At 42.4% G+C, this 144179-nt stretch overlaps 2 protein-coding genes and 1 pseudogene across 2 annotated transcripts; 2 read left to right on the top strand and 1 right to left on the bottom strand.

Moving 5' to 3' along the window:
* Nucleotides 1-20995: 20995 nt before the first annotated feature.
* Nucleotides 20996-24580, top strand: TEX37 (testis expressed 37). Its single transcript, XM_052649791.1, has 3 exons — nt 20996-21022; nt 21758-21850; nt 24158-24580. Exons 1-3 carry the CDS (start codon nt 20996-20998, stop codon nt 24578-24580), a joined length of 543 nt encoding a protein of 180 aa, XP_052505751.1.
* Nucleotides 24581-51114: 26534 nt separating this feature from the next.
* EIF2AK3 (eukaryotic translation initiation factor 2 alpha kinase 3) lies at nt 51115-132779 on the bottom strand. The gene is made up of 17 exons (XM_052648887.1): nt 132475-132779; nt 115531-115660; nt 90947-91141; nt 88911-89044; nt 86355-86589; nt 85185-85347; nt 84080-84220; nt 83129-83251; nt 80952-81169; nt 80444-80556; nt 75303-75425; nt 70499-70648; nt 67989-68769; nt 64554-64721; nt 59760-59861; nt 54286-54348; nt 51115-52083 (listed from the first exon to the last, which is right to left on the bottom strand). Exons 1-17 carry the CDS (start codon nt 132777-132779, stop codon nt 51883-51885), a joined length of 3345 nt encoding a protein of 1114 aa, XP_052504847.1. The 3' UTR covers nt 51115-51882.
* A 6696-nt stretch (nt 132780-139475) lies between these two features.
* Nucleotides 139476-140288, top strand: LOC128055697 (eukaryotic translation initiation factor 4B-like; annotated as a pseudogene).
* Nucleotides 140289-144179: the final 3891 nt, after the last annotated feature.

The following is a 144179-nucleotide window of genomic DNA, read 5'->3' as shown; positions in this document are numbered from 1 at the left end:
GTTTGTTTTGTTTTTGTTTTAGATTTTTTTTTTTTAATGTGAATCGTTTTTAAAGTCTTTATTGAATTTGTTACAATATTGCTTCTGTTTTATGTTTTGGTTTTTTTGGATCTTAGCTCCCTGACTAGGAATTGAATCCTCAGTCCCGAATTGGAAGGCGAAGTCTTAAAACACTGGACCACTAGGGAAGTCCCAGTTTCAAGTTTTAGTGCTGTAAGACATTTCAGTAGAGGACTATTCAAGGATAAAATGAACACTTCTACTTGCAAGGGGGTATACTCTATAAACATGTGTCCCCTGCCAAATTGAAGCCAAAACCAGAGAAGCAACATGGTAGCTGAAAAAGAGTGGCCTTTTAAGCCAAACAAATCATGGGTCACTTCCTAGCTATGTGCTCTTGGGCGAAGTCCTTGAATTCTCTGGTCCTCAGTTTCTTCATCTGTAAAACAGGCATTCTCATCCATTACTGGATTGTCATGAGGACTAGTGATAATATACATGGAGTAGGTAGTGCCTGATCACTTAAAAAAAAATTTTTTTTGGTCATGCCACATGGCATGTAGGATCTTAGTTCCCTGTTGTTGTTTTGTTGTTGTTTTAGTCGCTAAGTTGTGTCCAACTCTTTGAGACCCCATGGACTGTAGCCCACCAGGCTCTTCCATTCATAGAATTCTCCAGGCAAGCATACTAAAGTGGGTAGCCATTCCCTTATTGAACCCATGTCTCCTGTGTCTCCTGCATTGGCAGGCAGATTCTTTCTCATCTGAGCCACCAGGGAGGCCCCTATAAATCCCAAGTCCCCTGCAAATAGTGACCAGAAGAGATGACTATATAATCAACAGTCTGTATTTCTCTTACGTGAACAAGTGGCCTGCTTTTGTAGCAAAGGTGTATCCTATCCCCCAATTGCTTCCTCAGATGGATTTGGTTCTGTAGCTCTAGGACTATAGCAATATTGAACATATTTTGCAAGAAACTTACAAGTCAATTCAAAGGCAAAATCAGTTTGAAAATTAAAGATCTGCAGTATCAGTTTAGCCAAATGATGTAGCTTAAATTTTTCTTAATTAGTGTTTTTTGAGACAGAAGAAGGGTTTATTATGATAACGGGTTTGCAATACAGTATATAAAAAAGGGGAAACTACTCTGATAATGAATAAAGATAATAGTGGACAGTTCATGAGCAAATATACAGTGATGTGTATGTGTTTAGAGGGAGAGATACAGAGTGAGAAGGAGAGAGTTATAAAATGCAAGTCAGAGGAAGAATATTTGCTTCACAAAGGATTTGCCCATTTGTAAATCTGTAGAACAATGTCTTATCATTGGGGTCAATGGATGGGCCTCAGGGGCTCTGAGAAGTCCTTGATGGTACAGATAGGATTTTTTTGCACATAAAATCCACATTTCTGGAAAAAGTTTCCATGGCTTTCATCAGATTATCCCCCCCGCCCCCCGCAAAAAAAAAAGGCTGGAAGCACTAACTGTTGCTTTAAACATTGAACTTTTAAACCATTTCAAATAGGTTTTTATTACCTGTTTATGTGAAATGTAGTTAAAGTTGACTGTTAATCACCTTCGTATTTGGGCTTCCCTGGTGGCTCAGGCAGTAAAGAATCTTCCTGCAATGCAGGAGACCCGGGGTTAGATCCCTAGGTTGGTAAGATCCCCTGGAGGAGGGCATGGCAACCCACTTCAATATTCTTGCCTGGAGAATTCCAGGGAGAGAGGAGCCTTGCAGGCTACAGTCCATGGGGTTGCAGAAAGTTAGACACAACTGAGCAAGTAACACACACACACACATGCTCATTTTCATTTTCTTTTCCTTTTTTTGTTCATTTATTTTTTACTGCACTGGGTCTTTATTGCTGCAGGAGGGCTTTCTCTAGTTGTGACAAGTGGGAGTTCCTCTCTAGTTGAAGTGTACGGGCTTCTCATTCCGGTGGCTTCTTTAGGTGCAGAGCATGGGCTCTAGCGCACACAGGCTTTAGTAGTTGTGATGCACAGGCTTTGTTGCTGTGAGACACGTGGGATCTTAGTCCCCAGACCAGGGATCAAACCCACGTTCCCTAGTTTGGCAGGTGGATTCTTAACCACTGAACTACCAGGGAAGTTGTCTTTTATGTTTTATCACAGGATGTTGACTATAGTCCCTGCACTATACAGGACCTTGTTGTTTACTCATTCTGTATATACTAGTTTGCATTTGCTAATCCCAAACTCTCAGCCCTTCATTCAGTTTCTGGCTCAGAGAAAATGCTCACAGATGTCTGCTGTGGTCCCTGTGAGGCAGGAGACAGAAGAACCATGTGCAGAAGAAGCAGCCGGGCATTTTCCCCTTACCACTGTGAGCTCCAGGGTCTTTGGAGCTGGGCCTTACCAGTTGTTCTAGGTAGAACCAATAAAATTCACTAAGTGGTATGTAAAATATAAACGTCCTTTGTTAGTATAGACACTGCCATGTGCCATCAGCAGTCTTGGAAATATGCCTCATGGTTGGCTTTCTCAGCTGCAGGGCAGAGCAGTGCCCTGGGCCAGCACAGAGCTGGCACAGACAACAGCTGGCAGAACCCAGTAACTGAAATGAATTCAATAGCAGTGTCAGAGGCCATGAAGCAGAGTGGCAGAGTCAACCGAAGTCTGACCCTCAGTGTCTCAATTCTTTAACTTTGCAACTTAGGGCAAGTTACCTTTTTTTGTCCATTTGTGTGACCCACGAGGAAGGACAAAAGGAAGTGAGCCTTGCAGGGTGTTTTGTAAAATGTCTGGCTTGTCATAATAAATGATGTTAAGTGGCATGAATTAAGAATTGGTTGCTGAGACTTCTGTGGTGGTCCAGTGGTCGAGAGTCCATCTGCCAGTGCAGGGGACATGGGTTCAATCCCTGGTCCAGGATCTAAGATCCCTCATGTACAAAGCAGCCAAGAAAAAAAGAAGAAGGAAAGAAAGAAAAACAACAACAACAAACGAGTAATAAGTGCAGGTCAAACTGGTGAAATCTTAATAAACTCCATGGATTATATCCATGTCAATTTCCTGGTACGACAGCATAATATAGTTACACAAGATGTTAACAGTGGGGGCAACTCGAGAACACTCTGTACTTGTAACTTCCTGTGAATCTGCAGTCATTTCAAATAAAAGTTTTTTTAAAGAAGTTCATGGTCTTTGTGTTGAAGAGGAAGAGTGGATGTCAATGGTAATCTTATCCACAGAGACTTGATGGCGGTTGGATGGAGTAGTGATAGTGGAGGTGTGAAGCTTGGAGGGAAAGGAGAAAAATTTTGACGCTGTGATGGAGTGGATGTAGAGGTGGAGGAAAGGGAGGGAAAGAGTCAAGAATAACCCCCCAGGTCTTAGTCCTTAGTAACTGGATGGATGGTGGTGTCACCAATTACTGAAATGGTAGAGAAGGGAAGAAGACCAGGCTTGTGTGGGCAACACAACTTTTCCTTTTGTTGATTGTGGAAAAAAGTTCACACTAAGAAAATTGCTTGGGGCTTCCCTGATGGCTCAGTGTAAAGAATCTGTCCGCCAATGCTGAAGACACAGGTTCAGTCCCTGATTTGGGAAGATTCCACATGCTGAGGAGCAACTAAGCCTGTGCACCACAACTACTGAGTCTGTGCTCTAGAGCCTGGGAGCTGCAACTACCAAGCTCACGTTCTGCAACTACTTAAGCCCATGTGCCCTAGAGCCTTGTACTCTCAGCAAGAGAAGCCACTGTAATGAGACGCCTGTGCACCGCAACTAGAGAGTAGCCCGCATGCCTCGAAATTAGAGAAAAGTCTGTGCAGCAAGGAAGACCCAGGACAGCCAAAAATAAATAAATGAGTAAAAAGGAAAATGCTTAAAATGTACATGAAAGTGTTAGTCACTTAGTCATGTCTGACTCTTTGTGACCCCATGGACTATAACCTACCAGGCTCCTTGGTCCATGGGATTCTCCAGGCAAGAATACTGGAGTGGGTTGCCATTTCCTTCCCCAGGGGATCTTCCCAACCCAGGGATCGAACCCGGGTCTCCCAGACAGCAGCAGATTCTTAATCTTCTGAGCCACCAGGGAAGCCCTAAAATGTACATAATGTAATGGATTATTCTAACCTATGTAAGTAATCTCTACCCAGATTAAGAATGGAACCCTGCAAATCACTTGCTCCGTCAGCATCCTTCCTGATCACAAATATCCCTCCCCACAGAGGTAACTGACATCCTGATTTCTAGTGTGTTGCCTCGGTTTTCTTTCCGTGTATCCCTCCAAATATGCATCGGCCAAGTTCAGTTTGAGATGCCATGAGATGTTCAAGTAAATGTCTGAATTCAAAGAGCTCTAAACTTCTAACACCTTGAGCCTTGGAATATGGTCACATCTTCATATCCTTTAAGGCTTTTATTTCCTTTTTGAGGCTGGAAGGAGGAGAGCCATTCATGACAACATCACGCAAGCTTGGATATTATAAATACTTGAGGAAGACGGCAAGAACTTCAGGACTTGCTGCCTGCTATTTCCTTTACTACTTGTGAAGTCTTAAATGTCAAGTTAATGGGACTTCCCTGGTGGTCCAGTGGCTAAGACTGTACTGCCAGTGCAGAGGGCCCGGGTTTGATTCCTAGTCAGAGAACTACATCCCACATGCCACAACCAAGACCTAATGCAGCCAGATAAATAAGAGGTTTTTTTTTAAGTCAAGTTCATTTCCGCACTTATTTCCATAAAATAGCTTTGTGGGCAGTGCCCTGGCAGTCCAGCAGTTAGGACTCTTCACTGCTGTCACCCAGGGTTCAATCCCTGGTCAGGGAACGAAGATCCCAGAAGCTGCACAGCACAGCCAAAACAAAAACAAAAACTTTCTAATGTAATTCAAAAGATCAGTGGGAGCATAGAACATTTGTTTCTGCAAAAGCACGTGTTCTTTTGGTTCTCAGGACCAGGAGATGTGAACAACTAAAATGCTCTTTCTATCCTGATGGCCCTGGGATGGGAGCCTCCTGTCCAGTTCTGGCAGCACTGGTCTCATTGAAATGACAAGACCCATCCATGTGGCCAGATGAAGGGCTCTGTAGGTAAGTCCTTTTCACTGATATTGACATTAATAACCATAAAGATAGGATTGTTGGGTTGGTGGTGTCACGAAGTCCAGGTCCCCTAGTGTTAACTCAGAGGGCACTGATTGGGCCAGAGAGTCAAGGCAGGGCCAGTCTGGCTGCAGAACAGGGTGAGTGGGGGGTTGGAGTGGGGGGGAATCTGACCTGCAGTTCTACGGCAGCTCCTTCAAAAGTTCCTTCAGACATTGGCCTAGGTCAACCATACTCTGAGGTGAGACCCTAATCTCAATGCTACAGGGTATCTTTATTCCTCAAAGGGCTCTGATCCTCTCGGCACAGCCACTGACAGCATCAGTTCTGACTGGGTTCCTCCAAGCACACTGCTTCTTGGAAGCTCTTCTGTGTTGGTAATCCTTCATCAGTGTTACTTGTGTTTATGTCTCAGAACCCACAGGCTTGAACCCCCATAATAATACCAGAGTCCCCCAATAAATGGATCCCAATCATCGAATGATCTATTACTATGGTCATAAATCACTACCGATGTACACAAATATTTTCTGAAGCACGAATGTCTTATGTACATATTTCTATGTGTCCACACACAGGATGCAAGACAAACCTAAGACATCGCTGTTTTGCGTCCATTTTGTGAGTTCTGAGTAATCTACTCAGTGGTCTAATGTCTAAGACTCCATGCTCTGTGGCCTGGGTTCAATTCCTGGTCTGGGAACTAGATCCCAATGTCACAACTAAGACCTGGTGCAACCAAAGTAATTAATTAATTAAAACTTTTTTAAGATACAGAGCTGTTCCATCACCACAAGATCTTCCTTATGCTACACTTCATAGTGTTACCCAGTCTTCTTCCCCTGACCCCTGGCATCCACCCTATGTGGGTGCCTGTTAAGTTGCTTCAGTCATGTCTGACTCTTTGCAGAGTCCTCACCCTATGGACTGTAGCCCTCCATGCTCCTTTGTCCATAGGATTCTCCAGGCAAGAATACTGGAAGTCCACCCTATAATTGTCTATAAACTCCTTGTCTATCATGTTGTCATTTTGAGACTGTTGCATGAATGCGATCGTGCGGTTTGTGACCCTTCAAGACAGGCTTCTCTTTTTTATGCATCATTATGCCCTTGGGATCCATCTGAGTCATTGCATGTATCCATAGCTGTTCCTTTTTGCATTCCAAGTGGTATTCAATGGTATGGCTGTCATCTTCAGAAACAGAACTTGTCATTTCCAGGCAGAAGAGGAGCTTTCCCATTGCACTGAAACCAAAATCTACATACCTGGCTGACACATCTCTGCCTGCCTGCTGCCCTTCCCCTCCCCCTCACACACCATCCTTCTGCCCCTCCTGAAACCCACCCAGTCTGTTTCTCCGTGCTTCTCCCCTGGGCAGACCTCTCCCACCTCACCTTGTCCTCCAAGTCCCTGCTTAAGTGTCAGGTCCTCAGAGAGGCCTTGCCTGCACCTTCCTGGGTAAATGTTGCCCTCCTTCCCTGTTTTACTGCTTATTTCCTCCTTTGCGCTAATTCTTTCTGGTAACAATTTTCTTTCTTTGATTACTTGTATAGTGTGTGTTGCCCACCCCCTGGCAGTGACCAGTGTGTTATTCAGTGGCTCAGTCATGTCCGACTCTTTGCCACCCCGTGAACCACAGCACGCCAGGCTTCCCAGTCCTTCACCATCTCCCAGAGTCTGCCCAAACTCACGTCCATAGAGTTGGTGATGTCATTCAACCATCTCATCCTCTGTCACCCTCTTCTCCTGCCCTCCATCTTTCCCAGCTTCAGGGTCTTTTCCAATGAGGCGGCTCTCCATATCAGATGGCTGAACGTGCCTTGAGAACCCTATGAACAGTATGAAAAGACCAGTGGGTAACAGACACTAACAAAGGAATGAGTTGAATAAAGCAGTTCAGTGGTCTCCAAAAGAGAATGCTGATGGTCAATAAGGTACATGTGTGTGGCTGGCCTTATTCTAGAAGGGTTCAGGTGATTTGCAAAAATACAGACAACACAACAAGATACAAAATAAGGAAGGAAAAAAAGAATAGGAGACAATGAAGCCAGGGTGGAAACGCCCATGGTCTGTGGATGGGAGTCAGAACTGGCTGGACTCCTGGAAGTGGTGTTACAGGTGTGAGAAGAAAAGAGCAGCTTCTTATCTCCAGACGAGGTGCTAAGGCACCATGTCCAACAGAGGCAGACAGATTCACCAGCAAGGTGTGAGGGTTATGAAGAAAATAAAAGTTAAACATGGTTACAGGATCTGCAGTACCCTTGAAATTTAAAATAAGTCTGGTTTGGGATAAGCAGCAAAGTCCCACTATATAGCAACAGGGACCTGTATTCAATATTTTATGATAAACCATAATGGAAAGGAATGTGAAAAAGAACATATGCAGATATGTGTATAACTAAGTCACTTTGTTGTACAGCAGAAATTAACACATAAATCGATACTTCAATAAAATAAATTTAAACAAATAAAACAAGTCGAGTTTGTTATTCCTGATTCAGAGAATTGAGGGGAAATTTTACCATAGATCCTAACATTTTTAGTTTGAGGATAGTTTTTTTTTAAGACATAGTATAGTCCAACCCTAGAAGTATAACAGACAATAAAATGATGAGAGCTTTGGAACTTTCCCTGGTGGTCCGGTGATTGAGAATGCACCTTCTGATGCAGAGGATGCAGGTTTGATCCCTCGTTGGGGAACTAAGATGCCACATGCCAGGGGGCAACTAAGCCCATGTGCCACGACTAAGACCAGACACACCAGATAAATAAATAATTTTTTTTCAATGACAAGAGGTTCTTGTCTTCTAGAAGTCTGTGTCACAGGGAAACAGGTCCCAGGTACCAGTGATGTCTCTCTCTCTCCCTTTCTCCTCACTAGGTCCTGTTGCTCCTACCTCTTTCCTGCCCCCTGAAAAATTAAATGAGCTGCCCAGAGTGACACAGCTGGTTAGTGGCAAGCTGGGTCAAGAAAACAAGTGTTTGGATAGTTGGTCCACTTTCTTTCCACAACATTCACCCTCTCATCAAGTGTTGAAGCTATTATAGTCTCAGCCTTGGCTGGCCATAGGCCCCGTGTAGATGCCACAGCTTTTCTTTGTCGGTTCAATTCAGCTCAAATGAAAACCAAAGACAGCCTCAGATAAGGGGGCTGATTCAACAAAAACCAGCTTACCTGCTGAGAGGTGTGCTTGTGTGTGTGTATGTGAGTGTGTGAAGGGCAGACAGAGCCTTAGCCATTCCCACACCTCACCTGCCAACCTAGGGCTCAGCTCCTCCAGGAAGCCGTTGTCACCCTCGGCGTCCCCTTCACACACTGATTCTGAGTTCTGAGCCCTGCTCTGTGTCTCCATAAGACAGTGAAGTGAAGTGTTAGTCGCTCAGTCATGTCTGATGGAAACTACAGTGTTTTCCAGAAGAGGAGAGAGCCTTGAGTTCACAGTGGGAGGTGTGCAGTGTTGGTGTTTAAGGTTTAGAAGGTGAGAGAGATGATAGATGGGACATTGAAGCTGACATAGAGGAGAGGAGAACATCCCTGGGATGGAGGAGGTGATGCAAGGCTGAGAGTGGGCTGTGGGATGGACCTGGTAGGGATCTGGGATCATACCTGACTTGGAAGGACTGGGATGGAGAGGAAAACCTGTGCTCAAGTCTGATGGAAGTCAGGAACTGGGTAGATGTCTGGGGCATGTCGGGGCTTTGAGAGGCAGAGCCAGGTGTTGCTGCCTCACTGAGCAGGGACCGTCTACAAAAGCAGACGAGGAATGCTTCAGACACACTGTCCTGGCACTGGAAAGGGGCCTTCCCTGCCTGGGACATTCTGGTATGTGAGTCCTGGAAGAGTGAAAAGTCGTCACTGAAGGTTTGGCACCTGTGTCCACAATACTTTACAAATAGACATAAACAGGGAGGAAATCTCAGAACTAAGGGTAATTATTTGAAGTTTTTAAATCTTTCTTTTTCATAAATTCTTATCTATATCTCTGAGCTGTTCAATAAATGTTTGCTAAGTATCAATAAATGGCATATTGGACTTCCCTGGCAGGCCAGTGGTTAAGACTCCTCACTTCCACTGCAGGGGTCATGGGTTCGATCGCTGGTTGGTGAACTAAGATCCCACAAGCCATGAAGTGCAGCCACACACCCACTCACACCCACCCACACACACACACACACAGTGTAAATGGCATGTACCTATACAATATGTCTTGAAATTTTCTGATTTCTCTTCCTAACATTTTTTTGGTGTTAGCTTCCATCTCATATTTGCTGGAATATACACAGAGGCACCTACTTAAATCAAGCTTCATTTGTTTCTTAAAGACTTTTTTTTTAATGTGGACCATTTTTAAAGTCTGTATTGAATTTGTTACAATATTCCTTCTGTTTTATGTTTTGGCTTTTTGACCCTGAAGCATGTGGGATCTTAGCACCTGGAGCAGGGATGGAATCTGCACCCCACCGCATTGAAAGGTGAAGTCTTTATCACTGGACTGCCAGAGAAGTCCCAAGTTGCATTTTTTGACTTCTAGTTATTCTCTACCGCAGGATAATGGAGACATAAGGTCACTTGACTGTCTGCAAATGCTTCACACAAAGATATGATCAGTCATCATGGGTTGCTGAAAGACTTGCCTATGGGCAAAATATCACCAAAGTCTGTCTAGGTTGTCCTCAAGCTTCAGGGCACAAAAGAATCTTCTTGAGAACTTGTCTAACATGCTGACTCCCATGCCTGACTCCAGCTTCTCCCATCACAATCTGATTTGGAAGATAGGGAATGGGATTTTGAGACTGTTTTTTAGCAGTTACTTGTGGAGGTCCAAGGACCACACTTAAAGATCCACCAACTTACCTTGAAAGTGTTTGTGCTCAAAAAAGTCAGTCTTTTTTCCCAACCTCTTGTGGCCAGGTTTGTGGGATGAGGTATGAGGGGGTCTGACCTCAAGGTGACTGCCCAATCTATCAACGGGGTTCCTCGGGAAGATGCTCCTCTCGGCACTTCATTCCAACGTGATGGCATAAAGGCAGATCCTCTCACAGATTACGGTGCCTGTGCCAGGTCAGATAGGGAGGGGATGGGAGTGTGACTTACTGATCACCTTGCCCTTTCAACATCTAATAGCCCGACCCACCACTGACCCCAGACCCACGGCCCAAAAAGCACTGGAAAGAATTTGGGGAAGGCAACAGAGGTTCACAGAGACAAAATAAGAGCTGCTAATATGCTGGAGTAACTGTTAGGCAAAGTAAGATCTTTTAGGGATAATAGTGTTCTAATTCTTTGAGGCATAGAATCTTTACCACTTCTTTCTTCATCATCAACCATCACAATAATCACTAGTTACTGAGCAGTCACGGGAGACAGTTTAGATTTACTATGGAAAAGATATCCCGAGAGGTGTAATTCTCCATTTCACCTCCAGGAGTTTAGGCAAAAGGATTTTATCCAACCATCTCTAAGGATATCACAATTATTCTTTAATATCTTAACAGAAATAGTATCTCCTTCTCAGGGACATGACCGTCCTCTCATTTCAGTTCGTCTGAAGGTCGGTTGTATTTCTTTAAAGGTGTGCTAATATTTCAGTGTGGATTTATCTATGTTTATTTAGTCAGCTCCTGCCAGTGTAGATATCATTTGTTGCAAGTTTTTGCTGTTTCAAGCAATTCCATAATGAACCATGCTATGCCTGTCTTGGTACATGTGAGTGATAACTGATGTCAGACCAACATTCAGGAGTGTAATTGCTAGGTCAAAGGGTACAGCCTTCTAATCTTTAGGCAGGTACCTCTAACTGCCTTTGAAAAAGCTATGGTCGTTTATACTCATGATTATCGTGTATGAAAAAGTGCCTGTTGCCTCATGCCAGTACCGGACACATTATACTTATTAATAAAACTTCCTTTTGGCACTCATAAGTAGAACACTTCATATTTATTTGCATTCCTTTGATTAGAAGTGATACATTTATTGTTCACTTGTGTATTTTTATTCTGAGAAATGCCTATCCTGTGCTAAACACAAGAAAAAGATTGTTTAATATGACAGTTTAATTTTTATAATATTCAGTTTTTAGAAGAGTAAGCTTCATTATTGGGAAAAACGTATGATATTAGGGGCACTCAATACCTCATTCTTCACCTATATTCCAAAACTTGAGCCTTGTTTTAATACAAAGAAGCCAAGAATCTGGATGAATTTTTTAACATGCTTTGGAGCACTGCTGAAATAACAATAAGATGAATTAAGAATTGCAGTCTAAGCTCTTTCTGCCAGTCACCATGCTAGAAATGACTGCATGTTCTGCTGTTGAATTTTCTTTAATAAAAAAGTGAAAGTAGCTCATTCATGTCCAACTCTTTGCGACCCCATGGATTTTATACAGTCCATGGAATTCTCCAAGCCAGAATATTGGAGTGGGTAACCATTCCCTTCCCCAGGGGATCTTCCCAACCCAGGGATTGAACCCAGGTCTTCTGCATTCCAGGCCGATTCTTTACTAGCTGAGCCACCAGGGAAGCCCTATATATATATTTGGCTGGGTCAGGTCTTGCTTGCTGCACACAGGCTCTCTAGTTGCAGCTCATGGGCTTAGTTGTCCCAGGGCATGTGGGATCTTGGTTTCCCGATCAGGGATTGAACCCTTGTTGGAGGGTGGATACTTCACCACTGGACCAAAGTCCCTGTTGAATCTTCTTAACAATTTGTTGATGTCAATATGATCCTCACTTTAATGAAGAGTTCTTTCTCTTTTCTGTAAAGGAGATTGTGTGTGTGTTCAGTCCCTCAATCGTGTCTGACTTTTTGTGAGCCCATGCACTGTAGCTCACCAGGTTTCTCTGTCCATGGGATTTCCCAGGCAAGAATACTGAAGTGGGTTGCCATTTCCTTCTCCAGGGGATCTTCCCAACCCAGGGATCGAACCAGAGTCTCCTGCATTGGCAGGTAGATTCTTTATCACTGAGCCACCTGGGATTAGGGGAACACAAAGATGATTATAGTGACTCTTTCTGAGGCCCCAGTCATGGCATAGCCTGGCCAAGATCCCACTTCTGACTGGGAGAGGCAATCTGGGAAACAGCTTGGGTATTGAAACATTGGAGTTTCCAATGACTTGTCAGTGACTTCCACCCAGCGACTGTCAGGAACCTGCCTGGAACTGAACAGCTGGGTTTTTGTCCAGTGAGAGAATACACACAAGGGAGAGTTCTTAGAATGGGGTGTCAGGAAGTACTGATCATAGGATTTGGGCTTGTGTTAGGGTTTTGAGGGAGAGTTCAAGGAAGCAGGGCTTTGGTCCGTATCGGACAATGTTGGGAAGCAGGTGTAACTCTATGATTGGGTATCACAATAATTTTTGTCTACCAGGAAGGAGGGTTAAGATGAGAAGGAGTGGCTCATTAGCCAGAATGAAGCTGTTTGGTCATTTTTGTGTGTTGCACAGAGTTCCTCCTTTGTCTGGGTTCAGACATAATTACAGAGTAGTCTTGTTTCTGCCTTGATCCGCTGTAGTCCCAGGGGTCTTATCGAATGTGTGTGTTATGTGAATCTTCACATTTAGCAGGAGGATACCACAGCCCAGCCATGGTGCCAGTCTCTAGATTAGGAACCACTTTTCACTTTCTCAGGCAATTTCAGGACACTGAAAGGAAGAGCATCCCCTGGAGTACAGCATACAGGTTGCCCTCTTCTAGAACCCTGTCCATTGTCTCTCCAGGTGTGTGGAGGCCCTCAGATGGAGAATGTGGACTCTAGCCCAAGGCAGCCGGGGCTGCAATCCTGATTCTGCCACTTACTAGGCACAAGGGACCCTAAGCAAGTCACTTAACCTCTCTGTGCCTCATTTTCCTCATTTACAAAATGGAGAGAGGGATGAAAAAGGCTTTGTGTAGGGACTTCCTTGCTGGTCCAGTGGCTAAGACTCCGCACTCTCAATGCAGTGGAGGCCTGGGCTGGGGAACTAGATCCCACAAGCCTCATCTAAGACCCAGCACAATCAAAAAGAAGAAGAATCTGTGTTATAGGGTCACAATGATGCTGTCAGGACAGCGACCAGCACAGGGTACGCACTCTGTTGCTTGTGACCAGCATCTCCAACTGTCCAGCCAGTTCTCAAGTGCCTGGCTGACGGTGGAGGCTCCAGCTGTTGTCATTTCTCCGGCTGTGTCCCCTTTCCTGTCTGTGCTGCACAGTCATCCACACTGACCTCTTTAAAATGTCCCTGTCATCATGTTACTATTGAGTGGTATCTACCACACTCACTCTCCTGCAAATGAGTACATTCCATTTGCAGTATGTGTAGGGCATCGTGCTGAGCAGGACCAACACAGACAGCACTTTATTCCTTTCTCCTGCCAGCAAGGCATTTTCAACCCCCATCTGACCACTTGAGAACATAAGTAACTTATCCAAGGACACACTCTTGTTAAGTGGTAGTGCATGCGTGCATGCTCAGTCATGGCCAACTCTTTGTGACCCCATGGACTGTGGCCTGCCCGGCTCCTCTGTCCATGGGATTTCCCAGGCAAGAATACTGCAGTGGGTTGCCATTTCCTTCTCTGGGTCTTCTTGACCTGGAGATCGAACCCACATCTCCTGCATTGGCAGGCAGATTCTTTACCACTGAGCCACCTGGGAAGCCAGGTAAGTGATAGAGCTGGGTTCAAGTGCAAAGTCATCTGACCTCAAACTCTTTCCTCTTCACACTCAGCCTCTTGTCTGAAAGTCCACACTCCTTAGCATTGAAGGCCTTCACTGTTCTACCGCAGCCTACCCTTCCAGCTTGACCTTGAAAAATTCCCAAGACAATCAAAGAGTGTCATGGAAGACCCAGCATTTACAGGTCTAGTCTGGGAGGCTCAGAGGGTGTGGAGAGGCAAAAGGCAGTTCAGATCTTTTGAGGAAGTAAAAAATGCATACCTAGTGGAAATAGCATCTATAAAGTGACAGATGTCTGCTGGAGTGTCTTAAATGTTCAGAGAAAAGGGGTGTGGGTGAGCAGGGGTGGACAGGAAATGGAACCTTCAGAGAAGGGCCAGGTTCTGGCAAAAGAAAGCTCTTCATTTAAGACTTGGTTTCACCACCACAACTCTGCTAGGTCTCCGGGCCCCACTCTATACCACGTGGTCCTGCCTCCACACTTCCACCTGTGCTGGTTCATTCTTCCTCCTCCCCCCCCCCCCCCCCCACTCACCAGGTTATAAAGTGCTAGATGGCAGGAACCTGGTGTTTGTTTTCTTTTTCTTTTTTTGGTTGCCCCATGTAGCATGTGGCATCTCAATTCCCTGACCACTCAAAGTCTGTATGTGCGTGCTCAGTCATGTCCAACTCTTTTGTGACCCATGGACTGTGGCCTGCCAGGCTCCTCTGTCCATGGGATTCTCCAGGCAAGAATACTGGAGTCGGTTGCCATGCCCTTCTCCAGGGGATCTTCCAGACCCAGGGATCAAACCCACATCTCTTGTGTCTCCTGCCTTAGCAGGCAGATTCTTTACCACTGCACCACCTGGGAAGTCCATTACCATTGGAAATACAGAGTCTTAACCACTGAACCATCAGGGAAGTCCCATGCTTTCCATTTTTTATCATCACTCCAACAACACACCCTTCCTACTACTACTACTACTACTACTACTACTACTACACACACACACACACACACACACACACACACACAGCACACAGCAACAGCAGCAGCATCTAACATGTCTCGCTTGCCTAAGGTGGTTATACGTGTCTGTTGAACAAATGAAGCCAAATGCCCCACATTCTTGTCCCAATTTAACAATTTCCCCAGCTCTTTTGGCATCATTTCTGGAGTACGCTACACATCCACCAGTGTACCAATCGGAGCCAGTCGATTGACTGCCCTTGTACAAGATCCTGGAAGGTTCTGGGTCTCAGCTTCCTCCTGAACAAAGGCTGGGGGTGGCCCAGCCAGGATTTCCTTCCAGAGGAGTGTAGGAATCCTAAGAATCACCGGGGAAGCTTGCAAAAAGGTAGATTCCCTGGTTGGCTCCCTCTCCCAGAGATTCTGACACTGAAGGTGGCAGCAGAAATCTGGGTTTTAATACGCATCCCAGGCGACTGTGTAGCAGTCACCGCGCTGCCCTTGAAGTAATCCATAGCTTGGCGACCCAGGAATTTCCCAGGAATCTGGCATGGAAGGGGCTAGCAGACTGTGTTGGGAGCTGGCGATAGCATCCGTGTGGGGACAGACCTCGCTGAGGCACAAACACAGCTTAATTTTCAGAGCCGTCCACTTCAAAGCTAATGACCCGGTGGTGAGCTCACAGGGGAAATCTAGAAGAGCGGGGCGGTGGGACCGTCCCGCAGCCCCTCCCCCTCCCGAAGATACTTCCGCTGCTGCTGAACTCCACGGATCGACTTTTGTTTGTTTGTTTGCTCTTGGTGTGAAGGGGTTTCTATTTCTACTGAGGGCCTTCCCGGCTCCGATACCCAGTTTGGGAAAAGCAGCGTTTGCTAAACCCTCCGAGACTCCGGGCTCCCGGAGGGGGATCAATATCCCCACTGCTCTGGGAGGAGGCCTTTGTAGTGTCGACTCGCTGTTTGTGCTTCAGGCTCTGGGGGAAGGTTTGCTCCTAATTAAAGGCGTAAATGCTTTAATCCCCGGCCTGAGGGCTTCCCAGAGCGCATTAGGCGAATTAGGAAGGAAATGGATTGTAATCCCTTTAATATAAGCCTGGAGGAACTCAAGGGCTTCCAGAAGAATTTCCTCCTGTGATTTAACAACATTAGCAAGCTGAATTTGCATAGACAGAAACTGCGGGCCCAGGTTTTCCTTCAGAGAAAGCCAATAGGAATTTCTCTCAGTTGAATGAAGGTTGCAATAATTAAGCTCCTACAGCATATCAGATCAGGTGCCAAGGCATTGTGCGCGTTTTTCTCCTTTGTTTGCCTAGTCGCTCAGCCCTTTCAGACTCTTTGCAACCTTAGGGACTGTATCCCACCAGTCTCCTCTGTCCGTGGGACTTTTTGGGCAAGAACATTGGAGTAGACTGCAGTTTCCTTTTGCGGATCCTCCCCACCCAGGAATGGAACCTCTTGTCTCCTTTGTCTCATGCATTCCAGGTGGATTCTTTACGGGCTGAGCCACTGGGAAAGCCCTTTTCGCCTTCAGCCTTCCCTTCCAATCTATGAATATGTATTTTGTCAATAAGGAAATAAAGATGATTTGCAGCAACGGGGAGGGACCTAGAGACGATCACACTAAGTGAAGTAAGTTTGGACAGAGAAAGACAAATATCATAGAATATCACTTACATGTGGAATCCTAAAAAAAAAAAAATAGGTACAAATGAACTTTACAAAATAGAATTGGACTTACAGAGAAGGAGAAAAACAAACTCATGGTTTCCAAAAGGGAAGGGGAGGAGGGATAAATTGGGAATTTGGAATTAATAGATACACACTACTATATATAAAATAAACAGCAAGGACCTACTATCTAGCTCAGGGAACTATAGTAATATCTTCTAATAACCTAAAATGGAAAAGAATCGGAAAGGAGTGTGTGTGTGTATGTGTGTGTGTGTGTATAACTGAATCACTTTGCTGTACACCTGAAACAGTATAAATCAACTGCACTTCAATGTAAAAAAAGAAAAGAAATAAAGATGCAGAGGTTAATCTCCTCCCAGAGGCAGGAGGGGAGGATTTTTTGAGAGCCTTTGCTGTGCCCTGTGCTTTGTTATACACTGTTTATTGAATCTTGTCCACACACTATCCTTTGGTGTGTGCTTCTTAAACAACATTTACTTCACCTTAACTGTGCTTTCAGAAATACACTTGTGTTGGTGTATTATGAAATTTAGTTTATCTTAGCCCACACAATTTGAAGCTAGCACTTGTATGTGATTTAGGCTTAAAAATAACAACCAGGATTTGCTTTCTGGTTTCTTTTTCATACCTAATGAGTGTGGAAAAGATGCCCCCAGCCCCCCTGCCCTGCCACACACACATGCTGTTGAAGGAGAAAGCAAGAACCATGAGAAATTTACCTGTGTTGTGTATTTCAGAAAAATAACGTGTATTGTACTATAACTGTTGTTTTTATCAGACCCAATCTGGCCCTGTGCATGTGTGCATGCTCAGTCGTGTCTGACTCTGCAACCCCATGGACTGTCAAAACAGTGAAGGGCAGGGAAGCCTTGCATGCTGCAGTCCATGGGGTCTCAAGGAGTCAGACACGACTTTAGCGGCTGAAAAACAATCATCACACTGTACAAACTTAACAATTGGCACCATGTGATATTTTGCATGGTCCATCACAAGCTTTACAAAACTCCCTGACTATCTGAAGTCTGGTTGGAGGAAGTCTGAAGCATAACACAGTGTTTCCACTCTCAGTGAAGAAATAGGGACCCTGAGGTATGCTGTCTCAGAAAGAGAGATCCTCTTCCCCAAGAGCTGGGGATGGTACTCACCAGCCCACCTTGGATCACTATCCTCTCCCTGAATGGCAGCCTAGAGCTAGAATTTTCTGGGGACAACAACACCCATTTAGAGCTGGGCTAGGATCAGCACCACTTAAACTACATGATTCCTGAAAGAGAGAAACAGCTCTCTACAGGGAAGCTGGAATGAAACATGGGACAGTCACAGATGCACAACATCTCCCTCTCTTGGTTTCATGCCCTCACCCACTCTTTTCCTTGGCTTTTCCTTGTTCCTGTCTTACAAGCTTTGCATTCCTGACCCCTGTGCTAGGAAGCCCTTTTCTCCAGGTCTTTCCCCACTGAATTATTGAGAAAGCCTTTTCTCCTTTAGTTTTCCCATCCAATCTATGAATGTATGTTTTATCAATAAGGAACTAAAGGTGATTTGCTGGCAACAGGGAGGGATCTAGAGATGATCATACTAGGTGAAGTAAGTTTGGAACGGGAAAGAAAATATACGCTATCACTTACATGTGGGACCCTAAAAGAAAAATAGATACAAATGGACTTGACAAACAGAAATAGACTCACAGATACAGAAAACAAATTCATGGTTACCAGAAGGAAGGGGAGGAGGGATAGATTGGGAATTTGGTATTAATAGATACACACGGCTATATATAAAATATATAAACAACAAGGACCTACTGTATATATGGAACTATATAGTTGCATGGCTGGTTCTTTCTGTGCTTAGATTACTGCTTTAACATCTCTCTCCTTTTTGGATAACCTCCATCCCAATCTGAAGTGCCTCAGTCATTCTGCCATCTTGCTTCTTTAAAAAAAAAAATTATTTATTTGGCTATGCTGGGTCTTAGTTGTGGCATGCGGGATCTAGTTCCGTGACCAGGGATCAAACCCAGGCTCCTTGCATTGGTAGCACAGAGTCTTAGCCACTGGACCACCAAGCAAGTTTCCCTCATCTTTCTTCTTTGCTGGATTTAATGGAGGCTGAATCACTTAGTACTTGGTTTACTCTGTGTCTTGTTCACACCAGAATGTAAGTCCTATGCAAGCAGGAATTTCCATCTATTTTGTTCACTGATGAATCTGCAAGGTTCAGAACAGTGCCCAACACCAAATAAGTCCTCAGTAAATATTGGCTGGGTCAATGAAAGGAGTCTATGGTGTTTCTAGAGAGAAACCAAGGAAAGCTTTGTGGAAGTGGTGGCCCTTAGAGTGGAATTTGTGTGTGTAAGAGTAAATATATTAACATTTATGCAAATGGTACATATATATAAAGTTTATCATTTGAATCATTTTAAGTTCACAGTTTGGTGGCATTAGATACTTTCACAATGTTGCACGATCATCAACACTCTCCATTTCCAGAACTCTTTCCTCTTTCCAAACTGAAACTCGATACCCATTCCTTCCAGCTCCCTGGCAGCCACCGTTCTACTTTCTGTACCTATGAATTTGACCACCCAGGTATTTTATATAAATGGAATCATGCAATATTTGTCCTTTAAGGTCTAGCTTATTTCACCTAGCATGTTTTCAAGGTTCTTACATGTAACATGCGCCAGAATTCCCTTCCTTTTGAAGGCTGAATAATATTCCATCGTGTGTATACATCACAGTCTGTTTATGCATTCACCCACTGATCGACTATTGTGTTATTTCCATCCTTTGGCTATTGTGAATAATGCTGCCAGAAACACAGATGTATAAATATCTGTTTGAGTCCCTGCTTTCAGTTCTTTTAGGTACATATTCAGAGGTGGAATCGCAGGATCAAACAGCAAATCTATCAGAGAAGGAAATGGCAACCCACTCTAGTATTCTTGCCTGGAGGATCCCATGGACAGAGGAGCCTGGTGGGCTACAGTCCATAGGGTTACAAAGACTCAGACATGACTGAAGCAACTTAGCACGAATGCACGCACGCACGGCAAATCTATGCTTAATTTTCTCAGAAACCGTCAAACACTTATCCACTTATCCACAGTGGCCGCATCATTTTACATTCCTTCCAGCAATGCACAAGTTTCTCCCCATTCTCGTCTACACTTACTATTTTTTGTTTTGGATTATAACCATCCAAATAATTGTGAAGGAGAGTGGAATTTTGACAGACAGAGGAGGGATAAGCCAGGCTTTCAGGCAACAGATGCTTGGGAGGGCTGTGGTATGAGGTGGATTCAGTCACACAAAGTCTAATGTCATAATCCCCATGAAATTCTTTTTAACCTGCAAATAGTCCGATTCAGTAGAGCGTTGGAAAGCCTTGCGTCCTGGGTACCTTTCAATGCTGCCAGGGTTCCTGTTGGCTCAGGTATGCTGGAATACCATCAGCTCTCCGTGAGACAGGGTGGGCCAGGGATAAGGGGATGGGCACACAGGAGGTTGGCCAGTCACCCCATCACAATGCCCAGGGACTGTGACCAAAATAGCCAACACTGAATGGGTCAGGGTTCATGTCACAGAGTGCTGTGGTGAGGGACACAGCAGCAAGACTGTCCAGGTGGCAGGGACACTTGGAACTGGCAGGGCTGAAACATCATTATCCTCTTGGCAGAAGGAAGGGTGGGTGCTCTTTGCATTGAAGTTGGCCCCCTGTCTGGGAGAGGAGCTGTCTATGCACAAAAAGGAAGGGACACAGGGGCTATTTAAGGTCTGTCAACCACCACGGACCCTGAATGGAACGGCGCTCAGGGCAGGATGCCATGGGAATGAAATGGAGGAGCCATCCAGAACCTAGAGAGCCAAGTACATGAGATGGAGTGGGCTCAGAGAGCTCCCCCAAGCCCAGGCAGAAAGGCCTCCCCACTAAGATATCAGGATTGGGGGGTGATTGGACCCATCCAAGGCTGTTGTCCACCAAGAATGCAGAGCCTCAAAACCTTCACCCTGGATCCCTTCAGTCTGCACTAGAAACAGTTTGTGTTTCTGCCTCTAAGTTCCAGGCCTGACCATTGCTTTCTCAGGGCTGTTCAGAACCCTGGCTCCCAGGGACCCCGTGCACTGGAGTCGTCCCAGCTCTGGGAGCACATTCTGTTTGCATGAGTGCTAAGTCGCTTCAGTTGTGTCTGACTCTTTGCGACCCCATGGGATTCTCTGTCCATGAGATTCTCCAGGCAAGAATACTGGAGGGGGTCGAAATGGGCCAGGGTGGAAACGACTCAGCAGAACTTCACAAATGCTATAAACTGGGGTTTATTTGCCTCCCCCGCCCAAAAGGAGATTGCAAAACATTTACTAGCACATCACTTGCTATCAGATTCACCTCTGCCTGAGGGGTAAATCTGATGTTCTCAACAACCGATTCCCTCTGAGTCCTGCTGTAGCCCCTTTGCCCCAGGACCCCTGTCCACCAACCCATTTATCCCTGCTGCCATCACCAATGCCTGGCGATTGAGTAATGTGATTGGTTGGTGGAGCTTTAGACTATTTTCCCTGCCTGTGGCAGAAATGGGGCTAACCAGCTTGTCTGTGTCTAGGTCATCTGCTATGTCAGGTGTGGTGTTCCCTGGACAGGTGAGTGTTGTGGGCTTCTGACCGCTGTGACCACCTCAAGATTGGCAGCATTGACAAACAGCCCCAGGGAGAGCCAGGCTCCTTGAAGCTCCCTCTGGTTACCATCCCTGCATGGCGTTCTTTTTTTTTTTTTTTAATAAGCAGAAGAAAGTTAAGAGTTTACAATTTTCTGGAGATTCCTTTACTTGCTTAGTGTACATTTATTGGTCACCCTTGGTGTGTCGGCCAGTGCATTGGGCTTTAAGGTTGACGAGATGCCTAAGATTAAATCCTAACTGAGTATCCTTCACTAAGTCAGTGATAGCACACCATGATAACTGCTGTAGTGAGGGATGTAAAATGTGCCGTAGGAACAGAGGAACGAGAGTTTAATTGTTGGAAGGTAGAGAGAGATGGGAGGGAGAAATTTGGGGGGAAGGGATTTAATATGGGTTTTGGAGGATGTGTAGGAGTTTGCCAGCAGGTGAAGAATACAGCTCGTTTTCAGCTGGAGATAAGAATATGTGCCAGCCACCTGGGAAGAGTCAAAAGCAGTGAGGCTGGGGTGATGGGCATAGAGCTGGGCCAACGGGGTTGAGATGGTAGAATCAAGTAGAAACCAGATCATGAAGAGCTCCAAATTCCAGGCTCAAAAGTTAACCTTTGTCCTACAAAAAATGGGAAGTCATTGAAAGTCTTTAAGTGGAAGAACGACAGGATGAAATCTCTTGTTTAGTGTTCTCCCTTAACCTTTAGGCCCCTGTGGATTTGGACATATACCAAAGCTCCTACATGATCGACTACAAACCTTATGGGAAGCACAAATATGCCCGGGTCACATCAGAAGAGGTAAGAAGTCACTCAGTCCTGCCTTCCATTCAATGGCCCACTGAAATCCTCTTTATCCATTTTTATTGTGAGTGTGGACATTGAAGGCACTTACTGAGAACAATGTCTGAAGCCAGGAGGTCTAAAGAAGTATTCTGTGTGTATGTGTGTGTACTGTTTTATTTATTTTTTTGGCCATGCCTCAGGGCATGCAGGATCTTCCCTGACCAGGAATGGAACCAGTGCCCCCTGCAGTGGGAGGGCGGAGTCTTAGCCACTGGATCACCTGGGAAGTTCATGTGTATTGTTTTCAAATACACACCAAGTATGTCACTCATACAACACCTAGTAAATAATAAACATTTACAGTTTAAATAATGTTCATAAACTCCAATGTACCTATTATCCGCCAGCTTAAAACACAACACATTAGAGCCCTGCATGCCCCTCCCTGTTCCCACCCCTCCCCCGACTTCCGGAGGTAATCATTCTTCTGAGTTTCAGGTTAAGCACTCCCTTATATGTGTGTGTGTTTTAAATAGTTTTACCTTTTATGTATATATCTCTTTAAATGGGAAGCTTGGCATGCTGCAGTTCATGGGGTCTGGAAGAGTCAGACACAGCTTGGTGACTAAACAACAACAATCTCTTTAAATAAATTATTTAGGGTTGCTTTTTCTGAACTTCATTATATAATTGGATCATATTATTTGTCCTCTTCTCTGACTTCTATTGTTTTGCTGAACATTATGGCATATTAAGCATTTTCTGCTGTATAATATTATATTGCATGAAGATGCCATGACACATTTGTCCCCTCTCCTGTCAGTGGACTTTGGGGTTATTTACTTTTTTGTGACTCCTCCCACCCACAAATACTGCAATGAAGATGAGGCAAGGCCTCTTGTGCAGGAGTTCACCCCTCCCAGGAGTGGAATTGCTGGTTGGAGGTGACATCACTGTTCCAAAGTGGATATATCAGTTTACTTTCCCACCAGGACAGTCAGGTAGCTCTGCAATCTTGTCATTCCTTGGTAGTGTCAGACTTTTTCATTTTTGCTGACTTCAGTTCAGTCGTTCAGTCGTGTCCGACTCTTTGCGATCCCATGGACTGCAGCATGCCAGTCTTCCCTGTTCATCACCAACTCCTGGAGTTTGCTCAAACTCATGTCCATCCAGTCAGTGATGCTGGGCTTGAAATAATATTTTCTTGTCTTCATAATTTTCATTTCAGTGATTTCAAGCTTTCATTTGTTCATGGCTATTTATTTTTCTGCTTATGTCATTTGTCTATTTTTCTATTGAGTTGCTTGTCTTTTTCTTATTAATTCATACGGGTTCTGGACATCTTACATGTGTCAGTTATATAAGCGGCAAAATCCCAGTCTGTGACTTGTCATTTCACTCTTTCACCGAATAGAAACTCTTATTTTAATATAGGTAGATGTATCAGTCTTTTCCTTTATCATTTGCTCTTTTCATTGTTGTTTAGTTGCTAAGTCATGTCCAACTCTTTTGAGACGCCATGGACTGTAGCACAACAGGCTCCTCCGTCCATGGGATTCTCCAGGCAAGAATACTGAAGTGGATTGCCATTTCCTTCTCCAGGGGATCTTCTTGAGTCAGGGATCAAAACTGCGACTCCTACATTATAGGCAGATTCTTTACCACTGAGCCACCTGGGAAGCCCTTGCTCTTTTTAAGTCTTGTTTAAGACATCTTTTCCTATCTTGAGGTAACCCCACTAAAATTAATAAGAAGATCTATACAAACAAAGGTGGAACAGTTTCTGAGATTAAATTATTTAGGAGAAGCAAAGTGCAGACTGGAATAATAATATGTATCACTTGTGTAGAGATGGAAGGCATCTGGATATATACGTATAAGTTTACATGTACATAAAATATTTCCAGTAAGACACAGAACCCTCTGATAACAGTGGTTGTCCCTGGAGAGGGGACCTGAGAAAGAAGGAAGGTAGGAAATAGACTTACTTTTCACTATAAACCCTTTTGTACTATTTCAGTACGTCCTTCTATTGTATATATTGCCATTCAAAAACTAATCTCTAGAAAATAAAGAAAAGTATACCCTGTCTCATTTAGTTATTTTTAATTTTAAATTTCTTTTTTTGGCCGCCTTGCGGTATGTGGGATCTTAGCTTTCCAACCAGGGATTGAACCCATGCCCCCTATAGTGAAATCATGGTGTCTTAACCACTGGACTGCCAGGGAAGTCCCAAGTGTGCTCTGTCTTGGAGACTACCTAGGAAGAAGCTTCGCTGTTGCCTCTCTCAGCCCCCTTTTTGTGTATGATTTATTTCCACAGCAAGCAAAGCTGGACACCCAACTCCGGGACAAAGAGTTCTACAGGCTCACCCACAGCCCCAACCCCAAGCTAGAAGATGGATACCCTGCCTTCAAAAGACCCCACATGACCGCCAAGGACCTGGGGCAACCTGGCTTCTTCCCACCACAGGACCGTGTGGCCCCAGTGGAGGATGAACGTAGGTTCACCAGCATCTGTCCATCCGTGTACCCAGCTTCCCATGCTCTGTACCTGGCCCACGACCACCCAAACTGGATTCGACAGAGTGCCGACTTCCCCTGTCTTCTGGAGCCTGAGCGCCAGCCTGCCCCAGACGTGGGCAAAGGCTACTTTCTACTGCCCGGCTGTGCCTGTCCTTTTCACTGTGCAGCCAAGGTTCCCATATTGAACCGATGGGGGCCCTTGATGCCATTTTACCAGTAGGTAGGCTGAGAACACCTTCCAAGGGCCCTGTGGAAATTCCTCCCTCTTACAAGGGAATCCCTTGAAGTATGGATCAGAAAACTAAATAAAACTCTGGAAAGACAATCCAGTGGCACCAAGACTCTGTTTGTTTGACTTGGCCTGCCTGGTTTGACTTGACTCCCTGGCCTGCCCCGGGGCACAGCATCCCCACCACAGAAGGAAGATGGAAGGGAGGGAAGAAGGGAAACTGGTATGTGTGAAGGGTGGAATATGTGTGTTTCAGTATAAGTAAGAACCCTGCTGTAAGGAGTCTTACAAAAGGGGAAATAATCATGTTTCCCGTAGTCACTGAATGTTGGGTATGATTGTAAACCTTAAAATGCTGTTGGATAACGTTTTATCTCAATGCTCTTAATTCATTCTGCACTCCCACCCTTGTAGCAATCAACAGTAACCATTCAGAGGGCTTCATTTCCTAGGTTTCTTCTTGCTCAGTGGAACACAAATGCAAGAGTCAGTTAGGAAACAGGCTAAGGTGCTGTAACAAAGAGAACCAAAGTACAAAGTCTTGAATAATGTACTAGTTTGTCTCTCATCTAACAATTTAGAGGTAAGCAGGTGAGAGAAGAGGAAAGGGCATTCTTTGTAGCAGTTTCTAGCTCTGAGTCCCAGGTGACTGCTGTGGAGTCCATTGTGTCCCCCATCCAAATTCATATGTTGAAATCCTAACCTTTAACGTGACTGTATTTGGAAACAGGGCCTTTCAGTTCAGTTCAGTCACTCAGTTGTGTCTGACTCTTCGTGACCCCATGGACTTAGGGGGTAATTCAGGTTAAATGAAGTCAAAAGGGTGAAAGCTTAATCTGAAAACACTGGTGGTCTTTAAAAAGAAAAAGAAAAAAGTAAACACACAGACACACAGAAAGAGAGCGCTACACACACACACACACACACACACACACACACCAAAGAAAGGATATGGGAAGATACACACACACACACACACACACAAACACGCCAAAGAAAGGATATGGGAAGATACACACACACACACACACATTCCAGAGAAAGGCTATGTGAAAATGTAGCAAAACGTTAGCCTGGGAGCCATAAAGAGGTCTTACCCGCCAGATCTTAATCTTAGATCCTCCAGCCTCCAGAACTGGAAGAAAGTAAATTTCTGACTGTTGTACTTTGTTATGGCAGCTGAACAGACTCATACAGCGGCTGATTTGGTGACTGATAACTTTCAGTTAGCAGAGAGTTAGAAACAGGGCTTCCCTGGTGGCTCAGTGATAAAGACTCCACCTACCAATGCGGGAGACATGGGTTTGATCCCTGGTCCAGGAAGACCCCAGTGCCACAGAGTGGCTAAGCCTGTGTGCCACAACCACTGAGCCTGTGCTCTAGAGCCCAGGAACCACACTGCTGAGCCCATGTGCCGCAACTGCTGAAGTCTGCATGCCCTGGAGTGGCTCTCCTCAGCAAGAGAAGCCACCACAATGAGCAGCCCTTGCACCGCATCAAAAAGTAGCCGCTGCTCGCCACAACTGGAGCAAAGTCCTCATAGCAACAAAGACCGAGCAAAGCCAAAAATAAATAAATAAAATAAGTGCACACTTTAAAAAAAATGTAAATAAGAATCCCAGGGGGATTCGGGCAATGTCCCTTTAAGGGGCAGAAATGACCCTCTTCACTTCCAGTCTTATCCTCTTGGCCAGAGCTCAGCCACATGGTCCCACCCAACTGCAAGAAAGGCTGGGAAACATAATCTTTGTCCCGGGTGGCCATGCACCCAGCTAAAAGTGAGAAGTTAATGTAGAAGGAAAGGTCGGACTTTGGTAGATAATTATCCAATTTTTGCCATGGCACATGAGAAGGCTTCCCCTTTATAGGATCACGCTAAACACTGGTGTTTCTGTAGAGAATCTTGTTAAAATGCAGATTCCAGTTCAGTAGGTCAAGGATGGGGACAAGGGACTTCCCTGGCAATCCAGTTGTTAGGACTTCTCCTTCCAATGCAGAGGATGTAGGTTCGATTCCTGGTCGAGGAGCTAAGATCCCACATACCTCGCAGCCTAAAACACATTTAAAAAAGCAATATTGTAACAAATTCAATAAAAACTTAAAATGGTCAATGGTCCGCATCAAAAAAAAAAAAAAAAGAAAAAGATCAAGAAAAAGAAAAAGAATGAGGACAAGATTCTGTATTTCCAAACAAGCTCCCAGATGATTCCAGTGCCGCTGGGAGATAGATCACACTTCAGCAGTGATGCTATACACAGTACGATATCTATTCCTTTTCACACTCCATTACTTGCAGATGCAATTCCTTTTCATGCCAGCCTGATAGTCCATTGAATTGATAGATTTTGATTTATTATTTTCATATTGGTGGATAGTCATGCTTTTTCCAATTCCCTCTCTACAAATAATGCCACAATAATTATTCATAAACATATATCCTTACAAATGATGCTTTGATTTCTATTAGGCAGAATTTTACAAATGGGATTTCCAGGTCAAACCATATGAGTATGTAGTGTTAATAGATCCTACCAGAACAGCCTCCTTCCTGCCAGCAGTGGGTAAGAGTGCCTCTTTTCCCATCTCCCCACCAGTGTGTGGATATTATGAACCTTTAAAATTTTTGCCAATTTGATATGATGGAAAATGGTATCTCATCATGTTTTTGTTTTGACAGTTTTTTTTTTTCCCCCCATTTTTGGCTTTTTTTTGGCCACACCACAGGCATGTGGGAACTTAGTTCTTGGATTGAAACCAAGTCCCCTGCAGTAGAAGCATGGAGTATTAACTACTGGTTCATCAGAATGTCCCAGCATAGTTTTAATTTAATTTCTAGCAATATATCGAATCTTTTGGCTGCTGAATCTAACCATTGAGTTTCTGAGTTGCATCTTTCTCCCTTGAGTTATTATCTTTCCTCTTACCAATTTATAGGAGCTTTTTGCACATTGGTTGTGATAAACCTTTATCTAGCACATGCTCCAAATATGTTCACTATTTAGTTTCAAATATAAAAGTTTAAATATGTAATCTGCATATATTTTCTCTGGAATATGTTGCAAAATGAAAAACGGTGTGAAGAAGAGAAAGAAACCACCTGTAATCCCACTGCTCACTGACAACTTTGGTTGACTTTTTGATACCCAGGGAGTCAAGGTAACTTAAATTCTTGGGCAGTGGAGCCAGAAAACACTGGAATTCCACCAGTTTGGGGGAGCCAGGCAAACCTGGGGCTCAAGTTCACAATTTATCAGCTGAGGAGTATTCTAGAAATTATTCCATCTCTCTGAGCAGTAACTTAGTCATCTGTAAGGGGTATTAATGATGCTGATACCTTTTGAGTGACATAACACCTGTGATAAAGTCTGTGTTTAGTTATGTGCACATTTTACATGTTTATATGCATATTTATAAATCTCACACTGAATACATTATTTTACATTCTGCTTGGTTTTGTTGCATTAAGTATACACACTGTTACTCAGTCTTAAACCTTCATAAATATTATTGCACGGACTAATTATTGCATAATTAGTATTGTTCAACATCCAAGTTTCCAATGATGTATTTTCTCTTACAAGTAACGCCACAGAATAAACTTTTTTCTCCAGTTAGGTAGAAAAAGAAAGACGAAGTTCCTGGGTCAAAGTGTATGAATATGTTCTTGATGTATATTACCAAATCACTTACTAAACAGGTTTGGTTTTAAATTTTATTGAAGTTGATTTACTATATTGTGTTGTACCTCTTAGTCCCAAACCCCAATCTCTTGCCCCTCCACCTTTCCTCTTCTCACAGGTAACCTCCTCCAGTTTGGTCTCTATGTCTGTGGTGTGTGTGTGTGTGTGCGTTTGTTGCTCAGTCGTGTCCAACTTTGTGACCCCATGGACTATAGCCCACCAGGCTCGTCTGTCCATAGGATTTCCCAGGCAAGAATACTGGAGTGGGTCACCATTTCCTTGTGTGTGTGTGTGTGTGTGTGTGTGTGTGTGTGTAACCGAATATATGTATAATGGAATATTAGGCTTCCCTGGAGGCTCGGATGGTAAAGAATCTGCCTGCAATGTAGGAGACCTGGGTTTGATCCTCAGGTTGGGAAGATCCCCTGGAGAAGCGAATGACAATCCACTCCAGTATTTTTGCCTGGAGAATGCTATGGACAAAGAAATCTAGCAGACTACAGTCTGTGGAATCGTAAAGAGTCAAACACGACTGAGCAACTTACACTAACTAATAATGAAATATTACTCAGCCATAAAAATGAACGAAAATTTGCCATTTGCAACAACACGAATCTGGAGGGTAATACGCGTAGTGAAATAAGTCAGACAGAGGAAAAACAAATACTGTATGCTTCCACTTCTGTATGGAATCTAAAATATAAATGAATAAATAAAACAAAACAATTGGACTCACAGATATTTGTCTCTTCATCAGTTGTAAAATGCTTCCTACCTAGTATGTTCCCTTCTCCCTTTCCTGGTATATTCTTTAGTGAATCTCTTTTATCCATGATGCCTTCCAACATGTCCATAAAAAAGTTATCTAAGAATGAAATTGCACTACTTCTCGGGACTTGTTAATAAATAACATTTTCCCCAGTGTTGTCATGTGAATCAGCTGTTTGAACATATAGTTTCTTCCACAAAATGACTTAGTTGAGGTGAAAACATGAATAATTTTGTTTTCTTTCTTTTTTTTATGTCTCCCTCTCTCTTTTTAAAGAGAGTTTCTTTTTAAAACTATTTATTTTTCACTGTGCTGGGTCTTTGTTGTTATGCACAGGCTTTCTCTAGCTGCTGCCAGCAGGGGCTACTCTGTAATTGTGGTGCTTGGGCTTCTCAATGTGGTGGCTTCTCTCCTTACGGTGTATGGGCTTGGTTGTTCCCAGGCACGTGGGATCTTCCCAGACCAGGGATCCAAACCAGAGTCCCTTGCATTGCAAGGCAGATTCTTAACCACTGGACCACCATGGAAGCCCCCTTTCAGGGGTTCTTAATCTGAGGTGTTCAGGAGGTCCCAGGTTGCATCATAGTGTTACAAGGGGCATGAGAGGCTCTGCTTAAGATAGACAATTGACCATCCAGACGTGCCTGGACAGCTCCAGGACTGAACAGGGCAAGGAGACCGGCTGAGCCCTGGGTCACGTGGAGCAGGAGAGGACAGTGGAGGGGAATCCCAGGAGGGATCCTCTCAAAAGAGGAGGATGAGACCCCAACACGCTGCAAATGAGACACTAGCTCCACGTTCTCAAGTCTGAAGGCTGATAAATTGGGTTTTCTCTGAGCAACAGCCCCTAAAGTCCTAAGTTCCTGCCTCAGAAATCTCGACTTCGTTCTCCCTCGGGACGTCACGGCAGAAGTGTCCTCTGTTGGCACAGGAGCGCCCCCTGCAGTTCCTCCTTGTATTGCCCCTAGAGGAACCTTAGAAAAAAGGTCGGATTATTTCTCATCTCCCTGAAGAACCACCCCTTTGGCGTCGTCACTGCAAAGGCCCTTCATATGTGGCATCAACCTTTCCAACCCCACCTTCCTGCCTTCCCTATACACACACACACACATTTCACACCTCTGTGCTTTGCACTCGCTGCTTCTGTCTGTTAGAAAGTCCTTCTGCTTTCTCCCAACTGCATTATCACCTCCTCCAAACAGCCTGCCTTGATAATCTCCTGTCTCCAGCAGTTTGGGTTCCTAGTTCCTTTCATTTCTGCATCCTTTATAGGGATGCTGTGAGGGTTACATGAGTCAATGCCTAGAGCCTGGCAAACAGTGAAGGCTCAATAACAGTAAGTTATTTTTAATTTTTATTTTTATTATCCTTAGAATTATTAGGGCTTCCCTGGTGGTTCAGACAGCAAAGAATCTGCCTGAAATGCAGGAAACCAGTTCAATCCCTGGGTCGGGAGGATCTTCTGGAGAAGGGAATGGCAACCCACTCCAGTATTCTTGCCTGGAGAATCCTATGGACAGAGGAGCCTGGCGGACTGCAGTCCATAGGGTGGCAAAGAATTGGACACGACTGAGCAACTAACACTTAAAATTATTACTTTAAATATAAAACTGTTTTATTTATCTTGGTGGCTCCTGAGACCTGGCACATAGCAGGTACTGGATAAACACCGAAGGAATGAATGGCAGAGGACAGGCTTTCCAAGCGGAGACACAGAAGGGAGGTGGTCCCAGGCCTGACCTCCAGACATTTCTGTAGCTGCTCTCCATGCTCTGGCCTCCAGCTGCATCAGGCTCCAGACAAGGTGGTCTGTCCAACCTCAGCCAGGGAAGCCGTCTGTACCTGGCCATGTCAAGTGAAATTACCTGGGCAGACATTCTCAAAGATGGCCCACACCTTTGCCCACTGAATTCTACTCTCTACCAATCAGAGTCATCTTTGGGAAAAGCAGGATGGTGAGAACTTCAAATAAATTTTGTCAATCCCCCGCGCCACCCCCCACCCCCGACCCCCAATATCCCTGGCCTCATGCCTGCCCAGTCCTGATCTTAGCCTCCTTCTTCTGCACTCAGTCTTTCCCAGTATCAAGATCTTTTCCTGCAGCAAAACATGGCTGGGTACTAGTAGCCACCCCATCTGTCTTCATTGCTCTCCATGTTTAGAGCTCCCTGAGGTCCCCGGGGAGTAGGAGTAGAGCCCAGAATAGGGAGCAGGGGCTATGGAGGGGACCCATGTGCCAACCCAGCGGCAGGCCAGGCACATGCTTTATGAAATGCCCATCATAACCATTGAGGAGACAACCTACTTCTCACTCTGCTTTACAGCCGAGGAACCTGAAGGATCAGGATTTAGCCAAATGTCACAGGATTTTGAAGCTTGGCTTCTTTCTTTCATGAAATCCCATTTCCATGAAAACCTTCAGTTTTCTCATCTGTAAAATGAGGATACAAGGTACAAATGTGCACGTCAGTTGCTCAGTCGTGTCTGACCCTTTTGTGACCCCATGGACTGTAGCCCGTGAGGCTCCTCTGTCCATGGAATTCTCCAGGCAAGAATACTGGAGTGGGTTGCCATTTCCGTCTCCAGGGGATCTGCCTGGCCTAGGTATCAAACCAGGGTCCCTCCACTGCAGCTGGATTATTTACCATCTAAACTAGTACATGATAACACAGGGAACTATACTCAGTACCTTGTAATAATCTATAGGGGAAAAGAATCTGAAACAGAACATATATATATATATAACTGAATATATATATAAGTGAATCACTCTGCTGTATACCTGGAACTAACACAACATTGTAAATCAACTATATCTCAGTTAAAAAAAAAATTAAGTTCAGTTCAGTCACTCAGTCATGTCCAAATCTTTGCGACCCCATGAATTGCAGCACACCAGGCCTCCCTGTCCATCACCAACTCCCAGAGTTCACTCAGACTCACGTCCATCGAGTTGGTGATGCCATCCAGCCATCTCATCCTCTGTCGTCCCCTTCTCTTCCTGCCCCCAATCCCTCCCAGCATCAGAGTCTTTTCCAGTGAGTCAACTCTTCTCATGAGCTGGCCAAACTACTGGAGTTTCAGCTTCAGCATCATTCCTTCCAAAGAACACCCAGGGCTGATCTCCTTCAGAATGGACTGGTTGGATCTCCTTGTAGTCCAAGGGACTCTCAAGAGTCTTCTCCAACACCACAGTTCAAAAACATCAATTCTTTGGCGTTCAGCTTTCTTCACAGAGAGCAAGAAAGTTCCAGAAAAACATCTATTTCTGCTTTATTGACTATGCCAAAGCCTTTGACTGTGTGGATCACAATAAACTGGAAAATTCTGAAAGAGATGGGAATACCAGACCACCTGACCTGCCTCTTGAGAAAAAAATAAAGAGGTGTACTTAAAAGATAATAAAAAGAATGTACATTAATGGATATTTTAAAATTTTTGGTAAATGTTAATAAAGTGTTTTGGTTCATTTGCTTAAGACATGACGCATGAACTGAGTTCCCCGCCCCCACCATGATGTCAACCTGATGGGATGTTTTTGTCATTCTTTGGCCTTGGGTGGGGCCTTGATGATGAGGCTGCAGAAACAGGACCGGGAGGCTTCTCTGAGATAATACTAACAGCCCTTACATGTGTATATTCTTCAGCGTTTACAAAACACAATCGCAGATGCTATCTCCCAAGATGTTCATCTCATCTCTGTGACTTAGGAATTCTTAGCCCCATTTCACAGAAGGATAAGTACCTAAGGCAGGGCGGGGCTGCAGACCTCAGGCTTGTGCTGCAGTGTGCCTTCTTCTGGATCAAGTGGCCGTCCACTGTGGATTGGAAACTGAAGTCACGCCTAGGAGGCAATACTATCTGAACACCTTGATAAAATGCTGATTCCTCAGCCCCACCAGGTGTGGGTGGAAAGTCACTAGGTCTGGAGCAAATGTCAAGCATCTGCATTTTTATCCAGTTTACGTGGAGATTGGCTCCCTGGTGCTCTGAGAAGCAGCAGAAGAGAATGTCGAGTTCCTAGAAGTCTTGACAAGATCAGCCAGTAGTAAATCTCTGATAGAGCTAAATCACAAAGTGGGGTACAGGAGACAGCATGGAGGGGTGGAGGTGGATCAGAGTAGCAGCTTTTTTTTTTTGACCGAGACACACTGGCTAATGGGATCTTCCTTCCCTGATCAGGGATTAAACCTGGACCCTTTGCAATGAGGGCTTCCCTTAGTGACTCCGCAGCAACCCGCTCCAGTATTCTTGCCTGGGAAATCCCATGGACAGAGGAGCCTGATGGCTTACAGTCCATGGAGTCATAAAAGAGTCAGATACTACTTACAGACCAAACAACTAACAACAGCAATAACCTTGGCAGAGAAAGCCCCAAGTCCTAACCACTGGACCGTCAGGGAATTTCAACACCTACTTAATGTCTCAAGAGTGGTTTGGCCATGCAACAAGCCAGAATGTGTGCATTAATTTCCAAACATCTCCCTGTGGCTCAGCTGGTAAAGAATCCACCTGCAACGTGGGAGACCTGGCTTCAATCTCAGGGTTGGGAAGATCCCCTGGAGAAGGGAAACGCTACCCACTCCAGTATTCTGGCCTGGAGAATTCCATGAACTATACAGTCATGGGGTCACAAAGAGTCAGACACAACTGAGTGACTTTCACTTTTAAAACATGTATGTATATACATACACATGTGTGTGTATGTATGTATATATGTACATGTATAGGTTTCACTTATAAGAAGTACTTGGAGTAGTCATACTCATAGAAACAGAAAGAAAAATGGTGATTGTCCAGGGATGGGAGGAGGTGGGAAGGTGATGATGTAAAAATTCTGGAGGGGGATTGGTGATGGTTAACAAAAGTCTGAATATACTCAATGCTATTGAACCACTTAAATGTGGTTTGAATGGTACATTTTATGTTATGTGTATATTTTATCACACACAAAATATATAAATATATGTGTGTGTTAAGTCACTTCAGTCATGTCTGGCTCTTCATATCTGGCCACCAGGCTCCTCTGTCCATGGGATTCTCCAGGCAAGAATATTGCCATGTCCTCCTCCAGGGGATCTTCCTGACTTGGAGATCAAACCCACATATATATATATATATATATATATACACACATGTCTATATATATAGACATAAGCCTATATATATATAGGCTTCCTATATATATATATATATACATACACATTTAGAACACAAATGAAAGAAGCATCTGAGTCCCTTACATACCAAAAAAGAAAAAAGGCCAACAGTGCAGGAGAAAAATTATTTTTGAATTCATCTCCTTACTTGCTTGCAAATATTTGTTTAATGGTATATGCCAGGCACAAGTCTAAGGGCTGGGAATACAGCAAGAACAGTAAGACAAGGAGATTCCATACCAATTGGAAAAATGATAATAAACTAAAAAGGAAAGCAAGAAGGCTGAGCACTGAAGAATTGATGCTTTCGAACTGTGGTGCTGAAGTAGATAGACTTCAAGAGAGTCCCTTGGACAGCAAGGAGATCAAACTAGTCAATTCTAAAGGAAATCAACCCTGAATATTCATTGGAAGGACTGATGCTGAAGCTAAAGCTCCAATCCTTTGGCCACTTGATGCAAAAAGCTGACTCACTGAAAAAGATCTTGATACTGGGAAAGACAGTGCAGGAGAAGAAGGAGGCTTCAGAGGATGAGATGGTTGGATGGCATCACTGACTCAATGGACATGAGTTTGAGCAAGCTCCCAGAGTTGGTGATGGACAGGGAAGCCTGGTGTGCTGCAGTTCATTGGGGTTGCAAGGAGTCGGACATGACATAGCAACTGACCAACAATAGGAGATGTTGGTAGAATTAACTATGGCCCAGTTGTTTATGCTACTTGCAGGTGGCTACTCATAGTTCCAGTCTTCTCTCCACACTATCATACCGAGGCTAGGCTACTGGAGGAGTGCTGAAATAAATGGAAAACCTCACCCACATCTACCTCAAACGTTAATTTGTGTATGACTCATTTGGGGGCTCCAGTTAAAGTGTGGATTCTGAACCAGCCAGTCTGAGGTGTTGAACCTGAGATTCTGCATTTCTGTCCACACCTCTGGGCCAGCAGTTTTACTATGACTGTTGAGGCTTGTGGTTCCCAGCCTTGATTGTATCTGGGAATCACCCAGGAGCTTAAAAAAAAGCCTGATGTCTGGACCTCACAGACAGAGAGTGTGGGTTTTTAAGGCTGGAGTGTGGCGGGGGGTTAATGGCATTTTTAAAGGTCCCAATATTCTAACTTGCTGCAGAGATGGAAAAGCAGAGCTTTAAAAATCATCCAGGGAGCTTTTTTTTTTTTAAATGTAGGTTCCCAGGTGGCTCAGTGTTGAAGAATCCTCTTGCCAAAGCAGGAGAGGCGGGTTCCATACCTGGGATGGGAAGATTCCCTGGAGGAGGGCATGGCAACGCAATCCAGCGTTCTAGCCTGGAGAATCCCATGGACAGAGGAGCCCATGGGGTCGCAAAGAGTCGACAAGGCTTAGGGACTAAACAACATGTTCTAGGATAACAATTGCTAAAGCCTTTGATTCTTTTTGGAAAAGGTTCTCAAAGAAATGTGCGTTTTAGCAGGCACCCCTAGAGGCTCCACTGCCCGTGAACCGCATTCAAGTGGGAGTGCTCCCCCTGCCCCGCTCCAAAGGATGCCGGAGGCCAGCGATTATCTGAATCAGATACAGCGGGTTTGGACTCCAGGCTCGTTCAATAGCTGCATAATTGCAGGTAAATCACCTTAAAACAAAACAAAACAAAACCTTATTTGCCTTTCCCACTAAGGTTAATATAGTGTGTGGCTATTTCTGAAGAATAGATTCCACAAGGGGAATTTCTGTATCAAGAAGAATTTGTCTGCAAATTTCAACAGATACGAAAATTCATTCAAATGCATTCCTCTTTGCATTCCTAACACTGTGGAGAATTCTTTTTATCACACACGCACCCCCACAGGTAAATCTTTCAAATTCTTGCCATCGACCAGTGGAAAAATGGGATCCCCGTTGTTGCTTTCATTCGTATTTCCCTGTTGAGCAGGGAGGTTGAATTCTCTTCATTCATTATTTATTTTAAAATATTTACAATTTGCCCGGTGTGCCTGATTATCCCTATTGTGGGTAAATCCTTCGACTTAGTTTTCCTTTCCTCCGCTATAGAATTGAGGCAATACTATCTCCCAAGGCGGTTGTGAAGATTAGAAGAGATCTCACGAATATACAGTGCTTAGTATAGGAGTGGATGTACAGTAGGCGTTCCAGAAATGTTTGCCTTTGAAACTCGCGCAGGAGCCCCTCCTACCGCGGCCAGCAGGTCTGAGCCCCAGGCAGATTCATTCCACCCGAGGGAGGGTAGAGGGAAAGAAGGCTGGAGGTGGGAGGTAATTAACAACGCGGAGGTACCAGCTCCTCTGCGCAGCGCGCACCATTCGCGCAGCGTCCGCGCTCCATCACATCCCCACTAAAGTGCCCTCTGTCCAGTTCGCCTTCCTGCATCTGCCTCACAAAGGGACAAGCCACTGGACCGACTAGGTACCACCCAGTCAAACCCCACGGTCCGCGGAGCTCCAGCCTTCCCTCGGTGTCTTATCGCCCCCATGTGGTCAATCGGAGCTCTCTTCCTCCCCGACCGGTCTTTGCACCAACAATTCCTGGCGCCGCTCCCGGCTGCGCAGGAGCCAGACTTCAGACTGCGGGCCAGAGAACAGATGTCTCATTCACATACCTTTGGTCTCCAAACCCTCTGGCCACCCTGCGCCCCGGCTCCCCGCGGAGTCAAACCAAGGAAGACTCTCAGGCTGCCCTGTTGACCTTAAGCTTAGGGTCAAAGTTCTGAAAGAAAGGGGGAATTTTTGGCACCACCCCCGCACCTGCCGGGCCCCACAGGGTAGCCCCACAAGGCAGCCCCACACCCCTTGGGTAACAAAGGGCGTCTCTTGGTTACTTTAAGAATAACCACACTTTCATCTTAACCTAACACATTATCCTCGTAACATCAACTGTCAGCCTCTGATCTTTGTCATATGTATATTCAATGTCTGTAGTTTTGCAGAAACAGTATGAAATTTATAAGCTACATATTTCACTTTGGGATCTTTCCTGCTTTCATCTCTTGTCTCCTTCCTTTCTGCTCCTTGAGGGTAGTTAACAGCCGGGGGGTCTTTCTCTACCTTCCTCTCTCCCCCATCAGGTAATGGTAGATTTGCATATATGCACTTTTGTGTGACTGTTTAACTCAAATTATGTCACTTAATCCTCATAGTAACGCTGCAACAAATTATGCCCATTTTATTTATTTACTTATTTTTGACTGTGCTTGGTCTTTGTTGCTGCTCCGGCTTTTCTCTAGTTGCAGGCAACAAGTGGGGATTAGTGTTCATTGCAGTGTGTGGGTTTCTCATTGCAGTGGCTTCTCTTGTTGTGGAACATGGGCTCTAGGGCACTCTGGCTTCAGCAGTTGCAGTTTGCAGGCTTGGTTGCTCTTTGGCAACTGGGATCTTCCCAAATTAGGGATTGAATCCCTGTCTCCTGCATTGGCAGGTAGATTCTTTCCCACTGAGCCACCAGAGAAGCCCTATTTGTTTACTTCTATTGTTGTTTTATTTTTTGGCCATGCTGCAGGGCATGGGGGATCCTAGTTCCCAGATCAGGGATGGAACCCCAGCTCCCTGCATTGGCAGTGGGGAGTCTTAATCACTGGACCACCAGGGAAGTCCCAAATTATACCCATTTTAGAGCTGAGGAAACTGTTATGATTTTGTTTTCATTTCTATTTATTGAGTGCTTACTACCTGTAGGATTCTGTGCTAGACGTTATATATCTTATCCCCTTGATCTTCACAACCTGTTACTTGCAGTTGTGGAAACAGATTAGAGAGCTCAAGGAAAATTATAATAAACAAGTGAATAGTAGTACGGCTGATTGTGACTACAAAGCAGTCTCTCTTATTACCTGTCACTCTTTGAAATTGCCCTCTGGATTGAAGGAAATTCAGAGAAGTGAAATTGTGAGTAGTGGGATGATAAGTGGATTATTACAAGCTTCCTGTTATGTGACTGTAGTTATTTTAACAATGGTGTTGGTTCCTTACGGATAAAACTGCCGTGAAAATACCTGAGTTGCAGAGGGCCCAGCAGAATTAAATGAGACCATATCACGTCTGTCTAAACTGTAAAGAGCAGGACACAAAGATGAGATCAATTAAAATAGTGGAAATATAGTTTATTGGTTTCCTTTTTCTTGTTTTATTAGTTGATTATTATTTGATATTTGATAATTTTACTTTTATTTACTTGTTTAGTTTTGGCTGTGCTGTGTCTTCATTGCTGTACAGACTTTCCTCTAGCTGTGGTGAGTGGGGGCTACTCTCTAGTTTCGGTGCCCTGGCTTCTCACTGTGGTGGCTTCTCTTGCTGCAGAGCACGGACCCTAGGTCTCCCAGGCTTCAGTAGCTTCGGCTCCCAGGCTCTAGAGCGCAGGCTCAGTAGTTGTGGTGCACGGGCTTAGCTGCTCCGTGGCATGTGGAATCCTCCCGGACCGGGGATCGAACCCATGTCCCCTGCATTGGCAGTCGAATTGTTTATCACTGAGCCACCAGGAAAGCCCTTGAATGTTGTTAATCCTGAAAATAGTGCATCTGTTGAAAGAGGTCAAATGATGGGTGAGATGGAGATTGGAGTTAATAATCTCTTCCCTTGACCCTCCTCCCCTCCTCCTCTCTCCTGAGATAACCAGTGTGGTGTTTGGTGTAGGTACTTCTAAACTTTATCCCGATGAAAATATTCCATTTAAACAGATATAGAAGCCATTCCATTTGGCTGCAATCGTACTACTCACACTCCTCTGCAACCTGGAGATTTGTCACTTATCTGCTTCACAGACATTTAATCATCCCATCTAGGCTGCTGACTCATTTGCAACACGTCAGAGTACAAATGTATCTTCATCTATTCAGCCATTAGTCTGAGTATTTCTTCAAAAGATCCTTTTGAAGAAAGAACACCCTTTTCCCTTCATTACTTCTCTGTTATCAAAGCCTCTCCCTGCCACTGGTCAAATTTGTGGCCTTTCTGGGGAGTGCAAATTTCCTCTGTCTCCTGAAAGCACCTGAGTTCTGACTAGTGAACTCTGCGTTGTCTGGGATCCTCTTTCTACTCGTGTTTTTGCTGCTAGCAACAAAGCAGATGCCAAGGTTGAGCTGATCCCAATCTTGCTGTTATCCTTCCTGACATATTCTCTGAGTGAGCTCTTGTTGTTCAATAGCTCAATCATATGCGACTCTTTGCAACCCCATGGACTGCATCACGCCAGGCTTCCCTGTCCATCACCATCTCCCAGAGTTTGCTCATTTCATGTTCATTGAGTTGATGATGCCATCCAACTGTCACACGAGTGTATGTTCCTCGGTTCTTTGTCTCGTCACAAGAAAGATTTGGAGTGACGGACATTAAAGCCCCCTCGGCATGTCACAGCTCCTGGGTCTTGGATAGACCGTGTTATAGCTCTCAGGTCTCGAAAGGACCGTGTTATAGCTCTTAGACAAATCAGTGTTACAGCTCAGTGTTACAGCTCTATTTTATTTGGAAGATAGCAGGAAAATCCATCTTTGAGGTGTGAGGGCACGTCGATCTAAAGACGTGAAGAGAAGAGCGCCCCAGCGCGTGCACAAGGGAGAGCTAGCTTTGGTTCCTCTTTTTATATGTTTTTCTCTCCCTGGGCCTGCCCTATGTCAATTGGGCCAGCCAGGAGTGTTGTTTGTTTTACCTAAGGTCCTCACTCTGGTCCTCGGACTTTCCTTTGTTCTATTTTCCCGGGCTTTTCCCTTCCTTGTCTTCTAGCCACCGCCATTTTGGACTCTTTGTCCCTATTCTACCTACCTAACACAACCATCTCATCCTCTGTCACCACCTTCTCCTCCTGCCCTCAATCTTTCCCAGCATCAGGGTCTTTTCCAGTAAGTTGGCTCTTTGTATTAGGTGGCCAAAGGGTTGGAGCTTCAGCTTCAGCATCAGTTCTTCCAATGAATATTCAGGGTTGATTTCCTTTAGGATTGACTAATTTGATCTCCTTGCTGTCCATGAACAGTATGAAAAGAGTGAGTTCTAAAAGTCCTTATCTCCCAATTCATCCCACCCCCCTTCCCTTCCCCATTTGGTATCCATACATTTGTTTGTTTGTTCTCTGTGTCTCTATTTCTGCTTTGCAAATAGGTTCATCTGCACCATTTTTCTAAATGAATTGTGAGATTGGGAATGGCATATATATACTATTGATACTATATGTATCATATGCTGCCAAGTCGCTTCAGTCGTGTCCGACTCTGTGTGACCCCATTGACAGCAGCCCACCAGGCTCTGCCATCCCTGGGATTCTCCAGGCAAGAACACTGGAGTGGGTTGCCATTTCCTTCTCCAATGCATGAAAGTGAAAAGCGAAAGTGAAGTCGCTCAGTCTTGTCCGACTCTTAGCAACCCCATGGACTGTAGCCCACCAGGCTCCTCTGTCCATGGGATTTTCCAGGCAAGAGTACTGGAGTGGGGTGCCATTGCTTTCTCCTATATAGCATGTAGATAACTAATAAGAACTTACTGTATAGCTCAGAGAACTCAGTACTCTGTGGTGACCTAAATGGGAAGGAAATTTTTTAAAAAGGAGGGGATATATGTACACATATAGTTGACTCACTTTGCTGTACAGTAGAAACTAACACAACTTTGTAAAGCAACTATACTCCAATAAAAATTGATTTTAAAAAAGTTAAAGTAGAACTACAAAAAAATTGTAAAATAAAAGCTCCCTTCTTTTCAGGAGGCAGAAGACAGGGAGCCTCCCACTGCAACAGCCCCTGGAGAAATCCTGCCATAACCAGCACCAAAGAGCGATGACAGAGGAGCAGCCCCGGGCTCCTGGGAGTCAGCCCAGGTTTAATCCCTGAACGAGGGGCGTCTTCTGGCCCCACAGACCAGGTTCAGGCCCTTTGCCTGGGAGCCAGCCCAGGTTTAATCCCTGGACGAGGGGCATCTTCTGGCTCCCACAGACCAGGCTCAGGCCCTTTGCCCCTCTGCTGGGTGAAGGCCCCCGTCTCTCTCTCTCCAGTCCATTCTCTTCCTCACTTGCCACAGGGATCTTAAGGATCACATCACATCTGAGCCTCCCTGGCTCAGAAACTTGGAATGGTTTTCCATTTTCTCCTGACTAAAGCCCCAGGTTTTTTTTTTTGTTTGTTTGTTTTTTTAACCACAGAGACCTGGGAAATCCATTATTTTCAAAAGGCAGCAATCTGTCCCCAAACCACCTCCTCCTTCTTTTAGATTCTATGGAAGTTTCTGCACCAGAAATCCAAGAGCCTGGGAAGGGAGGTAGGAGGGAGGTTCAAGAGGGAAGGGACATATGTATACCTATGGCTGATTCATGTTGATGTTTAGCAGAAACCAACACAGTACTGTAAAACAATTATCCTTCAATTAAAAATAAATAAATAATAAAACAAACCTTAAGAAAAAAAGAAATCCAAGAGTCATCTTTTTCTCCTTTACCACTTATTCACTGACTTTATTTTTGGGGGCTCCAAAATCACTGCAGATGGTAACTTCAGCCATGAAATTAAAAGATGCTTGCTCCTTGGAAGAAAGTTATGACTAACCTAGATGGCATATTAAAAAGCAGAGACATTACTTTGCGGACAAAGGTCCATCTAGTCAAAGCCATGGTTTTTCCAGTAGTCATGTATGGATGTGAGAGTTGGAGTATAAAGAAAGCTGAGTGCTGAAGAATTGATGTTTTTGAACTGTGGTGTTGGAGAAGACTCTTGAGAGTCCCTCGGCCAGCAAGGAGATCCGACCAGTCCATCCTAAAGGAAATCAGTCCTGAATATTCATTGGAAGGACTGATGCTGAAGCTGAAACTCCAATACTTTGGCCATCTGATGGGAAGAACTGACTCATTTGGAAAGACCCTGATGCTAGAAAGATTGAAGGCGAAAGGAGAAGGGGACGACAGAGGATGAAATGGTTGGATGGCATCACCGACTTGATGGACATGAATTTCAGTAAGCTCAGGGAGTTGGTGATGGACAGGGAAGCCTGGCATGCTGCAGTCCATGGGGTTGGAAAGAGTCGGACATGACTGAGTGACTGAATTGACTGACTGATTGAATTATTCACTTAATTCCAGTGTCCCTGGCCTTCCTGCCTCAAAAATAATTGTCAAGTTCTTTTATTTCTCTCCACTCCCATTACAGAGATCTCACTTGTTCATTCCTCCCCTCCCCACCAAGCTTTTGATTGGGCTATTCCTCATGCCTTCCCCATTTTTCTTATTGCACCAGCCCGAGCAGGGGAAGCAGCAAAAGAAGCTTCTCTCTTGCTCTAAAGAGGGATGCTGAGCCAAGGATGAGGGATGCTAAAGCTGTTGGAAGTAGCCAGTACATATTGCCCTAGGTTTATTATTTTAAGTCATTGTCCACTTGAGGAATTTAAAAGTAGCTCATGGCAGAGGCATTATGGGACTTGTGATGGTTTAATTTTTTTGTGTCTGGCATGTTTAAGTCAGTCACTGTGGACCTGCTTGTTATGTTGTTCTCATGATGTCTGGAGGAGAGGGAATACCTTTACAGGTGGAAGAGTGTTTTCTATTCCAGCTCTCAACTATAGATTTTCCTCAACTTACCATGGAGTTACATACCCATAAACCACTAAGTCGAAAATGCATTTAAATCAGCCAACCTTCTGAATATCATAGCCTCATCTATTTTAAATGTGCTCAGAATATTAGCCTCAGTTCAGTTCAGTGCTCAGTTGTGTCCGACTCTGTGATTCCCGTGGACTACAGCACACCAGACTTCCCTGTCCATCACCAACACCTGGAGCTTATTCAAACTCATGTCCATGGAGTCAGTGATGCCGTCCAACCATCTCATCCTCTGTCACCCCCTTCTCCTCCTGCCTTCAGTCTTTCCCAGCATCAGGGTCTTTTCCAAGGAGTCAGTTCTTCACACCAGGTGGCCAAAGTATTGAAGCTGCAACTTCAGTATCAGTCCTTCCAATGAATATTCAGGACTGATTTCCTTGGGATTGACTGGTTTGATCTTCTTGCAGCCCAAGGGACTCTCAAGAGTCTTCTCCAACATCACAGATCAAAAGAATCAATTCTTTGGTGCTCAGCTTTCTTAATGGTCCAACTCTCACATCCATACGTGACCACTGGAAAAACCATAGCTTTGACTATATGCACCTTTGTTGGCAAAGTAATGTCTCTGCTTTTTAATATGCTGTCTAGGTTAGTCATAGCTTTTCTTCCAAGGAGCAAGTGTCTTTTAATTTCGTGGCTTCAGTCAGCATCTGCAGTGATTTTGGAGCCCAAGAAAATAAAGTCTGTCACTGTTTCCATTGTTTCCCCATCTATTTGCCATGAAGTGATGAGACCAGATGCTATGATCTTAGTTTTTTGAATGTTGATTTAAGCCAGTTTTTTTACTCTCCTCTTTCACTTTCATCAAGAGGCTCTTTAGTTCCCCTTCACGTTCTGCCATAAGCGTGATGTCATCTGCATATCAGTCAGGCAAAATCTTCTAACAGAAAGCCCCTTTATTATTTCTAGTTGTGCTGGGTCTCTCACTGCTGTGGCAGGCGTTCCTGGTTGTGGCGAGCAGGGACTGCTCTCTAGCTGTGGTGTGCACGCAGGCTCCTCACTGCAGTGGCTTCTCTTGTTGCTGAGCACAGGCTAGGTGCACGAACTTCAGCAGTTGCAGCACACGGGCTCGTTTGTTGTGCCCCTGGAGCTCTAGAGCGCGGGCTCAGTAGTTGTAGCTCACAGGCTTAGCAGCTCTGTGGCATGTGGGATCTTCCCGGATTGGGAATTGAACCTGTTCCGCTGCTTTGGCAGGTGGGTTCCTATCCACTGAACCATCAGGGAAGTCCTCGTCTTTTTAGTATAGCATTGAAAGTAAAAAACAGGATAGCTATCTGGGTGCAGAATGATTTTAAGTGTACTGGTTGTTTCTCTTCCTAACTCTTTGGCTGAATTCCCAGCATCAGTAGAGAATATGTCATGCAATGTATCACTAGCTCAGGAAGAGATCAAAATTTTAAATTCAAAGTACAGTTTCTACTGAATGTATATCACTTTCGCATCACTATAATGTCCAAAGATCCTGTTTGAAAGGTCTGTGAAAGTGAAGTGAAAATTGCTCAGTTGTGTCTGACTCTTTGTGACCCCATGGACTGTCCATAGAATTCTCCAGGCCAGAGTACTGGAGTGGGTAGCCTTTCCCTTCCGGGATCTTCCCAACCCAGGGATCAAACCCAGGTCTCCCACACTGCAGGCAGTTTCTTTACCAGCTGAGCTACAAGGGAAGCAAGCCCCTGAAAGGTCTGTATTTACTTCCAAACTTCTTGGGAGAAAAGATGAAAATGAGCCCCCTGGTGGCAGTTATGGTAGTTGCAGGACTAGAATCCGGAGGGGCAAGTCTCCTTAAGCCAAGTGCCTTACAAATCTAGTTCTGGAAAGAGCAAACGTCCCTGGAAGTGATCCAGAAGACATCCAGAGTTCCTGCTTTGCCCTTGACTTACTCCAGGAGTAAGACTGAGTCACTCCATGATCCGTGGTTGCACTGGAAGCTTGTTTTGTCTCCACTTCCTTGGAGAAATACAATCACTTTTGGTGTAAATGCATCCATAGGAAAGTATCAGTGAGAAACAATCTGGAAAAGGAAACTGTCTGGAACATCCTAAATCTCCACTTTTCTGCTAGGTAGCTCGTTTTCAGAATTTCTCACAGTCTTCATGACCTCTGGACCAGTACTCACTGCGAGGGTATTGCTTTCCTGACTGGGGGAACCTGGAAGCTGGAAGCCGTGTGCATGTGCTTTCTCCCAGCACAGTCTATAAGCTGTGTGGCTTCCCTATGGGACCCCAACCCTGCAGGGGTGGGGGATGTAACCCACTTCAGTGAAAAATGGAGAAGGTAGTAGGCTAAAGCAACAGCATCAGGCAGAGCCAAATGGATGCTCAGTGTCCAGCCCACTTTTCCTCTCATTTAAATTAAACCCCAAGATCTCGTTCCTTTAGAAAACTTCCAGGATTTGAGATTTTTAAATCTGTTTTTAACATTAGGATTGTCGAACCATCTTTTCTCCTTCACTTTGCAAATAGTTATTTATTGCCGTGATTGGTACATTTCTTTTCCTTCTCATTTGGCTATTTCCTGAGGGCTGCAGCTATGACAGTTACATGCTATGTTTTCCAAATCCAATTGGACAAATAAGTGATCAAGTACCACACCTTATGCTGGATGCTGATGGGATTACAAGAAGGGGTACCCTTCTAGGATCTCAGCTATTAAGGAGATTTATTTGTACCAGTTACTGGCTCAGTTGCATCCTGTGGGGCAAGTCTGGAGGGAGGGGGCTTGGAAAGGTGTCAGAAAAGCAACAACTTGAAGGAGGAAGAGGTAGGGTTTGGAGTCCAGAAAAAGAGCTCTGGGAGACAGTGCAGGAGACTCCATTCTGGTGACCCCTGAGGAGGTGTCAGGTTCTTGTGGCCCAGCCCCTGAGCTTCCAACACTGCTTTCCTACTGATAGCCAGCAGAGGCACAGGCAGAATTAAAATGAAAGAGGGGGGCTTGCTTCCCTGCTGGTCCAGTGGCTAAGACTCTGAGATCCTAATGCAGGGGGCCAGAGTTCCATCCCTGGTCAGGGAACTAGATTGGCGTGTGTTGCAACAAAGATCACAGACCCCGTGTGAAAGTGAGTGTTAGTCTCTCAGTCATGTCCAACTCTTTATGACCCCATGGATTGTAGCCCACCAGGCTCCTCTGTCCACGGGATTTCCCAGGCAGGAATACTGGAGTGGGTAGCCATTCTCTTTTCCAGGGATCTTCCAGACCTAGGGATCAAACCCGGGTCTCCTGCATTGCAAGTGGATTCTTTACCATCTGAGCCACCAGGGAAGCCCAGGTTAGATACTTGCAAATCCTTAAGACAGTATGGTATGAGGGAGTAGACAAAAACCTTAACTAGGGATTGGAATTCCTGAGATTTGGTCCCAGTTCTGCTCTAATTGGCTGTTATCAAGGGGCAAATCATAGCATCTTTCTGGACATGAGTTTTACAATAAGAATGGTAATAATAACACCTGCCATGGTATTTTTATAACTTTAAATTTTATTATTATTTTAAAATATAATTTTATTTATTTGACTGCACCAGGTCCCAGCCTCAGCAAGCAAGATTTTTTTTTTTTTTTTTCACTTGCTGCATGTGGAATCTGCAGCTCCCTGAACAGGGATCGAACCTGGGCCTCCTGCATTGGGAGCTTGGAGTCCTAGTTACTGGACCACCAGGGAAATCCCTAAATAGCTAGCTCTCAGGGTGGTTGTGAAGGTCAAATGGTCTGCAGCTAGAACTGAGTTGGCAGACTGGGAAGAAATCAACAGGATCCCTTGCTGGGGTGAAGAGGAAAATAGTAACTGAAGCAGGCTAAGAGAGGAAGAAAAAAAAAAAAAAGAGTTGAACTGGCTAGGAGCCAAGCAGAACAGGGAAGAAAGACAGATGGAGCCTCACCGAGCAGTGAGAATCTGGGAAGAGCACACAAAGATCTGTGACGTGTGCCCAGCTTACAAACTGCTCAAACTCTAGGTAAGATGGAAACAATCATGCATTTAACCCCTGAAGGTTGTGTCTGGCGAGTTTGTGCCTGCCAGCTCTGCATGCCACATGCCTCCATCAGACACATCGTGATCCCAACACAACTGGCTTTGCCGTAGCCTTTGCTCTGCACAGCCTCCCTTTAGGGTAGAATGGTGTTCATGTCTCTGGCCCAGAGGAGAAACTGAGCTACTGTGTTTGGATTATGAGTCCAGTGAATTTTGAAAAGGACTTGGTCCTGTCAAGTCTTTGGGAGAGGACAAGAAGATGCCTGTTTAGAACAGGTTCAGTTCAGTTGCTCAGTTGTGTCCGACTCTTTGCGACCCCATGAAGCCACAGCATGGCAGGCCTCCCTGCCCATCACCAACTCCCGGAGTTTACCCAAACTCATGTCCATTAGAACAGGTTAGGAATGTTTTCTTTCTATTGTTTTAAATTAATTTTTATTGGAGTATAGTTGCTTGAAATGTGTTAGTTTCTGCTGTATAACAAAGTGAATCAGTTATGCATACATGTATATCCCCCTTTTTGGGTTTCTTTTCCATTTAGGTCACCACCGAGCACGGAATAATAGAGTTCCTTGTGCTATATACAGTGTGGGTAAGTGTGTCTAACTCAGTTCAGTTCAGTTCAGTCACTCAGTCGTGTCTGACGCTTTGCAACCCCATGAATCACAGCATGCCAGGCCTCCCTGTCCATCACCAACTCCCGGAGTTCACTCAGACTCAAGTCCATCGAGTCGGTGATGCCATCCAGCCATCTCATCCTCTCTTGTCCCCTTCTCCTGCCCCCAATCCCTCCCAGCATCAGAGTCTTTTCCAATGAGTCAACTCTTCTCATGAGGTGGCCACAGTACTGGAGTTTCAGCTTTAGCATCATTCCTTCCAAAGAAATCCCAGGGCTGATCTCCTTCAGAATGGACTGGTTGGATCTCCTTGCAGTCCAAGGGACTTGCAAGAGTCTTCTCCAACACCACAGTTCAAAAGCATCAATTCTTCGGTGCTCAGCTTTCTTCAAGTCCAACTCTCACATCCATACATGACCACTGGAAAAACCATAGCCTTAACTAAATGGACCTTTGTTGGCAAAGTAATGTCTCTGCTTTTCAATGTGCTATCTAGGTTGGTCATAACCTTTCTTCCAAGGAGCAAAGCGTCTTTTAATTTCATGGCTGCAGTCACCATCTGTAGTGATTTTCGAGCCCCCAAAATAAAGTCTGACACTGTTTCCACTGTTTCTCCATCTATTTCCCATGAAGTGATGGGACCGGATGCCATGATTTTCGTTTTCTGAATGTTGAGCTTTAAGCCAACTTTTTCACTCTCCTCTTCCACTTTCATCAAGAGGCTTTTTAGTTCCTCTTCACTTTCTGCCATAAGGGTGGTGTCATCTGCATATCTGAGGTTATTGATATTTCTCCCGGCAGTCTTGATTCCAGCTTGTGTTTCTTCCAGTCCAGCATTTCTCATGATGTACTCTGCATAGAAGTTAAATAAGCAGGGTGACAATATACAGCCTTGATGTACTCCTTTTCCTATTTGGAACCAGTCTGTTGTTCCCTGTCTAGTTCTAACTGTTGCTTCCTGACCTGCATACAGGTTTCTCAAGAGGCAGGTTAGGTGGTCTGGTATTCCCATCTCTTGAAGAATTTTCCACAGTTGATTGTGATCCACACAGTCAAAGGCTTTGGCACAGTCAATAAAGCAGAAATAGATGTTTTTCTGGAACTCTCTTGCTTTTTTGATGATCCAGCGATGTTGGCAATTTGCTCTCTGGTTCCTCTGCCTTTTCTAAAACCAGCTTGAACATCTGGAAGTTCACGGTTCACGTATTGCTGAAGCCTCGCTTGGAGAATTTTGAGCATTACTTTACTAGTGTGTGAGATGAGTGCAATTGTGTGGCAGTTTGAGCATTCTTTGGCATTGCCTTTCTTTGGGACTGGAATGAAAACTGACCTTTTCCAGTCCTGTGGCCACTGCTGAGTTTTCCAAATTTGCTGCCATATTGAGTGCAGCAGTTTCACGACATCATCTTTCAGGATTTGAAAGAGCTCAACTGGAATTCCATCACCTCAACTACCTTTGTTCGTAGTGATGCTTTCTAAGGCCCACTTGACTTCACATTCCAGGATGTCTGGCTCTAGGTGAGTGATCATACCATCGTGATTATCTGGGTCTTGAAAATCTTTTTTGTACAGTTCTTCTGTATATTCTTGCCACCACTTCTTAATATCTTCTCCTTCTGTTAGATCCATACCATTTCTGTCCTTTGTCGAGCCCATCTTTGCATGAAATGTTCCCTTGGTATCTCTAATTTTCTTGAAGAGATCTCTAGTCTTTCCCATTCTGTTGTTTTTCTCTACTTCTTTGCATTGATCACTGAGGAAGGCTTTCTTATCTCTCCTTGCTATTCTTTGGAACTTTGCATTGATGCTTATATCTTTCCTTTTTCTCCTTTGCTTTTCGCTTCTCTTCTTTTCACAGGTATTTGTAAGGCTCCCCAGACAGCCATTTTGCTTCTTTGTATTTCTTTTCCATGGGGATGGTCTTGATCCCTGTCTCCTGTACAATGTCACGAACCTCCGTCCATAGTTCATCAGGCACTCTATCTATCAGATCTAGGCCCTTAAATCTATTTCTCACTTCCACTGTATAATCATAAGGGATTTAATTTAGGTCATACCTGAATGGTCTAGTGGTTTTCCCTACTTTCTTCAATTTCAGTCTGAATTTGGCAATAAGGAGTTCATGATCTGAGCCACAGTCAGCTCCTGGTCTTGTTTTTGCTGACTGTATAGAGCTTCTCCATTTTTGGCTGCAAAGAATATAATCAATCTGATTTCAGTGTTGACCATCTGGTGATGTCCATGTGTAGAGTCTTCTCTTGTGTTGTTGGAAGAGGGTGTTTGCTATGACCAGTGCATTTTCTTGGCAAAACTCTATTAGTCCTTGCCCTGCTTCATTCCGTATTCCAAGGCCAAATTTGCCTGTTACTCCAGGTATTTCTTGACTTCCTACTTTTGAATTCCAGTCCCCTATAATGAAAAGGACATCTTTTTTTGGGTGTTAGTTCTAAAAGGTCTTGTAGGTCTTCATAAAACCGTTCAACTTCAGCTTCTTCAGTGTTACTGGTTGGGGCATAGACTTGGATAACTGTGATATTGAATGGTTTCCCTTGGAAACGAACAGAGTTCATTCTGTCATTTTTGAGATTGCATCCAAGTACCGCATTTCGGACTATTTTGTTGACCATGATGGCTACTCCATTTCTTCTGAGGGATTCCTGCCCATAGTAGTAGATATAATGGTCATCTGAGTTAAATTCACCCATTCCAGTCCATTTTAGTTTGCTGATTCCTAGAATGTCGACGTTCACTCGTCATCTCGTTTGACAACTTCCAATTTGCCTTGATTCATGGAACTGACATTCCAGGTTCCTATGCAGTATTGCTCTTTACAGCATCAGATCTTGCTTCTATCACCAGTCACATCCACAACTGGGTATTGTTTTTGCTTTGGCTCCATCCCTTCATTCTTTCTGGAGTTATTTCTCCACTGATCTCCAGTAGCACATTGGGCAGCTACTGACCTGGGGAGTTCCTCTTTCAGTGTCCTATCATTCTGCCTTTTCATACTGTTCATGGGGTTCTCAAGGCAAGCATACTGAAGTGGTTTACCACTGAGTGTCTAACTCAGTCATGTCTAACTCTGCGACCCCATGGACTGTAGCCCACCAGGCTCCTCTGTCCATGGAATTTTCCAGGCAAGAATATTGGAGCAAGTTGCCATTTCCTACTCCAGGGGATCTTCCCAACCCAGGATCTGAACCCTTGTCTCTTGTGACTGCAGCATTGTCAGGCAGATTCTTTACCACAGAGCTACCTGGGAAGCCCTGCGCTATGCAGTAGGTTCTCATTAATTATCTATTTTATACATAGTATCAACAGTGTATATGTGTCAAGTCCAATCTCCCATTTCACCCCTTGGCCCTCGACCTCCATATGTTTGTTCTCTACATTTGTGTCTCTACTTCTGCTTCGTAAATAAGATCATCTATAAGGAATAGGTTTTCTTGAGAGTAGGGTGATGACTCTTTTGAGACCTTTGATCCCATTTTAAAATCTGAAAAATTCCATTTTGGAGCTAGTTCCCTCAAATAAGAATCAACCATAAATCATTTCTAAAAGTTTTATTAAACCATTTAGACTTGAAAGAAGTCACAATAGTTAACACACTTTTAAGTGCGTTCTGTACACCACCAACCCAAATGGATTGAGTTCACAATTTTTATAAATAAAAAATAAACTTATTTACAGCGAAAAATAAAAAATGTTAGCAAGTTAGATGATTAAACTGTTATCTACAATCAGTTCTGAGACAGTATCAACCTACAGTATTACATTTAAGACATTTAAGATTTCATTTGATTTAAAAAGTCTGTAATTGAAGCAGTTGGTTGTAATATATGATTTGTTTCTTACTACGGCTTTTTTTCCTTCCTCGAGCCAGAATTTTTGACCAATTTACACACAAAGCTTCATTTTTCTTTTATTGGAGGTAAAAGTACAAAAAACTCTTAAAAATCTTTCTCCCTAGAACTATCTGAGGAATAAAGCTATTTAATGCTACAAATACTCTAGAAAACTAGCTATATAATTTGTGCTACTTGTCCTCCAAAATAATGCAGCTTCCTAATTCACCCACCAGGGACAAAAATGGAGTCAGCTTTGTTTTGAAATCAGTTTTAAAACTTCCACTATCTCTCTAGAAAGCGTCTTTCTAGAACAATATGGTTACCACCATGTAGGGACTTTCATTTTTCTGTACTATAAAAATATTTCCATTTTATAATTCTCTCTGTACATTTTAGGGACTGGTTCTACCTCCCTAGGCAAAACGTGAGGACAGGATGCTTGGCCAGCCAGTTTCAACAGACCAACGAGGGAAAGGACCGCACGTGACAGGACCTCCCCTCGACTGGAGCAAAAATCAAAAGTTGGCTCAAATGAGCTGTGCGCTCCAAAATCCAGTTTAAAATCTGATTTAGAAAAGGCAGCCTATAATGCAATCAAGTGGAGAACCATATTTTCAAGTTTGCGATTTTGGAAAAGCAACATTCCTTTGAAGCAGGCTATTCTGTTGTCACCTATTAGGGGTGCGAGCGGAACTTAAGGCTAATTGCTGGGCAAAGGGCTGTGGGGGCTGCTGGAGTGTCTTGAATGTTTCACTCCGGGCGAGCTCATGGAGCGAGACCTCTGTCTGAGGACCGTCTTTCCTGGAAACTCCAAGTCCTCGAAGATCGCATTTTCAATGATGCTCGCAGCTTCTGGCCGTTCTGTAGCAGATGGGGACAGCATGTCTTGCACCATGGCATACTGAAAGATAAAAACTGTTTTGTGATCAAGGGGCCACTAAACCACTGCCTAAATCAGGAGTCTGTCAAATATTATGTTTCTGTAACTATGTTAAGTTGGTGAGCCAGTTTCTTTTTTCTTCTAAATTAACTTTTATTGGAGTATAGTTGCTCTACAATGTTGTATTAGTTGTGTTGAATGTTGTAGAACCTGGGTTTCTGGCATTGAAGGTAGATTCTTTACCATCTGAGCCACTTGATTCTATAGGGAATCAGTTATAGGTACACATATATCCCCCTTTTTTTTGGATTTCCTTCCCATTTAGCTCACCACAGAGCACTGAGTAGAGTTCCCTTTGCTATACAGAAGGTTCTCACTGGTTATCTATTTTATACATAGGATCAGCAGGCTATGTATGTCAAGCCCAATCTCCCAATTCATCCCATCCCATCCCACCCACCTCACCTCACCCTCCCTTGTCCATGTTTGTTCTCTACGTCTGTGTGTGAGCAACTTCTCAACTCTGCCGCTGAAATACAAAAGCAGCCACAGACCGTATGGAAACAGGTGGGCCTGCCTGTGTTCCCATGAAATTTCATTACCAAAACAGGTAGCAGGCTGGATTTGGCCTGTGGGTCATAGTGCGGCCAAGTCTTGCTCCAAATACACATGGACTATTTCAGGTTAATTGGTTGTTGCCTAATATAAAGGGCCCTAAATCACATCTCTGAAACACAGTCTGACCTTTAAAAAAGATTCATCTTACAACTGCATGTGAATGTACAATTACTTCAAGATTTCAATTAAAAAATAACCATACCAAATAGAGACACAGAGAAGGGGCACGTGGACACAGAGGGACAGGGAGGATGGGACGAGCCGGGAGAGGAGCGCTGATGTGCGCCCACTACCGCGTAAAGGAGACAGCTAGTGGGACGCTGCTTATAGCTCAGGGGAGCTCAGCTCAGGGCTCTGTGATGACTTGATGGGTGGGATAAGGGGGCAAACAGAGGGAGATACAGGAGGGAGAGGATATATGTAAATGTATAGCAGATTCACTTCATTGTACAGCGGAGACTAACACAACACTGTAAAGCAATTATACCCCAATAAATAAAAAGAAAAACAAACCATGCCAGTGGTCAGGACCTAGCCCCTTTTCCTGATTTTTTTCAAACCAATTTAATATAACACATATTCTTGTGAGTCCCCCAGGAATTGATTCACCACTTTGCAAAATATACAACAAACTAATTTTTAGTGAAATAAGCTTCACTTTAAGTTAGCATATCTCTATATTATTATAAAGTTCATTTTTAATGCAACCCTTCAATATACTTAAAATACTGAAAGATCAATTAGACGTTTTCCAATTTGATAATTAGCCACAAATTTTAATTTACTTCAACTGAACTTGCTAAGAGAATTTAAGATCCATCAATGTGTAAATTTTAAAGTGATGTGTTTGTGGACATAATATAAATAAACAAAAACTGCAAAGGGAAACTTCAAAAGTTCATTACACACAGTTTTCACCATCAAGACCATTTAACTTTCCCTTCCCACTATTCTGAATCATTTACTGTTTCTCTGAGGGGTATAATTCCAACACACAAAATCAGGGAAAATGAGGGATTTTTTTTAAGAAGCTGTTTTTTAAGATCTGTCTCAAATTCACTAAGACAAAGAAATTAATGGCCTGATTATAATGGCAACGTGATTCCTATGAGGGTGGGCTCTCTAGGTTCAGCCTTACTGAAAGGCACGCATATGCTCAATTGCTCAGTCATGTCGCTCTTTGTGACCCCATGGACTACGTACAGCCTGCCAGGCTCCTCTGTCCATGGAGTTCTCCAGATAAAACCTGCGTCTCTTGCATCTTCTGCACTGGCAGGCAGGTTCTTTACCACTGAGCTACCCAGGAAGCCCTACTGAAAGGCAAGGTTGTTACAATCCCCTAATGGGCTGTCATGCAGCATGGAGCAGATTCCTAGCTGCCACAACAGGGACTAAACTCGCACCCCTGCAGTGGAATGTCACACTCTTCACCAGGGAATTCCCCAGCTTTTGGTTTTACAAGTTGTATGTTGTTGGGATCAGGTCACTTTCCTCTGTAGACCTTAGGCCTCCTCATCTATAAAACGTGGGAACTGATGAGCTGACTGCTGACTTCACGTCCTAAGTAAGATTTTAAAGAAAATAAAAGATGAGAATTATACCAACCTCACGAGGGTATTTTTGAGTAAATAGTGGTGGAAATTTGAGATCTCTTACATCAGTTAGGATCTGAAAAGAAAGAAAAGTGTTACTTATCTTTAAATCCATTTTGATATGTGGATCTATTTAAACAGAGATTTTTTTGATACTGTAAGAAAGGCTGAACATTAAGCAGATGTAAAATTTATCAATAGCTTTTCCTGACTTGATAATCTACACATCAGTGCTCCCTGGGCACAGATTTACCTGCCACCAAATCACCAAATAATTTATATATATTAGAACTGTACATGATCCTGACATCTGGATTTTAATTGAAAATGGACTGATCTGCATAAAAAATAATTCAATCATTCATGAACACACATTTGTGTTCTTAAGTGGGTAACTTTTTCTACTAGTCACTAATCACTTGTATTTGACATGAAAGGACATAGTGTTCTTTTTGAGTGAAGAAAACTAAGTCAATTGTGCTAAATTCTGAATATAAAAAATAAACTAGCTTTTTGGGAAATCTTCATACAAACAGGGTAACAGTGTCTACTTTGTATGATTGCTTTGAGACGTAAATGAGGTAATTCAGGCAAACTATGTGGCACAGTGCCTTAAATTCCTTTAAAACATTTATTACTTATTTATTTTTGGTTGCTCTGGGTCTTCGTTGCTACGCTTGGGCTCTCTCTAGCTGCAGCGAGTGGGGGCTATTCTCTAGCTGTGGTGTGTGGGTTTCTCACCGTGGTGGCTTCCCTTGTTGCAGAATGCAGGCTCTAGGCACATGGGTTTCAGCAGCTGTGGCACGTGGGCTCAGCAGCTGTGGCTCCCGGGCTCTAGAGCACAGGCTCAGCAGTTGTGGCTTGGGGGCGTAGCTGCCCCACAGCATATGGAATCTTCCTGGACCAGGGATTGAACCCGTGTCCCCTGCATTGGCAGGTGGATTCTTTACCACTGTGCCACCAGAGAAGTCCCTGATACTCCTTTTGTAATGAACCAGTTTTGAGAAATGAAATAAAGCAAGTATGTCTTCATATTTCTTGAGAAATAAGCTAAAATGAACTTAAAAACATGAACTGGGTTGGCGTTGTCACTTCCCACTAAAGGAAAACAGAAACTTCACTGGAAGAATCTATGACACAGGCCACAGAAGGGAGCGCCTCACCTGCTAATAGGTAGGTCATACCAGTGTGCAGATGGATGCTTGAGTCTTGAATCACAGAATTTTTAATCCCATAACATGTTTTTTTTTTTTTTAACCTGCTGCCCTTTGAAAGACATCATTAAGAAAATGAAATGGGAAGCCCCTGGCTGGAATAAATTAGTCATAATACATATACTTGGCAAAGGACTGGAAAAGACGATCAAGGTCATGAGGCATCAGAGAAATGCAAACTGAAACCACAATTGGATTGTACTGCACTCCTATCAGAATACCCAAAAAACGTAAAGACTAAAACCTAAGTGTTGATAAGGATGCCAAGGACCTAGAACTTGCCTACACTGTGGGTGAGAATATAAAGTGGCACTTTCTTATACAGCTAAACCACTTACACATAATTTGCCAATGCTACCTCCTAATTCCCCAAGACTAATGAAGAACAGATGTTTGACTACAAAGGGACCAGTTTACACATGTTCACAGCAACGTCCACTTTATTCACAGGTGTTTCCAACAGGTAAATGGACATAGGGACTATGCATAGATACCACGGAATGTGACTTGGCAAAAAGGAGAAACTGCTGACACACTGAGTAATGAATGAACCTTAACGCCTTTAAGGTGAGTCAGAGGAGGCAGACACAAAAATGTATATACATGTATGATTCCATTCAAATGAAACTTTCTAAGACAAAATAGATTAGTGGTTGCTTGGAATCAGGATGGGATGAAAGAACAGGAGACTGACTGGGAAGGAACAAAAGGCAGCTTTTGGGGATGACAGAAATATTCTGTATTTTGAATGTAGTGGTCATTACATGAAGCTTTAAAAGTATCACAATCGCATAAAAATGGACAAAGTGGGTACACTGTACTGTATGTAAATTATACCTCAATAAAATTAGTTTTTTGAAAAACATCTTGGTCAAATCACTGAATAGTCTCTTTTACATTCACTAACAGAATCTCAGAGGGGTTCTGGCTAAACAAGGCAGGTTTTCTGGAATTCCCTGATGGTCCAGTGGCTAGGACTCTGCACTCCCACTGCCAGGGGCCTGGGTTTAATCCCTCGTCTGGGGAACTAGATCCCACAGGCCACAACAAAAGGTCAGAGATCCTCTGTGCTACAACTAAGATCCAGTGCAACCAAATAAATTAAAGAAAAAAAAAAAGAGTAAACACTGCAGATTTTTTTTCTAACTACATTTCAAAGTAAACATTTTCACTAAAACAACTGCAAAGAAACGAAAAACATTTTAAATGTTTAAAATGAGTGCAATGGAAGAAAAGATCACATCTTTAGAAAGCGAGAAAGTAGATGGAAATAGAGTGTAAGTACTTCAGCTCAACAGAGAAAGATAAACCAGGGTGCCCACGAGGGATAAGGCCAACAGATGGGGAATTGCTTAGCTGTGTGGAGTCTGCAGGAGGTGGGGGGTGAGGGATGAAGATGGCTGTAGGAGAGCTGTCAGAAGTTCTGTATATGGAGTGATATTATATACCCCCATAGGACACAGAGGGCTTCCCCGATGGCTCAAACAGTAAAGAATCTGCCTGCAATGCGGGAGACCCAGATTCAATCCCTGAGTCAGGAAGATCCTCTGGAGAAGAGAATGGCAACCCACTCCAGTATTCTTCCCTGGAGAATCCCATGGACAGAGGAGCCTGGCAGGCTACAGTCCATGGGATCGCAAAGAGTCAGCCAGGACTGAGCAACTAACGCTTTCACTTTTCACAGGACACAGAGGTTTGTTCTTCAAAGAAACTGAACCAAGGCATTGCAAACATAGGGCCAATACAGAGGCATGAAGATGAGTCGGGGGTGGGCATGAAAAAGTGAAGATCTGCAACAGTAAGACACTCTCCATCCCCCATCCATCCCAATTCTTTCTCAGGCAGGAGAATGAAGCTTCTTCTCTGGAGAGAATGAGGAAAGTCCAAGAGATGCTAACATGTGAGTGCTCTCCCCCACCGCCACCCCAAAGAAAGAACTGGATCATAACACTTAACAGTCATGTCCACTTCAGGTTGTTTTTTTTTTTCAGTTGCGTGGCTTGCAGGATCTTAGTTCCCTGTCCAGGGATAGAATAGGGGTCCACAGCAGTTGAAAGCTCTGAGTCCTAACCATTGGACTGCCAGGGAATTCCTTTTTTATTTTTTAATGTCCACTTCTAGTTACCATTTTAGAGCACCGTTCTTAAATAGGAACAGACAGGATTGTCAACATGTGAAACACACACACAAATCATTACAAAACTCAGAGATATTAGTAGGGAGAAAGTAAGTGTGACTATAAAGGGGTAGCAAGAGGGATGGAACAATCTATACTGCAGTGTTGGTTACAGAAACCTATATAAGAGATAAAATACCATGGAGCTATATATAATACAAAGTACCAATGTCAAATTTATGTTGTACTATAATTATGTAAGATGTAACACTTAGGAGAAATTGGATGGAGGGTATCTCTTTGTGTTATCTTTGCAACTTTCTGTGCATCTACAATATTTCAAATAGAAAGCTAAAAAAAAAAAAAAAACACGAAAGGAAAGAGACAGTATGGAGGAAGAAATACATACATACATATAATTGAGATTCTCAGCAATAAGAAGAGACTGAATTCATGTAAAAAGAGTGCAAATACTACAAAAAAGGAACAATCTTAGACGATAAAAACTGAATTGTCAAAGGAATTAGGAAAGTTAGAAGAACAAGTTAAGGAACTTCTGCAAAAAATAGTACAAAAAGACAATGATAGAAAATAGGTGGGAAAAATATTAGACATTTTTAGGAATAAGTCAGGAGTCCCAGGAAAAAACAAAAAAATCAAAGAATGTATCCAAAAAAAAAAGGGAAACTTACTAAAGGATGAATCCCTTCTAACTGAAAGAATCTACCAAGTGCTAAGTATAGCAAGTGAGCAGGGGAGTGGGGGTGGGGCAGTGAGCGGGGCTGGTGCGGTTGGTGGAGAGATCTGGAAGGGTCTGAGAGGACTAAATTTCATAATGGCACTGATAAAAACTAAATCCCTAAAGCCCTCAGAAAGGAAGATAGAACAGGTCCAAAATACCCCATATTACAAAAAATGATGCATCAGAATGGTATCAGCTTTTCAACAGTACTACTGGAAGCTATAAGAGAATGGGGCAATGCCCTCAAGGTTCTGAAGGAAAGTTATTTTCAATCTAGAACTAGAACCTAGTCAATTTATCAATTATGTACAAGGATGGGGGGAAAAAATACATTTTCAGATACCCGAGGACTATAATTTTCCCTCTCATACATTCTTTCTGAGAAATTTACGGCAGAATGTACTCCAGCAGAATAAGACAGTAATAGTAATAAGAGAGTAAACAAAACAAAACATGAAATCTAGGAAACAGGGGATCCAAGCCAGGATCCAAGCTGATTAACATCTGGGTTGCTCCTACCGTCTAGTCATTATGAAAATGCTACTATGAACATTTGCGTACAGGTTTTTGTGTGGACCTATGTTTTTATTTCTCTTGGAGAAACAGGAGTAGAACCTAGGAAAAGAACACGGTCATTCCATGTTCACCTTTTTGAGGAAGTGTCACACTGTCTTACACAGTGGAATGTACCACTTTACACCCCTACCAGCAATGCATCAGAGCACTGATATCTCCATATCCTCGCCAACACTTATTTTCTGCTTTTATTTTATTCTATTATAGCTATTCTGGATGGTGTGAAGTGGTATTTCACCATGATTTTAATTCACATTTCCCTGATGAATAGTGATGCTGTACTTATTGGCCATCTGTAATCTTCAGAGAAATATCTATTCAAGTCCTTTGCCCATTTTTTAACAGCGTTGTTTGTTTTTTGTTGTTGAACTGTATTCATCCTTTATATATTCTAGACACTACTTTTAAGACTTTCAGTACTATACTCCTTAAAGGCAATAGTCATCATGGTTTATTTTGAGAGGGGAAAGAAAACAACTATGCTTAGTTTTTCAGCTTTTAAGCATATGACTGTGTGGTCATTTGTTCTCTGGAAAATTCTCTGACCACCACCATCGCTCCACCCTGTGGTTCCCCTAGCTTTGCCCTTATGACACATTTGAGTGCAAAATATGGTTAAGTTATGATCAATTTAAGCAACAGCAAGAAAACAGACAATTTATCTCAACAATTTTTGAAGACTGAATGGAAGCAAAGAGTCTACAAATTCTTTCTCTTCTACTTGCAGTCAACCAAGTTGCTGGTATTAAGAATAACTTATTTTTCTCTTACAACTCATTTTTTTTGTCAGTTGAAGAGTATTTTCTTCTGCCGTTTTGGAGAGGAGGGGAAGAACTTACCCTGACCCTTTCCATCTGAGTGCCGAACGGGTATAGTAATTCAAACAGAATGAGGCCCAAAGAAAAGATGTCCACTTTATGAGAGTAGCTGTTGCCATGAATCTGAAATCCCAAATAAAGAAGATCAGAAGAACAGTCACAGAGACAGTATCGTAGATGACCATACAGCATGAGTGAGCCCCAACACTGACTTAGTCCCTACTTGGTTTAAATGTAATCCTGCAGGTACAAATGTCAGCAAAGAGTTAATCATCTCTGAAGCCTCTTTTCTTCAAGTCACCCACGGTTTAAATGTAATCCTGCAGGTAAAAATGTTAGCAAAGAGTTAATCATCTCTGAAGCCTCTTTTCTTCAAGTCACCCACGGTTTAAATGTAATCCTGCAGGTAAAAATGTTAGCAAAGAGTTAATCATCTCTGAAGCCTCTTTTCTTCAAGTCACCCACGGTTTAAATGTAATCCTGCAGGTAAAAATGTTAGCAAAGAGTTAATCATCTCTGAAGCCTCTTTTCTTCAAGTCACCCACGGTTTAAATGTAATCCTGCAGGTAAAAATGTTAGCAAAGAGTTAATCATCTCTGAAGCCTCTTTTCTTCAAGTCACCCACACCAAGTGTAATTAAACTACTCAGCATCACAGAAGGAAGCCCAGGTATAGCACTGAGATATGCATCAGTGAAATAGGCCCAGCGGAAGCCAGGAGCCAGGAAAAGCTGCCCCCATACCCCTGAGGTGAAGTTTTTCAAAGCCGGCACTATCTAAAGCAAATCTCTCATTTCTGACTATCTTAGTCCTCACCTATTTTTATGAGAAAATCTTCCAAACCACTCATCAACTGTGGTTAGCCCTCATTACGGCACTTAATTATGGACTTCTCTGCATTCTCGGTTGTATTTTCCATGTGTGTTATTTCTTACTTTTCACAACTAGATTATAAAGACCTGGAGGGAAGGGAGCTGTTTCTTTTGTATTCCTACCATCTAGAACGAGGCTAAGTAGAGAGAAGGCCTTCAACAAAAACTTATTTGCTAACAGGAACAAATGAATTACAACCCAACAGACTCTTAAAAAGGTCTCATTCAAAATAAAGTGACCTCCTAGGACTCATAAGAAGCCTTTCATTTGGGAAAATGAAGCTAGGCACATAACTTGACACTTGGCAAAGGCCAAGAAGGCCGGAACTTTGAGAATACTCACATCAATATTTCTTTTTATTTCTTTATTTAGTTTTTAAATTTTTTGGCTACAGCATGAGGCATGCAGAATCGTAGTTCCCCAACCAGGGATCAAACATCTGAAAGTGAAAGGATGGAGTCTTAACCGCTGGACCACTAGCTAATGCCCTAAGATTTATTTTCACTCTTATTTACCTAAAAATGCCTATTTTCTTTTACACGAATGACTTTTGTCCAGAAACATGATTTGCAGGTCATAACTATTTTTCATCAAAACTGTACTTACTGGTTTATTGTCTTCTAGGGTTGAGTGTTACAGCAAACAAGCTCTTTAAGCTGTAACCTGTTTTTACCCCTACCTAAATACTTTAATACTATTTGTCCTTTATCTTGAAATTCAAGGTGTCTAAGTATAGGACTATATTAAAAAAGACCAATTAAATTAAAAAATGAAAATGTTAAGCATGAAAAAGAATACACTTGAATAATGCAAACAACTCAGGCAGTCTAGAAGGATACTGTACAACAGTAAAATAAAGGCCGATTCCTATGACTCATCTCTGATGAAACCTTCCAAAGATAATCAAATCCATTGGTTCTTAAAGTGTGGTCTATGGATCCCTGGGGATCCCAACATCCTTTCAGGAAGTCTACAAAGTCAAGACTATTTTCATAACAATTCTAAGATGATTTGTCTTTTCACTATGTTGACATTTGCTCTGCTGAATCTTAGCATGAATTAAGGCAGTGGCACCAAACCATACTAGTAGTAATTATGTTCTTCAGTTTACATACTGGGGGAGTAGGGTGGGAGAAAAAAAGAGAGCAAGAAAGAAAAAGAAAGAGAGAAAGAGAAAAGGAGAAAGCAAGAGAGAGAGTGAGAGAGAGAAAGAAAGAAAGAAAAAGCAAAAGAGAGAGAAACAGAAAAAAGAGAAAGTGAAAGTAAGAGATACAAAGAGAGAAAGAGAAAGCAAGAGAGAGAGAAAGAGAAAGGAAGAGAGAAAAGGAGAAAGAGAAAGCAAGAGAGAGAGAGAAAGGAAGAAAGAAAGAGAAAGAGAAAGCAAAGAGAGAGAAAGAGAAAGGAAGAGAGAAAGAGAAAGAGAGAAAAGGAAAAAGAGAAAGCGAGAAAGAAAGCAACAGCAAGAGAAAGAAAAAGAGGGAAAGAAAGAGAAAGCAAGAAAGAAAAGAGAAAAATAGAAAGTGGAAGTAAGAGAGAGGACAATTTCACTTAAAATATCCTTGCTGAAGCAGTAAAACTGATTCATTTTATTATGTCTTGCCCCTTAGGCATGCATCTTTTTACTATTCTGTGTGACACAATGAGCAGTGTTCATAAAGCAGTTCTGCTCCACGCTGAAGTAAAATGCTGTCTCAAGAGAAAGCATTGATGTAATTGTTCGAGTTCCTATATGAACTTCTCATTGAGCTCTTCTCATCGAGCACCACTTTGACTTGAAAGAAAAACTGGTAGACCAACTGCGGTTATTCAGACTTGGATACCTGAAAGTATTTTCTTAAAGATGAATGAAGTGAGAATGGCACTTCAAGGAAAACTGACAGTTGTTGCCAAAGATAAAAGTTGAACTTTGAAGTGAACTTTAGAATTTTGGAAAATTTGTGTCCATCACTGGGAACCTGACAGCTTTCCTAATACTTAAAAGCCCTTTCTGGTGAGCTTGGTTGGTGATATTAAAATATTGATGATTTTTAAAAATATTATATGAGATTGAGAGGACTAGGAGAAGGGGATGACAGAGGATGAGATGGTTGGATGGCATCACCGACTCAATGGACATGAGTTTGAGCAAACTCTGGGGGATGATAAAGGACAGGGAAGCCTGGTGGCTGCAGTCCATGGCATTGCAAAGAGTTGGACACGACCTAGCGACTAAACAACAACAACAACAATGAATTGTGACAATTTTTGGAAGACACATAATGTAGAGACCCAATAGTTTCCAAATGACCAATGCACAACTTTAAAAACTCATGTGTGGGAAAAGAGGTCCATTCAAAGTGTGAAATGGGTGTTACAGTAACAGAATACAGAATGTCCACTGCTATGGTTTTAGATTCCACAGGGCAAATTATTCTTCAGAAACTTCAGAAACTTTTGCTAATTGAGTTTTGGTGATGCCCACATCTACCTGAAAATGATATTAAAATGATCCTCCCTTCCCCACTGCGTATCTGTTTGAGGTCAGATTTGCTTAATATACGTGAACCAAAATAACATAGTTCAAGGGATTAAATGCAAAAGCAGATATGAAATCTAACCCTTTTAAGTCAGACAGTAAAGAGCTTTAAAAAAATGGAAATAAATACCACTATTCTCACCAGTTTTCTTTGGGAAAATATTTATTTTTCAGAAAGTATATTTGATAAATTTAAGACAGTTATTTTTAATTGAATTACTAAAATTTTATAAATTTCTGCTTTCATCCATAATGTGGCAAATATTGATAGACATAATCTCACAAGAAAAATTATTAAGCTCTCAATCATATTTAAGTATAAACAGGCACTGGCCAAAAAGTCTAAGAACCACTCACCTAAGCTTCTATAAGCTTGTGAATATCATCAGCATTGGGGATGCTACACTGAATCTCCCAGGATGCCCTGCTCCCCCCACTTCCGGGTTCCCGTTCCGTTTACAGAGTTTTTCCCACAAGGCAACACAGCTCAGCCTGTCCGCCGCTGTTTCCTGCCGTGCCTGTGGATGAACACAGAGGGCAGTTCGCTAAACTACCTTCAACTGTCTCTGAAAACAGTTCCAACCTAGTTCACATAAGGGGAAATGAGAGTTAGGTTTGGGAGGAGGACATTCAAAGTCTCCTCTAAATTTCTGGGACGTCCCTGGTGGTCCAGTGGTAAAGAGTCTGCCTGCCAATGTAACAGACACAGGTTCGATCCCTGGTCTGGGAGGATTCCACCTGCCACAGAGCAACTAAACCCGTGGGCCACAACTATTGAGCCAGTGATCTAGAGCCTGGGAACTGCAACTACAGAGCCCATGGCCTGTAACTACGGAAGCCCGCTGCCTAGAGCCTGTGCTCTGCAATAAGAGAAGCCACCACAATGAGAAGCCTGCGCACCACAACAAAAAGCAGCCCTTGCTTGCCACAGCTAGAGAAAAGCCTGTGCAGCAATGAAGACCCAGCAGGGCCAAAAATAAATAAACAGTAAATTTCTGGCTGTTGTCAGGTTCTGGTTCAGAGGGCAAGCACATTTCATGCATTGAGAGTATATTTCTTTATCCACCCCCAATCCAGCTTGCAGGAATTGCACCCTAGCTGTGTTGCCTGTGGAACACTACTGTCAGTTTTCATCATTTTCAGATTTTTATTTTATTGGGTATTTTAAATGCAGCACAGATGGAGATTCACGGGGGCACATCTAGCTTGCTGCCATCCTAATTAATAAGTTATTTAGGGACTTCCCTGGTGGTCCAGTGGTTAAGACTCTATGCTTCCAAAGCAGGCAGCATAGGTTCGATCTATCGTCAGGGAACTAAGATCTTGCATGCCAGACTTCATGGCCAAAAAAAAAAGGACAGAGCATACCTAAAAAAACTATTTTAACAAAAAGCTATTTATTCCTCAGAAGGAAAAGAAACAGTTCACCTGTTCTGGGCTCATATACAGCTTGGTCCCCACTTGTCCCGTGTGCCTGGCGTAACCTGGCATTGGGGTCAGAACCATCTGATCTTCCTCATCTTGGTCCATTGCCGTCACCAATCCAAAATCTCCAACCTTGACCACATCATCCATTGTAAAGAATATGTTGGAAGGCTGAAAAAAAAAAAAAAAGCATATAAAAGCACAGTGGGTGTGTATGGAGGACAGACAGGGAAGAGAACTATTTAAATGACTACAGAAAATAAATACAGGACACTTGATATTCTCAAGCATCTTTCCCTTTACAATGGACTAATATGAAAATGAAAACAATCCTTCAATTCTAGACAAGTACTGTGAATAAAGAAAAGGTAAGGGGAGCAAGTATTCATTGAACATCTGTTTAAATAAATCCTTAGAGATTCACATTCCCTAGTATCTAGGGTGCTTAATCCTCAATCTCCTTATCCTTTTTTTAACTTCTTATTTTGTATTGGGGGTACAGCCAATTAACAATGTTATGCCAGTTTCAGGTGAACAGCAAAGGGACTCAGCCACACACACACGTATCCATCCACCCTCAAACTCCTTTTCCCATCCAGGCAGCCACATAACATTAAATCTCATTATTCTATACACTCTCTCGGCAAGCTTCTCTACATTTCTGACCTAAAGGATGATTATAATAATAACAAACACATACAGAGCACTTGCAATAGGCCAGAAGATGATCTAAGTGGTTTATTACCATTTATTATTATTAACGCATGCAACTCATAACCCTTTTAGTCCTATTGGTCCCTCCTTTCACAGGTATGAAAACTGAGGCCCAGAGAAGCTAAGTAAATCACCCAAGGTCACCCAGTTAGTAAGGAGTGGAGCAGGTTCAAACCCAGACAGTCTGGCTCCGTGAGAAAAGGGTATCTGCTCCACTGCCACATGTCCAATTCTTGCCCTATGGTAGCAAATCACTACTACATGGTGAGTGAATGAGACAGACTGATCTTTGGGCTTGTTATAAAAGGGAAATGTAGGCTGTCAAGGAGAAAAACAGCTCTTAACAACAATCTTTTTATATATATATATATATATATATTTTTTTTTTTTTTCTGGCTGTGCGGCTTGAGGAATCTTGGTTCCCTGACCAGGGATTGAACCTGGGCCCCACATTAGTGAAAGTGCAGAGTCCTAACCATTGGACTGCCAGGGAATTCTTTTAACTACAATCTTACGATGTCTCGTCTAATACAGGCTCCCATATACCTTGTCCCGAATTCTAAACTCTTATATGCAACTGTTCATTGGATATACCTAACCATGGGCTCCTCAAATTCAAAATCTTGCACAAGAAATGTATCATCTTGGGACTTCCCCAGCAGCCCAGAAGTTAAGACTTCGCCTTCCAATGCAGAGAATCAGGTTGGATTCCTGGTCTTGGGGAGCTAAGATCCCACATGCCTCTTGGCCAAAAAACCAAAACATAAATAATAGTGTAACAAATTCAATAAAGACTTTAAAAATGGTCCACAGCAAAAAAATATATATATACATATATATATATATGCATATATAATATTATCATCTTTCCCTACAGCTTACTCTAACCTCAGATAACATGACCACCATTCATAGACCTTTGAAAGAAGGGGGGAAAAAAGCCATTTAGCTCATAAAATATACTTTCATTGGGCTTCAAATGGGGCTTCCCAGGTAGTACTAGTGGTAAAGAATCTGCCTGCCAATGCAGGAGATGCTGGAGACGCAGGTTCAATCCTTGGGTCAGAAAGATCCCCTGGAGAAGGAAACAGCAACCCACTCCAGTATTCTTGCCTGGAGAATCCCATGGACAGAGGAGCCAGGTGGGCTACAGTCCATGGGGTCAAGAAGAGTTGGACAGGACTGAGTGACTTAGCACACAACACCATACTCTTCCTCAAATAACCTTGTACAAGAGATAGGATTAGACTGTGCTGCCTTCATTTTCCTCATTCTTCCCCTCTCTGGGCTCTAGTGTCAGCTTCTATGCACCCAACACTAACAGACTTTGGTTCCTTTTTGGTTCTCCAGCATCTATCCATCCCTCTATGCTTCCACCGGAAGCATCTGGAAGTGACTTTAGGAATTTCCTTCTGGGCAGCAAGTTCATGGTTCATGTGGGATGTTATCTGGAGGTGGTATCTAGAGCTTGCATCCACCAATAAGCATAATCCCAGCTCCTGGCCAGAAGACTGGTTTGGGGATGGGTATGTGTCCAGTATTTCGGTCACCTGATGGGAATAGCCGACTCTTTGGAAAAGTCCCTGATGCTGGGAAAGATTAAGGGCAGAAGGAGAAGAGGGCATCAGAGGATGAGATGATTGGTCGGCATGCAATGGACATGAACTTGTGCAAACTCTGGGAGATGGTAAGGGACATGAGGCCTGGTGTGCTGCAGTTCATGGGGTCACAAAGTGTTGAACACAACCAGCAACTGAACAACAACAGTGTGTCCTTGGCTTATCAATTACAAGAAAATCCAGGACTTCTTGATCAACAGCGGCAGAAAAAAATACTTTTCTTCCCAGCACCTCTAAAACATGAAGCCCTGAGAACTGCTGGCAATTATGCTGAGACTGACATGTGAGAAACACATGACCAAAATATAAAAAGGTTAGAGGGCCTAGAAGGCTTAACATTAGGCTCAATGACAGGTCAGAATGAACACAGTAAAGAACTTTTCAACTGGGAATATATATATAACTGAATCACTTTGCTGTTCACCTGAAACTAACAAAACATTGTGTTACTTCAATAAAAATAAATAAGTACTGGAGAAAGAAATGACAACCCATTCCAGTATTCTTGCTTGGGAAATCCCACAGACAGAGGAGCCTGGCTGGCTACAGTCCATGTGGTGGTCAAGAGTCAGACGCAACTAAGCGACTGAACAATAACAACAAACTGAGGCTGAGATGTGCAGTCACTCAGCTCCTAGGGGGCTGGCCCAGATGGGTCTGACTCTGAAAAGTGGTTCAGAAAAGTCAAGTCAATCTTCTAAAAAGAAAAATAAATAAGTAAAGGACTTCCTTGGTGGGCCAGTGGTTAAGAATCCACCCGCCAATGCAGGGGACACTGGTTTGATCCTACGTGTTGGGGAGCAACTAAGCCCATCAGTTCAGTTCAATTCAGTTGCTCAGTCATGTCCAACTCTTTGCGACCCATGGACTGCAGCATGCCCATGCACCACGACTAATGAAGTCAAAGCACGCTAGAGGCTGTGCTCTGCAACAAGAGAAGCCACCGCACTGAAAGATCCCATGTGCTGCAACAAAGACCCAATACATTCAAATAAATGAATAGATAAGATCAATTTTAAATTGATCAAAAACAAGTAAATGAAATAAATAAATAGAAAAATAAAACAGGTTGAAACCCTCGAGTGACAAACCACAGATAACAGACCTTGAGGTCCCTGTGCATGAGCCCTTTGCTGTGCAGAAACTCCACCGCCTCTGCAATCTGCAGAAAGATGTGCAAACATACGCTCCTTTCTCTCGCCTCAATGGTGCAGCGGCTGTTCAGCCAGTCTTTGAGGTTTTCCTTTCTGCACAGCTGCATCTGGATGTACAGATACACCTTGGGCGAACTGGGCTGGAGTTTCCCCACCGAGCTTTTAGCGAGGTCTAAACTTAAAGTGGTCGGTCTTGACGGAGAAACAGACACAGTAGGTTCGGAAGAAGATTTGCTACCGGCATGCCGGAGCGCAGTTAGTTTATTCACACAATGGTTGCCCACCGGCGGTTGGTTCATTCTGGGCTCCTCTTTGCTGGACGCGTTATCACAGCCAGAATCTTCAAATACTATAGACGAGGAGGTTCGCTCCCTGGACCCTACATAAGGAGAAGCTTCCGAAGGACGAAGTTCAAAGGAGTGCCCTCCATCATTACCATCCATGGTACCATCCTCCCCATCGCAGTCTGTAAGGCAGCTGTCCTGGAGTTGGCATACTGCATCTGCTGACTTGCTCACATTTCCGTGGTCCACCCCGGAAAACTCCAGCGGAGAGAACTGGCTATCGGATGAACTGGTCTGGCCGCAGGAAATCCCAACTGAAAAAGACCTGCTGCTGTGTGGCGAAGGAGCTATGATTTCAATACGTTCCTTTGAAGAGAAAGGATCCATTCTGCGTATTTTAACAGAAGGTACATCCACGGGACTAGGAGAGCTGAGCGGCCAGTCCGTGCTGAGTGGGAGAAGTAAAAGGCACAAGAGAGAACATGTGCAGATTAAATTGCATGAACTACATCCTCTGTCTGCTTGTTTATTAATTTTTTTTTGAGTATCTTTTTTTTAAATCATTTTTTTTTACTGAAGTACAATTGTTTTACAATGTTATGTTCTTCCCAAGTGGTGCTACTGGTAATGCAGGAGATGTAAGAGATGTGGGGTTGATCCCTGGGTCGGGAAGATCCCCTGGAGGAGGGCATGGCAGCCCACTCCAGTATTCTTGCCTGGAGAATACCATGGAGGGAGGAGCCTGGTGGGCCACGGTTCATAGGGTTGCAGAGTCTGACACAACTGAAGCAACTCAGCATGCATGCTGTACAACATGAATCAGCTATAGGTATACATACATGCCCTCCTTCTTGAGCCTCCCTCCTACCCTCTATTGATTTATTTTTACTGAGGTATAGCTGACTTACAATGTTGTAACTATACCCTTTGCTTCCAAAGCTTCAACTATAATAAAGCCAGTCACCAAAGGAGGACACAGAAATTTAATGAAAACAAGCCACAGGAGACAAAGACCACAGTCGGGCCATTCCTTAACTGGAAAGCTTGATTTCGTAACAGAAACTGTTATCTGGGACTGTCATGCCCAGAGCAGCCAGGTTCCACGTAAAACACAAAGCACAAAGGAAGATCAAGGCCAGGAGCCCTCAGTACCTATGATTTGGAAGCCCCCATCCAAATCAGGCCTTGACATACAGAGCCACTTCTCCTGGTCTTTCTGTGGTTGGGCTATAGACAGTGGTCACTGTAGCTAACTAGGCACCTCATGTGGATCCAGAGCTGTGTTAGGTACTTTTAGGCAGAAATTTTATTCCAGCTCTTTAGTAAGTAGTCTACTTAGTAAGTAGGCTTCCTAGGTGGCTCGGTGGTAAAGAATCCGCCTGCCAATGCAGGAGACACAGAAGAGGTAGGTTTGATCCCTGGGTGGGGAAGATCCCTTGGAGGAGGAAATTCCACTCCAGTATTCTTCCCTGGAAAATTCCATGGATGTAGGAACCTGGTGGGCTACAGTCCATTGGGTCACAGAGTCGGACACAACTGAGTATGCACAGGCTCGCATACACACGTGTACTCATGCTATTGAGTAAGTAGTCTATTTTTACTCCAGCCCTTTAGTAAGTAACCTGTTTCCTTTTTCTTTTTATTTAGTAGTTTTTAAAATGACCTTCTCTCCTTGGGAATAGCATATTTAACATAAGAATTATCTACAGGTTGCCTAAGTTCATGTATTTTTAAACACAAGTAGTTTAAAACTACTTCAGAAAGGAGTTGTAAAATTGCTAACCATCAACCCTAAGAAACTAAATGAAAATTGAAAATAAAAAATGGAGACAGAAGTCAGACAACGTCTCTCATTGAGAAAGGCTACTGTAAATCCCTCAGTGAATTATAAACCGTAGAGCCCTATCTACCAATGAGTTTAGAAATTCACGTTCTGGACAAAAAAAGGAAAAAGAAGTTCATGTTCTAAAAACTAAACCAACTTACGTAACTACAGAATATTCTAAAACATGATAACAGAATCAGTAATGTGCTATTCTTTTGTTTAAAAACAAACAAACAAACAAAACCAAAAAAACCTCTGAAGTTATAGTAATAGAAAAGATATTGTATTCATGGAAGTCAAAGACTAACCTGAAAGAAACACTCATTTTTAAGTCTATGTCAAACCAAGTTACCTGTCATCTTTTAGCCAAATTTCATCCATTTTTTCTTGCCACTTCTCTGGTGGCGCTTCCAACCAAGCATTGAAATATCTCACAATTCCTGGGTGTTCAAGCTTGGCTAAGGCTTTCACTTCTCGCATTACCTTCTCCCGAGCCAATTCCCTGAAACAGAGAAACAAAGAAGACACTGAAGGTTGCTCTGAAGAAGCAATTATATCCAACATTGCAAAATGATAAGAAAAGAATTCTTGCTTGATTCTAAAAATCAGAAACAGAAAAATCAGCCTAGTAGCATAATTCTAAAAACCAACCAAGTGTTGTATTAAAAAGTATAATATTTCTTTTCTCTTCTAGAAATAAGTGCTACAAGTGTATTCATCCATTCAAATAAAGAGTTCTTAACTGACGAAAAATGAATGACTACAGACCCTTAAAGGTAATTGCTTAATGCTCATTCCTTAATAGGGAGATGAAGAGGTGGAAGTGAAGTATTCAGAAAAGAAGGCTCAGCCTGGCAGCTCTGGAGGACAGAGAAGAAGCACCCCGACAAGGTATATACAAGAATCCAAAAGGCCTGTATGTGTATCCTTCTCTGTTTAAAGCCTCAGGCTTCTCTGTTGGCTCATACGGTAAGGAATCTGCCTGCAATGAAGGAGACCCAGCTTTGATTCCTGGGTCAGGAAGATACCCTGGAGAAGGGAATGGCAACCCACTCCTTGCCTGGAGAATTCCATGGACAGTGGAGCCTGGCGGGTTATGGTCCATGGGGTCGCAAAGAGTCGGACAGGACTGTGTGACTAACACTTTCACTTTCACTGAATATCACAGGCAGTAATGTTTAGGCAGAAAACCATCTGAATTTGATCTGCTCTGTCAGACTTTATTTTGGGGGGCTCCAAAATCACTGCAGATGGTGACTGCAGCCATGAAATTAAAAGACGCTTACTCCTTGGAAGAAAAGTTATGACCAACCTAGATAGCATATTGAAAAGCAGAGACATCACTTTCCCAACAAAGGTCCATCTAGTCAAGGCTATGGTTTTTCCTGTGGTCATGTATGGATGTGAGAGTTGGACTGTGAGGAAAGCTGAACGCCGAAGAATTGATGCTTTTGAACTGTGGTGTTGGAGAAGACTCTTGCAAGTCCCTTGGACTGCAGGGAGATCCAACCAGTCCATTCTAAAGGAGATCAGCCCTGGGTGTTCTTTGGAAGGAATGATGCTAAAGCTGAAACTCCAGTACTTTGTCCACCTCATATGAAGAGGTGACTCAGTGGAAAAGACTCGGATGCTGGGAGGGATTGGGGGCGGGAGGAAAAGGGGACAACAGAGGATGAGATGGCTGGATGGCATCACCGACTCGATGGACTTGAGTTTGAGTGAACTCCGGGAGATGGTGATGGATAGGGAGGCCTGGCGTGCTGTGATTCATGAGGTCGCAAAGAGTTGGACACAACTGGGCGACTGAACTGAACTGAACTGACACCTTTTCTGATGGATCTAAGCTCACATTCAAGGGATTCCACCATTGCTTGAAACAACATAATATTAATGAAGATGCTATATTCTCTTCCCTCCCCAAGAGAGAGGCAGCTACTCCCATTTTTCTCGCTGGGCTTTATTACTGTTAATGGTCCTGCCCTGAAAATTCCAATAGATTTCTGAATTCTTCACATTCAGTGACCAAATCCTATCACCTCCTCCTTTTAATTCCTGACACTCATTTCTTCCTCACTTCATAGAGAATAGATGGGGAAACAATGGAAACAGTGACAGACTTTATTTTCTTGGGCTCCAAAATCACTGTAGTGGTGACTGAACTCATGAAATTAAAAGATGCCTGCTCCTTAGAAGAAAAGCTATGGCACACCTAGAAAGCATTTAAAAAGCAGAGACATCATTTTGCCTACAAAGGTCCATATAGTCAAAGCTATAGCTTTACCAGTAGTCATATACGGATGTGAGATTTGGACCATAAAAAAGATTAAGTGTGGAAGAATTGATGCTTTTGAACTGTGGTGCTGGAGAAGACTCTTGAGAGTCCGTTGGACTGCAAGGAGATCAAACTAGTCAATCTGAAAAGAAATCAACCCTGAATATTCACCGGAAGGACTGATGCTGAAGCCCCAATCCTGTGGCCACCTGATTTGAAGAGTCTACTCATTGGAAAAGACCCTGATGCTGGAAAAGACTGAAGGCAGGAGGAGAAGGGGGCGACAGAGGATGAGATGGTTGGATGGCATCATTGACTCAATGGACATGAGTTTGAGCAAACTCTGGGAGATAGTGAAGGACAGGGAAGCCTGTTATGCTGCAGTTTATGGGGTGCCACAGAGTCAGACGCGAGTGAGCGACTGAGCGATTCCTTCCTCATCTGTCTCCACTTCTGCTGCACTAATGCTCTGCATCTTAGGATTGACCTTCTTAAAAAAAAAAAAATCTACTGAATATGCTTACATGCTTGTCTCTTACTACATACCACCTCCACTTTGATCATGTCATTCTTCTGCTTACAGGCACAAAGTTGACTGTCTATGGAGTAAACTCTAAACTCCTCTGCCTGGCATTTCAGGTGCTGGAAGCCACTTTTCCCATCTTTCTTCCATACTCTCCTCCAGTTTTTTTGGCCATGCTGCAAAGGTTACAGGACCTTAGTTCTCTGACCAGGGATCAAACCCATGCCCTGAGCAGTGGAAGCATGGAGTCTTAACCACTGCTTCACCAGGGATGTCCTACCCCTTCATTTTTACCCTTGCTTCACTCATGCCAGAATCCTTACTAATCTTTACACTTCTGTGAGTGTTTGCCTAGAGACTACACTCAGCCCATTTAGCGCATTTGGCTGTCCTTCCCCTACATGTGTGTCCACCAAGGGACAGGCTCCCCTTGAACATGGTGCAGACATCAGCACCATCATAAGGCTTGCTTTCTTTGACTGCTTTTTGGCTACATCTGTGCTTTCTTCATGAGAACCTATTTACTAAGCTAAGCCATGGGTGACAATCTTCCTCGCTTTGCAGTTATTTGAGTACATATACAAGGGCCTCAAATAGTTACAGGGTCTGGAGGGCAGAAGCCTTTCTTAATTTTACATCCTATGCAGAGCCTAATATATAGGAATATTTAAACTCAAAAATTATATACCAAAGAAAAGAAAATTATATATCAAAGCACTCATGTTACCAACCAGGGTTCTTGGCTTCCTTAATCAATAAAAATTGATCAGAAGCCAGATAAGAAATTCAGGCAAGGCTTTATGGGGGCCCCTGCTATAACAGGGGCAGCGAGAATAAACAACAGGTTCCCTTGCTCACTCGCTGCCCGAGGAGGAGCAAGTTGGTTCCTTACATGGGGTGAGTGTAGGCATGTGTCCAGGGGTTGCGCCAGTGGGGTGACTTAGGTGGTCTGCCCACCCCTTAGGTGTTGTTGTGTGCAGAGGGCATGCGCAGTACCCTGCTCTTGCTCCAGGATCTTCAAAGGAGGCAGTTGGGTTTTTTGGTCTCTTTGTATCTTTTGTCCACAATTCGCCACAACTGCACATGCATGCGCTTATTTATTAGTCCTATGTATTAATAGTTTCTTTGTATTTTGTTGCTTGAGGAGAAGTGTGTCCAGGTGCAAGCATCGCAGCAAAGGGTCCCAGCTTCCAGCCTGTCTCACTCAGACCGTCTCACTCCTGTGTCTCTATCTGTTGGACAGCACGTTTAACTATTCATTAGAATGATAGTCCAGCAATTAGTGAATGTTTAATCAAGAATCCAGAGGAGAGGATGTCCCTGGTGGTCTAGTGGTTAAGAATCCACCTGCCAACGCAGGGGACACAGGTTTGGTCCCTGGTCCAGGAAGATCCCACATGCCCGGTTGGAGCAACTGAGCCTGTGTGCCACAGCTATTGAACCCATGTGCCCTAGAGCCCGCGCTCTGCAGTAACAGAAGTCCCCTGCTCGCCACATCTAGAGAAAGCCCTCATGCAGCAACAAAGACCCAGCACAGCCAAAAATAAATAAATTCATTATTTAAAGAAAAGAAGCCATAGGAGGCTTCAACAATTGATGGCAAGACAGGTATTACTGAAAGCCAATCATTTTAAGGAGCACATGTTCTGAGCCCAAAATTCTATTTTCAGGAATCTATCCTAAGGAAATAGATGTGATCAAAATTTTCTGCTAAGTTATTTTTAATTTCAACAAATTGGAAACCTAAGTATTTAATAACAGCAAACAGTTAAATAAGATATGGCACAAGTATTCATTGGACTATTATCCAGTCATAAAACATCTTCAAAATATTTTAGCATTTCAATAACAAATCCTTAATTGCAAGGAAAATACTGAGCACACAACAAAGAAAGCAATAGATAAACTGCATTATATTGATAACTGTGCTACCAATGAGGTAAATTTATGACCAGTAAAAAAAAATCAAAAGAAAATACCCTAAAATGTTAAAAGTGTTTATTACTGGGTAGAGCAGACATGGATTGGTCTTTATTTTAATACTATTTCTTATTTTCCACAATAAATATAGATTACTTTTCAATGGTGATATGTATTAGAAGTTTGTAGTTATCAAAATTCACTGTAGGAATACCCTGAGTTGTTAAGAATCAAAAACAGGGCATATTTTTTAAGAGGATACAAAGCGGTCAGAGTAGATGACAGTTTTAAAAGAGCTGATTACCTGGTGGCACTTAGGACATAAGATTCAGAAACTATGTTTTCTATAGTCTCCATGGAGTACAGTAAGAAGGACATATTGCCTATGAGATTAGATAATACAGTTCCAACTCCAAGTTCACTAAAAGTACCATCCATTACCTGTTGGGGAGACGGATTCTCTTGATAGCATAATTGCAGTCATCAACCTTGTTTCTAGCTTCAAAGACAACTCCAAAGCCGCCACGGCCCATGCACTGAATTGGTTCAAAGTCTGTTAGATACCTAAAAAAAGAAAAGTAAATTTATAAAAGTTTGTAATGGTTTTAAGTTTTGCTTTGTATAAACTAAATCTAGAAATTATCTTAATAGACTGTAAATAAACTCTTTTTTAGCTTTCTTTGCTTTTCTATTTGTATAAATGAAGCAAACACATTTTAATTTTTTCCCTGGGAAATTTATAAAAAGTTAAAAAGCTTCTGCTTCATGGGGAATCACTTGTTAATCACTTATTCTTACAGCAATTTTTTTTCTCGATTTATTTAATTGGAGGCTAATTACTTTAGAATATTGTAGTGGTTTTTGCCATACGTTACCATGAATCAGCAATGGGTGTACATGTGTTCCCCATCCTGAACCCCCCTCCCACCTTTCTCCCCATCCCATCCCTCAGGGTCATCCCAGTGCACCAACCCTGAGCACCCTGTCTCATGCATCGAACCTGGACTGGCGATCTGTTTCACATATAGTAATATACATGTTTCAATGCTATTCTCTAAAATCATCCCACCCTCGCCTTCTCCCACAGAGTCCAAAAGACAGTTCTATACATCTGTGTCTCTTTTGTTGTCTCATATATAGGGTCATCGTTACCATCTTTCTAAATTCCATATATACGCATTAGTATACTGTATTGGTGTTTTTCTTTCTGACTTACTTCACTCCGTATAATAGGCTCCACTTTCATCCACCTCATTAGAACTGATTCAAATGTATTCTTTTTAATGGCTGAGTAATATTCCATTGTGTATATGTACCACAGCTTTCTTATCCATTCATCTGCTGATGGACATCTAGGTTGCTTCCATGTCCTGGCTATTGTAAACAGTGCTGCGATGAACATTGGGGTACACGTGTCTCTTTCAATTCTGGTTTTCCTCAGTGTGTATGGAAAGCAGTGGGATTGCTGGGTTGTATGGCAGTTGTATTTCCAGTTTTTTAAGGAATCTCCACACTGTTCTCCATAGTGGCTGTACTAGTTTGCATTCCCACCGACAGTGTAAGAGGGTTCCCTTTTCTCCACACCCTCTCCAGCATTTATTGTTTGTAGACTTTTTGATAGCAGCCATTCTGACCGGTGTGAGATGGTACCTCATTGTGGTTTTGATTTGCATTTCTCTGATAATGAGTGATGTTGAGCATCTTTTCTTGTGTTTGTTAGCCATCTGTATGTCTTCTTTGGATAAATGTCTGTTTAGTTCTTTGGCTCATTTTTTGACTGGGTCGTTTACTTTTCTGGAATTGAGATTCAGGAGCTGCTTGTATATTTTTGAGATTAATTCTTTGTCAGTTGCTTTGTTTGCTATTATTTTCTCCCATTCTGAAGGCTGTCTTTTCACAGCAATTTAAAAACTCTTCTGTCCTATCCAATACTTTCCATCACCCATCAAAATAGTTAATCCTTAATTCTCTAACCTTTTATCTCCTGGGGCATTCTGTACTCAAGTAGAAAATGTATTTTACTCTTATGTCAGTGCCTGTGTATTTTATGGAAAAGATTTAATCAGTCCTATTATATTTAAATAACTTTTTTTTTTTGGCTGCACCATGCAACATGTGGGATCTTAATTCTATGACCAGGGATCAAATCCGTGCCCCCTGCAGTGGAAGCATGCAGTCTTAACCATGGACAGCCAAGGAAGTCGCTAAGTACATTTTTATCCAGAAATTTCTCTAGGAACCAAAGCTATCTGAAATTTGCTGAGATGCCTCAGGAGACAGTGTGCTCATCACCAAAGGTATCTGGACAGAAGCTAACTCACCATCTGGCACTTACAGGCAGACCTCCACTTGGTAGCCTATTTCCCCATTAATGTCTGGCCTTGCTGCTCTGCTCTGTATGTTCCAGTCAGCTTGCACCAGGTTTTCTCAAACTTGAGGGCTTTTGCTTCCACTATTTGCTCCAATGGGAACTTATTTGGACTTAATAAAACTCTATTCTTCATTCATTCTGCTCATCTCACCACCTCTGTAAGGCCTTCCTAGAACCCTATCTTAATGATCTTATAGCACTTTGCACACAGTACATGGAATATTTAAATTAAGTCTTAACTATTTTGCAGTTATTTACATGCAGCTTTGTCTCTCCACTGCCACTGAACTGTAGGGGACTTGACTACCTGGTGGCTCAGACAGTAAAGAAACTGTCTGCAATGCAGGAGACCTAATTCGATCCCTGGGTCAGGAAGATCCCCTGGAGAAGGCAATGGCAACCCACTTCAGTATTCTTGCCTGGAGAATCCCATGGACAGAGGAGCCTGGCAGGTTACAGTCCATGCTGTTGGAAAGAGTTGGACATAACTGAGGGACTAACAGACTTGACTGCAAGAAAGTATTCTTTTTTCTCTTTGTATTTCCATAGTCTGGTTTTACTTGGCAAATAGCAGGTCTAACAAATATCTATCGAATAATGCATGAATCAATCAATAAATGAATGCATGCATGTGTGCTGTGGAAGATATTCTTCCAGCCACAAAAAGGGGAGTTGAACTAGATTGATCACCTTTGGTGTCCCTTATAAGGCTAAGTTTATTACTTTATGACTTGCACACTCCTATTAATTTAGCAGTTGGCTCAGCTGGTTAGAGCATGGTGATAGGAGAAGAGACAATATATCCCAACCCTCCATGGGCCAATTACTGTCCAGAGAATGAAGAGTAATAATCTGTATGCCTAAAAATACCTACTCAAGGTACTTCAGTACAAATCCATCTCCCCAACTGCAAAAGCCCATGAAATTCACGTCCTCCTCCTGGAGGGCCAACTGAATTATCTTCCTACATTAAAGAAAACACTAATGTAAAAGTGGATATGTCTTTTGAAAAAGAGATATATCCATTATATATAAAATCATATCCTATACATGATTACAGACTCTATAAACCTAAGTATCACCTTGACTCAGGTCCCAACTTAGGATGTAAATTCATGACTAAATCCAGAGTTCATGCTCTTAATGATGCTTAGAACATAGTAGGCACTCAATAAACACCAGGTATTACACAGATCTCCGGTATTTTAAAAACAACAGCATTCTCTTCATATTGAATACAATGAAAGGAAAATTAAGTCTGATTCAATTTTAGAGTACATTATTCCAATCCTCTTCAGAACAGCTTTACAAATATATGCTTATTCATCATACCCCACTCACCCTCCATCTCCACCTGTCACTCATGATTTATGGTTTAATTAAAACGTGACCTCATTTATGACACCTTCTTGAATCATCATGGTCAGGATTAGTCACTTAGCTCATGGTTTTTTTCTTATATGTTTATGTTTTATCTAGTATCACCTTCCTCCACAGACTTTAAGCTTCTCCAGGTGATAAGCCCAGTCTGGTTTGTTGATATTTCCCCCAAAGCCTGAGCTACTGTCCTGTACACAGTTCTTCAGCACCGATGTTGAATGAACAATGAACGGCTTGGGCAGTGAATTGCCTGTGGAGCTGATGGGCCCCTCTCCTCTCCCTCCCTGCCTGCTGCTGGTGTTGGCCGCTGACATATAAGTCAGCATCTCTATTAGCAAGGATATTAAAGCCTTTACCACTTGCTGGTCACCTAGTACGTTTTGCTAGAACATACTGATTACAGTCAATTCTCAATTTTTGAGAATACAGTATGAATGCAGCTTAGATAAATCCACAGATAATCAAAATAACACACATTTTAGTTGTAATTATCAGTCTTTTCTGTCATAAAGCTGTTGTTATCCTGGATATTAAGCAATAGGTTTCATACAGAACTTCCCCTTGTCCCCACATTACGGAAGTGCTAGGCACGCTATCAAAACCAAGGGGAAATGTAACAATAATCCATGGAATAAGAAAACCAAACCACAGCATTATTTTTAGTCCCACAAAGCATTAAAATCTATACACCTGACAGATCTGTTAACAGATTCTCTACTTATATTTTACTTTCAAATTATTTGAATTGGCTGCTTTTTAAGTAACCAATCTTTTTTTTCTGCTTTTAACAATGATCTATTCTATTGGTGTATTTCTCCCATTTTTCTGCTTTTTATTTTAGACAGAATAAGGATGAGATAAATAACTGAGGATTGGTAACACAGGAGATTTACATCATACTCTAATAATATAATAATTAACTATCATTTATATCATATTTTAGTATGTAATAATTATCAATTATTAATGTCAAGCCCAGTACATGGTAAACCCTCAATAACTAAGTTATCTGAATTAACAACTCAATTTGGTGGCCATAATTCTTTTTTAAATTTCAGTTTTACTGAGATGTAACTGACATACATGGTGGCTGTAATTCTAAAGTTTTGTAACACTAAACTTCTATCCATCTTATATGCCACTTTGAATGAGTTTAAGTAACTTAAAGGATAAGTCTGTTTCAGGGCTTCCCAGGTGGCGCTAGTGGTAAAGAACTCGCCTGCCAATGAAGGAGATATGAGAATAGGGTTTGATCCCTGGGTCTGAAAAATCCCCTGAAGGAGGGCACGACAACCCACTCCAGTATTCTTTCCTGGAGAATCCCATGGACAGAGGAGCCTGATGGGCCACAGTCCACAGGGTCAAAAAGAGTTGGACATGACTGAAGCGACTTAGTACACATACATTAAAGAGAAAAAAGTTAAACAAGATCTTAGTTTAGAGGTTGTTTCTTCTTTTTTAATTGAAACATAGTTGGCATATAATATGTATGTTTCAGGTGCCACTATATAACAATTTGACATTTGTATACAATATAAAATGATCACCACGGTAAGTCTAGTAACCATCTGTTTCCATAGACAGTTACTGCAGTTATCATTGACCATATTTCTTACACTGTCTATTATATCCCTGTGACTTACCATATAACTGGAGGTTTAGAGCACATGTCAAATGAACAACTACTCTAGTCTTCAGCTATTTCACCCACCAGTCCCACTCCTCTCCGTTCTGGCAATCCATTTGTTCTCTAAGGCTATTCCTTTCTGGATCTGAACAGTTACCACCAGAAGCTACAACACACACATACACTCTAGCGTAAGACTCTTACCGTGACACGTATCCAGAATTTTTTATGTCATTCCAGCTACTGTCATTAGCTTCTCCACTGACAGCATCATATTTATTTTCAGTTTGACACTGAGTTTCAGATTCCTTCCTTTGCTGAAGAGGTGGGGGAAAAAAATCACTCTCAGTACAAAAGCTGAATTGAAGTTAGCTAACAATATTAGGCTGTAAAATAACATGGAAGAACAAACAATACTGAGAAAACGTATTAGAAGAACACAAAACAACAGCATTTTCTTTGTCAAAGGGAAGGGAAATGATCAGGGTGGAGCCAGGGCTGAAGAGTGAACGAAGGGTGACAAGCACGTGGAAACAAAAGTATAGGCAACAGTGATTTTAGGGTGAAATTTAAGGAAATGTACCCCTGGCCCAGCACATGGGCGTATGCGCATGTGCGCATACACACACACACACACACACACACACACACACACAGAGTTATCTATAGTCCCAACACTTTGAAATAAATGAGATTCTAAAAAATGTCTTACTCTGTGAGGATGAGGATGGAAGAGTCTGCGTACAATGAAAGTTGTTGCTACAATACAAAACACGATAGTTCCAACTATTTCTTTCCACCAGTGTAAGAGAAGAACAGGGTCCTTTTTGCGGATGTTCTTGTAATTCGGGTTGTCAAGAAATCTGACCGTGATCTGCGTGCTCCGTTTGTTTCTTTCCCTCTTATAGTATGGCAGATAATAACCATTATCTTCAAAAAAATAAACATTAGAAGTAGGTTTTTTAAAAAAGATAAACCAATATAGTTCCACCATTAATTGCTAATAATTATCTCATTCCCTATGACTTATAACACTTTCAATTCCTTTTTCTAAAGTTTCATCTCTTCTTTTGCACATTTCCACAGCCTCATTTACTGTGCTTTTTCTTCCTACAGATATAGTTTTCTTTATTCCATAACATCACTTTCTTTCTATTAAATAATAATATGACTAAAAAAAACTCTTATTCATTATCTCATTAATAATGCAATCCTTTAAGTGGAAAATAAAATTAGTATTCAAACTTCCTTCAAGGATTTTAAACTTTCCTTTCATTTAGCCACAACAAAATACCAAATTTTAGCATGACTCATTCTTCACAAGGAAAGGAAAACATTTCCACTGTGCTCTCTGGTTCATTTCAGGCTATCAAAATGAGCCTGTCCTAGAAAGCAACTTTTCTTTTTAACTTCTGTTTTACACCGTGTGGGCAGATTACACAGTTTTCTTTTACCTTTTATGCTGATCAACAACAGACTTTAGTACCTTGTTTTTTTTTTTTAACTAAATCAATTTAAATTCTACAATAACTTCCCAGTTCTACCATCTAGGGTAACTAACTGATGATGAACCTATGTTTTTGCCTAATGCAGATTAGAGGATTTTTTTTTTAATGTTCAACTGTTCAAAAGATGTTCAACTTTCATATCTGAATATACCCAGCTTTCCAGGTGGCTCAGATGGTAAAGCATCTGCCTACAATGCAGGAGACCTGGGTTTAGTCCCTGGGTAGGGAAGATATCCTGCAGAAGGAAATGGCAACCCACTCCAGTATTCTTGCCTGAAAAATCCCATGGACAGAGGAACCTGGTAGGCTATAGTCCATGGGGTTGCAAAGAGTCGAACACGACTGAGCGACTTTACTTTCACTTTCCTAAATAAATAGGAACGTGCTGCATGCCAAATTTCACCTATTTTCGACTTCCATGCTAATTTTCCTTGTCTTAATACAAAATTAAAATAATCCCATTGTATAGCATTTTCACATAGTTCTTATGGGAAACATCTATTTTCACTATACAGACGGATATTACATAGACTATATTATATAAGCTGATCATTAAATAAGAGCTAATAACAAAAACTAATGCTTACTGAACATTTACTGTTTCCAGACTTGGTGCTAATTAAGACTAAACATTATTGGATTTCCCTGGTGGTGCAGTGGATAAGAATCCACCTGCCAGTGCAGGGGACATGGGCTCTATCCCTGGTCTGGGAAGATCCCACATGCTGAGGGGTATCTAAGCCCATGTGCCACAACTGTGTTCCAGAGCCTGTTGAGTCACAAGCACTGAGCCACAGTTACTGAAGCCTGCATGCTTTAGGCCCCACAAGCCACAAGCAATGAGCCCGTGCACCAGAGCCGTTGAAGCCCTCGTGCACTAAAGCGTGGGCCCTGCAACAAGAGAAGCCAACACAATGAGATGCCCTTGCGCACTCACGGTGGGTAGCCCCTGCTCTGCCCGACTAGAGAAAGCCCACACGCAGCAACGAAGACCCAGTGCAGCCAAAGATAAATAGAATGTTTAGAATGAATAAATATAGCAGTGTGTACACGTCAAAACAGAAAAAGACTGCACTATCTCATTTAGACCTTAGAACAATTCGATAAATAGATATATAGGATTATTACCTCTTTGTTTTACAGATGAAGGAATAGAGACAGAGGTAAGTTAGGTGTGTCTAATCTAGCACGTGACAAAACCCTGCAAACAGTCTTTGGAACCTTGGCCACCATATACAACATTTGCTTCCCAAGATATTTGATTTTTTACCCTCCAACTGATTACCCTGCATTTGAATTCTATTAATTAACTTCAAATTAATAAACTAAAATAAATACAAAAATCAGACACCATTTTCAGTTCAAATGTAATCACACTTACCATAAGGATACTGCAAGATTGAAAGTGCACCGTTACTGTACTCTTCGTGAGAAAACTTATCATTACTAAGACATTTGTCAAATTCATCAGACCCCACCAAGACAGGAGTTCTAGAAGGAGAATCTATAAGAAAACAGTGAAATCTTAACTGTTGTGATTTTAATGAAAATGTATATGCCTCATTCATTCAAAACACAGATATTCAACCACAGTTCAGTTTAAATATGTTAGTCAAACAATGGCCCAAGGTTTTTTCCCTTGAAAAGCAGTGTTGTAGAGAAGATGAATCATTTATATAAGTCATTAAGATATGATGTGGTATATGTGATTAAAAAACATATTCAAGGTACAGAAAGACAGCTGAAGAAAACAGATGGCTTAATATTTGAATTCAATTCATTTGAGTGTCTCAAAGAATATGATGTGACAGCCAGATAATGTTTCACAAATATTCTTAATATAAATATAAACTAAATGATACCAAGGCATAGTCAGAGAATGGTCTACAGAAACATTTTATTAACACTGATTTCTACAGAAGCAGCTGTTGCTTTGATGAAATCATGTTGTAAATGATAATCAAAATTCATTAACTTCTGAAATACCTTCCCCATTTATTAGAAAGTACGAGCATGCGTGCTCAGTCGTGTCCTACTCTGCGATTCCATGGACTGTAGCCCACCAGGCTCCTCTATCCATGGGGTTCTCCAGGCAAGAACACTGGAGTGGGTAGCCATTTCCTCCTCCAGGGGATTTTCCCGACTCAGGGAGCGAACCTGTGCCTGCATTGGCAGGCGGGTTCTTTACCTGCTGAGCCATTAGCAGGCCATTAGAAAGCACAGACTATATAATAGTTGTGATCCTTGTGATACTCAAAACTAGGGCAAAGACAGTCATGATCAGGCCTCTGAACATCTTAATAACATTTGTAAAAGTTCACAGTTCACTTACGGATTAGAGGTTTCCATTTGATGGTTGGCAAAGGAATAATAGCATTTTCACTATTGACAGATTCCAAGGCCTTGGGACTCGTAGGAAACTTTTCTGAAATTCTGACTGATGACTGCAGATACAGTTGGCCTCTGTACATTCCTAAATCAACCAGAACCCTGTCGATTACATTTAGAATCAAGTGCCAATGATTTTTTTTTTCAAAAAGGTTCATTTTGATTTAATAAAATTAGACAAATTTCAGTTATTGATTCATGTGCTACACAGCTCTTTTCAAAGACTCATGCATGAAGCACTCAAATTTGACCCAAAGGTTATTCAACAAAAACAGGGCAGGAAAGTTATGTACAAGTTACAATGTTTCTCACTGAATAATCTTTGGTAAAAACTGGAAAACCCCTCTGGCAGGAAAATTGAAAGAAATAATTGTACTCTTAGGAAACTAATAGCTTAGATGAAGTAACCTTTTCTTTAAGAAAACCTAAACACTATCATTCACAAGATACTAACAATTCAATTAAATACTATCATATCATGTGTGTGACATGTTACTTTTTCAAATTCTTGCATTTCACTGAGATTGAGGGGTGGGTAGCACATTGATAGCGCTAAAAGAATTTTATGAGTATTTGGCCACAAAATTAGTTCAAATAGTTAGATTTTAGGGTTTTCAAAATATATTATATTAAAGGCTTTCAATTGCCCAGTAGCACACATGAATTTTGTTTTAATTTTTCAGATAAGCTGTATAGAAAAAACTAAACATAATCTTTAAGAGGGAGCAAGTTGATAGAGGTACAAATACAAATGTAAAAAGTTTTAGACTTTGAGGATACATCATGAAACCATGCTACATAATGGCAACATTTTTAAGCATTTTAAATAAAGGTCTCTGAGAAAAAAAATATAGTATGGTAATTAGAAGTTTCAGAACTGAAAGAATGAGAAAACACTGCAGAACAGAAATCAAAGTATAAATCTTAAGGCCAGAGAATGTACTAAGGAATTAAAACTACTATACGCACAGCTGGAGTAGGGAGAGACCACGTAGAAATAAAACCTGGACTCAACATGTACTATCTTAAGATAAGAGACATCCACTCACCCAAGTAAACACTGTTTTCTGTGGCTCCCCGGGCAGCTTCTACAATATCTTCTTCATCTTCTAAAACTCCATCACTGGGGGCGTAACTTGTATCATCAAAAAGACTGATGGGAATGACTTTGCCATCCTTAACCAACCAGGCAGATGCAATGGGAGTACAAAACTAAACAAACAAACAAGCAAAGAATGGAAAAGAAATCTAAATATCTTCACGCAGTATTTACATGTATCCCGACTCCTGAAATACCATTTAAAACCACAGGTTTATTTAAACATTTTTTCACTTCTCCAGCTTTTTTGTTGTTGTTCAGCTTTATTGAGGTATAACTGACAAATAAAAATGTATGTACTTATGATGTTGTTTAGTTGCTAAGTCGTGTCCAACTCTTTTGCGACCCCATGGACTACAGCCTGCCAGGATTCTCTCTCCACGGAATTTCCCAGGCCCGAATACTGGTGGGGGTTGCCATCTCCTTCTCCAGGAGATCTTCCCGACCCAGGGATTGAATGCGTGTCTTCTGCATGGCAAGCGGGTCTGCACCACTGAGCTACCTGGGAAGCCACTTATGGTATATAGCGTGACATTTTGGTACATGTGCACACTGTGAAATAATTAGCACAATCAAGCTGATACAGCCATCATTTCATAGCTACTTTGTATGTGTGTTTTAAGAACATTTAAGATCAACTCTCTTCACTTCTGTTTAATATTATAAGGATCCTCCGTGCTGTTTCCCATAACATCTAGGTCAAAGAAACGCTGCTGTAAGCTGTTCGCCTCACCCACACTTGCTGTCTTGTCTTTTTCATAATAGCCACATTCTAACAGAGGGCCTCCCCTGTGGCTCAGCTGGTAAAGAGTCCACCTGCAATGCAGCAGACCTGGATTCGATCCCTGGGTTGGGAAGATCCCCTGGAGAAGGGAAAGGCTACCCACTCCAGTATTCTGGCCTGGAGAATTCCAAGGACTGTATAGTCCACGGGATCACAAAGAGTCAAACACAACTGAGCAACTTTCACATTCGAACCAATGTAAAATCACAAATTTCTTAGAGCACACAGAATAAGTTGAAAAATTGCCAAATGGCAGTCACCTCCCCTTGTCCAACATGTCTGGTCAGACTGAGAAGGCAAGAAACACATTCATAAATTCTCAGTGGTTCTAGGTACCTGGTATTCCCACTCCAGGTGTCCTCCCTTCTTATTAAACGCCACAACTTTCCAATCCGCAACGGAGACCTTTATCACTGTATCCATCATGACAGCTTCCTGCTCTTCCACGTCTGAAATAATTTTAGACTGTTCTTTGTTTCCACTGGGCTTTAAGGTGCTTTCAATAAATCCGGCTCTAGTTTCCATGTCTGGAATATACCGAAGTTCAAAGTGGCCAACACTGAAATTCCACCTTAAATTTACAAAGGCATGTTTTAGAAATTTACATTTTAAAAAAGGGACCAAATAATAACTCTTGTAGAGTGAAGAAACAAACACTAAAATTTGGGTCATGAGAAAAGGAACAATTAAACACAAATCTTCTGGAAAAGAGCACACTACTGATTTCAGCCACAAGAGTGCGCAACTGGGATCGTGACCCTTTAGAAACTGGTTCTGAGAGCTGTGATCTGACAACAGCTATGGGATAGATTTTTCTCTCAAAGATTAACAAGCGTTCACACTTCTAAATCAAGGCAATTTTCTCAAAACACATCAAAGTCACATCAAAATGCCGCCGCTTGCAGTCGGTCCTACTTCTTAATTAAAGTGTGGAAACATTTCACTCAAGTGTAGAGAAATTAACCTTTATTGGGATATCCCGATAAGCCAATGTAAAAGGCAAGATGAATACATCAAGTTTAGATTTTTATGAAAATAGAGCCCTGAAAGGCAATGTGACCCAGTATACCGAGTCTGAAGGTCATAACACCTCAGCTCCAATCTTCGTTCTCTACTGACAGATCTGGTTAGCCTTAACCTTGTCTGATTTTTAGCATCCTTATCTGTAAAGTGGTAGCAGTAATGTTTCCTCTATAATTAACATATAGAAAAATCACATATCTATTGACACTATAATGGTCTTGACACAGATATTAAGATGGCCCTAGAATTCTGACATCTCTTAAAAAGTAGATACTCAAGGAATATGGATCTCAGACGTCAGACTCTTCCCATTCTGATAACTCAAACTCTGTTAAGTTGCACATCTGCTCCTATGGCGGCTGAACATCCAACAAGCACTCAACATTTAGGGAAACAAAATCTCATCAGGATGAAGGAGCTCCGGCTGCCAGCAAAGCCCTCGACTTACAGTCCAGGGAATGAAGAGAGAATATGTTCTTCACTGAACTTGAGAAAAGTTTTCAGGAAACAATTATTGTGCATCAAATTAGACAAAATCTCAAAGTCTGGTTCAAAGTCTGGTTCACTTTCGTAAAGTTAAAGATGGGCTCTCAAATTCTTTTTACTGCACAGCAATTTAGAATTTAAACATTAGGTTTAAAAAAAGTCAAGCATGTAATTTATGACCACTAGCATATCTAATCCAATCATATAATTTTATCTTAGTTTTTATTTATTTGGCTGCATTGGGTCTTAGTTGCAGCAAGCAGGACCCTTTGCTGTGGTGTGCGGGCTTCTCTCTGGTTGTGGCTTGTGGGCTCAACAGTTGTGGCACATGGGCTTATTTGCCCTGTAGCGTGTGGGATCTTAGTTCCCTGATGAGGGATTGATCCCAGATCCCCCTGCATTGGAAGGCAGATTCTCAACCACTGGACCACAAGGGAAGTCCCTAATCACGTTATTTTAAATGTAAAAATTTATATTATTTGAAAAAGGAAACAAAAAAAAGTATTTGACCAAATAAATTATACTTTAACACTTTAAGAAAATAGATTAAAATATTAATTTAAAATTGAGGTGGTAGTCAGACAAACCACAAAACTATCTACCAGAGAGAACTTCAGACTCCAACAGGCCCAAGTAAAACAAAGCACATCAGCTTTGTCTGTCTGTATTCAAAGAACTTTGACCAGTGAGGTTGCTGTGAAAAGTATCATTAACCTAAAACTAAGCTAATATATGGGCTTCCCTGGTGACTCTGGTAAAGAATCTTCCTGCAATGCAGGAGACGCAGAGATTTGGCTTCAATCCCTGAGCGGGGAAGATCCCCTGGAGGAAATGGCAACTCACTCCAGTACTCTTGCCTAGGAAACCCCATGGAAAGAAACACCTGGGGGGCTACAATCCATGGGGTCGCCAAGAGTCAAACACAACTAAGCGACTAAGCAATAACAACAAAGCTAATATACAGTCATCGTACGGGACTTCTCCTGGTTACCATATCCGAAGGCACATGGTGAGAAGTTCAGCTCAAGATTTGTTAATATTAATAGTCATGAAGCCGTTTTAAATTTAGGGGCTACAGGGACTTCCCTGATGGTCCAATGGTAAAGAATCTGCCTTCCGATGCAGGGGACGTGGGTTCAACCCTTGGTGGGGGAACTAAGATCCCACACGCCATGCATCACAACTGGAGAAGCCTGCATGCTGCAACCAAGACCCAGCATAGCCTAAATAAACAGATAAATTGAGGGGCTATGTTTCTCTTTTAAAAGCAGGATGCTTTGGGGGAAACAAAACAGTTCAGAAAATCTCAACAAAGAAAAAGCCGATGAACTCAGGTCTTACGGTACTTCTAAACATCAACAGCAACATCATCTCAATACATACTTCTCATTGCCACTGCGAGGTCCAACAGCTCTCACAGTTTTCTGGGTGCGCTGCAGAAGCAAGATGTCTTCTTCTTGTTCCATTTCATCATTATCCCACTGGCGACAACCCAGAGCTGAACAGATGTACCTCACCTGAAAAGACAGGTGTAAAATTAGTAAAGAGAACACGTTCCAGGAGATCAGAGACAGTAAAAGACTCTCGATAATTTATAAAAAGTAAAAGGAAATTGAGAAAAAGAATAAAAAGCACCCAAGGATTAAGAAGCAACAGCTATACTGTTTAGCACAGGGACCTCTACTTGGTACTCCGTAATGGCCTTCCCTGGTGGCTCAGCAGTAAAGAATCCGCCTGCCAAAGCAGGAGACATGGGTTCAATGGAGAAGGAAATGGCAACCCACTCTAGCATTCTTGCCTGGAAAATCCCATGAACAGAGGTGCCTGGAAAGCTACAGTCCAAGGGGTGGCAAAGAGCTGGACACCACTTAGTGGCTGAACAACGATGACAGTGGCCTATATGGAAAAGAACCTTAAAAAGAGTAGATGAATGTATAACTGATTCACCTTGCTGTATACCTGAAACTAACATAACACTGTAAATCAACTATACTCCAATAAAATTTTTTAAAATAAATTAAAAAAAACTGGAAGAAAAAAAAGCAGCAATAACTAGATTACCACCAGTTCCTAAAATGAAACATTCAGAACCATAGAAGTGTCAGTGAATATTCACTTCAGGGAACGAGTTTCAGGATTTAGACAATTTCAGTCTTACTGTGAGCATTTCCATGAAGAAATGGAGAAGCTAGTTGTGATCTCTTAGTAATAATATCATGAATAAAATCCAAGGTGAGCTAAAGGAAAAAAAAAAAGAAAAACCACCTCGGAGTTTCCATACAACAGAAGCATTTAGCTCTAAAAAATTAAAACCTTCTCTAACAGTTGTTAGCATTTTCAAGTACCTCCCTTCAAATCCTCATTCAAAGGAAAGGGGAAATTCTTTGGATGGTGTGACCAAAATCCTCACAGAAAGAAGCATACCTGCTAGGATACCAGAATTTTGGAGCAGCACATCAAATCACAAAACTAGCTGCCCAGGTTCAGTCCCACTGTTTCACAGATGAGAGCACTGAAGGAGAGAGAGGACCGTAAGGCCTCCTCAGTACAATACAGAGGCAGGGGGCTGGAGAAGGCAAAAAAGCTTGGGAGAACAAGAAGGGCCTGTGGGCCGAACACTCAGACAAGGGATCATCAAGTTTGAAAGACTCAAGGATCAAAGACCTTTTTTCTATTCTTCCTTGTTTTCAAGTCTATATACAAATATTCAAGTATTGAAGTGTTAAGGGGTTAGAAAGAGATTTTTGCCTTTCTAAAAAAGCGTATTTTTAGTTATTCCCAGCAATGGATTTATAAGACCCAATCTTAAGAGTCAGATTATTTCCTAAGAGCTAATAATGGAGAAAGCATAGGTCATTAACAGCATGACTTTTTCATCAGACAGATTTAAATCAAATCTGACCTTGGAAGTTTCTGAACCTTTGAAACCCTCAATTTTCTCATTTTAAAATGAGCACGAACTTGCCTCTTAGATTCTCTCACGACAGGCTCAAACTAGAGAAATAAATAAGTAGTAGCAATTATTCTTATCATCAAGATTATTATTAATCCTTGGAGCGTTCCTCATCTATCCAAATAAAAAATTTTAAATGTAATCATTAGAAATATTGTGATGGTTTCAAATGATGCATGAAAAATGCACCCGACACGCAGCAGACCACGGTTACTCATTCTCTTCCTTCTGCTGTTCCTGGCTCTGCTGTGTGACTCTGTCGTTTATTCTGTTATTTTGGATAAATTCAGTTTCTCTTAATAGTATTTCCCCCTTTTTACTCCACAGTTCTTTCATCAAAAGAAATGATATCCTTGGGGGAAAATTATAACAGACCTCAACCTGTAATAGTACAGTTTAAGAAATTATTTCTTCTAGTCTTATTTAGTCTGACTTCTCCCCAAACAAACTGAACATTTTTACTCACCTTTCCACTATATGCACTGAGTCCATATGTAGTGAGAGACTTTCCTCCAACCAAGACAACATCATCTCCAAATTTATAAGACGATTCAAGAAGTGATTCAACTGTAAACGGAACTGTTTCCATGCTCTCACGATCCCGGTCCCACTGGAAGAGGTCTCCATCCAGGGAAGGAATGATCATCTTGTTCCCAAATACCTAAAATAAAAGCTAACTTTTAAAAGGATTCTATGAAAGAATAAGGAAGATGTGCTACATATATCCAATGGAATATTACTCAATCATAAAAAAAGAGCAGAACAATGCCATTTGCAGCAATGTGGATGGACCTAGGGATTATCACGCTAAATGAAGTAAGACAGACAAACACAAATATCATACGATATCACTTACACGTGGAATCTAAAACACAACACAAATGAACCTAACTACACAAAATAAACAGACTCACAACCGACACTGAGAATATACCTGTGGTTGCCAAGGGAAGGAGGGGTGGGGGAGAGATGGACTGGAAGGTTAGAACTAGCAGATGAGAACTATAGTACACATAGAATGAATAGACCAGCCACAAGGTCCCACTGTATAGCATAGGGAGTTATATTCAATATCCTGTGATAAATCATTATAGGAAAAGAATATGAGAAAGAATATATTTATGTATATATAACTGAATCACTCTGCTGTACATAGAAATTAACACAACATTGTAAATCAACTATGTCAATAGAACAAATAAATAATAAAAATAAAATAAATAAAATAAAGGATAAAATAAATATAATTAATAGTTAAATAAATAATAGACAAATTAATAAATAAATACCAAGTTAATTAATAATTAAATAAATAATAAATAATTTTAAAAACAAATAAAAGGATCACCAGGAACTAAGAGCCGTGGTCTCATGCCTGATGCACTTTGGCCTCCGGAGCAGCATACGAAGTTGCATAGCTTATCAACCAAAAGCAATTTAAAAGAACCACCGGACTCTCCTGGGGCCCACAGGTACACTCCAGTATGGTGTTCCTCAAAGTATGTTCACCAGGAGCCAAGAGTGTTCCGTAACAAGACCAAATGAGAGTTCTGTGACTAAGTGAGTTCAAGCAGAGGTTACTGTAGGAGTTCTTACGGTGATTACTATGCTAATGGATAATGTGATTTTCTAGTAAAGGGACAGTTTATGCAGCACTTTCCAGGCCTATTTTATCCAAGCCAGTTACCATCAATGATTCAGGTCTAAGGAACACAGTTTGATTAAGCAGCATCCCACACTTTCTTTCATTAAATTTCTCAGATCTGCTATGAGCAAGAAGCCTGGTAACCAAGCTGAATGATTTCATGTTCTTAGTTGTCCTTCCTTCTTGTAACAACGTTGATGGAGGGCCTATTGCACGTCATAGGAAATACTGCCGTGGTCTCATGCCTGCTGTACTTTGGCCTCCGGAGCAGCATACGAAGTTGCACAGCTTATCAACCAAAAGCAATTTAAAAGAACCACCTGTCTCTCCTGGGGCCCACAGGTACACTCCAGTATGGTTTTCATAGGAAACAGAATAGAAAAGACCAGAGATCTCTTCAAGAAAATTAGAGATACCAAGGGAACATTTTATGCAAAGATGGGCTCAATAAAGTTCAGAAATGGTAGGGACCTAACAGAAGCAGAAGATATTAAGAAGAGGTGGCAAGAATACACAGAAAACTATGTAAAAATGATCTTCACAACTCAGATAATCAAGATGGTGTGATCAATCACCTAGAGCCAGACATCCTGGAATGTGAAGTCAAATAGGCCTTGGGAAGAACCACTACGAACAAAGCTAGTGGAAGTGATGGAATTCCAGTCGAGCTCTTTCAAATCCTAAAAGACGATGCTGTGAAAGTGCTGCACTCAATATGTCAGTAAATTTGGAAAACTCAGCAGTGGCCACAGGACTAGAAAAGGTCAGTTTTCATTCCAATCCTAAAGAAAGGCAATGCCAAAGAATGCTCAAACTACCGCACAATTGCACTCATCTCACATGCTAGCAAAGTAATGCTCAAAATTCTCCAAGCCAGGCTTCATCAATATGTGAACCGTGAACTTCTAGATGTTCAAGCTGATTTTAGAAAAGGCAGAAGAATCAGAGATCAAATTGCCAACATCTGCTGGATCATGGAAAAAGCAAAAGAGTTCCAGAAAAACATCTATTTCTACTTTACTGACTACGTCAAAGCCTTTGAGTGTTTGGATCACAATAAACTGTGGAAAATTCTTCAAGGGATGGGAATACCAGACCACCTGACCTGCCTCTTGAGAAATCTGTATGCAGGTCAGGAAGCAACAGTTAGAACTGGACATGGAACAACAGACTGGTTCCAAATAGGAAAAGGAGTACCCCAAGGCTGTATATTGTCACCCTGCTTATTTAACTTCTATGCAGAGTACATCATGAGAAACGCTGGGCTGGAAGAAGCACAAGCTGGAATCAAGATTGGCAGGAGAAATATCAATAACCTCAGATATACAGATGACACCACCCTTATGGCAGAAAGTGAAGAAGAACTAAAGAGCCTCTTGATGAAAGTGAAAGAGGAGAGTGAACAAGTTGGCTTAAAGCTCAACATTCAGAAAACAAACATCATGGCATCTGGTCCCATCACTTCATGGGAAATAGATGGGAAACAGTAGAAACAGTGGCTATTTTGAGGGGCTCTAAAAATCACTGCAGATGGTGATTGCAGCCATGAAATTAAAAGACGCTTACTCCTTGGAAGGAAAGTTATGACCAACCTAGATAGCATATTAAAAAGCAAAGACATTACTTTGTCAACAAAGGTCTGTCTAGTCAAGGCTATGGTTTTTCCAGTAGTTATGTATGGATGTGAGAGTTGGACTATAAAGAAAGCTGAGCCCAAAGAATTGATGCTTTTGAACTGTGGTGTTGGAGAAGACTCTTGAGAGACTCTTGGACTGCAAGGAGATCCAACCAGTCCATCCTAAAGGAGATCAGTCCTGGGTGTTCATTGGAAGGACTGATGTTGAAGCCAAATTCCAATATTTTGGCCACCTGATGCGAAGAGCTGACTCATTTGAAAAGACCCTGATGTTGGGAAAGATTGAGGGCAGGAGAAGAAGGGGACGACAGAGGATGAGATGGTTAGATGGCATCACGATTCAATGGACATGAGTTTGGGTAAACTCAGGGAGTTGGTGATGGACAGGGAGGCCTGGTATGCTGCAGTTCATGGGGTTGCAAAGAGTCGGACACGACTGAACAACTGAACTGAACTGAACTGATTACACGTCAGGGACTATTCAGTTGCTGAGGATACACAAGTAAGCAAAACAAATAAAAAGAAAACAAAAACATCTGCCAATGTGGATCTCAAACTCTGGACTGGGGAGTTAAATAACATAATATACAATTACAGACTATGATAGGGGATAAATGCCATAAGGAAAATAAATAGAACAAGATAAAAGAGGAAGGGAAAGTATATGCATAGGTGGGGAAGGGACTGTCATTAATGGTTAAGTTCAGGGCAGGCTCCCATAGAGAAAGTAACATTTGAGCAAACTCTAAACACAAGCGCTAACTCTGCTGATATGGGGGAACAGCCCTTGCAAAGGTCCTAAGCAGGAAGTACGCGGTGACAGCGGAGGGCAACAGGCTGCAGAGGCAAGGATGGAGAGCAAGCGGAAAGCCCGAGACGGTGGTGGTGATGGACAGTGGAGGTGATGCTGGTGGTTAGATTAGGGATGCGATTGGAAGGTAAAGCCAGTAGGATTTCATGGTGGATTCCCTGTACACATGACCAAAAGAAAAGAGCCCAGGATGACTCTAAAGGTTTTGGCCAAGAACACGGTGTTTCTGGAGAAAAGAGTTAAATTAGTACATGCATTTGTGACACTGGCCTTTCAGCATTAACAAATAGACACAACTCAGGAATTCCCTGGCAGTTCAGTGATTAGGACTTGGCGCTGTCACTGCTGGGGTCCGAGTTCAATTCCTGGTCAAGGAACTAAGATCCTGCAAGCCATGTGGTGGAAAAAAAAAGAAAGGATGGACACAGCTTGACTTATTTCAGCTAATGCCACTATTTTCCTGACTGTGAAGGCTCAAACTTTGGAAAAGGGGCTATGAAAGAAGTATGAGTTTAAAAATGAAAAGCCTCCAAACAAATGTCGATATAAACTTAAAAAAAAAAATTTTTTTTTTTCTCTATGGACTTCTTTGTTCCTTAAGCAGCACAATCTTTTCTTTAAAGAGATACTTACAGGGATATTTTAAAGAGATGCTTTTCTGTCACAAAGAATTTTAAGTTGTTGTTCAGTTAATATATTCTTTCCCCCACCCCCTACCCCCAGGTTTGTCCCACACTCCTGGAGTTCTAGAAAACAGGTTGAAAAACACGACTCTAATCCACTTCTTTCCTTCATTTCGTAGTTCAAATCCTTATATCTCTGGCTTGAACTATTATAATAATCTCTTCACAGGTCTTAGCTGAATATTTCCTCAACCTAACCTCTGTGTATCTTCTAGATTAATCTCTAAGTCAGAGTTAAGCTTGTTAGACACTATTCAAAAATCCTCAATAGCTCTCCATTATCTTCTTACTAAAGACCCCAAATCCTAAGTTCAACATTCAAAGTCCTCTAAACACAACCTCATACAACCTTCTCCTCCTTGTCTTTCACCTTTCCCCATGTGGGTGGAAATCAGGCATCATCACTTAAGCAGGATATTTAATGTTATTACTGTTAGTGTTCACTTATGTCATTGTCAATGTCATTCACTCTCCCTGGACACCCTCCAGTACCAACTCTGCCCACTGAAATCCCATTTGGCCTTCAGGCTAGCATCACTTATGCTTTTCCTTTGAAATCCAAGAAAACTTTAGCAGTGGAAGTTCACTGACAGAAGTCTTACTGCTATGCTTTTTGCTGTAACTATACTGAGACAATATTACAGTCTTAAAAAGTGTTCATTGTACTGTTAAATATTAAATATGTTAATGTGTACACATTTATGCTTATACAGTGGCTGTAAAATTAATGCACTCAAACCTAGTGGCCAGATTTTATCAAATTCCATTCCCTCCGCAAAAGAAGAAAGGCCTCTGAGAGACATGGCTGACTCTTGGGTTGGGGCAAGGCAGGCAGAAGGTGAACCTTTAATATCTTATAGATGGAAACATGTCACTGCCCACATCTGGAACTGAAGCACCAGAATGATTAACTACTGAATTATAAAGCACTGAAGAAAAACAAGGAATTTATGAGTCCATATTGTTAATAAAAAGATAAAATAACATATGGGAGAGAAGGGAATGCTTTCACTGCAATAAAATGCCAAGAGTTTATTGATATATTTGAAGAGAGGACTGCAGTTGGAAAAATTAGCATCTTGCAGTCATCACAGTTAAGACTATGTCAGGCAAAAATCAGCCATGGTGTTAAATCTAGGGGGAAATTTTGATGAGGAGCAGGATATCTGCATGGTCCTAGAGTATCTTCCTGCGCTTCCCTAGTGGCTCGGTGGTGAGGAATCCAACTGCCAATACAGGAGACACAAGTTCAATGCCTGGGTCAGGAAGATCCCCTGGAGGAAAAAATGGCAACCCAGTCCAATATTCTTGCCTAGAGAATTTCATGGACAGATGAGCCTGGCAGGCTTTAGTGTCCATAGTGTCGCAAAAGAGTTGGATATGACTTAGCAACTAAACAACAAAGTATCTTCCCAACTGCTTATTAGTTACAATAGATTAAAAACAACAACAACAACAACAACAACAACAACAGAAAAGTCATTATATAGTGGAGAATTTAGACAATACCTTGACTGGATGATCAAATGAGTTTGATGGACAGGAAACCCTAAGAGAAGGTTACCCATACAGCATTCTGAACCAAGACTGCACAGCCTGGATCTAATCAGGAAACATCAGACAAGCACAAAAGGAGAAAAATTCTATTTTATTTTTAAGTAAAAAGCCAGAGAGACAACATTTTTCAAAAATGTCAATGTCATAAAAGATAGAGTCTGTGGGGAAAAAAAATCCAGATTAAAAGAAGCTAATGTGACAAGTAACTGTACTGCCTGACCCTAGACTAGACGCTACACTGGGAATGAAAGACACCATAAAAGACATTAAGTCAACTGATAAAACTGGAATAGACGATAGACAAAGAGTTGATGACTGTACTGTGATTATGTAAGAGAGTATCTCTGTTAAGAAATGCACACTGAAGCATTTAGGAGTGAAGAGCTATAACGGATATTTCATTTATCTTTAGATGTTTCAAGAAAAAAAGAGTACATATGGGGGTTTGGGAGAGGAGAGATTACACATACAACTCAAATGATAGAGCAAATAAGTTTTGAGCAGATTAATCTGGGAATACAAGGGTTGGTTCTCTTTTTTTTTTGGTACTACTTTTCATACCAAAAAGTGTGCAACTTCTTGTACCGTGAAATTACTTCCAAATAAGAGATTAAAGAGAAAAGATACTCAGCTTTGCAGCTGTAATTAAACTCAGAAGGCTATACCATGAAATTGAAGGTTCATCATAATTCTCACTATCTAAAGATCTCCAACTATTTCTCTTCATTTTAAAAAAAAAAATCTAAATTTGGGGGGACTTCCCTGGCGGCCCAGTGGTTAGGACTCTTCACCTCCACTGCCAGGGGCCTGGGTTCAATCCCTGGTCGGGAACTAAGATCCCACAAGCGATGTAGCATGGTCAAAAGTAAACAAATATGTAAATAAAAATAAACATTTGATTTTTAATGAGCTCTCAAATGACACTGGCATGTATACATATGTATACCATCACATACTATCTTAGAATTTTAACATTACTATTTTATTCTTTGCTTTCTTCTATTTATTGATAACAACAGATAAAAAGTTCTAATTTCAAAAATCAAAGTTTTTCATCTTTTGAAGAATGTTCAACTCAAAGTTGTCCTTAAGAACAGATTTAGGTCATGGTGAAGCTACCGCCAAAGAATTGATGCTTTTGAACTGTGGTGTCGGAGAAGTCCCTTGGACTGCAAGGAGATCCAACCAGCCCGTTCTAACAGAGATCAGCCCTGGGTGTTCTTTGGAAGGGCTGATGCTAAAGCTGAAACTCCAATACTTTGGCCATCTCATGCGAAGAGCTGACTCATTGGAAAAGACCCTGATGCTGGGAGGGATTGCGGGCAGGAGGAGAAGGGGACGACAGAGGATGAGATGGCTGGATGGCATCACTGACTCGATGGACATGAGTCTGAGTGAACTGCAGGAGTTGGTGATGGACAGGGAGGCCTGGCGTGCTGCGATTCATGGGGTCGCAAAGAGTCGGACACAACTGAGCGACTGAACTGAACTGAACTGAAGCTACCATAGTATTTAGCCAAAGTAATCTCCCCTTTTAAGTTACACATTAGTCAGGAAATCAAGAGTTTATTGTTCTCTACCTTCCACATTATATTCTCTCTTCTATTTACTAGAACAATAAATTCAAACTATGGTATAAAAATGATAATAAGGGACATCCCTGGTGGGCCAATGACTATGCTAAGACTCCTCACTCCCAGTGCATGGGGTTTGAGTTCAATTTCTGGTCTGGGAACTAGATCCCACATGTTGCAACAAAAGATCAAAGATCCTACATGCCACAACTAAGACTTGATGCAGTGAAATAAATATTTTTTAAAAAATGATAATAAAGATAGTAAAAACTTCAATAAAATGATAAAATTTAAAAACAGGTATTGTCTGGTAATGTCAACAGCAAGCACTGGCTGAGGACAAATAGGCAGAGCAGGTGTGTATCACTACAAGAAAGAGGAAGAGAGGTTGGTGGGTCTGCAGGAAACAAATAACATTTATTTTTACTTGTTTCCTCTTCCATTAAACAACTTCTCTTTATCTAAACAAGCAGGTCCTTAGGGAATACAAACATTTCGAAGTGCAACCAGCCCCAATCACTCCCCCTGCCCCCCCTCCACACACACAAAAGAACAAACAAAAACCTCCGTCAGATGAACAGGAGCTGCTTCCAAATGTAAAAGAAAGTTAACTTATCTGCAATTAAAAACACCATTTAAACAACCAAGAAGATGTCATGTGATTGACCATATGGAGACAAACTGCCTTATTTTATCTGCCTTTTTTTTTTTTTTTTGGCCTTATTTTAAAAGAGGACAAAACCCAAAACAAAAAAACATTATGATTCAAGCCTTGATCATGTCATATTTCTGGATGATGATTTTCAAGTTTACTTTCAAATAGCTGCTCTTCACTAATTGGCTGCTTATGAGTCACACTCATGGCTGCTAACCTCTGCACCAATCTTTGTGAAGTCTTTGAGGCTGCAGCTGTGAAAGCAGATGGCGCTTTTTCCTTGAGAGCCACAAGAAGCAGTTGGGGCCTGCAGTTCAGGTAGAGAGATGACCTCACCTCTCAGAAAAGCATTACCTCACCCTCCCAGCATAGGAATGAGTCACCCGGAGAGTCAGCTGCAAATCTCTTGGTATAAAAAAAATGTAGGTTATGGTGATGCATTTTCACATTCCACCAGTTTGTCTCTGGAAGGAGCCATTTGTTCTGATTCGCTGCTCTGCATCTCAAACTAATTATGTGCCTTGCTTCCCACTTCAGTCATTTTCAAAAACACACATGCTTATTATTTGGGGGTGGTGGCGGGGTTTCCCTCTATTTGTTTCTTCCTGTGAATAATTTTAAAATAAAAGGTTTGTCAAATCGGCAGGCAAACTCGGTATCAAAGATCCAAACCTGGTCTTTAACCACCAAGTCACAAAGCAGCTTAGTAAAAGTAATTCAATTACCATTTCTGATCAAAACTTGAATGGCATAATGCATACCAGTGGCATCCGGAATCAAGGACTGCTATTTGAAATCAGAATGTGAGGATAAGAACTCTGTTTTCAACTGGCAGGAGGAACTTCAACTGAGAAAATAAAGGAACTGACTAAAAACAAAAATTCTTCTTATCTGAAAAAAACATATTTTCATTTGGTTCTTCCTTCTTTTTCTATGAGATCACCTCCCCACCTACCCAGCCCCAACCTCCGCCATCAACACATACACTTTGGGTGGGTATATTCAACTTTAACTTAAAATGAAAGTTTTGAAACATCAAATGTAAAGAGATGACTATAATAAAACCCCATGTGGCTATGACCCAGTTTCAACAATCATCAACATTTCGCTACTCTCCACTCATCTGTTACATCTATTTGTTAGGGCAGTATTTTAAAGTCAGTCACAGGCATCATGTCATTTCACCTACACATACTTCAGTATTTGCTGCTGAGAAATAACTACCATGCCAAATGTTACATCTGACAGAATTAAGAGGAATTCCTTAGAAATCATCTAACATTCAAATTTCCCTGACTGTTGAAAAAACATACTATTTAACTGGGGCTTCCTTGGTGGTGCTAGCGGTAAAGAACCCACCTGCCAAGGCAGGAGATGTGAGAGACGTGGGTTTGATCCCTAGGTCAGAAAAATCCCCTGGAGGAGGGCATGGCAACACACTTCAGTATTTCTGCCTGGGAAATCTCATGGACAGAGGAGCCTGGTAGGCTATAATCCATGGAGTCTCAGAGTCAGACATGACTGAAGTAACTTAGCACTCAGAACTATATAATTCATTTGCTCCAACAGGAATATAAAGTCCACATATCACATTTGATTCTTTTTGTCCCCATCAGGGCCCCCTTTACTCCCTTTTTCTTGCTTTGATTTACTTGAGAAACCAGATTATTCATCCTACAGAATGTCCCTCAGGGTGGATTTTGCAAGTGACCTGTTACTTTATTCCCAGTGTTTCTTTCCTTTCTTTCTTTTTTTCCCCCTTTATCTTTTCTTTTTAAAATTTATTTGGCTATGACAGGTCTTAGTTGCAGCATGTGGGATCTAGTTCCCTGACCAGGGATCAAATCTGGGCCCCCTACATTGGGAGCATGGAGTCTTAGCCACTGGTACACCAGGGAAGTCCTTATTCCCTGTATTTCTTTAAAAGGTGTAATAAAAACTGGAGCTTTGATCGGATGCAGCCTTGATGTTTTGGGACAAGACTACCTCACAGGCTGTGCTGTATACTTCCTATTATATTAACAATAGAGGTCAGACATTCTCATTCACTTCTCTATCGCCTATGGCTGCTTTTGCACTACAAGTATAAAGACTGCATAGCTCACAAAGCCCAAGGCATTTACTATCTAGCACTTTATAGAAAAAGTTTGCCAACCCCTGAGTTATGTCATATTGTTACTATTAATCAGTGGATTCAGTGGAGTCAGTCTGGTCCCTCCATTTTAAAGAGTCCCATCAACTTTTCACCATTTTAGTATCAACTGAGGATCTACTACTTCAATAAAATGATAAAAGAATGACGTCCAATTCTATCATTCTTTCTTCATTTCTTAGCTAGAATTTTCCTTAAAAAAAAAAAAAAAAAAGAACTTCCCTTGTTTGGCTTTAGATGCTGGATTTGCCTCTAGTTCCCTGATCAGTGATGAAATCTGGGCCTCCTAAATCAGAAGCTTGGGGTCTTAACCACTGGACCACAGGAAAGTCCCCTCCACAGCTATGTAAAAAGGTATGTCTACAATAAATGCTGGAGAGGATGTGGAGAAAAGGGAACCCTCTTACAATGTTGGTGGGAATGCAAACTGGTATAGCCACTGTGAAGCACAGTATGGAGATTCCTTTAAAAACTGGGAATAGAACTGCCATAATACCCAGCAATCCCACTGCTGGGCATACACCCTAAGGAAACCAGAAATGAAAGAGATATATATACCCCAATGTTCACTGAAGCACTGTTTACAATACCTAGGACATGGAAGCGGAGAAGGCAATGGCACCCAACTCCAGTACTCTTGCCTGGAAAATCTCATGGACGGAGGAGCCTGGTAGGCTGCACTCCATGGGGTCGCTAAGAGTCAGACACAACTGAGTGACTTCACTTTCACTTTTCACTTTTCTGCATTGGAGAAGGAAATGGCAACCCACTCCAGTGTTCTTGCCTGGAGAATCCGAGGGACAGAGGAGCCTGGTAGGAGGCCGTCAAAGGGGTTGCACAGAGTCGGACGCGACTGAAGCGACTTAGCAGCAGCAGCCAGCAGCAGCAGGACACGGAAGCAACCTAGATGTCCATCAGCAGACAAATGGATAAGAAGTTGTGGTACCTAATACACAATGGAATATTACTCAGCTATAAGAAGGAACACATTTGAGTTAGTTCTAATGAGGTGGATGAACCTGGAGCCTATTATATACAGTGAAGTAAGTCAGAAAGAGAAACACAAATATTGCATATTAACACATATATATGAAATTTAGAAAGATGGTAACAATAATCCTATATGCAGGGCAGCAAAAGAGACACAGATGTAAAGAAGAGACTTTTGGACTCTGTGGGAGAAGGCGAGGGTGGAATGATTTGAGAGACTAGAACTGAAACATGTAAATTACCATAGGTAAATTAGATGACCAGTGCAAGTTTGATGCATGAAGCTGCTGCTGCTGCTGCTAAGTCGCTTCAGTCGTGTCCGACTCTGTGAGACCCCATAGACGGCAGCCCATCAGGCTTCCCCGTCCCTGGGATTCTCCAGGCAAGAACGCTGGAGTGGGTTGCCATTTCCTTCTCCAATGCATGAAAGTGAAGAGTGAAAGTGAAGTTGCTCAGTCGTGTCCGACTCTTAGCGACCCCATGGACTGCAGCCTACCAGGCTCCCCATGGGATTTTCCAAGCAAGAGTACTGGAGTGGGGGATGCATGAAGCAGGGCACCCAAAATCATTGCCCTGAAACAACCCAGAGGGATGGGGGGGAGGGGGTTCGGGAAGTGGGGGGAGGGGGTTCGGGTTGGGGGTCACGTGCACCCATGGCTGATTCATGTCAACGTATGACAAAAACCATCATAATATTGTAAAGCAATTATTCTCCAATTGAAATTAATTAATTTTTAAAAAGGTATGTCTCTTGGTCCCGAAACTACTGATGAATGTTTCTACCATTTTGAGGATCCTGCTTTTCCCATTCCTTCTTCTGTTCCCCCAATTCTTCCAGTCAAAACAGAAAGGGTTTTGGTGGTTGTTTTTTTTTTTTTAAACATTTTCTTCTACTTGAAGACTTTCAATCAGACTTTGACGAATCAAAGGGTTCTCTTAGTGAGGCATCTGCATTCTAAGTATATTTGTAAATACTTTTAAAGAATTCACACCAACCAAGAGGTGGGGAAATCTACAAGAGAGCAAGAAAATCCTAAAATCCTACTAAAGCTAATCTATCCTTGAAACCCTTTTCTCTCTGATTCATCACTCTCTACTTGAATTTTCATATGTTAGGGATTCTACTCAGCCATAAAATGGAACAAAACTGGGTCATTTGTAGAGACATGGATAGACCCAGAAACTGTCAGAGAGTGAAGTAAGTCAGAAAGAGAGAAACAAATATTGTATATTAATACATATATGAGGAATCAAGAAAAAATTGATATAGATGATCTTATTTACAAAGCACAAATAGAGACACAGATGTAGAGAACAAATATGGATCCCAAGGAGGAAAAGCGGGGGTGGGATGAATTGGGAGACTAGGATGGACATATATACACTATTGATACTATGCATAAGACAGATAACTAATGAGAACCTACCATATAGCGTAGGGAACTCTACTCTGTTCTGTGATGACCTAAATGGGAATGAAATCCAAAAATGAGGGGATATATGTATAGTGGATTAACTTTGCTGTACAGCAGAAACCAACCCAACATTGTAAAGCACAAACTCCAATAAAGTTTGTAAAAATTAAATAAAAAGTGGTAGGGATTCGGAACGGTTGGTTGGAGGTCATTTTCTCACCATACTCCTCTGCCAGGTGATGGTTTCTCTCAGTTCCCAGGATACTAACACTTCTAACTTTTCTCTTCAAAGCAGACTTTTCCTCTGTGTGCACCAGACCCATACATACAAATGCCTTCTTGACATCTCTGCTTGGAGAGCTCTCAAAGTCACTTTGAACTCATCACATCTAAACAAATTCATGTTCTCCCTCTCTACACCTGTTCTTAAGTTACTACTAATTCCTCCTTTGGCTTTTTAATTTCACAAGGACTTCCCTCCCTAAACATCTCTTCGATCCATCACTTTACTTCCCTCCACTTCCTCTGTCTCACTCCAATCCAAGCTATCGCCATCTGTTCCAGACTAGTCTCTTAACTGGTCTCCACACTTCTGCTCTTCTTCCTCTTCCAGTCCATTTTCTATGGTGGTTGTTGTTCAGTTGCTCAGTCGTGTCTGACTCTTTGCGACCCCATGGACTGAAGCAAGTGAATCTTTCCTGTCCTTCACCACCTCCTGAAGCTTGCTCAAACTCATGTCCATTGAGTAGGCGATGCGTTCCAACCATCTCGTACTCCGTAGTCCCCTTCTCCTCCTGCCTTTAACCTTTCCCAGCATCAGGACCTTTTCCAATGAGTCGGCTTTTCCCATCAGGTGGCCAAAGTATTGGAGCTTCACCTTCAGCATCAGTCCTTCCAATGAATATTCAGGAATGACTTCCTTTAGGATTGGCTGGTTTGATCTCCTTGGAGTCCAAAGGACTCTCAAGAGTTTTCTCCAACACCATAGTTCAAAAGCATCAATTCTTCGGCGTTCAGCCTTCTTTATGGTCCAACTCTCACATCCATGCAAGACGACTGGAAAAACCATAGCTTTGACTAGATGGACCTTTGTCGGCAAAGTGATGGTTAGTACAACTATGTAACATAGTATACTATGATTAGTACAGACAATATACATAGCAGAGTACAGGAGGGATTGGTTTAGTAGGATTTTAAGAATTTGTCTACTTTCTTCCAGATTTCCACACAACTTCTAGCTGGTGTGAATACATCATAAATATTTTCTTTTTATTTATTTATTTGGCTGCACCAGGTCTTAGTTGCAGCACTCAGGATCTTTAATTTTCATGGCAGCATGCAGGATCTTTTAGTTGCTGCATGTGACCTTTTAGTTGTGACATGCAGAAAATCCCATGGACAGAGGAGCCTGGCGGGCTACAGTCCACGGGGTTCACAAAGAGTTGGACACGACTTAGCGACTGAGCACACTCATGGGATCTACCTCCATGACCAGGGATTGAACCTGGGTCCCCTGTACTGGGAGCACGGAGTCCCAGCCACTAGACCACCAGGGAAGTCCCTTTACAAATATTTTCTAAATATAAATGCTTCCACAGTTAGAGATAACTGGCTGATAATACAAATGTCTCACTGTGCCAAACTTCTGATTCATCGGCCTCACTGAAAGTCTCAGCAAAACAGAATGTCAAAAAACCCTTTCCATTTTGACCATGCAGGAGTCTCTCCCAGTTAAAACCTTTCAGTGGCTTCCCATGGCTGTGGATGAAATCCAAAACGCTTCCCATACATTATGAGACCCCGTATAGCCTGACCCCAGCCTCCCTCTATGGATTCATCTCTACCTCACCCTCATCCTACTTGCCATCCTCGCCTTCTTTAGGTGCTCTGAGCACACCATGATCATTCCTACTGCAAGGCCTTGATGCTGGCCATTTCTTCTCCCAGAGCAGTCCTTCTCTGCATCTCTGTCCATCTCTTACAGCTCTTTGTCCTCAAAGGATCTCAGTTATAAACACCATTTCTTCTGAGCAGCCCTCTCTGACCTCCCACCTTGGGAGGTCAGGTACCCTTGCTAAGCGTCTCTTAGTTCTATCCTTCCTTGTAGCAGTTACCGTAATTCGACTATGATATTTACACTATAATAATTTTATATCTGGCTCCCCTGCTAGCTCCACATAGTGCCACATAAGTTCCATAGCGGCTAGGATCTTACTGGACCTGCGCGTTGCTGTAACACCAGCCGCACAGTCCTGCAGGACCCTCTGCTGCCTTAAAGACCAGTTGAGTTTGGGGTGTGTTAAAGTTCAAGTACCACTGACTCTCTCACTAGGGTTAAGAAGCAGGGGCTTCTCTCGTGGTCCAGTGGTTAAGAATCCACCTTCCAATGCAGGGGACGTGGGTTCCATTCCTGGTTGGGGAACTAAGATCCCACGTGCTGCAGGGCAACTAAGCCCACGAGCTGCAACTAGAGAGAAGCCTGCACATGGCAGTGAAAGATCCCGTGTGCACAACTGAGACCCAATGCCGCAAAATAAATAAATATTAAAAGAAAAAAAAAAGCAGCAGCAGTCAGGTGCTCACAGTACATTGAGCACCATGGTAAGTGTGCTCTCGATTATGAGCTTCCCTGGTGGCTCAGATGGTAAAGAATCTGCCTGTAATGCAGGAGACCCAGGTTCTATCCCTGGGCTGGGAAGACCCCTTGGAGAAGAGAATGGCAACCCTCTCCAGTATTCTTGCCTGGAGAATTCCATGGACAGGGGAGCCTGGCAGGCTACAGTCCATGGCGGGTCGCAAAGAGTCAGACACGACTGAGCGACTAACACATGATGTCTTTGTCCCTAAATTTCAATGAGAATGTTGAAATTAATGTGACAGGGAGAGTAGAAGAAGCTTATCTGCTGGAAGTTCGGTGTTCCAGGGAATCATACCTCCTCAAGGATGAAGGAGAGGGCCTCAGGGTTAACAACTAGTTAGTTGATCGAACATGAAGAATTATGAAATCTTTCAGTAGATTTGGATATTAGTCAAAGGCATCCTGTGCGACATGTTTAAAAGGAAATGTAGATTTAAAAGAAGAAGAAGAAAGAAAGAAAATGCAGAAGAAAAAACAAATCCTGAAGTAATTTGGTATTTATAATCATCAAAGATTCTGAATTATTGCCCAAGAGCAGTGAGATACCAAGTAGATACTCATTTTTTCATTCTTTCTTTCCTTAACCTATACTCAACCTATAAAACAAAATACCTCAAGGAAAATGACTAGCTTAACTGCTTAGGTATACTTTCGGCATTCATGGTGAAAAATAGAGTTTAGGAACTGCCTCTGCCTTCACTTAGATTAATAAACATCCATAAAGTAGATAAACAATATGCATAATGAGTCAGTTTCCTACAAAACAGAGCCAATCAATTTCTCATTTGACAACATGCACGGTGGAATAAATCGATTTAGTTCACAGCACTGCTTTCAGCCATGCTAAGCGGTGAATAAGACAAAATTATATCAAAGCACTGCTTCACTTCTATAATTAAAAGAAAAGCAATTAACCTAAGCAATTATTTAAATATTGGCTTGCTCCATGACTGACAGCGACTTTTCCAAATAAACCACCATCTGAGATGGTGCTCATCTAAGACTCACATTGTGCTAGTTTTTGTACAAATGAAAAACTGCCAAATGATCAGACATCTTTCAGTATAAATTAGAGAATCTTTAGAAGAGATTACAGAGTCTCTTTAAATAAAGCAATGCTCAAAATGGTCTACTGATGGACCCTTTATGAACAAATCAAGTAACCATTAAAAATGTACTCTTTTTCAAAGGCTCCCTCCACCAACCCTCACCCTCTTGAAGGCCCATCTTAACAAATGCAGTCTGATGCAGGGCAGGGAGGAGGCTGGAAGGCTCTCGGATTATAGTTGTTTCTGCACCTGTCTGAAACCAAAAGGTAGTGTGTCCCTTGGGGAGAAACATGCCTAAAATAAAATAAAACAAAACCCCAAACTCTAAGTATAGACCTATAATAGAATTGTTTGTTCCTTTTAAGAGGGAAAAAGGGGAGGACATTTTACAGAAAAATGAAACAAAAAACAAATATAGTATCTCTAAATAAAGAAAAGGTAAAGATATTGTCTAAGGACAGACTAGCTATATATACACAGTTATAATATGCATTCTAAATACAGAGAAGGAAGGTCTTTGCATTTATAACTGTGTTTCAAAACACAGAGAAGCAGATAGTTCAATAATCTGATGTCTACTTAGATTTGGTGAACTGTGATCCTAATGCCATCTAGAGACCCCAAAGAAAAACCAGCTACTACTTACAATAGCCAGGACATGGAAGCAACCTAGATGCCCACTGGCGGACGAACGGATAAGAAAGCTGTGGTACATATACACAATGGAGTATTACTCAGCCATTAAAAGGAATGCATTGGACTGAATCAGTTCTGATGAGGTGGATGAAACTGGAGCCTATTATACAGAGTGAAGTAAGGCAGAAAGAAAAACACCAATACAGTATACTAATGCATACACATGGAATTTAGAAAGATGGTAATGATGCCCCTATATGCAAGACAGCAAAAGAGACACAGATGTACAGAACAGTCTTTTGGACTCTGTGGGAAAAGGTGAGGGTGGGATGATTTGAGAGAATAGCATTGAAACATGCATATTATCATATGTGAAACAGATCGCCAGTCCAGGTTTGATGCATAAGACAGGGTGCTCAGGGCTGGTGCACTGAGATGACCCTGAGGGATGGGATGGGATGGGGAAGGAGGTGGGAGGGGGGTTCAGGATGGGGAACACATGTACACCCATGGCTGATTCATGTCAATGTATGGCAAAAACCACTACAATATTGTAAAGTAATTAGCCTCCAATTTAAATAAATAAATAGATTAAAAAAAAAAAAAAACATGCGAAGGAGATCCAACCAGTCCATACTAAAGGAGATCAGTCCTGAGTGTTCATTGGAAGGACGGATGTTGACGCTGAAACTCCAATACTTTGGCCACCTGATGCGAAAAACTGACTCATTTGAAAAGACCCTGATGCTGGGAAGGATTGAAGGCAGGAGGAGAAGGGGACGACAGAGGATAAAATGGTTGGATGGCATCACTGACTCAACAGACATAAGTTTGGGTAAACTCCAGGAGTTAGTGATGGACAGGGAGGCCTGGCGTGCTGCGGTACATGGGGTCACAAAGAGTCAGACACGACTGAGTGTCTGAACTGAACTGAACTGATGTCACAAAACAAAATTTTAAAACCACCAGTGAAGAACCATGGCCAAATCTCCTGAGTGCTTTGACTCTGCATGTAAATCACTAGAAAAAAGCAAATTGGATTTCAGGTGGTCCTTCTGAAAACTGAAAACAAAATTCTTAACTACTGTCAAAAGTATTAGATTTAAATAGATAGCCAGTGGGAGTTTGCTGTATGACTCGGGGAACTCAAACTGTGGCTCTGTGACAGCCTAGAGGGGTGGGACGGGATAGGAGGTGGAAGGGAGGTTCAGGAGGGAGGGGACATATGTATATTTATGGCTGATGCATGGCGATATATGGCAGAAATCAGTACAATATTATAAAGCAATTATCCATCAATTAAAAATAAATAATTTTTAAAGAAAGTATTAGATATAGAACCTAGGAGCACATGTACTAAAGCTAACAGAGTAAACTTCAGGTTCATCATTCATTCTGACACACAGACACAGACACACACACATTTTAGCTTGGTTTATATCACTATTCTTTTGAGGAAGTTTATAAATACCTAGTTAAGAGGAAAGAGTGGCAAATCAGATCTCTGTCCCAAGGCAACTCAACCTTCCTGCAGCTTACAATTCATTCTAAAAATAATGTGAAACCTTTGTTTTTAATGGAACTGTCAATCTCTCTTTTCCTCTGGGAACATATTTTTTTCCCTTAACATAATTGAAACATGACTAAAACAACATAATAAACTATTTTTATGCCTTTTGAATCAGAAAAGGTTAAGGGCATCACCAGAGCAGGTTGAGAGGCAACGAGATATGTACCTAATGGTCATGAATTTGTGCTATTTTTAAAAGAATCCTTCAGTTCAGTTCAGCTCAGTCGCTCAGTCGTGTCCCACTCTTTGCGACCCCATGAATCCCAGCATGCCAGGCCTCCCTGTCCATCACCAACTCCAAGAGTTCACTCAGACTCACGTCCATCGAGTCAGTGATGCCATCCAGCCATCTCATCCTTGGTCATCCCCTTCTCCTGCCCCCAATCCCTCCCAGCATCAGTCTTTTCCAATGAGCCAACTCTTGGTAATAAAAAGGGAAGTCAAAAAATTCCTCTAGATAATTTATAAGGGTGTTTCATGTATTTGATGGTACCTGAGCCCTGAGATTAGGACAATCTTTAGAAATTTAGTCCTATCCATCATTTTACAGAGAAGGAAATTAAAGCTCTCTTGAAATAAAGAACATGAGTTTGCGCAAGCTCTGAGAGGTAGTGAAGGACAAGGAAGCCTGGAGCGCTGCAGTCTACGGGGTCACAAAGGGTCAGACACGACTGAGCGACTGAACAACAGCAACAACAACTGAAATAATTTAGCCAAGTCACACAGCCAGTTAACAGCGGCATATCAACTAGAACGAGCCCCTGAATCCCGGCGCATACTCCACACCACACAGACTGCAAAGTTCCTGTGATGATCTGACTTTATTATCAAGCAAAAGTACATGCGACTCACAACCAATTCCCCTAGCACTGATAACTTTAAAAGTTTCTTTACCACTGAGTCACCTGCGAAGCATCAGATCAGTCAGTCACTTTAATCACCACTGCACAGAGGACTTTCCTCGTGGTCCAGTTGTTAAGAATCCACCTGCCAATGCAGGGGACACAGGTTTGGTCCTCGGTCCAGGAGGTTTCTATATGTCATCGGGCAGCTGAGCCCATGCACCACAACTAGTAAGCCAGCATATAGGGCCCACATGCTGCAACTACTGAATCCCATGTGCCTAGAGCCTGGGCTCTGCAGTAAGAGAAGGCACTACAGTGAGAAGCCCATGCACCACAACTAGAGAAAGTCCACAAAGCAATGAAGACCCAGTGCAGTCAAAGATAAACAAATAAATAGCAAAAGAATAAAAATAAAAAATAATCACTGCATAGAGAGTTGGACAAGGCGATGGCACCCCTCTCCAGTACTCTTGCCTGGAAAATCCCATGGACAGAGGAGCCTGGTAGGCTGCAGTCCATGGGGTCGCTAAGAGTCGGACATGACTGAGCGACTTCACTTTCCCTTTTCACTTTCATGCATTGGAGAAGGAAATGCACTTCAACCCACTCCAGTGTTCTTGCCTGGAGAATCCCAGGGATGAGCCTGGTGGGAGGCTATCTATGGGGTTGCACAGAGTTGGACACGACTGAAGCGACTCAGCAGCAGCAGCATAAAGAATACACCTTCTCTGGTCTTCTGGGTTTAATCTGTTTCCTCTTCATACCACTCCTGATGAAAGTATGGAGAAACTGACATTCTAATAGAGGAGTCAACAAATGGAGACTTAGGTCACCTGGGTGGCTCCTGTTACATCTCCCCACCAGTTCCTTCTGCCTGCTGGGTTCTACCCAGTCCTTCTCTCTACACTACCTGCCCTAGCAAATGCTGAGCTTCAGACAAAGAAAATTAATTTTTCTCCCTAAAAGCTAAGGACTGTCATAAAATAGTCTATCAGATGCATTCAGAAGGGTATTGTCACGCTATGCATCCAATCTGGGGCATTTCAAATAGCAGTTTTTGTTCCTCTTTTAGTGGTGTGTTGTCCAGCTTCTGAACATAACTTCTAGATGATGAGTGACACACACCTTGCTGAATAACAGGTGACACAAGCTCACCTGTTCTCTCTCCTTGTTAATGTTTATAACCTTACCAATACTCTCCTAATATTTCTATTATATACTAGATCAGTTGGTCTTTGAAAGCATGGTCTGTGGATTCTGTCTCAAGTGCAGATGGTCAAGTGGTTTTCATAAGAAGGTGGTGCTATTTGCCTTTCCCTGGGGTGATATTTGCATTTATGGTGAAGAAGCAACCATAACTAAAACTGGTGCTTTAGCCTGAATCTAGCACCAATTTGTAGTCCTGGAATCTTCACTTGTGACAAAATAGAAGAAAAAAAGTTTCACTCAAGAATGTTCTGATGATACCCCAACGTTCATTGCAGCACTATTTACACTAGCTAGGACATGGAAGCAACCTAGATGTTCACTGAGAGATGAATGGATAAAGAAGTTGTGCTACATATATACAATAGAATATTACTCAGCCATAAAAAGGAAAGCATTTGAGTCAGTTCTAATGAGGTGGATGAAACTGGAGCCTATATACAGAGTGAAGTAAGTCAGAAAGAGAAAAACAAATAACATATATGCATATATATATATGCATATATATAGAATCTAGAAAGACGATACTGATGAACCTATTTGCAGGGCATCAATGGAGATGCAGGCATACAGGACACACTTATGAACAAAGTGGAGGAAGAAGAGGGTGGGATGAGTTGAGAGAGCAGTATTGAAACATATACATTACCATATGTAAAAGAGATAGTGGGAATTCGCTGTATGATGCAGGGAGCTCAAATCTGATGCTCTGGGACAACTTAGAGGGGTGGAATGGGGAGGGAAGTGGGAAGGATATTCAAGAGGGAGGGGACATATGTATGCCTATGGCTGATTCATGCTGATGTACAGCAGAAACCATCGCAACATTGTAAAGCAATTATTTTCCAATTAAAAATAAATTTCTTTAAAAAAGAGTGTTCTGATGAAACAATAATAATTAATTTCATCCAGTTGTGACCCAAATACATACCTTTCTACTACTCTGCCCAACCAACCAGGAGGTATACATTAAGGACTTCTGCCACAAACGGAAGCATGTTTTGAGAAAAAGCACTTGTGAGACTGAGTTTTGAGCTGAACCAACAGCACTGCTCACAAAGCTCCATTTTTACTTGAAAAACTGAGAGAAAAGCTATGATTATGAGACTTGGGTATCTGGCAGACATTTTCTCAAAAAGAAACAAAGTGAACCTCTTACTTTGAGGAAAACAATTGACTATGTTAATGATCAAATCTAAATTGCCAAGTGAAAATTAGAATCTTGTAAAAGCTGTATCTTCCCATGTGAGCTTCCAAGTACTTAAAGGATTTTCTCACGAGATTGGTGGGGATAATAAAAAGTTTGACTTTACAAAACATTCTACAAGGAAATATGTCAACATTTGGAAGATCTGTGTAACTCAATGAATCAATATTTTCCCAATGATGTTAGAAGATCCTGCATGAGTAAAAAGCAAGACAGGCCAATGGATGTTACTGCAACAGAGTACAACTGCTCACTGATATGATTTCAGATTCCACAGGGCAACTAACCTTCCAGAAACCTTCACCTGTTCTTGTGTAGCACCAAAAAAGAATGATCACAATTATCTGAAAAGGCTACTAAAATACTCTCTTTTCCCAACTACCTGTGGATTTTCTTCTTCATATAGCTCAACCAAAACAACAATGCAACATGTTGAAGGCAGAAGCATACAGGAACATCAAGTTGTCTTCTATTAAACTAGAAACAGGACATTTAAAACAAGAGAGCCCCATAACCAGTGCGAGTCTGATATTTGAAGCAGGGCACCCAGAACCAGTGCTCTGTAACAACCTGGAGGGATGGGGTGGGGAGGGAGGTGGGAGGGGGGTTCAGGATGGAGGAGACACATGTATGCCTACGGTTAATTCTTACTGATGTATGGCAAAACCCATGACAATACTGTAAACGAATTATCCTCCAGTTAAAATAAATAAATTTCAAAACAAAAAACAAGAGAGCCCTAATAAACCACAGAACATGGTAGGGACAGTGAGAAAATTGAATTGTAGTTTAAAAAACAGCTAATATAGCTGCTATCGTAAGAAAAGCTTCAAGGTTGACCAGCTGCTTATAATTTAAACACACTCAATGGCACTCAGGTTATCACAACCATTTGTCATAACGTGCAATTTCTCTTTTTGTCAGTATGCATATTTTAGTTTGTAAAAGCACACATGCTTTACACCACTACAACACACCAGAATGTTACCTCAGGTGTAAACAGCTTACAGTCTTCTGATTTTGCTCATCATCTTTTACGTCTAGTTTGAAAATAAAGCAAAATGTGCATGCCCAGGCATTATCCCAGGAGGACACAAATAAATGACTCTCATAAATGATTCATTTGACTATGGCACCTGATTCAAAATTTGTAACTTAATTTATAATCAAAGTGCTTTTATATTAATAATTCACAACACAGAAGTTCACGATTCTCAACAGATGTTTTCAGCATACTGCTGGATAAGCAGCAGGCGCTCTGAAAGTCTACTCAAGGCTTAGCACACAGCAAGCGTGGAGGTTGGGCAAGTGCCATCTCCTTAAGTATCTGCCTGGGTGCTCCAGAACACAATTCAACCTGGGTTTTCTAGAGGGCAGTGGGGTCACTGATAGCAGTTTTCCATCCTAATATTCCATCACCACTAATCAGGTCATTCTCAAGGCCCTCATGCTAGGTTTTTCCCAAACTTGTTACCAGCTTAAAAGCTTTTGGAAAGGGAAAGATTGATAACGAAAGGGGGACAAATGGAGGACTTCCCTGGTGCTCCAGAGAGGCCTCCCTGGTGGCTCAGACAATAAAGAATCTGCCTGCAATGCATGAGACCTGGGTTCGATCCCTGGGCGGGGAAGATCCCTTGGAGAAGGGAATGGCTACCCACGCCAGTATTCTTGTCTGGAGAATTCCACGGACAGAGGAGCCTGGCAGGGCTACAGTCCACGAAGTCACGAAGAGTTAGACATGACTGAGAGACTAACACTTTCCCTGGTGGTCCAGTGCTTAAGACTGCATGCTTCCACTGCAAGGGGCTTGGGTTTGATTCCTGGTTAGGGAACTAAGATCCCACATCCCACAACATGAGGCCAAAAAAAAAGAGTGGGGGTGGGGGCAGGAGGAGGAAGAGTACCCTAGTGATTATCCTCTAAGAACAAGGTAAAAGGCTGAGAATGTTCTGGAAAACAGAGGACTGCTTCTATGTCAGCAGTCATAACTCAAAAGAGGGACCTGTTTTAAATGATTTAAACAAGAGGGTAGAGTGCCAGAAAAGGAGAGAGACTTCATCTGAGTCTAGACTAAAGGTGAGAAAAATAAATTTCTGTCATTTAATTCCCCTTAACCTGCTCCTCTCATTGAGGTAGGTTGGCAATGTCATGACTTTACTGATGCAGATGCTAAAGCTCTGAGGGGCTAAGTCACCTGTGCAAGTTCAGGAGTCACGTGCCAGAAAAGTTTTGAAAGCAGCTAATTGCAAATAATCCAATTTGTCTAAAATTACAAGAAAATTTCAGATGAATTATATTTAAAATTAAGATGGACAACTGAGGGAACACATAGGGAATACATGGGGTTTTGCAATATGTATTTCCAACTGTTAAAACACAGTTGTTTATATTTGTTTTATTATTCCTAGGGACCTCGTGATGGTGATGATGATGATGTTAGGAAGAAGAAATTATGATCATGTTACAGCTCAGATAATGAGCTTTATTGGTACAGCAGATAGTATCCTCAATTACTCATTTATACAATTAACTCATTCCAGGCCCCAAACAATCCTAAGAAGTAGGTTACACCATCCACCTCACCTTACAGAAGGGGGAACTGAGGGAAAGAAGAGCTAAGCAAATGCCTCCAGGGGACACAGCTTGCTAGAGATAGACACCCCCCACACCTAGGTGATCAGCTCCTGAGCCCCAGTCCTATAAGCAAATATCTACTAGTAATAGCAACAAGTGCTCATTTTAACTAAGTTTCCTTGTCGACACATAACAGATAATTCTCACCTCTGGTTTGCTAAGGCTGGATGACACCAAGGAACCAGACCCCACGTCCAAATCCCATTGCTTTTTCCCATGATTCTCAGGATCCAAGGCAGCGATTCGGCCATCTAAAGTGCTGATGATCACTAATGATCTGTAAAATTCAAAACGAAAAGGACAGAGTTAAAAAGATACCAAAGGCATACACTCAAAAGAAACCAGCCTCTCCCAGACTTCCCTGGTGGTCCAGTGGATAAGAATCTACCTGCCAGTGCGGGGACATGGGTTTGATCTCTGGTCCAGGAAGACCCCACACACCATGGTACAAGTAAGTCCGTGTGCCACAACTACTGAGCCCAAGCTGTAGAGTCTGTGCTCCACAACAACAGAAGCCACCACAAGGAGAAGTCCACACACCACAACCAGAGAAAAGCCAAAGAGCAGCAACAAAGACCCAGTGCAGCCAATAAGGAATGCAAGAAAGGAGCCAGCTGCTCCCCGGCCTCTATCTGTAAGGGCAGGGAGCAGGGGCACATCCCCATGACACCTGCAGTCTTTCCACCTCGTCTTGAGCCCTCCAAGACAACTGCACTATGCCCTTTATCTGCTTGTGCCACTTATGAAAAGCCCCAGAGTCCAAGGTCACTCCTCGTCCCCACACTCTAATCCCCACCTGGAACTCAACATACCCTGTTCTGTCCTTTACTCTTGTATTTCCCCAACTCCCGAAGCCTTCACCCTGAAACAGCCTCCCCTGAATGTCCACTCACCTTCTTGCTCTAACAGAAACCTGAGGACACTCCTTCAGAAGCTATGAGAATTTTTTTTCTCCATCACCCTTACCAGATCCAGTGTAGTTCTCGTACCGTGATACCATTTCTAGACTTCCTCTCTAAAAACCCTCAGGATCAAATCATTGCATCCATTACCCCTCCTAATAATTGACTTTTCATCTATGGGTCGCTGGCTCCATTCCTTGGGAATTCTGGGCTCCTGGTTCATTGTCACTATTAACACATTCTGTGGGTTTTCATGATCTGTCTACCTTGCCTCAGTCATGACCCTACCTAAGACCTTGTCATTACCTATCACAGCTTCTCTGTCTCACTGAAATTTTAAGAATCCAACCCCAAGCCACCAACTCCTCTTTTCAGCTCACCTCCTCTACTTCTCTGACCCCACCAAAATCTCTTAGCTATTGATCCTACCACCGTTACCCTGAACCTCGCTACCATTATGCCTTTGCTTTTTCCTTATCCAGTTTTTCGTTTTGGTTTTGGTTTTTTCCTTAAAGCCAAGATAGTTTTTATTTACTTGACTGCACCGGTCTTAGTTCTCGCATGAGGATCTTTGCTGCCGAGTGTGGGATCTAGCTCTCTGACCAGGGATTGAACCCAGGACCCCTGCATTGGGAATGCTGAGTCTTAACCACCAGACTGCCAGCGAAGTTCCTCTTATCCAGCTTAAAATTCCACATCTTTCATCTTAAGCACTTCCCTGCTCATGCCTTCAACTCCCTTTTTCCTCTCCTACACATCACACTGGACTAGCAGAACTCCAACCTGAGTTAAACTCAACTTTCTGCCTTTGCTCCATCTTGCATCTGGGCAGTTGAAGACAGATAACCATGCTGACAGGTCTCACTTTTATTCATATACCATCAACATCTAAAGGGCTACAAATGTTGTTCCACAATCATAATATGGTTCCTAGTCTATCCTCTCCCACTGTCTTGGGTCAACTATTTCATTCTGGCTTTGTCCTCAAACTTCCTACACTACTTCTTCCAAGCTCATATATCTCAGGGACTAGGCCTCCTAGATACGTGTTTACTAATGAAAATAGAAATAATCAAGAGATCCCACCATCTCATCTCTCTATGTATCAGCACTTGGACCCATGAAATCCCCCTCGCCTCCTAGTACTGCTAATGAACTGTCCACATTCCCATCCGCTCCCAACACTTTCATTCAGGCAACAGATCTTTCCCCATGCATGTATGAGGACTTGTTCCTCAAAACCTCTCCTCTTGCTTTCCCATCAATTATTTCTTCTCTAACACAGCACTCCCCACCCCCAGCCATCAAACCTGCTACTATTTCTCCCAACTTAAAAACCAAACCAGATTAAACATAACCCTGCTCCAGCTTCCAATCCATTACTTGCCCCACTTTGGAACAAAGCTCCTTGAAAGAGGTGTTCTGTAGTTTTAGTCTCCAAATCCTCTCTCCCCTTCCTATACTGAACTATTTCTAATCAAGTTTTTGCCTCTACCCCTCCATTGAAAAGGTTTTCATGGGACTCACCCATGCCTTTCACACTGACAAATCCCATTCACTTGACCATCCAGTAGCACGTGACCAGCCACTTCTCCTGTTCTCTATCAGCTACATTTTCCCCCCTAGTTTACTGGCACTTAAAAAAAAAAAATTGTAGCTGATTTACAGTGTTGCGTTAGGTTCCGGTATACAGCAAAATGATTCAGTTACATACATCTATGTTCTTTTTTATAGTCTTTGTTTTGCTTTATTACAGGATATTGAATGTAATTCCCTGTGTTACATCAAGAAGAACTAAAGAGCCTCTTAATGAAGGTGAAAGAGGAGAGCGAAAAAGCTGGCTTAAAACTCAACATTCAGAAAAGTAAGATCATGGCATCTGGTCCCATCCCTTCATGGCAAATAGATGGGGAAACAATGGAAACAGTGAGAGACTATTTTTGGGGGCTCCAAAATCACTGCAGATGGTGACTGCAGTCATGAAATTGAAAGACACTTGCTCCTTGAAAGAAAAGCTATGACTAACCTAGACAGCATATTAAAAAGCAGACATTACTTTTCCAACAAAGATCTGTATAGTCAGAGCTATGGTTTTTCCAGTAGTCATGTATGGATGTGAGAGTTGGACTATAAAGAAAGCTGAGTGCTGAAGAATTGATGCTTTTGAACTGTGGTGTTGGAGAAGACTCTCAAGAGTCCCTGGGACTGCAAGGAGACCAAACTAGTCAATCCTAAAGGAAATCAGTTCTGAATATTCATTGGAAGGACTGATGCTGAAGCTCCAATACTTTGGCCACCTGAATGTGAAGAGCCAACTCATTTGAAAAGACCCTGATGCTGGGAAGGACTGAAGGCAGGAGGAGAAGGGGAAAACAGAGGATGAGACGGTTGGATGGCATCACCGACTCAATGGACATGAGTTTGAGCAAGCTCCAGGAGATGGTGAAGTACAGGGAAGCCTGGCGTGCTGCAGTTCATGGGGTTGCAAGGAGTTGGACACGACTGAGCCACTGAACAACCCTGTGTTATACAGTAGGAGGATCCTGAACGGGCCCCAGTCCATGGAGTCGCAAAGAGTGGGACACCACTTAGTGAATAACACACACATTAGGATCTGGCTGTTTATCCTCCATCAACCACCCTTCACACAGCTTCCAGGACACCATTCTCTCCTGATTATTTTTTCTCCATTCTAAGCTTCATTCTGAGTCTCGTTTCCTGGTTGCTCCTCATCTCTCCTATCTCCGAAAATATTCTCTACCTACATGTACTTTTCTTTCGTGCTCTCCTAGATTAAAATATCATCTATTCCTGGTGGCTTAGACAGTAAAGAATCCACCTGCAATGCAGGAGACATGGGTTTGACCCCTGGGTTGAGAAGATGCCCTGAAGAAGGAAATAGCAACCCACTCCAGTATTCTTGCCTGGAGAATCCCAGGGACAGAGGAGCCTAGTGGGCGGCCATCTATGGGGTCGCACAGAGTCGGACACGACTGAAGCCACCTAGGAGCAGCAGCAACAATAACAACATACATTTGCAACTTCCAAATTTATATTTCTGGTTCCAGGCCCCTTCCCTGAACTCTGGGCATACATATCTAACTGCCTGCCAGATTCAGACTGTGTAACAGGCTTTTCAGTGTTCACATACCTAAAATCAATATCCCCAGACTGATTCCCCCAATTCCTCCAACACATTGTGTGTAATTTTCCCTCAGATCTTTGTACCTGCTGTTCCTTCGCATGCTGGAACATACACCCCAGATACATGACAAGCTCTCAATAAATATTTGTGGAAAGAAAAGATGTGTTGAACAGTCCTTCTATGAATTTGTTAGGTATATTTGTCTACTTCTCAGAGATGATACAACTTCCAAGCATAGACAGTTATGTTCCTGGTTTGGATTATAAAATGCTATTTTTAATCTATTCTACTTCATATATAATATACAGAAATTCAAAGTAAAGCTACAAGTTGACCAACACAAACCAGTTCAAGTAGTCTCCTTTGAAACCTTTCAAAGAAAATAAGACAAGCCAGTTCAAGTAAACTCCTTTGAAACGTTTCAGAGAACTTACTCAGTTAGCAAATGAATAAATTTATCAAGTGAATAAAAGTGTTAATTTAATTTAGTTCCCTATCTATACCAAGGGAACATTTCATGCAAAGATGGGCTCAATAAAGGACAGAAATGGTATGGACCTAAAAGAAGCAGAAGATACTAAGAAGAGGTGGCAAGAATACATAGAAGAACTGTACAAAAAAGATATTCATGACCAAGATAATCACGATGGTGTGATCACTCACCTAGAGCCAGACATCCTGGAATGTGAAGTCAAGTGGGCCTTAGAAAGCATCACTACGAACAAAGCTAGTGGAGGGATGGAATTCCAGTTGAGCTATTTCAAATCCTGAAAGATGATGCTGTGAAAGTGCTGCACTCAATATGCCAGCAAATTTGGAAAACTCAGGAATGGCCACAGGACAGGAAAAGGTCAGTTTTCATTCCAATCCCAAAGAAAGGCAATGCCAAAGAATGCTCAAACTACCGCACAATTGCACTCATCTCACATGCTAGTAAAGTAATGCTCAAAATTCTCCAAGCGAGGCTTCAGCAATACGTGAACCGTGAACTTCCAGATGTTCAAGCTGGTTTTAGAAAAGGCAGAGGAACCAGACATCAAATGGCCAACATCTGCTGGATCATGGAAAAAGCAAGAGAGTTCCAGAAAAACATCTATTTCTACTTTATTGACTATGCCAAAGCCTTTGACTGTGTGGATCACAATCAACTGTGGAAAATTCTTCAAGAGATGGGAATACCAGACCACCTAACCTGCCTCTTGAGAAACCTATATGCAGGTCAGGAAGCAACAGTTAGAACTGGACATGGAACAACAGACTGGTTCCAAAAAGGAAAAGGAGTACGTCAAGGCTATATATTGTCACCCTGCTTATTTAACTTCTATGCAGAGTACATCATGAGAAACGCTGGACTGGATGAAGCACAAGCTGGAATCAAGACTGCCGGGAGAAATATCAATAACCTCAGATATGCAGATGACACCACCTTTATAGCAGAAAGTGAAGAGGAACTAAAAAGCCTCTTGATGAAAGTGAAAGAGGAGAGTGAAAAAGTTGGCTTAAAGCTCAACATTCAGAAAACGAAGATCATGGCATCTGGTCCCATCACTTCATGGGAAATAGATAGGGATACAGTGGAAACAGTGTCAGACGTTATTTTTGGGGGTTCCAAAATCACTGCAGATGGTGATTGCAGCCATGAAATTAAAAGATGCTTACTCCTTGGAAGGAAAGTTATGATCAACCTAGACAGCATATTAAAAAGCAGAGACATTACTTTGCCAACAAAGGTCCATCTAATCAAGGCTATGGTTTTTCCAGTAGTCATGTATGGATGTGAGAGTTGGACTGTGAAGAAAGCTGAGTGCCGAAGAATTGATGCTTTTGAACTGTGGTGTTAGAGAAAACTCTTGAGAGTCCCTTGGACTGCAAGGAGATCCAACCAGTCCGTTCTAAAGGAGATCAGTCCTGGGTGTTCTTTGGAAGGAATGATGCTAAAGCTGAAACTCCAGTACTTTGTGCTACCTCATGTGAAGAGTTGACTCATTGGAAAAGACTCTGATGCTGGGAGGGATTGGGGGCAGGAGGAAAAGGGGACAACAGAGGATGAGATGGCTGGATGGCATCACTGACTCGATGAACGTGGGTTTGGGTGAACTCGGAGTTGGTGAGGCCTGGCGTGCTGCAATTCATGGGGTCGCAAAGAGTCAGACACGACTGAGCAACTGAACAGAATTTATGAAAATACAGATTTCGCCATACTACAAACTAGTAATTTTAAGTAACAAACCAAAAGAAAAGGAACAACTGGACTTCCTTCCCCACACATTATCTCACATTCTAAAGAGACCTACTGGGAGTTGGAGGAGAAGGATAAAGTAAGCCAAAAAATTATATCATGATGAAAGGTATAAAAATTCATACCTGACAACCCACCAGGGAAAATAAAATGAAAAATAATATATGTATGTGTATATATATATATATATATATATATATACACATATAAAATTGAGTATATTATATACTTACAACTGAGTCACTTTGCTGTATGGGTTCAATCTGGTCTGGGAAGAACCCAGATGCTACAGAGCAACTAAGCCCATCTGTCATAACTGCTGAGTCCACGCTCTAGAGCCTGCAAGCCATAGCTACCGAGCCTGTGTGCCACAAGTACTGAAGCCCGCGTGCCTAGAGCCCGTTCTCCACAAGGTGAGAAGCCACCACAATGAGGGTCCAAAGCACTGCAAATGGAGAGCAACCCCCTGCTCACCACTACTAGAGAAAAGCCCAAGCAGCAATGAAGACAAAACAGCCAAGAATAAACCCTTTTTAAAAAAAGACACATATGTCTTATGTAAAGATTCTGCTTTTTAAAATAAACAAGATGTTTTCAGAAAATAAGATATTTTCAGACGATGAATTGTATCTAGAGGGTATGTGTGAATTCAAGCAATAAGTGAAAGAAAGAAAAACATGCAGGCAGGAATAGTTAAGTACATCACGCTCTTAACTGGCCATTGATATTTAGTATAATCTGGTTCTTAGATTTGAATGGTGTATCCTTAATTCTTTTTAACTCCTCTTAATGGGAATAACAGAAATTTCCATACAAACCCTGTCAATTCTTGCATGCTCAGGCATGTCCAACTCTTTGAGACCCCATCAGGCTCCTCTGTCCATGGGATTTCCCAGGCAAGAATACTGGAATGGGTTGCCATTTCCTTCTCTAGGGGATCTTCCTGACCCAAGGATGGAACCTGTGCCTTCTGCATCTCCTGCACTGGCAGGTGGATTCTTTATCACTTGAGCCACCTGGGAAGCCCATGTCAGGTGTCAAAAAAAAAATTCATTATCCCCACTGCTACAATTTATGGGCTCTGTCTTAAGCACATCACTGGAAGAGGGCTTTCCCATCTGCTGCTGCTGGAAATAGGTAACAGCTGGAGGGCAAAGAGATACTTAACAGGTACATCTTATCACATTCTTGGAGAGATGCTCTGAAATACTATTGGTTGAGAGCCACATGAAAGAGACAGACACTGCTGAAAAGCAGTCCTCCAGCTGGATGCAGAACAACCAGAGGTCAAAATAAGATGCAGCACTTAGAACAAACATCAAGGCCTCCCCTTTCCTTAAAAAAAGAAAAAAACAAACAAACAAAAAAAAAACCAGGGAGAATCTAAGGCCATTTATCTCCCCATGATCCACTCTATTTGGCAGTTTCTATGAACGAGATGAAAAACTCTTTAACTTATTTAAAAATCAAAAGAACTACACAGGCAGCATTTCCAGGGGAAAGAATCAGAGCTTTGAAGTCAACCCTGTGTGCCCATCCCCACGGCCCTGCTGTTGTTCTGCTCATGGTTCTATTCAAATTGCTTTTTCATGGATAAAACAGGACGATTTCACCCAGCTCAGCATAACTCAAATTGACCTGATTACCAAAATAATCTGGAGTGCTTGTTAAAAACCAGTGAAAATTCAGAGGTTCCCTCTGCAGAGGGGTTTCAGAGATGGTGACTTAACAAGTATCTGAGGTGAGTCTCAAGATAAAACCAGTCTGGCAAAGAGTGGTTTACCTCAAAGGGCAATTTCCTGGGAGTAAAATAATAATAATAATAATAATAATCCATTACTGGGATGAAGATGGCCTACTGATCAATGCTATCAGCAAACTCTAGAAATTCGTCTCACTTACAGGTTGCTTCAGTTTACAAAGTCATTTGTTTGGATGATTCAGCAGCAAGCACTTTCTCTCACTCATAGTGTGACTTTTCAAAGCCCCTTTCAAGAAAGGTTTGCAATGACCTCTCTTGAGGCCAGGTCTCCTCCCCTCATCAGGTTTGTCCCTCCAGTGGCAGCTGGAGTACAGTGAGTGTGCTCAGTCACTCAGTCGTGTCCAGCTCTTTACAACCCTATGGACTATAGCCCACCAGGCTCCATTGTCCATGCGACTTCCCAGGCAAGAATACTGGAGTGGGTTGCCATGCTCTCCTCCAGGGGATCTTTCCAACCCAGGAATTGAACCTGTGTCTCCTATGTCTCCTGTATCAGCAGGTGGATTCTTTACCATTGAGCCACCAGGGAAGCCCTTAGTTGGAACACTGGCTGTCTCCCATTCTAGACCAGTCCTTGCCCCCATCCTCACCTGCCATCCTGACAGCTTTCAATCTCCAAAATGTAGGCCGAGGAGTTCTAGTTTTATCCAAAGTCCATCACTTACTGTATGTGTAATCTGACAGCTCCCTAAACGAATGTAGTATTTACAGCTCATCCCTCTCCCAAACCCAGTTCAGCATTTTCAGCAGGGCATCACCACAAGGTGTTCAGAAAGCGTCCCTTCTCTCCCCAGGCTTTCTGCATCCACCCTATCACTGAACATCTATATCAGAAATGAAACCTGCCTCCTCCCTCACCCCCTGCATTTCAGCAACAGTCGTGTACTCCTGATCTGTTTTTCAAGCTTCCTTTAAATCTTTTCATTCTTCTTCATCCCAGTGGCCTTGTTCTATGACATTAGAACATCTTAAAAAGACGTCCAACCTACACAAAAACAAACCAAAAAAAAAAAAAAAAAAGACTAAAAAAATGAACAGAAAACAAAACCCAAAACAAACGAACAAAAAAAGACTTCCTGCCTCTGGTTTCTTCCTTCCTCCACTCTTCTGACAGTTTTGTTTCTATAATTGAGATCTGATCAACTTTCACAGCTCCCTGTGCCCACTCAATAAAGGCCACACTACTTGGTATCACGCATAATCTGGCATAACCTAGGCTTCTAACTCTTTGAACAAAGTTCCTTTGTTAACTTGGCTCTTGTCTCATGTCTTTTTCTTCTTTATTTTTTGGTTGTCTCATGTCTTAAATGATTTCATGTGTCCTCCAAATATCACTTCTAATGAATTTTCCTCTCTTTAGAGAAACTATTTAAGTACTAATCACAATATTCAAGACTTCTGGAAAGAAAGAGCTAATATTACTAATTAAGACTGGTATTTAGTTCCAGTGCAAAATTGAGAAAACTTGACTTTTTAATTAGCTTTCTCCTCAGTGCATGGCCAATCTCCCTTAGGTTGTTTGGAAAACACAGAACCAATCTCCTGGCTTCCCCACAAGCAAGCACATAAGGGTCCCAGAGCCCTGGTTTAGCAACCACAGCTTTGAGCCTGTGCTCACATCATCCCAGCAGCTGAGACTTTCCTTGACACTTCATGTTCAAGGCCTCGCTCACTTGACGTCTTCCTTCTCTTCGCTCTCAAACTCCTCTTATGTCATTACCATCCATTTCTGTACAGTTAATTCTTTAACACTTGCAGCTCCCTCTCAGGCCTGGACTCAAGGACAGCCCATGTATCCATCCCCAGCACCCAGTAGTGTGGAGCTCCTAGTAAGATGCAGTAAATGTTCGTTGGATGAATAAATTTTGCTGGGGCAGATACTACTACTCACATAAAACAAAAAAGGAGCTGAGAAAGACGTGAAAAGATGTGACTTGGCTAAGGTCATGCACCTAAAAGAGATTTTGGACAGAACTGTGAAGTATAAATTTTGGGGTTTTTTTAAACTCTAATTCAACTATTCTGTTAACTATATGTCTACATAAGTGGCGACTCCTACATTACTATAATGTGTAGCTTTTATTCCCCCCAGAAATCTCATCAAAATGTCATACATCCTGTTATTGCTCTGATTATGCCCTTAACTGAGCAGAAATGCTCTTAGGCCACAATAAATACCAATTTTAAAAAATTTTGTTTGCTCCGACTTCCATCACCCAGAATCCCTGCCTATTTATAATTAAGTTTATCAGAGTCTGATAAGTAAATGCTGAATTCTTTCATACAGTAACTTTGCCTGAATAAATTTCCCATTTGAAACAGAAGTAGGTGACAGTAGAAAGTTCTATCGACTGAACAGTTTCTACATTAACAACTGCTTATTTTAAAATTGCACATTTCCTTTCATAGGAAAAAAAAACAGTCACAAAATTTAAAATGTGATTGGGTTAAATCTGCTTTTTTTTAAATGTAACTAAGAATCCTCTGACTAAAATGTATGCTCGCACTCAAGGAAGCATATATTCTTGTTGAAAAACGAATGTATTAATTGGACTTTACTTTGTAGTCCTCACCTACTAAGTAAATCTTCAGATCAAACTTCCTTTATTTAAACCTGTCACAAGACTAGTCATGCCCTCAATACAAACAAATATAGTGCCAAAAATTACTAACTATATAACTCTGACATATTAGCTAAGCCTTACAGAAATACAGTCTAAGTTTTCAATGTTGTAAACCAAGTGAGAGCAGCAGATATCCGTTTCCAATTAGAATTAAACATTTTCAAAGCACTTTGTCTGCTCTATTCTATGAAATCTTTTAAATAAAATGGTTATTGACAAATAGAACAGCATGGAAAACATTAAAACAATGTTTTTTAAACTTTTTATTTTGTATTGGGGTATAGCCAATTAACTGGAGGAGGAAATGGCAACCCACTCCAGTATTCTTGCCTGGAGAATCTCATGGACAAAGGAGCCTGGCAGGCTACAGTCCACAGGGTCGCAGAGTCCAACGTGGCTGAAGTAATTTAGCACACAGCCAATTAACAACAGTGTGTTAGTTTTAGGTGAACAGTGAAGGCACTCAGCCGTACATATACATGTATCCGTTCTCCGACAAACTCCCCATCCAGGCTGCCACATAACACTGAACAGAATTCCATGTGCTATACAGAAGGTCCTTGTTGCTTATCCATTTTAAATATAGCAGTGTGTACATGTCCATCCCCAATTCCCTAACTACCCGTTCCCCCCACGTCAACCATAAGTTTGTTCTCTTAAGTCTGTTAAGTCTCTTTCTGAAAAACTTTAAAAAAAATTTCCCCCTCACACTTAGTTCTAAAACCTACCAGCTTTACTTTCTGCATTTTAAAATGTTTTGTACTAGAAATATACAATCAGCTCCTATCTTACCAAAAAAAAAAAAAAAAACCCGATGGAGTTTCCAGACAGTATTTATGGAATGAAGGACCATGTGGGAGCCACAGCTTACAGCAGGTGATAAAGACAGGTCACCTTCTGCGCCCAGGAGTGTGAATACAGAACAGTTTCCTCAACTCTGTCTATCTCAAAGCCAGAGTCCAGGTGTCAATCACACTAAAAAGACAATTATAGACAGGAAGGGTAATCCATTACTCACCAAGTGTATTTACTTTGGCTTATAGCCTGACTTGAAAGTTATGCACAAATCTTCTTTCAGTGTGATTCTTAGTCAGCTTTAAAAGTCTGGGGTTGCCGAGGGGACGGGATAGTTAGGGAGTTTGGGATGGACATGTACATAGTCCTATATTTAAAATGGTAAGCAACAAGGACCTACTATATAGTACATGGAACTCTGCTGAGTATTATGTGGCAGCTGGATGGGAGGGGAGTTTGGGGGAGAATGGATACATGGTATCTATGATTAGGTCCTTTTGCTGTACACCTGAAACTGTCACAACATTATTAATCAACTAGACCCCAGTACAAAATAAAAAGCTTTAAATAAGTGAAAAAAAAAGTCTGGGGTCAGAAACATGAACAGATAATTGAGTTTCCTTTCAACACTGTATCCTGTAATTCTATTATTCAACAGTCATTTTAGTTGAAAAAAAAGGATTACGAATTTGAAAATCTGAAGAAGATTAGATTTCTAAGCCATTGATTCAGATCAGATCAGCCTATAAAGGATAGAGAGGAGAAAGAAATAAAGAGGAATTAAATCATCTTATATTTGGGAAGTGTTTTCCTGTTACAACTCATTAAATCCAAAAATTCCAGTTTACAGATGCACAAATTAAAGAAGCATGAGAGATGAAATGAACGTCAAATGTAGTGATACTTTTGTTAGAGGGGAATCAGAGGCAAAAGGAACATAATACTTTAAAAATTGGTGTGATAGCTAAAACTAGGGCTTTACAACTTCCAAGGTTGTCAGATGTCAATCTGAGGATGCTCAACCCATCACAAGAATGCCAAATGACACCTTGCAGTTTGCTTTTTGTGCTTAAGTCAGAAAACTCATAACTCATCATTTAACGCCAACGTGCATGCATAAAACCGAACAGTGAGATGAGATTTTGACTTTCTTCCCAACACTCTGCAATGACCGTCTCATTTAAATTTCAACTAAATGTAATATTTACCAGAAGAACCGCTGACAGCAAGACTGCTACAAGAAAAGCAAGTTCATTTTAGCTACTTTTTAAAGGGAAAAAAAAATAGTTTATTCACTCATTTATATGCCTGAGATGCAGAGTAAGCATTTAGACTGAAAATTCCATCACAAGAAAATGAAAATTCCATCAAGAGAAAAAAAAGAATGAGCAAGTTGCATTCTGCTTCTTGAGAGACAAAAGACAACCTGTAAAAACAAAGATCTCAATTTCCCACCTCCTACTTTTAAAAGTTTTGCAAAGACTATGGCTCTTCAGTTATCTGCAATAAACGCTTGGTTAATCCAGATTTGTTCCCCTAATCTTCCTTCTTTAAATAAACAGGATATTGGTTTATTATTATAGAACTGATATTCTCTTTTTTTTTTCACTTTTTTCTGTAGCGCACTTCAAAAAAGTCTTTTACAAACTACATATTTATCTCTTGCTGATTCTACCAATTTACTTACTCAAGGTTTCTCAAACTTTCCATACTATCTTAAGCTACTGGGCAGACACCTAAACCCCAGCCCATATTATCCTAACCAATTCTGTTTGCCAAAGATCTCTTATTCTCTGGCAGGCAAAACTCCTCTCTTGTCCTTTCTGAGAAAAGTAGTTCTGCTTGCCAGCTACATTCACCTCCTCTCCTATTCCTTTCTTTTCCAACCTGTCTATACAAGCTTGCACTTTCTGCATATATAAAAAAGATCAGCAATCTCAACAGGTTACAGTGAGGGACTGAGGAAGTGAGGCCAAAAAGGATGAATCTTTTCTTTGGGGGTTGGGGGGAGCAGGGAGCCGTGTAGTGTGACTTAAAGGATCTCACTCAGTTCCCCAGCCAGGGACTGAACCTATGACCCCAGCAATGGAAGCTCAAAGTCCTAACTACTGAACCACTAGAGAATTCCCAAAAAGGATGAATCTTTAACCCCTTCTTTAAGTATGCTTGCTTGATTGCTAAGTCACTTCAGTCATCCAATTCTTTGCAACCTTATGGACTGTAGCCTGCAAGGCTCCACTGTCCATGGGATTTTCCAGGCAAAAATACTAGAGTGGGTTGTCACTCCTGACCCAGGGATTGAACCCTCTCTTACATCCACCTGCATTGGTAGGCAGGATCTTTACCACTACCTCATTTTCTCAGTCCTCACCCTATGCCTGCTGTACAACCTGGCCAGCTGTACCTGTCGCCTTTGCCGACTTATCTCTCCAAAACATAAAGGGCATTTCCTGAAGTTTTTATCCCTAGCTCCTCTTTGCACAGTTTCAACCATTTACCCTGACATCTCTCCACCTGCAGGCACTGTTTCCTACTTAATCTCTCCCTCTAGACTTCCTGCCAGCACTGCCAAGTCACCATGTCCAACACCAACCCAGTTACCTTTTCCCCCCTCCCCTTAATCTTTCCACTTTCCACCTGTGCTCTACTCCCTAGCCATCCCATCTGCATCTTTAGCTGGTGGTGCCAAGAGAGGACGAATCAATTTATTTGCCAAGAACCAAGGTTCCACCTGCAATCTCTCAACTCTACCCCCTCTGTTCTCTATCCACTGGACAGTGCACCTCTCACGGACACTGTTATAACATGCTCCTTTTGGTTTCCACACCTCAAGTTTTTTTACTGTATACCGTAATGTCAGAGAAATAGTCCCTAAGCACAAACTTAGATCAGGCCTGGCATTTGAGATACTCTACACAACACTTCTCAAACTGTAGTACATGAGGGACTTTCCTGATGGTTTAGTGGTTAAGACTCCTCACTTTCATTGCAGGGGGCACGGGTTTGATCCCTGCTTGGGGAACTAAGGGAGCTTCCCAGGTAGTGCTAGTGGTAAAGAACCCACCTACCAATGCAGGTAGACGTAACAACATAGGTTCAATTCCTGGGTTGGGAAGATGCCCTGGAGGAGGAAATGGCAACTCCCTCCAGTATTCTGGCCTGGAGAATCCCATAGACAGAGGAGCCTGGCAGGCTCCGGTACATAGGATCACAGAGTCAGACACGACTGAAGTGGCTTAGCATGTACCCATTCAGGGAACTAAGATCCTACATGCCAAGGGGTGCAGCCAAAAACAAATGAACAAACTGTAGTGTGCATGTGAACTGCAGGCTGATCTTCTTAAAATGCAGATACTCATTCAGTGGGTCTCAGCGGGGCCTGATTCTGGATTTCTAACGTTTCCAGGTGATGATGATGTTACCAGCATATGGCTGTATATATACAACATGGCTGCAACCTATTTTTCTAGCCTTATCGTCTACCCCTCCCTGCCCAGCACATATGTATGTATGTTTGTAACTCTTTCGTACCTACAGGTCACTCACATGCACACACACACACAGATGCATACAAACAAAATAATGGGTGTGTGTGTATGCTCTCAGTCGTGTCCGGCTCTTTGGGGCCCTGTGGACTGCAGCCTATCAGGCTTCTCTGTCTGTGGAATTTTCCAGGCAAAAATACTGGAGTGGGTTGCCATGCCCTCCTCCAGGGCATCTTCCGGACTCAGGGATCAAACCTGAGTCTCTTGCATCTCTTGCACTGGCAGGCATTTTCTTTACCACTAGCACCACCTGGGAAGCCTTCCCTAAACACAGCTGCTGTGCCCCTCGCTGTTTCAAGTCCAGCCTCTGCTCACCACATTTCTACCCACTTTTGAGGAAGCAACTCATTCTGCCAGAGTATTTTCTTGTTTTCTTTCCTACCTCACCCCAGTACCACTCACTGAACACCACAAGAAACATGGGACACTGATAGCACTTTGCATTGCTTCTGCCCTGTAATGTTATTACGGGTCATCTTATTTAATCCTCACTGCTGGACTGCACCTCTTGCTGGAGGACAGGAGCTATCTGTCTAACCTCTGTAACCCCAGGGCATCACTGCGGGGGGTGGGGGGGGGGTCTTTTAAGCATCAATAAATACCTGCTCCAGTGGATCTGTATTTTAAGAAAAATGAAACCGACTACTCTACTTCATGTAACTCACTTTGGGCAAGTGCTTCAGAAGTTTAAGACAAATAAAAACATTCTTGCTGGATAGCTAGCTAATTCATTAGCAAAACCTCTGAACATTCTGTCAAATGTTTGGCATTTTAAAATCATCTACATATAAACATTCAAAGGGTGTTTCTAAAATTTTAGTACTTCCCAGGTGATGCTAGTGGTAAAGAACCCAGCTGCTAAGGTGGGTTCAGTCACTGGGTGGGGAAGATCCCCTGGAGGAGGGCATGGCAACCCACTCCAGTATTCTTGCCTGGAGAATGCCATGGATAGAGGAGCCTGCCGAGCTACCGTCCACAGGGTCGCAGAGTCGGACACGACTGAAGTGACTTAGCGCCCTCACCCAGGCATATAGATCAAAGCTCTGATATTTAACTGAAAAAGTAAAACTAATTTGTCATAATCTAGTCATTACTACATTTAAACTTAAAATACTTTCTAATCCAGTAACCCTCTCTGGTTTAATTTACTTAAAGCTCCTGTTATTCCATCCATTAAATGGGATCTCACTTTCTCCTCGGGTGTGCTAAAGTTAGTCATCTGCGAAATAATTTACCATTAAAATGCCTCACATGTGTGCCCAGCCATGAAAAGTGCTTTAAAACATGTATCTTGAAGAAACGTTTTTAGGAGATGAAACAACTCAACCAATACAGCCCTATATTAAATGTTTATATACTAAACCCTCTAAATATCAAAGAACTGCCGAAATTCAAACAAAACCATAGCTTCTAAACTTTAGTGTGTTCAAGAATTGTCTGCAGTGCGTATTAAATGTGCAGATTCCAGTTTCTTACCCTAAGGAAGTCTAATCCAGTCAATCTGGAATGGGACTTAGAAAACTGTACAGTCAACCAGCATCCCCGGGCGGTTCCAATGCAGGTGTTCCACAGATCTCAGAGAAATACTGACCTCAACCCTGGTGCGTGGGCACTACAGGGATGTATTTAAAGAAAAATGTTGAAATCTCTTTATGAAGTTCTTTCCCCATAGAGCTGTCACACTAGCACAGACATAAGGTAATTCATTAAAAAAAAAAAAAAAAACCGATGAGGCGTGCTGTAAGTTGCTTGCGGTACGAGTAAAGGTCGAAAGCAAAGAAAGAAAGTAACGTTTCTTTCCCACTTCTCACTCCGTTCTCCGAGCATCCTCCAGGTACCTTTGAGGATGCTGCTCGCACCAGAACTACAACCGGGTGCCAGGGAGCAGAGTGAGGCCCTTCTCTGGTCCGGGGGGTGGGCAGGCGGCCCCGCTCTCTCCCCTAGGTCACCAGCAGTCCTCTGCCAGCTAGAAGTCGCGGCGGAGGGGAGACCGCGGCCCCCGGATCCTCCGCGGCGCACGCGCATAAACAAGTCGCCTTCAGGGGTCAGCGATCTCGATGCTCTACCCGAGCCCCTTACCTGCCGCACGGCCGAATATCGGGCTCCTCTTCCGGCTCCGGCTCCCGCGGCTCCTGCTCGCCTGCAGCTGCCGGCAGCGCCTCGGAGTCCTCCACCGTCACTTCGGCCGCAATCACGGCGCCCGCCGCCGGCACCCGCGTAGCCGAGGTGGGAGCCGCAGCGGCCCCGAGGCCGAACGCCGCCTCCGCTGTCGGTGCGAGGAGGTCAGAGGTGCGCTGCGCGGCCACTGTCCCCGCCACGAGCCCCAGAAGCAGCGGCAGTAGCAGCGTCCGTGCCAGCGACCCCGGGCCGGTGGCGCGCTCCATCAGCGGCCCGCCCCGCGAGCCGGCATGGAGGTGTAGCCACCGGCGCCCGCCTCTCCCGCAGTTCAGAATCCCCGACCAAGGCGAGGACGCGCTAGGGACTCCGCCACCGCCTAGACGGTCAGGAAGTCCAGCAGCTTTCCCTCGGCCACGTCTTAGCCCGGCCTCCGCCAGCGCCACCTGAGTGACAGCCTCCCCCGGACATCGCCCATTGAACGATCTTTCCGCGCATCTGCTCGCTGACTGGCTGCAGACTCTGCCACTCTGGGCACCGACGCTAGTCTTGTTGGAGCAGGTGGGCTCTCCTGGGTTGTCAACAGCAAAGCTGCCAATCAAATTGTATTGCCTTTAGCCGGCGGACTGCCCTCTTCCGGACGCGCTTACCAATGAGGAACGCCCCTCCAGGCAGTTTTTTTGCCTGATTGGTTGATTTGGCAGTACCCAGAACGCCATTCCCCAGAGAAGATTGGCCATTGTGCTGATTGGCCTCGCCCCTCAAAGCGAGGCGCTAGAGAATACTTGAAGATCATTGGTGGAAGCGAATGTCCCTCAAAAGTCTGAGATAATTTCTTCTTGATTGGTTGGAAGCAGCACTTACTACGTGGCGGATTCTGACTGCGGAGAGGACGGTCCCAAGTGAAAGGAAGAGTGAAAGGCGAGTCCCTGGTGGTGGGGTGGCGGCCGATCTTCAAGGAGTTACCGCTGTAAAGCCTGGTCCGTTTGGAAACTCAAAAGAAGAGCAGGAAAAATAAGTGACCGCACAAAACATGTAGTTCCTGAAAGTGGAAGGGGTAACGTGAGTTGGGTAGAAGATCCAGCCACTGGGCTGGGAATTACCGCTTGTTTAGAGATGCTGATTTCCTCGGTGACCTACAGCAATCTAGTCTATCCGACACGCCCCTTTCTTGTTAGAAAGGAGAAGGAGCACAGGCCTGGTGCACTTACGTCATTTGTCTACAGTCACATAAGTAGTTATTTACAGAACCATGTCTTTTCATCCAAGCCTTCTGATCCTGGTCTGCCATGCTTTGTAGTTCGCTAACAGGGCAAGACAGAGAGAAAACCGCAAAAGGCCAAACTGGAGATTTGAATGTTTGGCCAAGGCATTAGAACTTTTCATGCAGTTCCGGACACCCTGAAGATTCCTGAGCAGATGAGTGAAGTGATAAGAGTTGTGGTTTAGAAACAACCCAACTGCTGTGAATTCCTCAGCAGTGTTTTCAAAAGAGCATTAAAGATGAGACCAATTGTGTGGCTATATGTGAGGCTATATCCCCATCAAAATTTTGAAGATCTTATTTTATTTAAGCTACTGGCATACAGACATGCTCTTAATTTCTTCAGTCCAAAAGCAAAACCCTCCACGTCCCCTTCCACAGTCAACCGTATTTCATAGTTGCTCAGTACAGGAAAAACTCTGTCTTCGATTCCTCTTGTCCCCTTGTCAAACACACTACTTTTGTTCCCACAACTCCACCAAACTGCTCATGCTGTGGCCACCATTGCTAAATTCAAAAGACGATTCTCCATCTTCATTTTATCATCTATATAATAAACCCAGACAGAGGATGAAGTGGTTGGATGGCATCACTGATTGAGTGGAAATGAACTTGGGCAAACTCTGGGTGATGGTGAGGGACAAGGAGGCCTGGCCTGCTGCAGTCCATGGAGTTGCAAAGAGTCAGAGAGGACTTGGCAACTGAACAACAATAGGTAACCCAATACATAAGTCTTTCCTGTATAAAAACACTTTTCACTGGTTTTCCAGCTTCCACATGGGCCAAATCATAGCCCTCATTACCACCTCATTTTAACTTAATCTCCTCCTTAAAGGTTTCTCTCCAAATAAGGTTACATTCGAGGGGGTACTAGGGTCAGGACTTAAACGCATGAATTTCAAAGGAGACACAATTCAGCCCATAACACCCAGATACTCATGAAACTAGTTCTCTCACTTCTTTCAGGGCTCTGTTACCTTCCCAGTAAAGCCTCTCCTGACCCTTTTTAAAATTGAAGCCCCCCACCCCACCTCAATTCCTAAACTACTCCCCTGCTTTATTTTTCTCTTTAATAAAATCTTTTTGGTTCAGTCACTCAGTCCTGTTCGATTCTTTGGGACCCCATGGACTGCAGTACATCAGGCTTCCCTGTCCATTATCTCCCAAGTTTGTTCAAACTCATGTCCATTGAGTCAATGATGCTATAATTTGCGTATTTATTTATTGTCTGTCTCCCTCCACGCCTACATAAATTCCATTAGCATTTACACATTGATATGTTCAAAGAGACTAAAACAACGCAAAGTATTTAGTAAGCGTTTAATAAATATTTGTTGAATAAATGAAAATCTGAGGACGGAGCAAAATGGATAAATGGAAGAGATTGTAGTTGCTGTAGATAGAAGGGAGTGATTAAGGAAGCAAGAACCCAGAGTATCTGGAGAAAACAGACTGCTGTGCCTTCCATGTTGAAAGTAGAGATTAGAAAGTACCCTGAAAAGATAAATTATTTTGAAATGAAGAGTAGATGAGAGAGCTCAAACTAGTTGATCACTTTCTACTCAACTAAACAGATCAGATCTCCCAAGTTGGAGAATATAAGAGATAATATGAGAAAAGTGTCAGAAAATTAAGGTGAAATTAGAAATGATTGTTGACTACTTGTAATGCCCATTTGAAATTGCCCTGTGCTATGTGCCCAGTCATGTCCAACTCTTGGTGACCCCATGGACAATAACCCTCCAGGCTTCTCTGTCCGTGGCATTTTCCAGGCAAAAATACGGAGAAGGGTTGCCATTTTCTTCTCCATGGGATCTTCCAAACCTAGAGATCGGCCTGCATCTTTTGCTAATCCTGCATTGGCAGGCAGATTCTTTACCACCGAGCCACCTGGGAAGCTTGCATTTGAAATTAGCTTGTGTATATATTTTAGTGGATTTAGTCTTCATAGATCTGTGACTTTTTCAAAAGATGATCATGGCATGAACAATAACAATCTCAGCTAATGAATCAGAAATCTGCTTGCCATTTGTAAATTATGTGGAAGGTTTTTATTATTGTTATTATTCATTTACCATGCAGGGAGGACCATGTGTTCACCTGCATGTAATGGGAACAAAAATGTGAACAAAACAGGCATGGTCCCTGCCCTTCTGAAGCTTAACAATTATCTAGTTAGGGAGACAGACACTACTTTAGTAATATATTATTAAAACCAAGAAAAGTGCTATGATGGAGAGGGAACAGGCAGGAGAGCACAGTAGCTGAAAATATTAGACGAGTCAAGCTTTATACTCAAGGAAAAAAACATGCAAGAAGTTCCATTTTGGGAAAAGAAGATAAGTCCTGAGTCATGGTCAGCTGAATGGGATAAAAAATTACTGGAAGGGAAAAGAGTATGTGCCAGTTTTAACAGCGTGCAGAGTCACAGTGACTACACAGTAGCTCTGAAATCTGAATCAGTGAGACCGGCTGGGGCCTTGGACTCTTCAATGCAGTACTGCAATGCTTAATCTGGACACATCTCTCCTCAAATGGCAAAATACAAAGAAACTGTATGAGATTAAAAATAACTACATGCATGTGCATGCATGTACTGTTGGGGCAAATTCTGGCCCCCAAAATACAAAGAGACCAAAAAACCCAACTGTCACTTTTGAAGAGCATGGAGCAAAAGCAAGGTTGATCCCTGGGTTGGGAAGATCCCCTGGAAGAGGAAATGGCAACCCACTCTAGTATTCTTGCCTGGGAAATCCCATGCACAGAGGAGCCTGGTGAGCTACAGTCCATGGGGTCACACAAGAGTTGGACATGACTTAGTGACTAGACAATAGCAAAACTAAAATAAGTAGCAGTAGTACAAGAAGTGTGTATGTGTGTGTGCTCAGTCCTGTCTCTTTGCGACCAGTCAAGAATACTGGAATGGGTTGCCATTTCCTCCTCCAAGGGATCTTCCTGACTCAAGGATCAAACCGTCATCTCCTGTTATTCCTATGTTGGCAGATTCTTTTACCACTGAGCCATCGGGGAAGCCCACGGCTTGAAAGGTGGGAGTAGGTAAATGCAGTGAAAGCAGCCTAACACTGGACTTCCCAGGTGGTTCAGTGGTGGAAAATCTAAGTGCCAGTGCAGGGGACATGGATTCACAATCCCTGGTCTGGGAAGATTCCACATGTTCCGCAGCAACTAAGCCTGTGCAGCACAACTGCTGAAGCCTGAGCACCCTAGAGCCCGTGCATAAGATAAGCCACTGCAACGAGAAAATCACACACAGCAAATAGAGTAGTCCTGCTCACTGCAACTCGAGAAAGCCCTAGCACACCAATGAAGACCCTGCACAGCCAAAAGTAAATAAATAAATAAAAATTTTAAATAAGCCGTCAAACATCTTTGCATTATCTGGGAAAATAAAGTACTAATTTAGTTATACTGTATTAGGTCAAGGATGCATGTTATAGTCTTAGGGTAATCAATCACTTAAAGAATGATATTAATACAAAGGTGATATAACTAATAGAGGGAGGAAATGTAATAATAAATATCTGTGATTTATTCAAAGTGGGCAAGAAAAGAGGAAAAAGAGGACAAGAAACAGGTGGGACAGGTAGAGATTAACAACAGTAAGTGGTAGCTATAAATGCCAGTATATCAGTATTGACATTAAGCATGTATGGCATAAGAGCTGTTATAATACAAAGCTTATCTGCCTGGATAAAAGAAAAGAGACATAACTGTAAGGTGTACATGCAGAAGTTATATATGCCAACAATAGCAAAAAGAAATCTGATGTAATCATAATTAGATCTGGCAAGGTTAATTTTTAAACATTTTAAAAATAGATTTTACTTTTTTATTGTATGATAATTTTATTTTTTATTGGAATATCATTGCTTTACAATGTTGTGCTAGTTTCTGTTGTACAACATCATGAATCAACCATAAGTGTACCTATATCCTCTCCCTCCTGAGCCTCCCTCCCACTCTCCCAATTCCACCCTCTAGGTCATCACAGAGCACTGAGCTGAACTCCCTGTGCTGTGCAAGGGAATTGCTTCCCACTGGTTGTCTATTTTACACATGGTAGTGTGTATGTGTCAATGCTACTCTCTCGGTTCATCCCCGCCTCCTTCCCCCACTGCGTTGAAAAATCTGTTCTCTACATCTGTGCCTGTATCTTCAAGTAGGTTCATCAGAACCATTTTTCTAGATTCCATATATATGCGTTGATATGAAAAATTTATTTTTCTCTTTATGGCTTACTTCACTCCAAATAACAGGTTCTAGATTCATCTGCCTCACTAGAACAGACTGAAATTGATTATTTTTTATGGCTGTGTAATATTCCATTATATATATATATGTACCACATCTTTATCTGTTTATCTGTCAGTGGACATCTAGGTTGCTTCCATGTCCTGGCTATCGTAAATAGCGTAACTATTGTGAATAGTAGTACCCTGAGCATCAGTGAACATGGGGGTATTTGTGTCTTTTTGAATTATGGTTTTCTCAGGGTATATGCCCAAGAGTGGGATTGATGGGTCATGTGGTGTTCTATGTTTAGTTTTTTAAGGACCCTCGTTACTGTTCTCCACAGTGGCTGTACCAATTTACACCCCTACCAGCAGAGTAGGAAGGTTCCCTTTTCTCCACACTGTCTCCATCATTTATTGTTTGTAGATTTTTTGACAATGGCTATTCTGGCTGGTATGAAGTGACCTCACTGTGGTTTTGACTTACACTTCTCTAATGATTAGTGATGTTGAGCATCTTTTCATGTGCCTCTTGGCCATCTGTATGTCTTTGGAGAAATGTCTGTTTAGGTCAGACAAAAAGATTAATCTCCAAAATGTGATAACAATTATGGAGCTCAATAGAAAAAAACCCAAACAATCCAATCAAAAAATGGGTGGTAGACCTAAATAGACTGTACTTTTTAAGAGTATTTTGGGACTTCCCTGGTGGCTCAGTGGTTAGGACTTTGCTTTCCAACGCAGGGGGTGAAGGTTCGATTCCTGGTCAGGGAGTTAGGATCCCATATGCTTCTTGGTGGAAAAATAAAAACCAAAAAAACAGAAACAATATTGTAACAAGTTTATTAAAGACTTTAAAAATGGTCCACATCAAAAAAGCAATCTTAAAAACAGAAGAGTAGTTTTTAGGTTTATAGCAAAATTGAGCAGGAAGTACAGAGTTCCCATATACCTCCTCTCCCCACATACCGACAGCCACCCCCAGTAGCAAAGTCCACCCCCACGAGGGTGGTACATTCGCTACAATCAATGAACCTGAGTTGATACATCATTATCATCCCAAATCCAGTGCATTTATCCCATGAACCCAGCAAACAGACTGAAAGGTTTCAGTTACCCTGACTTTGAGGTCCTGAGTTTAGATTCCTTGCTTAGTATTACCCTGAGTATCAGTGAAGGATTTCTAGAAGGCTGCTGCTGCTGCTGCTGCTAAGTCGCTTCAGTTGTGTCCGACTCTGTGTAACCCGATAGACGGCATCCCATCAGGCTCCCCCCATCCCTGGGATTCTCCAGGCAAGAATACTGGAGTGGGTTGCCATTTCCTTCTCCAATGCATGAAAGTGAAAAGTGAAAGTGAAGTCGCTCAATCCTGTCCGACTGTTAGCGACCTCATGGCAGGAGATTTCAAATGGACACTGCTGATCCAATACCTGGTTCTTTCAGTCAAGATGGAAACTGGTATTCTGACAAGAGATGCACACTGTAGGGCCCATCCTGCTGCAGACAGCTGTGATGACTACCTGTCCAGAAGAGGTGATGATAGCTTTGGAGACAAATGTTGAGATAGTTATGATTCATGCCAATATCATGATGTGTGTCAGCGTAAATAGGATAGTAGGATGGTCCGGTCCACATGGGGATGTGGATTGACGTGGAGGCCAGGATTGCTATGATGACTGAGGCAAGAGAGACTATGACAGAGGCTTTGATTACAGGACAGGCAGTGGTAGGAAGAGTATTTGGTCGTGGGCACCCGAGGGATTAGAAATACAAAGGAAGAGGAGACGACTATGAAGATAGATATGGCAGACGAGATGATTAGAGAGGCATGATGGTACAGGTCCTCCCACCCACAGACTCATCGTGAGTGTAAAGCCTCAGGGTACTCCCAAAGAAGACATTTCCTCTACTAGCACCTCCGGGTGAGAAGCCTCTGTGAGTGAGGGGCAAAGCTTGTTGACACAGCTGCTAGGGACGTTCTAGAGCCAAAACTAGAACTTCAAACTCGGGGGAGACACACAAGCTGACAAAGTGAAGAAATTCAGGCAAAGGAAGGGCTGAGGACAGGAAGTGAGTCATCACAGACCGCACCTAGCAGAAATGTATGAAGAAAAGATAGGAAGAAGTCTCTAGAAAAGAAAATACTTACGAAGGAGAAAAATTGTCACTCTCCAACTTCTAAGCCTCCCAAACCTGAGCAGTCTCTAAAGGTAATGCCAGCCGCTCCACCAAAGGAGAAGGCTCCTGGGGAAGCAATCTAACCCTCCTGCTGATCTCAGAGCTCAGACACAGAGCAGCAATGGTAGTTTCGGCTCTGCCATCTGAGCAAAGACCAGCAGGAAAGGTGAAAAGATGGATGAGCAAATGTCCCAAAAGGTCAAAGTGACAAGTCCAGTCCTGATCCAGACCGTGGAGGGAACAAAGCCTGCCATAGAGTCAGGTGTGAAGGGTGATAAAAAGGATCAAGACTCCTGATCTGATTTACATTGGAGCCAAAGAAACCTGAAGAAAATCCAGCCTCCAGGTTCGGTTCTGCAATCGGTCATGCTGCTCTTTCCTTTGACAGTGACGGTGAAAACAAAGCTGACGATCTAACCCTGTGCTTTCTCCTTGTCTCTCTCCATCCTGGAACATTTGAGAACAAATCAAACCTCCATCCAGACAAGATGAAATAAAACTCAGCATCTCTATCGCCTGGGCAAGGTGTGGGGGAAGAGAGGATCAACTCACCAAGATGATTGAATGGCTCTGAGACTCCTGGATTTTCCAGGACTTGGAAGCTTGTGCCTTAAAACTGGGAAGGTTTTGGGCAAAACTTAAAACTGGGAGGGTTTTAGGCAAAACTGGGATACATTGGTCCCCTTTTATGGTGGCAAAAACCAGGGATCTTGTGTGTTACAAATAAGCCCTAGGCTTCCTTGTAGTCTCTGACTGGTTATATTTCCCTCCCATCTTTCAACACAGTCTGAACTCCATTCTGTCTGATAACCCACTTCATGACTCTGCTGTCTGCCTGTGCTTCTGCTCTTTCACAGCAGCTGTTACCCACTGTCCTATCCTAGACTTTGGTCTCTAATCTTTCTAGGAGAGAAGAGACTTGGGTTTGATCCCTGGGTGGGGAAGATCCCCTGGAGGACAAAATGGCAATCCATTCAACCCATTCTTGCCTGGAAAACTCCATGGACAGAGACTGGTGGGCTACAGTTCATGGGGTCCTCAAGGAGTGGGACATGACTGAGCACGCACACACACACCCTCTAGGACTTTGCCCTAGGCTTTTCTATTAAAAAGAAGATGGTGGACTTCCCTGGGGGTCCCCTGGCTAAGACTCTGCACTCCCAATACAGGGGACCTGAATTTGATCCCTGGTTTGTATTTTGGTGTTTTCTTCTTCTTCTTCTTCTTTTTTTGGTGGCTCAAACGGTAAAGGATCTGCCTGCAATGCAGGAGACCCAGGATCAATCCCTGGGCCAGGAAGATCCCCCGGAAAAGAGAATGACAACCCACTCCAGTATTTTGGCTTGGAGAATCCCATGGGTAGAGGAGCCTGGTAAGCTACAGTCCACGGGGTGTCAAAGAGTCCAACACGACTGAGTGACTAACACTTTCATTTTCAGGGAACTAGATCCCGTAAGATGCAATTAAAATATTCCGCATGCCTCAGCTGAGACCCAGTGCATCCAAATAAATAAATTAAATTGATTAAATAAAAAGAGGGTGATATATATTTCGGTATACATATGTGCCTGTGTGCTATTATATGCATATCAGTTCAGTTCAGTTCAGTTCAGTTGCTCAGTCGTGTCCCACTCTTTGCAACCCTGTGAATCGCAGCACGCCAGGCTTCTTTGTCCATCACCAACACCCGGAGTTCATGCAAACTCATGTGTATCGACCCTCCCAGCATAGGGTCTTATCCAATGAGTCAACTCTTCGCAAGAGGTGGCCAGGGTATTGGAGTTTCAGCCTCAGCATCAGTACTTCCAATGAACACCCAGGACTGATCTCCTTTAGAATGGACTGGTTGGATCACTTTGCAGTCCAAGGGACTTGCAAGAGTCTTCTCCAGCTCCGCAGTTCAAAGGAATCAATTCTTCAGCGCTCAGCTTTCTTCACAGTCGAAATCTCACATCCATACATGACCTCTGGAAAAACCATAGCCTTGACTAGATGGACCTTTGTTGGCAAAGTAATGTCTCTGCTTTCTAATATGCTGTCTAGGTTGGTCATAACTTTCCTTCCAAGGAGTAAGCGTCTTTTAATTTCATGGCTGCAGTCACCATCTGCAGTGATTTTGGAGCCCCCCAAAATAAAGTCTGACACTGTTTCCACTGTTTCCCCATCTATTTCCCATGAAGTGATGGGACCGGATGCCATGATCTTCATTTTCTGAATGTTGAGCTTTAAGACAACTTTTTCACTCTCCTCTTTCACTTTCATCAAGAGGCTTTTTAGTTCCTCTTCACTTTCTACTATAAGGGTGGTATCATCTGCGTATCTGAGGTTACTGATATTTCTCCCGGCAGTCTTGATTCCAGCTTGTGTTTCTTCCAGTCCAGCGTTTCTCATGAAGTACTCTGCATAGAAGTTAAATAAGCAGGGTGACAATATACAGCCTTGACGTACTCCTTTCCCTATTTGGAACCAGTCTGTTGTTCCATGTCCAGTTCTAACTGTTGCTTCCTGACTTGCATACAGGTTTCTCAAGAAGCAGGTCAGGTGGTCTGGTATTCCCATCTCTTTCAGAATTTTCCACAGTTGATTGTGATCCACACAGTCAAAGACTTTGGCATAGTCAATAAAGCAGAAATAGATGTTTTTCTGGAACTCTCTTGCTTTTTTGATGATCCACCAGATGTTGTCAATTTGCTCTCTGGTTCCTCTGCCTTTTCTAAAACCAGCTTGAACATCAGGAAATTCATGGTTCACATATTGCTGAAGCCTGGCTTGGAGAATTTTGAGCATTACTTTACTAGCATGTGCTGCTGCTAAGTCACTTCAGTCGTGTCCGACTCTGTGGGATCCCAGAGACAGCAGCCCACCAGGTTCCTCTGTCCCTGGGATTCTCCAGGCAGGAATACTGGAGTGGGTTGCCATTCCCTTCTCCAATGCATGAAAGTAAAAAGTGAAAGTGAAGTCGCTCAGTTGTGTCCAACTCCTAGCGACCCCATGGACTGCAGCCCACCAGGCTCCTCCATCCATGGGATTTTCCAGGCAAGAGTACTGGAATGGGTTGCCATTGCCTTCTCTGTTACTAGCGTGTGACATGAGTGCAATTGTGCGGTAGTTTCAGCATTCTTTGGCATTGCCTTTCTTTGGGATTGGAACGAAAACTGACCTTTACCAGTCCTGTGGCCACTGCTGAGTTTTCCAAATTTGCTGGCATATTGAGTGCAGCACTTTCACAGCATCATCTTTCAGATGAAATAGCTCAACTGGAATTCCATCACCTCCACTAGCTTTGTTCGCAGTGATGCTTTCGAAGGCCCACTTGACTTCACATTCCAGGATATCCAGATCTAGGTAAGTGATCACACCATCGTGATTATCTGAATGGTGAAGATCTTTTTTGTACAGTTCTTCTGTGTATTCTTGTTTCTGTGTAAATGAATGTGTATTTCTATACCTATCTATATCTATATCCCTCTGGAAGAAGAAAACACAACAAGATTGTTTCTGGAAAAACAGGTGGCCAAGGCACAAGAATGGGAGGATAGGAGGAAGATTGTTTCATTTTTCTAGCAGCCTTATTGAGATGCAATTCACATAACATGCAATTCACCTATTTAAAGTGTAACAATCAGTGACTGAATATATTGCCCAGTTGTGCAACCAGGAAGAATTTTATTTATGCTTATTTTTTTCTTGTACCACATGATTTGTGGGATCTTAGTACCCTGCCCCCATCAGAGATCGAAAGTGCTGAGTCCTAACCACTGGACCTCCAGGGAATTCCCAAGAAGGAGAATTTTAAATGTGTACCCTTTTGTATCTTCCCAAGTAGGCATCAGATGTTATATCATCTCAGTTCAGTTCAGTTCAGTTCAGTCGCTCAGTCGTGTCCGACTCTTTGCCACCCCATGAATCACAGCACACCAGGCCTCCCTGTCCATCACCAACTTCCGGAGTTCACTCAGACTCACGTCCATCGA

The sequence above is a fragment of the Budorcas taxicolor genome, chromosome 11 (genome assembly GCF_023091745.1).
Source record: "Budorcas taxicolor isolate Tak-1 chromosome 11, Takin1.1, whole genome shotgun sequence".
Lineage (NCBI taxonomy): Eukaryota > Metazoa > Chordata > Mammalia > Artiodactyla > Bovidae > Budorcas > Budorcas taxicolor.
Note: the sequence above shows the minus strand (reverse complement) of the source record. Positions and strands in the feature narration are given on the sequence as shown.

What these genes read in the sequence shown, in the direction of transcription:
- EIF2AK3 (XM_052648887.1), bottom strand. Translation starts at nt 132,779, where the DNA reads ATGGAGCGCGCCACCGGCCCGGGGTCGCTGGCACGGACGCTGCTACTG. An exon ending in TCAGTGCATATAGTGGAAAG is followed by an intron (nt 89,045 to 90,946) that starts GTGAGTAAAAAT and finishes CTGTCTTTTCAG; the next exon opens with GTGAGGTACATCTGTTCAGC. An exon ending in TCATGCACAGGGACCTCAAG is followed by an intron (nt 64,722 to 67,988) that starts GTCTGTTATCTG and finishes TTTTTTTTTCAG; the next exon opens with CCTTCCAACATATTCTTTAC.
- TEX37 (XM_052649791.1), top strand. Translation starts at nt 20,996, where the DNA reads ATGTCAGGTGTGGTGTTCCCTGGACAG. An exon ending in GTGTGGTGTTCCCTGGACAG is followed by an intron (nt 21,023 to 21,757) that starts GTGAGTGTTGTG and finishes CTTAACCTTTAG; the next exon opens with GCCCCTGTGGATTTGGACAT. An exon ending in CCCGGGTCACATCAGAAGAG is followed by an intron (nt 21,851 to 24,157) that starts GTAAGAAGTCAC and finishes TTATTTCCACAG; the next exon opens with CAAGCAAAGCTGGACACCCA.